General features: G+C 60.3%; 3 protein-coding genes and 1 long non-coding RNA gene across 4 annotated transcripts; 2 read left to right on the top strand and 2 right to left on the bottom strand.

Annotated features, from left to right (window-relative positions):
* Positions 1-224: 224 nt before the first annotated feature.
* On the top strand, positions 225-10,710 carry SAXO4 (stabilizer of axonemal microtubules 4). The gene is made up of 14 exons (XM_004469354.4): positions 225-325; positions 796-930; positions 1,352-1,469; positions 1,738-1,891; positions 3,335-3,463; positions 4,042-4,105; positions 4,521-4,633; positions 5,073-5,132; positions 5,223-5,312; positions 5,560-5,676; positions 5,756-5,850; positions 7,341-7,505; positions 8,065-8,147; positions 8,322-10,710. Exons 2-13 carry the CDS (start codon positions 822-824, stop codon positions 8,132-8,134), a joined length of 1,284 nt encoding a protein of 427 aa, XP_004469411.2. The 5' UTR covers positions 225-325; positions 796-821; the 3' UTR covers positions 8,135-8,147; positions 8,322-10,710.
* A 12,941-nt stretch (positions 10,711-23,651) lies between these two features.
* Positions 23,652-25,738, top strand: LRRC10B (leucine rich repeat containing 10B). The gene has a single exon (XM_004469355.4). It carries the CDS (start codon positions 23,779-23,781, stop codon positions 24,655-24,657), a length of 879 nt encoding a protein of 292 aa, XP_004469412.2. The 5' UTR covers positions 23,652-23,778; the 3' UTR covers positions 24,658-25,738.
* Positions 25,739-29,329: 3,591 nt separating this feature from the next.
* On the bottom strand, positions 29,330-88,879 carry SYT7 (synaptotagmin 7). The gene is made up of 14 exons (XM_058306187.1): positions 88,643-88,879; positions 88,120-88,525; positions 64,196-64,299; positions 60,187-60,266; positions 56,972-57,103; positions 55,870-56,094; positions 52,135-52,503; positions 48,213-48,335; positions 43,562-43,697; positions 39,699-39,969; positions 36,597-36,766; positions 36,082-36,196; positions 35,407-35,606; positions 29,330-32,709 (listed from the first exon to the last, which is right to left on the bottom strand). The coding sequence occupies exons 1-14, from the start codon at positions 88,877-88,879 to the stop codon at positions 32,605-32,607; spliced, it is 2,673 nt and encodes an 890-aa protein (XP_058162170.1). The 3' UTR covers positions 29,330-32,604.
* A 2,069-nt stretch (positions 88,880-90,948) lies between these two features.
* LOC131280268 (uncharacterized) lies at positions 90,949-94,147 on the bottom strand. Its single transcript, XR_009187785.2, has 4 exons — positions 93,747-94,147; positions 92,057-92,187; positions 91,798-91,957; positions 90,949-91,236 (listed from the first exon to the last, which is right to left on the bottom strand). It is a non-coding gene; the product is annotated as an uncharacterized lncRNA (long non-coding RNA).
* Positions 94,148-121,896: the final 27,749 nt, after the last annotated feature.

Below are 121,896 nucleotides of genomic sequence, written 5' to 3'. Positions count from 1 at the left end.
GCACTCAATACATGGGAGCGATTGTTGGGGATCATCTTTTATTTCATGTCACTCACACAGCCACGCTTCCCGGCTCTGTCGAGGAAGGCTGGGGACGGGGTGAGGGTGGGGCCAGAGCCGTAGGACGCCCCCCCTCCAGGTCAGGTCACTCTGAGGGCCCTGGAATGGCTTCAGAGGCGTGGGGACGCCGTTGCTAGGTGCCGGTTGCTAGGCAACACACTGTTTCTCCTGGCTCGGCCACCTCCGGGAGGGCCCGGGCTTCTCTGGAGCGGCTCCTGCCTCCCACAGCCTCCCGTCCCCACCTCAGAGCCACTGCGGAGGGCAGGTGAGGGTGGGGCCCGCTGCGGCTGGGCCCCGGGAGAGTGGAGCCAACTTCCGGGGGGGGGGGCGGGCAAGAGGGGGAGTGGAGGGAGAGCCCAGGGGCCCCGAGCTGCCCAGGCAATTGTTCCCCAAGGGGAGGGCGTGTAGTGGTCAAAACCGGGGGCCGAGGGGTCCGCGATCCCACTCCCACCACTTCATCACGGGGAAGCTCAGTTTCCCCAGCAGTAAAATGGGGCTATGAAGAGTGACCCGAAGGTGCTGGAAAGATGAAGTGATACATGAGCAAACGCGAGACCGGCGGTGATAATCGTTTGTTCTGTCCTCAGTTTGGGGGGCTGGAGTGGGTGGGAAGAGAGTCGCCCCCCGGCAGAAGGGGCCGGCCGGATGCGGGGTTGACCGTGGCCTCAGTGGCCTGGGCAGCGGGGCCCGGCGTGGGCTCAGAGGCTGACGAGGTTCCTCGCGCTGCCTTCCCAGGCCCTCCTGGGCCTTCCCACAGAATCATGACGGGGAAACTTCCCCTGGGGATTGTCTCCCCGTATGTGAAGATGAGTTCGGGGGGCTGCACGGACCCCCTGAAATTCTACGCCACCAGCTACAGCACGGCCTACGGTGAGGGCGCCTGGGTTCGGGGGCCCCTCCAGGACACTGGGCAGGAAGGCAGGGCCTTCCCTCTGGGATGGGGGTCCCCTGGCCTCCCCCACGCCGGAGAGCAGCCCCCATCACATCGATATACCCCATGAGCCCCCTGGAGACCACGTCAGGCTGGCCCCACCGCACTGCCCCCTCCCCTGATTCTGTCGCTGGGATTCTGCCTCGCTTTGTCCCCGTCCCACGGACTCCATTTCCTGCTGTCACAGTCCCGAGGGGCCAGACTTCCATCACGGGCCCCGTCCTACCCTCTCCTGCACAGTGCCTGTCACTTCTTTCTCCCAGGGACCCCGGGGCCCCTTGGAGGGGGCGGTCCCTCCCTGTCTGGGAAGGCCGGCTCCTTCCTGGCCCCGCTCCGCCGACCCCGTTTCCTCCCTGGCAGGCCGGGAGGAACTCAAGCCCCAGATGGGCAGTCACGTAGGCACAGGCTACAAATCAAATTACCGGCCCGTGGTCTCATACCAAGCCAATCTCGACGTCCTGGACAACCCAGCCATGGGGTACGGTCTGCCCAACCTCTTCCTCCCCGGTCCCGCCCCGTAGGCCTTAACGCTCAGGGACGTCAGGGCTCAGCGACCAACTCCAGACTCCACGGATGGGAGTCTGAGGCCCAGGGGCGCAGAGCCTTGCCCGGCTGAGGTCTGCGGCCCCAAAGCATCTGCAGGGAGGGGTTGAGGGCAGCGGGAAACTCCTGGGGGTAGGCAGGGGAGCCCCCGAAGTCAAAGGCAGGTGGGCCTTAGTGATGCCAGCTCCTGCCCGTGCCCTCAGGGAACAGATCCGGAATAATTTCCAGACAGTGACCAATCAGAGTTACCGCCCGCTGGAGGTGCCTGACGGCAAGTACCCGCTGCCGTGGAGCACGCACCAGGCTGGCTCCGGCTACACGCAGGAGAAGCCCAACGTGGGCCCCCTCACCAAGGAGGTCAGTGCTGGACCAGGGCGAGGGAGCACAGCCCGGGGGTAGGGTTGGGGAAAGACAGGAGCTGGTGGGACCGTGGGCATCATCCAGCAGGCTGGGACTGCACTGCCAGCAGCTGCTCAGGGCTGAGCTATCTGGGCACGGAGGAGCCACAGTGCAGGGCAAGTGGTCCACCCTCCTTCTCACCTTTGTACTCGTCTCCATCCCCACCATTTCCACCCCACCTCATGATGCCCACCCTCCCCATCATTCCCTTCCCTCCCCATGCCAAATTCATCCCACGCCCAGCTCCATGATGCCCGCCATCCCCATCATCGCTACCATCCCATCCACATCTCAAGCTCACCTCTCCATCCTCGCCACCTCCATCATCCCGTCACATGTTTGTCATTCTCATCCCCATCTTCATTTCTGCCATCAGTATTGCCATCTTTAGTATTGTCATCATCACCAACAGAATGGCTACCCATTCATTCATTCAATGATTCAACCAGTGTCTTCAGAATATCTCGTCCGTATTTGAAGGTGACAAGTACTAGGAGAAAAATACAACAGGGAAGGGGTAGGAAGTGGATGTGGCTCAAGTGATAGAGCTTCTGCCTACCATATGGGAAGACCTGGGTTCGATCTCTGGGGCTTCCTGTAAAAAAAGAAGAGACAGCATGCCTGTATGGCAAGCCAGTGCCTGCGCAAGTGCCCACATGGTGAGCCAGTACCCTGTGCAAGTGAGCCATGCAGCAAGATGATGACACATCAAAAGAGAGACAAGGGGAGAGTCAGGGTGAAGCACAGCAGAAACCAGGAACTGAGGTGGCACAACTGACAGGGAACTACTCTCCCTATCAGAGGTCTCCAGGATGGAATCCCGGTGACTCCTAGAGGAGAGAAAATGAGAAGACAACACAGACAGCAAAAACAGCAGGGCGGGAGGAGGGGAAGGGGGAAAATAAATAAATATTTAAAAACAAAACAAAACAGGGAAGGGATAGGAGGTGCAGCAGGATAAAGAGGTTAAGCTTGCAAATCAGGGAGGTCAGAAAAGAGCTTGCTATGGTGACATCTGACAAAAACTTGTGTGGGGGAGTTAGGAAATGGGTCATGCAGCTGTCTGGGGGAAGGGTGCTCCAAGCAGTGGGAAGAGCATGCGCAAAGGCCCTGAGGCGAAAGTATGACTGTTGTGAGGAGGGACAGTGGGGAGGAGAGTGGTTGGAGCAGGATGAGGAACCAAGGTCTTTGAGGGTCGCTGTCAGGCTCTGGGAGTCTACACTGAGTGCTATGGAGGTGCCGCAGGCTCTGAGCAGAGTGGCATATCCCGATCTCTTTGAAAAAGGGCCCCTCTGGCAGCTGGGGAGATTTTCTGGAGGAGTCAAGGGTGGAATCAGAGCCAGGAATTGACTGATGCCCTCACCTGGCCCTGGAGGGTAACTGGCTGCTCCCTCCTTCCAGGTCAGGAAGGTCCACTTCGACACCAAGGATTACGGGGCCCAGTCCATCCCCGGGCTGGAGCCCAAGGATGTGCCCCTGCTCCACCAGCAGCAGGACAAGGGCTCACTGGAGTGGGAGAACGCCCGGCACGTGAGTAGGTGGCCCAGCCGGCCAAGCACCGCGAGGCCAGGCAGAGTGGCCAGGCCCGCCTCCTTCTCCCGAGCCCGGAGCAGCTCTCACCACCCAAGAAGCTGACTCCAAGTGGGCTCAGGGCACCCAGAACACCTGGGGAGGGCGAAGGATTTGATATTCTCCAAAAAAGCATCGACGTGGTCATCCTGGCCCCCTCGCCTGTATTTGATGCTCCAGCACCCTTCTCTGTCCGTCCCCATGCGGACGCCCTGAGCCCAGCACCTCTCTCCTCCCATTCAGGCCGTGGGTGCGGTCTGGGCCCACTTGCTCATTCCCAGGGGCCCGCGTGGCACGTGACAGCGTTCCCTGTCACAAGGGGACCTGCCAGCTGATGGTGGGACTTGGGGCACTGTGGTGCCTGGTCAGAGAGGGGTTCGTGGGGGGATGTCATCTTAGCCCTTGCTCCTCAGAACGTCCCTCACTGGCCTGCTCAAGGTAGCTCAGAGCACGGACGGCAGAGCGCCACCTCCCCTGCCAAACGACCCCTGCGCCCGGGGCCACCTTGCGCCCCCTTCATTCTGCCCTCTGCGTTCCAGGGCCCGCGCTTTATGACTTCTGAGTACAATTCCAGGTATCTCAACAAGCCGTCAAACCAGCCAGGTAGGTCCACCTGAGCTCAGGTCCCCTCGCGCCACCTCCCTACCCCCTTGAGCCATAGCTGAGCTCGTCAGGGGCGCCTGGAGGTGGGAGAAAGAAGGACGTGCAGGTGGTTTGGGGGAACGGTCTCCCCCAGGCCGACTCTGGTGCCTCAGACCTGCCACCTCCCCAAAGACGGCTTTGCTTGCTTAGCCAGGCGGCTTGGCCTGATCACAGCTGGCTCCCGGCCTGGCAGCGCCCCTTCCCTTCGCACTCCTCTCCTGTTCTCTGGCCTGGACTCCGGTGACCACAGTCCGGGGGGGTCACGTCTCCGGCTCCTTGGAGTCCACTCCCTCCCCACCACCTGTCCCGCACACCTAGCCAGCCGTGCGGGTGGGGCCAGGCCACCTGAGGGCAATGCCCGGGCTGTCTTTTGCAGATCTCCTGCAGAAGAAATCCATCGGCGCCAAGGAGCCGACCAGCTTCAGCCAAGAGCCCACCAAGAACCCCGTTGTCTTCCAGGCGCCCTCCCAGGCCCTCCCGGGGGACCCTGTAAGTCAAATTGGGCCCCACCAGTTTATGGGAGACTCGCCCTTCTAGGGTTTTTGGCTTTTTTTTTTAAGCGAGCTGCAGAACCTTTTGTTCCAACACAAGATGAAAGAGCATCGGCTTTGGGTGAAAACCCCTGCTTTGGTCCAACTCCCCCATTTTACAGATGAGAAGACTGAGGCCCATAGAGAAGAAGGGGCATAGGCAAGGTCCCTCAGAGTTCAGACAAGAACCCTGGCCTGCTGGTGCCCGTTTAGGGTCACGTCCTCCCCTCGTTTCTCCCCACACTCTTCCTCAGTTACCTCCATCACGCTCGTCTGTGCCAGGCCACAGAGGCAAGGGTGGGGGGCACCCAGCTTCGCTCAGCACAGCAGGCAGGAGGCCCACCCTGCCTGGCTGCACACTCCTCGGGCTCAGGTTCCTCTGTGGGCCTCTTTTCCAGACCCTTCTCCCTGGCAGGAGCGTCACCAAGTCGGACTTCCTCCCACTGGCCCACCCTCACGTAAGCGGGTGCTGAGCTGGGGGTGGGGCCCCCGGGCGGGGGTCCTCCTGGAGGGGCAGGTAGGACCCGGCTCTGCCTGGCCTGCCTCAGGGAGACGAGTTCCTGCCTGCGCTGGCCCGCGGCGGATCGGAGAGGGAGACCGGCTTCAGCCGAGTCAACGAGAGGACTTTGAACCCCAGGGTGAGCGGCCTGGGGGCGCCTAGAGGGGAGCAGCCAGGGTGGCCTTGGGCCAGGGTGCGAGGGTGGGGAGGAGGAGGGTATTTGGAGAAGCTTCCAGGAGGGGCAAAGGCCCCGGGTGGGGCAGGGAAGGTGATGAGGGGCTGGGGGTGCTGGGGGGGGGGGCTGCGTGCCTCTGCCTGCCTTCCTCCACCCTTCTGCCTCACCCTGGGTCCCCCCCGCTGCCCTTCTGTGGCTCCACCCCCCGCAGGCTCCCCCTCCCTGCCCAGAACCCAGCAGCAGCATGACCCACTGGCAGTTCCAGGCACCCCAGCGGGTGCAGCAGACCAACGTGGCCCTGCTTGGCCGGGAGACCGTGGGGAACAAGGTGAGACTGCGGGCACTCAGCCCCCACCCCCAAGTGCCCCTCCCCCGGGCCTGACAGACGCCCTGTCCGTCTTCTGCAGGAGCCCACAGGGTTCAGCCTTAACAACCCCAGCTACGTCCGGAGCTCCTATGACCCAGACCTGGAAAATCGGTACCTGACCACCTACAACCAAAGGTGAACCCCCTCCTTCCCTGCCCAGATCTGTGGGTGTAAAGTTGGCACCCATTTTACAAACAGGGAGACTGAGACTGGGACGGGACATGCCAAGCACGCATGGCCTTGGTGGAGAAGCCGTGCCAGCGCAGCCTCCCCGGAGGCAGACCCCAACCCAGGAATTGAAATGCAAGCAGTTTATTAGGGTGGGAAGGAGCTGGGATGGGGAAGGAGAAGGGAAGGCAGCCAATAAGGGCAGTGATTAAGCCAGATATCCTGTGGGCAGACAAACGGTCGCCGACCATGCAAACTGCACAATGCTCAAGTACGCCAGCCAAGGGGCGAGAGCTGGAGTCTTTATACCTCCCCAGACATCAGCCAGTGGGTAGGGACTGTCCCCCGGAGTGACACGAAATCCCAGGCACTTCCTTGTTCAGGCAAAGCACGCTCCAGCAACTCAAGGGCAGCCCCCATCGAGCTGCAGGGCAGACTACAGGTAGTCAGGCAGGGGGGCACTGGGAGAATAGAGGGCCTGGGGGTTCTGAAGGGCACAGCAAGAGCATCCACTAACATACCACATCCAGTCCACAGCAGGTGGGCTCCATGCGCCCTCCAAAGGCCAGCTCTGTGTGGGGGGAGGCCTGGGCATCAGGGAGGGCTTCTGGGAGGAGGGGGCCCTGGAGCCATGGGCAAGGATCATGGGGTGGGTATTACAGGAGGGGGATAAAGAAAGTGTAAATCTTAGGAAGGAAACAGGTTCGGAGCTGGGAAGCCCAAGCCTCCGGTCACAGCAGCTATCCTCTGTGCCCATCCTGCACCACTCCCCTAATCCCATGCTCTTCCAAGATGCACACCCTCCCTTGTCAGCTCAGGCCCCCACTCTCCCAAGTTCTGCCCGACTCAAGAATCCTCCGCGACCCTCTCCTCGCCTCTCCGCCTCCCTGCTCCAGGAGGCCCCATGGAATTCATTCACCCACCAGAACTTAACTGGCAGGTCGCCGCCACCCTCACCCCCAGACGCTCACGGGCCAGGGAGAGAGGCAACTCTTTACCATCTAAAGGGCCATCTCAGGGTCAGGGTGCTGGGGTTGGGACAAGGCGCAAGGGGCACCATGCTCAGGCGGGGGTGCGAGGCGGGGGGGGGCTTCCCCAGGAGGTTAGGTGCACAGACCGGGCTTTAGGGAGCGCCAGGCGGGGCAGGTAAGCTGCCCCCCAATCCCCAATCCCACCCTGGAGCAGTGTGGATCGCCAGAGCCTGGGTTCCCGCCGGAGAGAGGCCGGCGGCAAGGGGGTGGTGTGATATGAGGGTCCCGGGAAGGTTTCCATCAGGGGGCAGCCAGACGCCAGGGGTGAGGGGTTGCAAGGGTGAGGCCAGAGGCAGGGGGCCCGGCGAGAGGGCCACGCAGGGCCGCGGGAGAAACCGGAATGAGCGGGTGCGCGCGGAGACGTCCTCAGAAGGCGGGGCGTCAGGCTGGCAGTGCGTGAGCGCGGGCGCCCCTCCCCCATTCCAGGTACTTCCAGAACATTCCCAAGGGTCTGGACCGGGAAGGCTGGACTCGAGGCGGCATCCAGCCCCAGAAGCCGGGAGGCTACGCCCTCAACCAGCCGGTCACCCGCATGGAGGCCACCCCCAGCCCCGCGGAGAGCCTGCGGCGCCTGCACCCCCACGTGGGAAGGTGGCATCCCCCCTCCCCCAGCTCAGTTCCCCTCCCTCCCTTTCAAGGTCCAGCCCGAGCCTGGGCTGCCGCTCTTTCCTCCCTCTGTCTGTCCGTCTGTCCCGGGGGCCTATTTCCTCTCCCCTCCCCTCCATGCCCCTCGCCCTCCCGCCTGCAGGGGCCCCTCCTGCCCTCAGGCCCCACTTTCCCCGGGACCCCTCCCTCCGCACCGCAGCTCCTCCCCCGCCCGCCCCCTCTGCCAGGCGGTTGCCGAGCCTTCACTGAGCATGCTCCATACCTGCTCCCTGCCAGGCCGAAGGGGGTGGCGGTGGGGGTGGGGAGGGTCCCAGGATGAATGAATGGACTGTGTGGTTCTGCCACCTTTCTGCTCAATTCGATTCCACAAAAATTTTATTTATCCCGTCAGTGGCCAGAACTGGCTGGCCAAGAATGCTTGTGGCTTGGCCGCCGGCTGAGAACTGGCTGTGGGAGGGGCGGGCAGGAGAGAAGCGGGGGCTCAGGGGCCCTCTGAGACCTGCACCCCACCCCTCCCTCACCTGTGACTCCCCATTCCCTGCAGAACCCTGCTCTCCACCGACCCCTTCTACCGGGACCCAGCGCATAGCAGCCGTTTCAGTGCGCCCAGCTGAGTCTGAGGCCTGGGTAAGGGGTCCCCCACCTGCACGTGGGGTGACCACTGTGGGCCAACCCTGTCCCGGGACCCCGACCCTGTCCCGGGACCCCAGCCCTGGCATTGGGGGCGGGAGGTCACGGGGTCCCTTAGGTGTGCACAGAACCACAGCGGAGCGTCTCAGGCCTGCTCCCTGTTTCCCACAGGTGTGCCGACCCAGCTGGACCGGAGCCGGTTACTGTCCTCCACCCCACCCCATGGGGACCCCAGCCACTTTCCTAATGAACCAAAGAGCAGCAAAGCAGAAAAGGGTGTCAATCGCTGCCAGGGACGGCTAGGAAAATGTGGGTGAGGGGAGGCAAGTGTGGGGGTGAGGGGCTGCAGGTACAGGGGTGAGGGGTAAAGGGTGCAGAGGGAATTGGCGTCAGAGCGGCCCACTGTGCACCTCTGTATGACTGTGGGACAGTGGATGGGGCGTGTCCCTCTGGAGACTCTGTGTCCTCCCCAGTGCAGTTGTCCTGAGGCCTGTGCTGTCTGGAAAGGGCTCGGTCAAGTGTGGCCGGGAGGAGAGCGATGGGCAGGGGGGCGAGAGGGAAGGGAGGTGGTCCAGGGCCAGAGGCATGCTTCCCGAGGCCTCAGGGACCTGGTCTGGAAAGTGGGGGTAGGGGGTTAGGGCAGGGGGCCTTTCTGGGTCTTGGATGATTTAAAGGGGAGTCAAGGCCAGCGGGCAGGAAGAGTTGCAGAGGTCTCTGCAGAGGGAGATGGGGAATCTGCGCTGGACATTGGGCGGGGTGGGGCCTGTCGCCCAGGCTGGCGCCTCCCTCCCTCCAGCCAAGGCCGCCAGAGCGGTGCAGCCCCTTTGTGAGAACTAGAGCAGGGGACCCCTAGGTGGACACCCCACGTGGGCTCGGGTCCCCAGGCAGAATCTGAGCCGGCTCTCAGCGCCTTGTGCAGTGCACCACTCTACGACTGTACGCTGTGGTCCTGTCACACCAGCCCCTTTTTAAAAAATGAAAAACCTGGACCAAGAGAGGTACCTGCTGCTGAAGGTCACACCAGACCAGAAGGCAGGAGCCCCCGGTCCCTTGCAGCCCAGCTCAGCCTGCAGGGGCCGACTCCAGGGCCCATCAGCCGCGCCTCTCCCACCCTGCCTTCAGCCCCCTCCTTGGTGGGCGGCTGTGGAGCAGCTCTGCTGGCCCCGGGGCTGGGCTGTACCCAGCACAGCCTTGCACGGCAGGCCGGGGGCTGCCCACAGCCTGACTGGGGCTCCATGTGGGATGTGGGTGGCTCCAGCTGGTTCGAGCACTGGGGGGCGGGCATAGGGGACACAACGTCTCTCAGCTGAAAACCCAGCCAGACTCGGGACCCAGAGCCCCACGGGCTGTGGGTGGGGGCCCTGGGCCAGCCGAGGCCCCCAGCGTTAGGGGTGAGTCACCAAACCAGAGTGGCTGGGCTGGGCCATCATGAGGTGGGGGACGGAGAGAATGGAGGATCAGCCAGCCCCTGCCCACCCACAGACACACACACACTCAAGCACACCCTGTCAACACAAAAGCTCACGCAAATACGAACACATAGATCCCTGAAGAACACACACATGCAAACGCACAAACAGGCACACAAATGCCAGCAGAAGGCTAACGGACTCAGTGACAACCACACACGGAAACCTAGGGGGTGCAAAACAAACATACACAAACACAATCTCACACAAACACCCAAGATGCATGTACATGCAGTCACGCCTGCACACTTAGAGGCGGGTCCGCAAATACCCCAACAGAGCACAGACACGGATACACGGACACAAGCTGTACAGAGAGTTGCAGATACCCAGGCCCCCCCCACCCCACACCCCGTTTACGTCTCTGTTTCCTTCTCCCATGAGTGTCCTTTTACGGCTCACGTTTCCTGCTCACCCTGTAAAGCTCCACAGGTATGGAGGCGGGGCCGTCGGAACCTGTTGTGCCCTCTCTCCATCGCCTCCCCCAGTGGGCTGGACCCGGCTTCCAGGATGTGATTGAGTCCTGAGCTGGAGCTGTAGGCCCCATACGGGGAGGGGGCCCCGCAGCACCCGTGTACCCCCCTTAGCCCCTGCCTTGCCCCCTGCTGCAACCCAGAGCAGGGGACTGCAGCCTCTCTGCAGACAGCTTGTCCAGGCCCCCTTGTGTGGGTCCTGGGCCCAAGCCCACCGGGTTGTGTGAGGACAAGGCAGCCCAGGGCATGGGCTGGATGGAAGGGGCCGTGGCGGATTGAACCGGGTCCCCCACAAAGGCTTGCTCTGGTCCTGACCGCCCGTCCTGTGGTGGTGGGCTCATGTGTAAATAAGACCTTCAAAGATCCTCTTTAGATGGGGCCAAACTGAATTGGGGTGGACCTTAACCCTATATGCCTGGAGTGCCCAGAAGGAGAGGAAATCTAGACAGAGAGATGCCTGAGCAGGAGGAGGCAGAGCCGCCGGAGGAAACCGAGGGAGACAGCTCGCTGTGTGACTGCCACCCAACTCTGCCGACCTGGGAGAGCGCGGCCTGCTGAGACCTGGTTTTGGACGTCCAGACTCCCAAACTTGGAGACAATACATCCCTGCTGTTTCAAGCTAGTTGTCTGTGGTATTCGTCACAGCAGGCCCTGCAGACAAAGCAAGTTCAAGAGGGGCCAAGGCCAGACCTGGGTGGTGCCAGAGCCCCTGCAGGCTCAGGGCCAGGGCAGGAACAGATGGGTGAGGTGCAGGTGTTTGCCTGGCCGGAGGGGAGATGGGAGCTCAGGGTGGCAGCAGCCTGATGGGGTCATGAGACCCCAAGTCACACACTGCGTCCCCACCACTGCCCACAGGGCAGGCTTCGTCAGGGAGGTGAAGTGGGAGCTGGACCCTGAACAAGATGGACAAAGTGGCCAGGCTTGTGGGTGGGCACACAGTGGTGGGCAAGCCCGTGACGCTTGGCCAGGGAACGGGGAGAACAAGTGCGGCTGAAAGGGGGGGCTCACCAGGGAAGAAGGCGGGTTGCTCAGATTTCGGGGGGCCTTGATGGCCAGGCTGCAAGCCAAGGAGGCCCTCTCTGTCCTGCTCCTGGACCGCGAGGCTCGGTGGGGACAGAGACCAGGCCCTCATTGTTCCTGGCTGAAACCCCAAAGTCCACGACGTGCCTGGCTCACTGTAGGTGCTTGACAGATGTTCAGGCGAAGGACGGAATGCACACTGCCTGCTGGCACTGGTGCTGGCCAGCCCGGGTGCCAGATGTGGGCCTCGGGGCATCATCAGCCCAGATGCCAGGCTGTCGATCACCCACGCCCCCTGGAACCTGTGCCACCCGGTGGCTGAGACCCTGCTGGGCCACCTGCCACTTGCACGGCTGCCATGGCTGGGGGACCCCCAGGCTGCCCCTCGTCTCTGCTTGTGCCCCTCTACCCTCTCTTCACACCTTGTTCAGCCTTCGGCCACCCCCACCGCCCCCCAAGCCAGACTCCCCGGGAGGAGCCCAAGGGCCTCCGCACTCCAAGACCAGGGTAGAGTCAGTGCCAAGCCATCCTGGGTGGCTGGACCCTGGTGGAAAGGTGTGTCTTGCTGTGTGGCCTTTGCCACGGCCCTCTCCTGCTCTGTCCTCCCAGGTGAGCACAGGACGGGTCCTACCTGTCTGTGGGCCTGGGGCTGCTGAGAGTCTGGAAGAGACGGGGCGCAGGAGGCCCCCCGGGAATGAGAGGAGCAGGCGAGGAGCTGACAGCACGGCAGTGTTCATGGGTGGTGCCCCCCTCACCCGCCCCCAGCCCTGCCCCCTTTCCCCCCTGGGTCAGGCAATCAGCAGAGGGAAGCTGTCACAGGAGTGAGCTCTGGAGGCAGCCCGCCCGAGCCCAGATCCCAGCTCTGGCACGGCCCGCGGCTGCTTCCTGCTGCCAGCTGTGTCCTGGCACCTCACCCTTCTGAGCTGAGGGCAGCACCTCCCTCAGGGCTGAAACAGTTGAGGCAGGTGAAGCGCTTAGCGTGCAAATAGTAGCTGCTTCGATGCTGGAGCCAGGGAAACTGAGGCCAGAACTGTAGGAACTTGTCCACGGCCACGCGGCCGAGAGCCACGGGAGCCGGCCTCTGCCCCCTGCTCGGCCTTGGGGAGTCCCCTTTAAGACCCTTCTCTGGCCTCATTGGCAGTCTTGGCTGTAACTGCAGGGGGCCAGGCCCACCCTGCACCCAGGGCCAACCTCTGCCAGGCCCTTCTGGAAGCATCCTGCCTCCCCCGTCCTCCCTCCCCTGTAAGCAGCCTTTGGGCCTTCAGTCAACTCACTCCTTCCAGCAAGTGACTATTGTAGCTGCCACCCAAAACGCCCCGCCCCTCTCTGCGGATGTCTTAGAAACCTCTCAGAGGTGTGCAAGGACGGTGATTAACCTCCATTAAGCCCCCACAGCCTGCCGAGGGCGGAGAATATTCCGTGGGCCTTTATCTTTGCAGTGAGAACACAGAGCAGCCTCCCTCTGGGGGGAGTTTGGGGACACTGGTGGGTGCTGTGCTGGCGGCCCAGGCATGGGGGTGGGGGGCCCTGAGGGCTGATGGGGTGGGGCGATCGGGACTGACGCGGGGGCCGCACGATCGCCCCACTTCTGACGCAGGTGGGCACGTGCCAGGCTGTGGCCCGGCGCAGCACGGGGGCAGCTGGTGATGACAGGTGCCATCTGGCCTGGGTCACGTGGCGGCACGCTGAGCTGCCAGCTCATGGGCTCGACAGCTGGTCATCTGGGGAAATGGGGCTCCCCTGGGGGCAAAGGCATCTGTCCGTGAGGCCTGGAGGTCCGGGGGTGGCAGGAAGCCGGAGGCCGCTGGACGGTGGGTGTGGCACACGCGCAGAGTGTGGGCTGTCAAACGCGTTCCCCGATTTCCTCTCTGACCAGCTAGAGGGGCGAGAACCCCCGTGGAGCTGTTCACCGGAGCAACCCAGTAGTCAGGGACTGAGCGGGGGTTAGACGCTGGAACCCATCCCCGAGGCCGGGGTTCAAGGGTCAGAGGGCGTCACGATGGCCCTGGGGGCAGTGTCACCCCACTTTCTGAAGCTGCTGCTACAGTTAGGGCTGTGCCATGAAAGCTCTTTGAGCCATAAAACTTCATTCCTGGAGGACCTTTGGGACCAAACAAGTCACCCTGCGTCAGAGAGATGGAGCCGCACAGCTTAGTGAGGGCCTGCTCCGAAGAAGCCACTTAGTGGTGCGCCTGGGACACCTCCGAGGACAGCCGGGCATCAACTGCATCTGCAGCCAGGGATAAGCAGGAGGCCTTTGCGTTTTGTTTTGTTCTTTGCTGGACGGGGCGTGAGTGTGTGTGTGTGCATGCGTGTGTTTTCAGAGGTCCCCAGGGAAGAGGCAGGACAGGAAGGTATCTGGGAAGTGGACTTGGCCCAACAGATAGGGCATCCGCCTACCACATGGGAGGCCCAGGGTTCAAACCCAGGGCCTCCTGACCCATGTGGTGAGCTGGCCCATGCACAGAGCTGATGCACGCAAGGAGTGCCGTGCCATGCAGGGGTGTTCCCCACGTAGGGGAGCTCCATGTGCAAGGAGTGCTCCCCGCAAGGAGAGCTGCCCCGCATGAAAAAAGCACAGCCTGCCCAAGAGTGGCGCTGCACACATGGGGAGCTGACGCAGCAAGATGATGCAACAAAAACAAGACACAGATTGCGGGTGCTGCTGACAATACAAGCAGGCACAGAAGAACACACAGCGAATGGACACAGAAAGCAGACAACTGGGGGGGCGGGGAAGGGGAGAGAAATAAATAAAAATAAATAAATAAACAAATACATTTAAAAAAAGAAAGGTATCTGTCTCACCCACCGAGCCTAACAAAGAGATGGAACGTGACCCCTGTTTAGGAAAGACTTTATGAGCCCCAGGGCCAGTGTAGTCCCGTGAGAGCGTGGCCGTGCAGCAGAGCAGTGCTCTCCTGGTACCGGGGCTGGAGGGGGACCCTGAAGGACTGATTCCTGAGCACCCGTGAGGCACCTCCCAGCGCTGGGGCGCTGGGTCCATCGGGCGGCAGGCCCTGGGGCGTGGGTGGTGATCCCTCTGCCCCTGTGGGAGTTGAATACAGGACTCCCGGCTGAGCACTGGCTGATGCAGGCTGACTATGTGCTTAGCAGAGCTCTCTGCAAGCAAAAAACCCACCTCTGGCTAATTTCAGCAAAAGAGGCATTTACTGAAAGGATTTGGCATGCAGAGGCTCCTTGGGTGACCTGAGCAATGCTTGGAGGCTCCCCAGCCAGGAGCCCCAGCTGGAATCGCCCCCTGGACCCAGGCCAACGCCATCACCATTGCTGGGCGTCCTGCTGCCGCAGGGGGTCTGTGTGGTCCCTTCTGCTCGGCCTCTCTTGTTTCAGATTCAAAATCCAGGGTGGGTGCTTCTTCATGAGGCTCTGGGCCCAAGGTCACATGCCTGCACCCCATTTGCGAGGAAAGCTGGGAAAGTGAAGTGCCAGCCCTTCCGGCTTACATAGTAGAAGGCGTGGGTTCTGTTTTGGAAAGTGGTTGGGATTCTCCAACATAGGAAGGGGAGTTTAGATCCTGGAGGAATGGAAAGAATTCAAATACCCTTCGCATATGGGTTACCATCAAGAAGGGGTGAGCATTCGTGGAGGCCTCCTGTGAGCTGGGTGCTGGACACGCCTGGCAGAGATGCTGCTGGCCCGTAAGGTGGCTTTGTGAGACATGGAAAAAAGCACTCGATTCCCATCTGTCAGGAAACTGTCATAATAGCATACAGATCTACGACGTCCCTAAATGCTAACGGGGCTCTTTAAGCGTGGCTCCATTGTGCAGTGTGTGACCTGCACAACAGTGCACACGGCACATAAGGATTTCACAGGCACATACTCCTATGCCTTAATATGTCCGTAAATGAACTTAGCAAAGACATTGATCTCATCACTCCCAGTCTAACTCAGTCCCTTTGAATGTAAATGCTGTTCCTGCAGGACTCAAATCCAGCCAATTCTGGAAGTCTGCCTCTTCTCCCTTTCATTTCCTTCTCCCTAGCAGACACCTATATTCCAGGGGTGTTATAACCCACCTTGGTGCTGGGGCCAGGCTGCGGTCCATGCTGACTCACGGTGGCCTTGGTCATCCACACCTGTCCTCCTGCCTCTGACCCTCTGACCTCTGGCTGCAAGGGTCATGCCGTCACCCTGCGGCTGCCTTACCTGGACTCTGGCCTCCCAGGTCCACCAGAACCTGCTCTCAGCCACACCCCCATCCATTTTGGAAGAGCAGAAATTTCTAGATGCTCCCCCTCTTGAGACAGGGCTGTGTAAGGGATTCAGGGGAGGGGCTGGCTCACCTCCACTTCTCTCCTGAGTCCTCCTCATACAGGAAGGCGACCTGTGGGAGATCTGCTGCGACCTCAGGCCACAAGTGGTAGGGGAAGTGCAGGTTCCCTCCGCCCCGGCGCCAGTCCCCTGGCTCAGCCCAGGGAAGGTGGGGCCGAGGACTCCTTTGGGGGCCAGCTTCCAGGCTGAGGGGTGCTGCGCTGCAACTTCTCTCCCACCTGCTGGCTGACCGCGCATCTCCTTCTGGGTGGGATCTGTGCCGCGGTTGTAACACATGCTTCCCCACTTCAGGGTTTATGCATCACTCTCTGCTCTCCAAGTTCAAAGCCAAGCTTTTGGAACCACGAAAAATATTTCTCTCTCTCTCAAAGTCCTGCTCTTGCAAGGCTATAATCCCAGCTCTGGATTTCAAAGCTTCTTTTGCAACTCAAAGCCAAGATTTGCCTCTTTGTTCCAGGTTCCTCTTGGAGAACTGGCAAATATAGAAAGCCAACTTGCCATTGAATGGAGAAGAATGAATACAAGGAGAGTGTGGACAAGTGGAAAATCTGTAATATTTCAAAATACAATAACTGCTTCCTATATTTTCTCACTGAGGCTTCATGATCACCTTCCAAGGAGAGGATGATTGCACTCATTGCAGGGCTGGGACTAGGCTGAGACGAGCGAGGCATTTGCCCCAGGCACAGAATTTCAGGGGTGCCCCAAAATTAAATACTTGCAATAAATAATATTTAATGCAATGACTTTTAAAATAATGCAAGAGATTACTAACAGGGGAAACTGTGTGAGTGAAAGAGGTATAGAGGAACTCTATGCTTTTTGTGCAATTTTCTGTAAGCCTAAAACTGCTCTAAAAGTAAAGTTTATTATGCAAAAAACAAAAAAAACCACAAACTTTAAAATGCAAAACAAAATCCACGATGAACAAAGTATCAATATTTTCAATAGATAAGATTAGTGTTACTGAGTTTACCTTTTGCCTCAGGCTGCATATGGCTCAGCACTGGTCCTGGTCCTCTCTTTATTTGAAAGTTTAATATTTTGTTCATCGTGGATTTTTTGCATTGTTGATGTTTTTAAAAAAAACATATTCTTTTAAGCTGGTATTTCTTTTTTTTTTTAAAGATTTATTTGTTTGTTTATTTCTCTCACCTTCCCCCCCACCCCGGTTGTCTGTTCTCTGTGCCTATTTGCTGCGTCTTCTTTGTCTGCTTCTGTTGTTGTCAGTGGCACGGGAATCTGTGTTTCTTTTTGTTGCGTCATCTTGTTGTGTCAGCTCTCCATGTGTGTGGCGCCATTCCTGGGCAGGCTGCACTTTCTTTGGCGCTGGGCGGCTCCCCTTACGGGGCGCACTCCTTGCGCGTGGGGCTCCCCTGCGCAGGGACACCCTTGCGTGGCACGGCACTCCTTGCGCGCATCAGCACTGCCCATGGGCCAGCTCCACACGGGTCAAGGAGGCCCGGGGTTTGAACCACGGACCTCCCATGTGGTAGACGGACGCCCTAACCACTGGGCCAAGTCCGCCGCCCTGGTATTTCTCTTGATGCCTGAGTTTTTTTGGTGCCCCCTTAGATCTTGTTCCCAGGGCAAGTGCCTGACTCCTTGCGTGCCTCCCTCTAAGTCCCCACCAGGGGTCCATTCCCCAGAGGCGAGGATCGTGGCTCTGAGAGGGTGAGTAGCTCAAGTGGAACTGAGCGCCGTGAACATCAGCGAATGAGGTCCCCACCCTCATGGAGCTGACATCCTATACAGTACAGAGGAAACAGACTTCAGCGAAGGAATTCACAGGTATTTCAACAAGATCGGTGTAAGCAACTGGAAGGAGAGATGTGGGAGTTCAAGGTGCTCTAATGTGGGAGGAGGGGCTCTGCAGGGCCCTGGAAGGATGCTCTGGGAGAGGGAGGTTTTGGCTGACACTTTAAGGGGGAGTAATGTGAGCCAGGCCGAGTGCGAGGAAGAGGGCTGGAAGTGGAGGGACCGGTGTGTGCAAAGGCCCTGGGGTGGAAGGCAGCTGGAGAGTTCAAGAGACTGAGCAGAAGTGTGTTCGTCAGGGAAGGCTGATTCTGTAGCCTGCAGCACAATAGTCTAAGTGGCTGCACCCATTAAAAGGATCTTTCTCCGCTTGCCTCCGCTAACGGGGTGACTCATCTCCAGGCGGTGATTCAGGGATCCAGGCTCCTTTCTTCCTGGAACACCGCAGAAGAGCAAAGAGAGTAGAGGATTGTTTGTGAAGTGGCACATTTCACTTCTGCCCACTCCCTTGACTCAGTGCTCATCCCAGGGCCCTGCCTCCCGGTCAGGAGCCCGGGAAAAGTCGTTTAACTGAGAGCCCAGAAAGAAGTCGGGGAGAACGGAACTCGGTGAGGCCCAGCAGCCCCTGCCACAGGGAGGGGCCGGGCCAGGCAGGCCCTTGGAGGTCAGGGTTGGGACCTGGATCAGTATTCCTGTGGCAGAATGGGAAGATTTGGGGCAGGGTCGTGGGAAGATCCGCTCTGCATTGGCCACAGGTCCAGGGAGCTGCCAGCCGTGACCACTGGGGCTTCTTCCCAGAAGGAAGGAAGCTTCATGGCTGGAATCTGTTTTGCTATATGGAGGCAGAGAAAGCAGGCTCCTGCCATGGCCCGGAGGTGGGGCACTGTGCACCCCATCAGCCTCCCTCCACCCCCACACTCCCTTGGCCTCTGTGGCGCCAGCTCTGGTGTCCCTGGGAGGGGCGAGGGGGGCTCTCAGCTTTCAGCCGACACAGGCCGGTCAGTCCCTTTCAGAGCTAGGGTTCCAGGAAATGTGATCTCCAGGGTGTGTCTGGGCTCTGGTTTCCAGTGGGGTCTTGGGGGGGCTGGGGGGAGGCTGGCGGTGGCTTAGCTGGCCTTGTGAGTTTTGCTCTCCAGCAAAGGCCCTGGGCCAAGGGGGGCCAGAGGCTGCCTGGACTTTTCAGTCCTGGAGCAAACCTGGACTTGGCGGTCTTCTTGTCCTCGTCCACTTGAACCTGTTTTGGGGTCCTAGGCTTGCCCTGTGCGTTCCAGGATACTCCCCAGTTAGGCAAACACACCAAGACCTGGGGCCTGGGATGGGAAATGGGGAGGGGTCTGGCTCTTGGCCACTCCTGATCTCTGGCAAAATCTCCAAGGAGGGCAGTCCTGGGAAGAGATCTGCTGTGTGCAGGATGGAGGCAAGTATTTGGGCACCCTGGGTGATTTCCCTATTTTCTCCCAGGCAAGAGAGCCAATGAAGCACAGAGGGAAAAGCCCTGGCTTTGGAACAAGATAAACTGGGTTTGAATCCTGGCTTTGCCTCTCACTAGCTGTGTGACCTTGGTGAAGTTACTTAATCTCTCTGAATCAGTCCGTTCATCTGTTAGCTGGGGGAAATAGTACCTGCCTGGCAGAGCTGGGGTGAAAAGCAAATTAGATAACCAGTAATTGACCACTATCATCCTCAGGTAGAGGATAGCCAAGAAGGGAGGTGGTGAGTTACCCCAACTCCCCCTAACACACGCACCCCTTTCCTGTGGCTGCAGCCAGAGGGAACCTCTGATGACCTCTCATCCGGAATCAAAGCCAAAGCTCGCGAAGGCCTCGAGGTCCCTGGGGCGTACCCCTCCTCCCTTTCTCTTTCAGACACCGTCTGTCCCCATGCTTCCCCCAGCTTCCTGGGCTGCAGCCACACTGGGCGCCTCGCTGCTGTTGGAACACCCGGGCACACTCCCCGCTGGGGCCTTGGTGCTGGGGCTCCCAGACACGCGCGTGCCTGCTTCCTTGCCTGCTTCCCACCTTTGCTCAGATGCCACCCTCTCCACGAGGTCTCCCTGGCCACTCCACTTTAACTGGCAGCCCCATCCCTCGTTCCTCCTTCTCTCCCTCCCTAAAATTCATTTTGCTGGTTTTCTCCATTCACAGAACTGTCAGTTCCACAAAGGCAGGGATTTTTCTCCGCTGTTCACTTTCATGGCCATCCCCAAGTGCCCAGGCATAGGACCGGGTGTGTAATGAATGACTGAACACATGGATGAAGGCAGAGGCTCACGTTCTGGCTGGTGCAGCAAGGGGAATGGCAAGTAGGAAAGCATCGCTCAGCCTTTCTTGTCAAATGAGGGAGGTGGACCAGCCTGGAGGGTTCTGTTGAGTCCCAGGAGACCACAGACCCCTGGGAACTGTGCGCATTGCTGATGTGTCCTGGCCTCCACGTGTTTTCCTGGCCAAGGCTCTCTACCGGCTTGCAGACATTTAACAGAGCCTGCTGTCCCCTCGAGGAGCTGAGCCCCCTCCCTGCTCTGACATTTGGTGGCGGGCTCTGATAGGCTCAAATCCTTGCTTTCTAAGAACCCATGATGCCAACGTTCCCTGGTCTTATTCCAGTCTGTGGGAAGGGTGGGGGAATCAGAGGGCACCTTGGCAGAGCCAGTGTGGGGAGGGCTGTGCCCTGGGGCTCTAAGACGGGGGACAAAGGAGCCTTCTAAATTGTGTGCTGTTCTCTTCCTTTCACTTCAAAGAAAATGGACTTACAGCGAGGATGACGAAATGTGAACCATGTCAAGGCTGGGTGCTGGGTGTTTATTACAGAGAGCTTTGTACTTTCTGGTTCAAAAAATTCTTTTACAAATGCAGATTTGGGGTGGGCAGGACACTTAACAGTTCCTGGTTGGTGACGGATGGCGGCGCAGCTTCTGGGGGGCCTGCGGCCGTCTTTCCTGTGTGTGCGTACCGGGGTGGCCGGGCCCGGGCCATTCCTGGGGCTGTGGGAGTCCCCTCCCTGGCTCCCACCTCCTAGTCCTGCTATCCAGGGAGTGGGAAAAGGCCGAGAGGCCCCATGGCGGGGTGGGGTGGGGAGGCTAATTCATGGGGACTGGGCGCCTGCGGTGCCAGGGTGACTCATCGTGATGCTTGTCCCGCTGCCAGCCTGCGTGGGCCCGGCACGCCAGCACATTTTACCTTTACCCACTGGGAAGGACCTGGTGGGAGGCGAAGGTACAGGCGCTTCCCACGGCAAGCAAAAGCCTCAGAGAAAGAAGAGGGCTGGGCCCCCGTGCCTTCGGCTCTGGGAAGCTATGCCAGCCCGGAGTGCAGCGGCTCGTAAGATGCCTCCCCAGGCCAACAGAGCCCAGAGGGCCTGAAGCCGGAGCACGTGGTGAGGCAGGCTCCTCCACAGCGCACTTTCCCTGGGGGACACTGCCCGGGGAGGGGGGAGGGAAGGGGAGGAAGCGTACCTGCATCCCACCAGCCTGGTTGGTTTTCCCCCCAGTTTTCTGGATCCTGAAGTGCGCCTCTTCCAAGAAGTCCTCCCAACTGAATAGAGGGCAGAGAGTCGAACTGGGGCTTAAGTGAGGTCTGGAAGGAACCCGAAGTCCCTCAGGTGGGGTCGGAGAATCCTCCGACGCCCCAGGTCTGGCTGTCTGGGCTCCGCTCTGTCCCTCCTGAGTCCCCTGCCTTGGCCTGGAGTCCGTCTTCATCTTGTCAACCTCCCTTTCAGGAGAGGGGTCCCTGGTTGATTCCTGGTGCAGAGCAAGAGCTGCCTCTGCCTCCACATGGGCAGGCCTTGACCCCTCTGCCTGAAATGCTCTGCCCTCCCATTCCTTTATCCAGCCAGTATTTACTGAGTATCTGAGCAGAACCCAGGGGGAAAAAAAAAAAAAAAAGACGTACTGAATAATTTCATTTATTTGAAATTCAAGAACAGGCAAAACTAATCCAGGAGAATAGAAATCAGGATGACAGTTGCCTCTGGGACTGGAAGAGGCACGAGGGAACTCTCTGGGGTAATGCAAATGTCAGAAACCCAATTGCACACTGAAGATTGATGCATTTCACAGCAGGCAATTTTGCATCCATTTTATGAAAAGGCTAAACATTTTCACTGAGTTCCCTACTATGTGCCAGACCCTGGGTCAGTGGTGAGAGAGACAAACACTCGTGTCTGCAAAGCTCATGCCGCAGCCGGTGCAGTTCCTGGCCTTACTTTGCACTGGCATCTACCCTCTGTCCTCGGGCTGCTCCTTCTCCCTTCCCCTGCAGTGGGGATGCAGGGTGGCAGTGCGGGAAGGGCAGAGTGCTGCCCCGATGTGGGCCCATTTGGCCAGTTACATGGGCCACCCCAGCTGGCAAGGCTGATGAGGCAACATGCTATGGGGGGCAGGGTACAGGCTGCTGAGCCCTGCTGACCAGCACCCTGGGCTGTGACCTTAACTCCAGTTGCCTAAGCCCTCTGGGGTCACTTTAATACCCACCTTTGAAAAATGTATACACACACACACACACACAAAATATAAGATTTGCTATTTTAGCCATTTTTAGGTTCAATGACATTAATTACTTTCACAAAGCTCTGCAGCCATCACCACTTTCTATTTCCAAAACCTTTTCATCATCCCACATGGAAACTCTGTTCCCATTAAGCAATAATTCCCCATGCCTCCCCCTCTCCCTGGCCCCTGGGAACCTCTAACCTACCTTCTGTCTCTATGATTTTGCTTTTTCTAGATACTTCATATAAGTGGAAGCATATGCTACTTGTCCTTTTGTACCTGGTTTATTTCCCTTAGCATAATGTTTTCAAGATTCAGCCATGTTGCAGCATGTATCAGAGCTTCACTCTTTTTCACAGCTGAATAGTATTCCATCGAGTAGATATACCACATTGTGTTTATCCCTTCATCCACCGAGGAACACTTTGGTTGTTTTCCTCTGGCTATTGTGAGTAATGCTGCTGTGAACGTTGGTGTACAGTTATCTGTCCAAGTCCCTCTTTCCAATTCTCTGGGGTATGTATCTAGGAATAGAATTGCCAGGTCACATGGTAATTATGTTTAACTTTTTGAGAAACTGCCAAACTGTTTTCCACAGTGGCTGCACCAGCTTACATTTTCATCAGCAATGCACGAGGGTTTCAATTTCTGCACATCCCTGCCAATACTTGCCAGTTTCCATTTCCCTGATAATAGCCATCGTACTGGGTGAGAAGTAGTTTTTACTTGCATTTCCCCAATGGCTAATTCGAGCATCTTTTCCTTCCTTGCCATTTTCTGTTGTGAGGGTTAGAGGTAACGCAGAGCACCAGCCCCACTGTGAGAAAACTTGTTTCCAGCGGTGGAGCCATCTCCAGCTCTCCGTCTATTGATGTGCTGTGTGGTTAAGGGCACGGGCTTTGGAGAGACTGACTGGCTTCAGATCCCAGCCACTCACCAGCCAGGTGCTCTTGGGCAAGTTACTTATCCTTCGGGAGTCAGTTTCCCCATCTCTAAAATTGGAATAATGAGGGTACCTACCTCATAGGCGTGTTGCCAAGATGAAATGCGAGGTTTGTGGCAGGGTGCAGGGCACGTGACAGGCACTTAGCAAACGGGAGTGAGCCTTTCCACCAGGAGCAGGAGGGGAAGGCAGGGGTTTTAGCGGGAGAGGGGGCAGCAGCCGGGCAGGCACAGGAGGAAGAGTCACAGGATGGGGGTGGGCCTCGGTCGCCCCACAGCCCCCAGCGACCTTGAGTGTAGGAGGGACCAGGGCGGGAGTTGGGGGTGCAAGTGCACCTGCTGGCCAATGTGTAGGGGGAAAAAGCCAAGCCCTGGGTCCCCTCCCCCAAATCCCTAGATGGGACCCACCCCGAAAACGGCCCGGAAGTGACTCTGCCCGGAGTTACTATCCTGAAGTGGCCTCAGCGGGGGAGACTGGCCACACATGGCTGGACGTGAATGGTCGGGAATGACCGCGCCTCTCGGCCCCTCCTCGAGAACCACTTGGCCAGGGTCCTGGGTCGTGCGCCGCCGCTGCCACTGGGCGCGACCTGGGCCGGGTCGCTGCGCTTCCTCGGTCCTCGTCGCTGCGCTTCCTCGGTCCTCGGCCGTTGTTCGCGCACAACCTTCTACCAAACGGCTCGCGGTGGCTGGAGATGTAGATAGCGTCGGACGACGGGTGCCGGTGTCCGTACGGTGTCAGGCGTGTACGGAAAGGGACCTTGGGTTCCCTCCGCCGCCCGCGTGGTCCCTGGGCCGGCGGGGGGCGGGCGCAGGAGCCGGGACCCCGCTCGGGTGGCGCTTTGGCCCCGCCCGATCCCGCCCTCCCTCCGCCTCATTGGCAGCCGCGCGCGCGTCGGGGGTTGCCAGGACGACGGGTCGCTCAGCTGAGAGTCAGCGGCGACCCGAGCCAGTCGGCCTCCGGCGAAGGGAGCGGGGGAGGCCGGAGGGCGGGCGGCGGAGCGCGGCGCGGGGCGGCGGGGCCCCGAGCGGGCGCCTCCTCCCGGCCCGGCACGGCCCCCCTCCCGGCGCGGGGGCGGGCCGGGGCGGGGGGCCCCGGGGCCGGCGCGGCGCGGGCCCCGTCGGGGCGGCCGGGGCGGAGCGATGCCGGGCGGCGGCGGCGGCCCCGGCCGGGGCCCGTGACCATGGGCATCGCCGAGTCCACGCCGGACGAGCTGCCGTCGGACGCCGAGGAGCAGCTGCGCAGCGGCGAGCAGCAGCTGGAGCTGAGCGGGCGGCGGCTGCGGCGGCTGCCGGGCGCCGTGTGCGCGCTGGGCCGCCTGCAGAAGCTGTACGTGAGCGGCACGGGGCTGCGCGAGCTGCCCGAGGAGATCGAGGAGCTGCGCGAGCTGCGCATCCTGGCGCTCGACTTCAACAAGCTGGAGCGGCTGCCCGACGGCCTGTGCCGCCTGCCGCGCCTCACGCGCCTCTACCTGGGCGGCAACCGGCTGCTGGCGCTGCCCGCCGACTTCGCGCAGCTGCAGAGCCTGCGCTGCCTCTGGCTCGAGGGCAACTTCCTGCGGCGCTTCCCGCGGCCGCTGCTGCGCCTGGTGGCGCTGCAGTCGCTGCAGCTGGGCGACAACCGGCTGCGCGCGCTGCCCGCCGAGCTGCCGCGCATGACGGGCCTGCGCGGCCTCTGGCTCTACGGCAACCGCTTCGAGGAGTTCCCGCCCGCGCTGCTGCGCATGGGCCGCCTGCACATCCTCGACCTGGACCGCAACCGCCTGGGCGGCTTCCCCGACCTGCACCCGCTGCGCGCGCTGCGCGTCTTCTCCTACGACCACAACCCGGTCACCGGGCCGCCGCGCGTCGCCGACACGGTCTTCCTCGTGGGCGAGGGCGCCGTGGAGCGCATGGCCGAGCGCGACGAGCCCACGCCCCGCCCGCGGGCCCGGCGCCCGGCGCCGCCCTTCGAGGATGAGGAGGAAGAAGACCTGCTCATAGGGGGCGGCGGCGCCGGGACCCTGGGGCGCCCGGGGGTCAGCCTCCGCGCCCTGGAAGCCGCGCCCGGACTGGGGACCTGAGTCCGTGCTCCGGGCCGTGGGCTTCGGCCATTCCGGGAGGAGGGGCCCTGGGAAAGGGTGGCTGACCCGGGCTGTGACACCGGTGGGCCCCTACTTGGGGCAGAGGAGGGGCGAGTCGCCGGCGCTGAGAACACCGCCTCCCGGCTGCTCTCTGGGCGGTCGTCAGGTCAAGAAGTCCCCGCTGCGCGCAGCCCCTGCTGGAGCCGCTGACAGCACAATAGAGGTGCCAGCTGCCTCCGGAACCAGGGCCAACGCTGTTCTCTTGCTGAGTCTGGATGCCCAGGGCGCCAACACCCTCTCTCCTCCTGGGGCTTGGGTCTCCTAGGCCACCCCTTCTGGTGCAGGAACCTCTACCTCTGGGGTGGCCTGGGTGCCTGTGGGGGGTGACTGTCCCTAGGAGAAGGCCTGGCCCAGGGGCTTGGAGCAGGGTGGGGTACCCTGGACCAAGGTGGGGAAACTGGGATTGGGGCCCTACCACGGCAGCTGCCCTCGACTCTCCACTGGGGCTCCTCACACTTACCTCCCCACCAGGTGCCCCAGTATTTGTGTGGGGAACTGGGGCACAGAAGGCACAGCCTCCCACCCTTCCTTTTTTCCTGTTCTCTTCTCCCAGCTTGTGCCAGGAATCTTGCTGGGAAAAGCGGCCTCTCCCTCCCTTCCCACAGCCTGGGCCTTCCAGCTGTCAAGTTTGAAAAGAAGCCACTGTGCCTCTAGGGCCTTCTGCACCCAAGAGAGAGGCTCCCTGCTCCGGGAGGCTGCCCCAGCGCCTCTCCCTCTGTACGCTCTCTCCATTCCCTTAAATGGGCACAGCCAGGGTGGCTGGCACGGTGTGGGGCACGGGATGGGCACTGTGTGCCTCCACTCGGTCACCAGGGACAGCCCTGAGGGGGTGAGGGGTGGGGGCCGCTCCCAGGAGCAGATCTTTCCCATCCAAGCAATAATGGGAGGAGGGGCCAGGGACACTCAGGGACACCCGTCGGGGGCCGGGGCCCCGCATGGTAGTGTTTTTCTTTAGGAAGAAGGAAAAAAAAAAAAAAACCAAACTGGCTGTAAACATAAATTATATTTCTTGGAAAAAGAATGTGTGTTTCCCACACGCCTGTTTATTTATAAGCCCTGGGAGCATCAGGTCCCGTTGCCACCCCCACCCCGGCGTCTGTGTGCCCCAACCCCAGCTCTGAGGCAGGCTGACCCCTGCCAACTGCTGGGTCCTGTGTGTGGGGACAAGGGTTCCTCGTCATTTAGAAATGGCTTTGGTTGTGGAGGGCTGCCCGTCCCCCCGTCGCCTCCAGCTGAAATTCTCCCGTTTCCTGACTCTTAGTATGTTTTTGAATCTCCCTCAAGCTAGACTGGCCTTTCCCTGGCCTTTCTGACCCCTTCCTCCCCGTCAGTGTGTCTCTTACTCCATTTTCCACTTTCTCTGTCTCGCCCTCTTCCTCTCTCTTCTCTGCTCGGTCTGGGTATTCCTCTCTCTCTTCACTCTCCTGGAAAAAAAAAATAAGGATTTAAAGAAAGAAAGGAAGAAAATTGCACAACCTCAAACCTGGAGGCCAGAGGAAATGCTGCCAGGCCGCAGGCCCCATGGCAACGGGGGCTGATGTCATCCTGGGCCGGAGGTCAGGCCCGGCCCGGCAGCTCATGGGCGCTGGGCGGGGCTGGGTGCAGGGTATGGGGGAGGCTGGGGTGGGTGGGGCACAGTCGGCGCAGTGATTGAAGACCCTGCATGGACAGAAAGAGGGGGTCAGAAGAAAAACTGGAGCCGCTTCCATCCCAAGGAGGGCCAGGGGTCTGGGGCTTGTCCACAGACCCCATTCCTCCTGGGGTTCCCCCGGTGCCCTTCCCGCACTGTTGAGCTCTGCCAGGGCCGCTGCTGGGTCTGGGAACTTGGAGGAGGGAACTAAACGATCGCATCATGCAGGCGGGGTGGGAGCGGCCGCCGAGCGGGGCTTGGCGTCTCGGCCTGGAGCTGGAATCATGGTGCTGGGGCAGTACCCCCAGGCCTGGCATCAGAAGACATGGGTTCCAGTCCCGGTTCTGCTACTGCCTTGAGCAAGTCCTGCCCCCGGGGCCTTCGTTTCTCCACCTGTGCCCACAGGGGCTTGGTTTCTTTAGTTCAGAAGCTGCTGTCCCACACTGCAGGCCACCTGGAGTCTGTCGACCTCCCTGGCATGCAGCTCCTAGGGCGGGTGGGGGAATGGAGGGGCCAGGGTCACCCTGCCGTAACTGCCGGGCAGGAGGACCCTGACTTCTGTCACCTCTCTGGTCTGTTTTCCCGTGACTCTTCCCCTGCTGCACTCCCCCAAGGACTCCAAGTCAAGGCAAATGCCCTGTAACTCTCCCCTGGGCCCCTGGGCCAGCCAGACAACCACAGGGCCCTGCCTTCCTGCGCTGCCAACGATGGCACCCTCATCTGCCACGCAGGGGCCACTGAGGCCGGGTTTCTACCAGGGAAAGAGCAAAGGCTGTCAGGGTCCCCAGCTTTGGCACTCTCTTGTCTGTACCGTCGGACGCCAGTTGGTCTTGGGAGTCAGAGAGTTTGGTTAAAGTGAGTGCTGACACCTGGCTGTAGAGATCAGTTGAGGCTCTTGGTGGCCCAGGTGGAAACGGGGGAGACCAAGGCAGGAAGGAGGTGCTTGCCAGGGATGGCTGGCACCACTGCCCCCTGGACCGTGGAGACAGGACTGCATTAGGGGGGTTAGCACCAAACTTCCGGTGACTTCTCACTTGGCCTCTTGGTGGCAGGGAGGAGACATGACAACTCTTGAGAGGACACTTGGGACAACGACCATCAGTGTCTCCCCATGCTGTCCTGGGGCAGACAGAGGTCCCTGGAGGAGCTGAGCTTCCATCAGGGATGCAGGGCAGAGGCCACGGCAGGGGGGCAGGTGGCCGCCGGTCAGGAGAAAAGAGCGAGGAGACGGCAGGGCAAGAAACAGGTCCAGGGAGGTGAGTGACCTGTTCATAACTGGCTCTTAGGACTCCTAACCCAGTGCTCATTCCACGCCAGGGCAGAGCCGCTCTGCTCTGTCCAGCAGAGCAGCAGAGACCCAACCGTTACTGTCACGCCCCCACACCCGCCCACTCTCAGGGGCCTGGGAGAGCAGGAATGCAGGGTGCTTTGGAGTCACAAGCCCTGCCCGGAAGTACCTCCCTGCTACCAATGCCCCCGCGTGCGCTCCTTGAGCCATCTGTCTCACAGCTTCCCCAAGACACCCTTGTTCTGAATACGGACGTGAACTAGCACACTCAGGCGTGTCACAGGGAACGTATGTGCAGACAGGGATCCCTGGCCAGGGGGCTCACCATCTAAAGGAGACACAACACACACAGGACACGGACGGGGGTCCCGGCTCAGGGGGCACATACGCGTTCAAGTGTCATCCTTCTGGTTGCCGTGAAGTGGGATAGGGGTCAGGGGAGGAGCCATCCAGAAAGCAGTGGCGTCCAGGAGGGGCTCACAGGAGAAAGAAGCCACCAAGGACTCCCTGGCACACAGAGGAGGGAAGAACATCTCAGAGTAGGTGTGGATGGAGAATGACCCAAGGAAGTGAAAACGGGAGAGAGGCAAGCAGCGCAGGAGGAGGCCCTGCGCCCGGGCACAGGACTGCCGGCTCCTCGGGCTGGGCTGGCCCTGCCCTCATGCCCAGTTTTTCAGATCTGGTTTAACAGAACACCTGAGCGAAAGGGCTGCATCTGAGGCTGCTCACCTGACCCTGGGGCTCCCACCAATCTCTGGCACAGAAGCCAGAGAAACAACCTCCTTTTAATGGGTCCTTTAAACCAGGTTGGAAGAAATCATAGGGACAGAAAGGGAGAAGGCAGGCAGCGTCAGGTGGGGGTACTTAGGGTGGCTTGAGGAGGCACCCTAGGTGCTAGGGAGGCAGGGGGGCTGGCCCCCGTCACCCAGAAGTGGGGCCGCAGCCAGCGGGTGGACACGGACGATGTCCCTGTGTGCCTGCGGCTGAAACAGACGTAGCACCTTCCTCCCAAAGCACCCTGAGAGCCGCCAGGCTGCAGCTGCTCCGGGCTGTGCCGGGAAAGGCAGGAAGAGAGGCTGGGACCCCGAGGAAGGAAATAGTTTCCCCAGTGCCTGGGGAAGCTGGAGATGGCTGGGACAGGAGCCTCGCTTCCCAGGTCCTCAGGGCGGGGCTTTCAGGGGCTCTCTTGACTTGGAGAGACTTTTCTAATCCAAAGGGATTAATTTAGAAAAAGATGGAGAAACCCCGGAGCCAGCAAGTAGACCCAGATCTTGGAATCTTTCTTTTCTCCACGGGGACCAGGAGGAGGAGATGCTGGCTTGAAGCCAGGGGCCCCAGCCAGCGTCCAGGTGGTGGTGCAGGTGTGTGTGGGGGGTCCCCGTTTGGCTTGTCTGACCTGCCCCAGAGGGTGGTGAGAGTTCCTGGGGATCTGGGGCGGGAGATGCTGGGCCGTTGGGTCATCTGGGGTGATTGGAGGGGCACCCCTTGGGCCTTGAGGAGCCTCTACTCCCAACAAGCCTTGCAGATCTGAGGCTGGAAGCTCAGGAGGGGCCTGGCCAGGGAAGTCAAATCCCAAAGGTGGCAAGTCAGCGAGAGACTCGAACCCAGGCTCCTGTCCCCCTCAGCCCACTTGCCTCTTTCCGTGGGGAGACGAGGGAGGCCGTGCCCCAGGAAGGAAACAGCCAAGGCCCTACTTTCTTTTTCACAACCTTTATTAGTCAGAACAGGCCTTGCCACAAAAAGCAGGGCCCATTCCCACAAAAATATGATTTTGCAAAGAGGAAATCTTGCTGGCTTAGAGGATGCATGTGGTGGAAAAATTGTCTTATGGTTCTTTTTACCTTTGTTTTTCTCTTCAGTTTTTCTTCATTTCTCTTTGCTGCATTTTTTTTTTCTTTTTGTGATAGAGGTTTTTTTTAAACTTTTTTATAAAACACTTGCGCTCAAGGACTCAAACACGATACAAACAGCGACCACCGTCCCCACCCCTGGGTCCCCAGCCAGGCTGGGGGCTTGGGGGCCCACTAGCTTGTGTGTGTGTGTGTGTGTGTGGCTGTTTTCCTTGTCCCTTCCCTGGCGTCTGGTGCCGGCGGGCAGGTGCGGGGTCCTGGGGCAGGTGGAATTTGTACAGCAGTTATGTGGGGAGATGGTCACAAGAAGAGATACCCGAACAAGATAACGACTAAGTCTAGGGCGCCCACGAAGACGGCATATGACGCTCCTGACGGGATCTGAACACAGTGGAGAAGAGACAAAGGGCCCAGGAGACCTCAGCTCTCCCTGGAGGCTCTTTGGGGGACGGGCAGGTGGGCCTTGCTCTCGGCTGCAGGAGTAATACTTTGCTGGCGGGGTAGCACCTTCAGAGTCCTCCTGCCTCGACCCCCAGGTCAGGTGACGGCGGCCTCACAACCTCCCCTATGAGGTAGGTGAAGTATTATTACCATCATTTTACAGATGGGGAAACTGAGGCCCAAGGAGTGTGGGTGACTCGCCCAAGGTCCTGGGTCAGCGGCAGGACTCAGGTGCCCCCCTCAAGTTCCCCCATTCCTTGTCCTCCCCTTTCGACCTTGACTTCCCCCGCCCTCTCCCGTGCCAGCCCACCGGGCCCTCGGCCCCCCACCTGCAGCCTCTCCCCCGCATCCCAGAGCTCCAGCTGCAGGCGGAGCCCCGGGAACTCCAAGTCGGGCGCCCGAGGCTCCTGGGCGGGGTCTGATTGCCAGCAGGCCCGACTCGGAGACGCTCTTTGCATCTGATTGGCTAAGAGCTCCGTGGGCGGGACCTGGAGACAGGGCGGCAGCGGCCCCACCCACTCCACCCGCTCGGTTCCCTCTGCGAGAGCAAGCCGGCTCTGGGCAGGCCAGGGGGTCCCCGGGGCGAGGCGGATCCGAGGTTGGGTGGAGAATGACAGATCCCCTGCGCTTCTCCGCACTCCCGACAGCGCCCTCCTCGCCTCCACTCAGGCTGCGCGCGCGGAGCTGGCGCCCTTAGGGCTGACCCCATTTTAAGCAAAGCTACACTATAGAAATCTGGATTTACAAGGAATGTGCGTGACTATTTGCTTTACATGAGTATTCTTCACTCTACAAGACGATTCACCTACTATGGAATGATTTTCTTCCAGATCCCAGGGGCGGGGCTGTGAGATTCCTTTTCAGAAAATTTTGACGGGCGGCCCAAGGTGACCCGTCCAGTGCATAGAGCAGAACGCTCAGCTGAAGGGGCAGCCTATGGAAGGAAAATGATTCTCCAATGCCCATGCTTCTACCGTGCTGGGGAAGTGGGGACCCTCTCCCGGGTGCTTCTCTTTCCTGGGTCTGTGAGGCCCATCCAGGCTAGAACTATGGCCGGTGACTGTGATGTCCAGGTGCCACCTGGCGGTGATGCCGGGAATGACAGGCCCAGGCTCGCAGATTCCAGAGTTTTGAGGCTCGCGTCACCAGCCCCGTCTCGTAAAAATACAAGGACCAGTACGGGATCAGCGGGTCTTAGCCTGACATCTGTTGTCTCCAAGGGGACACCAGTTCTAGCCTCAGCAGCAGCTGAGGTGGAGAAATCATAGCTCTTTCTGCGGGGCAATCTCAGAATGCAGAATGCCAGAATTTTCCCTGCCTCCTGGCCCCTCTCCCTCTGCGCTGTGAATGGGTGGCAGGGCAGGAAGGCGCTCTTCGGAAGGGAGTGGTGGGGAAGAGTGAGAAGACAGCCTTGGAGAAGGGCGATGGAGGATCAGGACCATGAGAGGGAAAGGGAAGGTCTACACGTGGTGAGGGGTGAGGGTGGGGACACTGGGGGTGGGGGTCTGCCCAGACAGGGAGAGATGAGGAAGGAGAAGGAAGCTGGCAAGCATGGAGAATATTGCCAACTTGGCTGGGACAGGAGATCTGGGAAGGTGGGGAAGGAGGTGTCTTTGGGGTGAGTATTAGGGAAGAGAGCCTGGGGTTGGGGGTGGCGGGTCAGGTCTGGGACCCCTGAGAAGGAAGGAAGCTGATGGAATGCAGCGCACACAGTAGGTGCCTAAAAGGTGTGAACCAATGATCCAGAGATGAAATAGTTGGGGAAGGAGCTACTAGAGGACTCTCAGCAGAGAGGGGGCACTGAGAGATTGGGGGGGTGTAGAGGGAGGGCAGGAAGCAGCCCAGTTCTCAGCTCAGCTACAGTGTCTGTCCTTCCCCACCCCGCCCTTCCCTCATCCCCTGCCCCACTCTCCCCTTCCCTGCCTCTCCTCTCCCCTGGCACAGGGACACTGAGCCCTCCCAGCCCCCAGCCCACCTTGCCTCACCTTCATGAAACCCCGCCCTGTCTGCAAAGACTTCAAGCCCGGCCAGCCACATGGGTGGCGCCCCCACGCGCACACACATAAGGGTGGACACGACACAGGTACACAAAGCCGCGGCTCCAGGGTCCAGGAGCCGGCTATTTATACTATCCTCGGCATTCAGGGCCCAGCCGGTGCCTGAACCTGCCCTGGGGATGGGCCTCTCCTGGCCTGGCCGGGCCAAACGCCTCAGCTGCCCCTCTCCTGGGCGCCCCTCTCCTGGGTCCCCAACGGGGCTGGGGAGGGGGCACCTGCCTCCACTGCAGGCACTGCCTCAAAGAAAACGGCGGACCAGGCCCACCTGGCGGGCCTCTGGAGGGATCTGCCCGGCCTCTGGAGGGATCTGCCCACCTACCTGGCGCCAGGCTGGCCACGCCCCACCCCTACCTCGTCAGTATCAGCAAGTCAGGAACAAAAGGGGCAAAGCAGGAAAATGGCTCCCCGAGCCCCTCCCCCAGAGCTGGACCGGTGGGGGTGGGGCAGGGCTGATACTTCCTAGAAACGGGTCCCACCTAAGTCCTGGGACCCCTCCCTGGCCGACCCTCGGGGTCCCCCCTTCACTCATGGCAGGGGGGCCAGGCCGAGCATTGTGCATAAAATTGTGAGGGCATGGTGGGGACCGGGGCCCTTGGCCCCCCGGGCCTCCCCTGGCCCCACTTAAGCCTTCAGCTGGTGCCACTGGGCCACAGGCTGCCGGGGCCGGGCAATCATGTCCTTCCAGTGTTTCACCTCCCCGGGCCCACTCTTCCAGGACAGGTAGATCTGGGGAGAAAAAGGAGAGGACAGCATTAGCGGTGGCCTCTGAGGCAGTACCCCTGCCTGCCACCAGGGGGAGACACGCGAGCTTGTGATCGTGGTGCCCCAGCTCTCAGCCTGTAATGACAAGGCCCCCTCCCAGTCCACTACACCCTGGCAGCCTGACCTGTTTTTTTTTTTCCCCCCTGGTTGAATCTTCCCTCGGGAGCCTGGGCAGTTCTGGTCCTTCCGAATTAGCCTCCCAAACAAACTGGCAGAGGGTGGAGGGGAGGTTGAAGGTGGCGTGGTGGCAGCACCTCTGCCCTACCTGTTGGGCACCACTGTCTAACTCACCTGAGTTACAATTGCTTCCACCTCCTGGACAGTTCCCTCGTGCCAGGCCCTGAGCTAGGTGCTTCAGACAATATACCCTTGGATCTGTACCTGGGAGATAGGTGGGCTATTTTCCCCATTTTGCAGATGGGGAAACCAGGGTGCAGGTGGTTTCCAGTCCAGGTGTTTGGGCTTGCTACTGCCAAGCCAATCCTGCAGACCTCTGGGCTAGGGACCTCACAGCCTGGCGGGGCTGCATGAGGAGGTCCCCGAGCCCCCCAGGGCTGGTGGGCACAGGCACTGGCGTCCACAGAGTAGGTGCGCATGGGACCCCTGGCCAGGACTCCTCCAGACCGGCAGGATCACGAAAAACAAGGAAAGGCTGGGGAACAGCCACAGAGTAGAGGAGACTAAGCAGATGTGACTACTAAACAACACAGTGCGGGACCCTGGACTGGGCCCGGGGAACAGAAAGGACATGAGTGGAAAAACCAGTCTGGACTTTTAGTTCATAGTAACGTGCCAATGTCAGCATCTCCTCGTGACCACTGTGCCATCGTAATGTAAGATGACAACGGCAGGGAAACTGGGTGAGGGGGACATAGAACTCTCTTAACTACCTTTTCTGGGAACCTAAAATTATTCCTCAAATAAAATAAATTTGTGTATTTTTTTTAAAAAAAGAGTTGGGGTTAGCCCAGCTCTGCCGTGCGCCAGTGTTGTGGCCTCTATTGCCTCATGGACTGTGGGGACGTGCAGGGTGGGTGCTCGGCCTGGCACGGTGGAGTGCCCCACGCGGTGAGTTCTCCCAGCGTGTGGCTCAGCCCTCTGAGGCTGGTTGGAGCCACGAAGCCCAGGGCCTCTGTACTCGTGCCCAGCTCTGGGACTGGCCCACATCTGCAACCCCAGCCCCCTATGACGCCCACAGCCTCGAGCGGGGCCAGGCAGACAGCAGCTTCCTTGCTTCCAGGGCTGGGGCTGGGGCTAGGGGTCAGATGGGTTCAGAGACCCCTAAGCTAGCCAGGTCAAAGTGGAACACATCCACTCTCATGGTGGTTCAGCCAACAGAAGGTAGGACCTTTCCAAAAGCAGCTGTGATTGGTACCTAAGGAAGCCCCACTCCAAAAGGCTAAGCTTCAGAAGAGCCCGGAAGTAGCTACTGCCACTGGGCTCTTGGCCTGAATGGGTTGCCTGGAGCACACGCTTCACTGGCGTGTGGGTGGTGCTGTCCCACCTGTGACACTCTCTGGGTCATGCCTGATGGCAGGCAGGGCCAGCTGTCCTCTTTGAGGCCAGGCTTCCTCCCTTAACCCCGGCAGCTGAGTTCACCTGTGCCAGGGATGCCTCACCTTGACCGCCTTTCCTGTGGGTGCCCCTGTGGCTCCTTCCTGTCTCCCCTGTGGAGGGCAATGCCCCAAGGGACTCCCCCACTTGCTCCTGGTGCCACCTCCTGCCTGCCCTGGCCCTCGGGTTCCCTGCACTGCTCCTGGCCAAACCACCATCCCCGGAAGGGACACGCGGGCGGCCCTTCCCAGGAACTGTCCAAAAATAACTTTTAAATTAATAGTAGCTAACATTAATTCTAGGGGTTACACAAAGCACCTCTGTTGGGCGTTCTCATTGAATCCTCCCCAAACCCTGGGAAGTAAGGACTGTTTTACCTTCATTTTGAGTGGAAGAAAAAAGGCTCAGAGAGTTACAGCTGTTAAGACGTAGGGCTGGCGCCAAACCCAGGCAGTCTGGTTCCCAAGCCCACATTCTTAACACTAAGCCATCAACCAACACAGGGAATGGATATTTCAGAAGGGTTTAGGTCACAGAGTCACGTCCTGGAAAAGTCCAAGGTCAGCCAGGGCTTTTTTTTTGGCTAATAGGTCACAAGGAGAAGTCGCTTTCCACAAGGAGCACTTTCATAGGTCTCCCACAATTCTACGGCCACCCCGTGATGTTCTGTAGGGTCAGTATTAGTAGCTCCATATTACAGATGAGAAAACCAAAGCTCGGAGAGGTGGAATGACTTGCCCAAGGTCACACAGTGGCACAGTGGCAGTTGAGGTAGGAATTGAAGCCAGGTCCATACAATCTGACTGCAGCTGCCCCCCCTGCAGATCAGACCCTGGCTAACATTGCCCAGAGGTCCTCGTCCTGTCTCGAGACTTGTCTAGAAAACTCTCTTTATGGGGCCCATGCCACATGTCCTGAGCTTACCAACCCACAGGAGGACACGGAGGAAGGAACCTCGGGGAGAACTGCAGCTGATCCCCTCACTTCAGACCAGGAAGTGGAGGTCCAGGGAGGAGAAGGGCCTGGCCTGAGTCTCGGGGAGCCTGCACTCCCCCGCCCCGCCGCTGCTCCTCCTAGGGAACAGCCGCTCCCGCCGCCCGGCCCCACCTTGCCGATGACGTCGTTGCGGCTGAGCTTGTCCTTGTCCATGACAGTGATGATGATGGTCGTCTCCCTCAGCTTCTCCGTGGGGATATCGAAGGCAAAGGACTCGTTGAAGACGGGGTTCAGGTTCCTCTTCATCGTCACAGTCTTCTTCTTTTCCACCCGCTTGTCCTTGTACATGAGCCACACCTTCACGTAGGGGTCTGGGGGGCGGGGTGAGGGTCAGAGTGGCTGCGGGGAGGCTTCCCAGGACCCCCACCCCTTCCAGGGGGAAGCTGGGCCAGCAGAGGCTGTGTCCTTTCCTTAGAGGAAAGGCCGAAGTGCGACCAGGAGGGACCAGGGGGAATCGGCGGAGGGCGGGGCCAGAAGGGGCCTGAGCTGGCATCTCGGGCCCTCCTGTTAGCACTGATGGGGAAACCGAGCTCCTGGCGGGGAGGGCCAAGTTCACGGCAGAGCCAAGGCTGGAGCCCAGGTCTCCGTACCACAGTGTCCACTCTCTTCCTGGTTGCAGGAAGGACAGAGCCCAAGATGACCCCGACCCTGAGGGTGCTGCCAAGGGGGCCCACCCGGGTGGCTGGGGGAGAGGGCTGGGCCCAGAGGTGGGGGTGCAGGGGGCCGGCGTCATGTCCCCAGAGCCTCCCCAAGCCCCCTGCCCTGGGCTGTGCGGGGCCCCAGCACCTGAGGTCCCCCCGATGTCCATGGCTTTGAGGTTCCGGGCTTTGATGATGTTCACGATGATGGAGTTGGCAGAGGGGTTGTAGCAGAGGGACAAGAGCAGCTCCCCTCGGCTGCCCTGGGAGGCACAACGGCAGGGTGAGGCTGGGCCATGGGGCATGGCTAGGAGCTCTCTGGCTGGGCCACCTGCCACCAGGCCCCTCCAGCCTGACCCCAGGCCCCTCTGTCGCCTCCTGCACACCTGTCTTTCCTTGACTCTGTCTCCTTACCTGGCAGGTCTGTGCACCCCCCGCCAGCCCCCGCTCTCTGAACAGAGCCCTAATTCTTCCTCACAGCTCAGGGGTATCTCCCCAGTGCCGAGCACCAGCACCCACTGGTGGGAGCCCTGCTCCTCGGGGGCCTGCCTATCCACAACCCCCATACCCCTCCTGGCCATCCCCTCTGGTTTCCAAGGCCCAGGAGGGACGAGGACCAGATCCGCCTCCCCTGTCCCACCAGGGGCCACCAGTGGGCCTTACACTCCCATCGCTGCATGGCTTCAGATCCTTCCAGAAGGTCTGCATCTGGGTCAGGTCCACCTTGTTGAGGGGGATGGACACCTCCCCAATGGGGTCGTTGCGGCTGAAGCGGTCGTAGTCCAGGACCTGGAGGTAGAGCACCCTCTGCACCACCTTCTCGTAGGGAAAACCTGGGGGGCAGACACGCGCAGGTGAGGAGCGGGGCAGAGGGGCCAGAGGGCCACGGAGGGCCCGCCACCCGCACCCGGGCGCAGCAGGGCAGCAACGCGCCTCGGAGCGTTAGCAAGAACTGCCATGGTCTCCTGTGTCTTTCTCAGCAATTCTCCCAGGTGGCTGGTTTTACCCTGTTCTTTTTACGGATGAGGAAACTGAGGCTCGGGTGAGCAAAGCCTCATAGCTAATAAAGAGCAGACATGGACTCAAACTACATTTCACTCATTCACCCATTCTTTCATTCATCACCCGTCCTCCACCTCGGCAGTGGGAAAGCAGCCCCCGTGCTCTCTGCGCAGCCTTGCCCAACTGTCCTGGACGAGTGGCGCTAAGATGGCCACAGGCACATGAGGTTTTGGGAGAAGCATCCAGGAGAGGGAAATGGCAAAGGTGGACACATGTCCAGGGCTCCCTCCTTCCCCAGCCTCCTTCCAATGCATCAGCCGGTCCTTTCGGGTCTTCCCTCCTCGACAGACCCTGCAGCCAGCCCCGTGTCCCCCGCTACCTCCCTCCCTTAAACCTCTTGCCTGGACAGTTGCGACAGCCTCCTAACCGCACTCCCTGCTTCCCCGCTTTTCTGCTGGAGTCCATTCTCAATAGAGCCACCAGTGATTTTTTAAAAATAGAAATTGCATTTTGATCCTCTCCTGCTTACAGCCTTTCAATGGTTTCCCAGTGCACTTAGAATAAAAGCCGTGCACCCTGCCCCACACAGCTCGGCCCCGCTGTCCTCCCCCCGCATCGCAGTGCCTGTCCCTCCACTCCACGGCTGGCGTCCAGCCTCTCGGCCTCCTCTCCGGCCCTTCGACACCCTGATTTCTCCTGCCCCGGAGTTCAGCCCAGGCTGGGCACCCATCACGCCTGCCCCCCGCCCCCCCAGGCTTACTCCCATTCTCCAGGCTTTCCTCCTTGACACCCCAGGTGGCACCGGGACCCCCAGCGCACACTTTTAGTACTTTGCCTTCCCAGTGCGTATCTGAGCTGTAACACAGACTTAGCCGCCCGCTGCCTCAATTACACTCTTTCCCACTGGACTGGGGTTTCCAGGAGTGCTCTTGGTCATCAGCCACCGATCCCAGCATCTGACCCAGTCTCTGGCATGTACAGGCACCTCAGAGATGTTTGTTAAGTGAATAAATAATGGAATGAAATGCCAGGGAAACGGCCTGCTAGAACAGTAGCCCTGTGCCAAAGAAAAGCCAGCGGAAGGAGCCCGGAAGGGATGGAAAAGGCCAAGCCGGGGAGTCACTCAGCTTTGGGAGGCTTTGTCAGTTGGGGGTAAGGTGCGGCAGGCAGGCCTGGCCTGGGAGGTGCAGGGGGCACAGGCCAGCCTGGAGGGAGTGTGGACAGGAAGGAGACGGGCATGGCCCAGCCCGACTGGTGGTGAAGAGAAGGGAGGGGAAGGGCTCGGGACGATTCCAGCACCTTCAGCCTGGAGATGCTGGAAGCACCAAGGCGCTTCTGACAGCAGGTAAGGCGGAAAAAGAAACACTACCTTCCCCCAACACTCCAGCATCTGAATTTCTTCAGGGTCCCCCTTCCTTGTTTTGAGGGGGGATGAGTCTTGCTCATCTCAGAGACCTTGCCCAGGAGATCTCTGGCAAGTATTTAGGTGAAATGCATTAGGACAAGCCTGCTTGACACGACAGAGGAGGCAGCCTCCTATCTGGCAAACTCCTACTCATCTATCAGAACCCGTCATGAACGGCCCTTCTTCTGGGAAATGCTCTTCAGTACCACCGGAGGAGCTTACGCCGGGTTCTGCGGCACCTGCCACGCTGTGCACAGCTTATTTACATGGCTTGTGTAGCTCGAGAACACCTGGAGGACCATAACGGCGCCTCATTCTCTACTGCACTCGCAGAGCCCAAGGCGGTCACTGCCCAGCCCATAGCTGCTGCTGGGTAAAGGTCTGCAGAAGGAACTGGTGCATGGGGCTCTGCCCACAGACCTCGCCTCCAGTGACTCCACTCGCCCTGGAGCCTCTTGCTGGGGGAACCACCTGTCCACTGCCTCCATTCTGACATGGGGAGGACGGGGTCCAGAAACCCAAGAGCACCCACTAGGTCACCCGCGATGGCTGTCACTTGGAGAGCAGGTGGGCTGCCGAGTGGCTGTGACATCAGATGGGGAAGCTTCTCTGGTGCAAACACTGAGGGTTATAGCCATTGGGATTTATTCTCACTGGTTAAAGAAACTGTCGGGAAAGGGTTAAAGAAAGGGTGGGCTCCAGGCACCAGGCTGGGGACAGACCTGTCATCTCACCCTAGCTGGGCTCAGGAATGGCTCCCTGACCACCCACCCAACTTCCTGGTTGCCTCGACTCCTCAGAGTTAAGAGACAAAGACCTGGCTTTCACAGTGGACCAGAGCCCTTCCCATGGCCTGTTCCATGCAGGCGGCCGAGAACAGCAACAGCTTAACAGACTGGTGGAGAGCATTTTCTGCGTGTCAGGCTCTAGTCTGTGCTTACCACTTACTGATTTGTTTAATCCTCAGTATTATCATCTCTATTTTACAGAGGAGGAAACCAAGGCACAGAGAGGTCTGGGTGGGCCACAGCCTGTGCACCTAACAGCTCACCGACATGGCCCCAGGGTGCTCCACCTCTGCATCCTGTGGGTGCCACCCTCCCCCCGCGGCCCTCGTCAGGATGAGTTTTGTGTGTGGGCTGAAATCCCAGGCCACGGCCTGGCTCGTCTCTGCAGCCGCTGGCTGTGGCGCCAGCCCCTGTGGCCTGATCCCTGCGAGATACAAAACAACGGTGAACTGGGCCGAGACGTCTCCCATGGGCGTGTGTGGACGTGCACACGTGTTATGCGCGTGCAAGCTTGCGGTCAGGTGGGGGGCGCGGCAGAGGGGCCCTGGTGGGGGGTGGTCCCCGCCTCACCTTCAAAGAGGAAGGTCTCGTTCCAGTGGGGGTTCAGGTTCTTCCGCTTCACCTTGGTCTCCAGCTTGTGCTTCTTGTCTGGCAGCAGGTAGATCTTGACGAAGGGATCGCTGGTGCCGCTGAAGTCCTTGGCCGGCAGCTCCTGGGCCTTCATGATCTTCACCGTGAGCGTGGACTCCTGGAAGTTGTAGCCGACGCTGAACTGGATCCGGCCCAGGTTCTCTCGGCTGCAGCCCTCGTGCGCCTCGTCGTCCTCGGAGCCTGGGGAGAGCTGGAGGAAGAGGGGGAGGCCGGCACGGCTGGGGTGGACTTGGGGTTCCCAGCGCCAGCACCCCAGCCCAGGGGGGGGGGCCAGTCCAGCTGCCGTGAGCTGCCCTGTCTCTCTGGTCACCGGAGGTGGTCGCCCGCCCCACTTTGTCTGGGGGAGGGGGGTATGCGCAGGCCTGGAGGGCAAGTGCCTGGCCTGGGTCATACGGGGAGGGGGGCTGAGCCGGGAGCCCCCGAGCCGCCTGACCCCCAAGCAGTGTGCGCCACACCCAGTTCCAGTCTCTCCTTGCAGCCCCGGCCTGCACCCGCCTCCCCACAAACGCCACCACCGGCTGCAGGGGTGCAGCCCTGCGCTCCTGCCCGCCCCCGCCTGCGGGCAGCCCCTGTGAAATGCCCCCACCTAAAATCCTGGGCTACCAAACAAGATGAGGGAGCTTGTCCACATCTCAAACGCCTTTACCTCGCTACTTCTCTGGGTAGGGATTCTCTGGGGCGCTAAGGATGATGTGCTTTACGAAATGAGAGGTAGATTTTCAGGAACCACCTATTTGTGTAAGACAGAATCACCTGGGGCGTGCTGGGTATACAGATGCCCAGGCCCCCCCCCCAGGGCCTGATTGGAATGGGCTGGGGTGGGGCCTGGGCATCAGCATTTCCCCCCAAAGCCTCCGGTGACCACAATGAACACCCAGGGCGGAGAACCTGGAGGGGAGGGCTGCACCCCGCTAGTCAAGTGGAAACGTAGGAAATGAGGCGGGGGGGGGGGGGGGGGCCTCTCCTGGCCAACTGTTCTCTCCTGTGGCTGCTCACTGGGAGAAGGGGGAAGTGTTAGATGCCCCTCCCAGCCTCCTGGGCCCCAAGAGTGGCAGAGGTGACCGGACAAGGGCTGGACACCTGTCTTCTTCTCCCACTTCCCCTGAAGAACCCAAAGAACCTGAGACTGGCTCAGAGAGGTTAAGTCATGGGTCCCAGACTGCACAGCCAGTATGGATCCTCTCTGACCTGAAAGCCCAGTTTCCACCCAAGCAGGACCACACCCCAGGGCAATGGTGAGACTCCCCCACCCCTACCCCCAGCCAGGACTCACCTGCCCCAGGTGAGACGCATCCAGATCACACCCATAAGGGTAACCACTAGACCCCAGCTGCCTGCCAGGCCCAGGCCCTGCCCTGTGAGGCAGGCACGATGGTATCCCAGTTTCGGTTTAGGGCACAGAGAGGTTCGGTAACTTGCCTCAAGTCACCTGTGACTAAGTGGCTGCGTGGGAACCTGAACCCAGGTCAGTGCCCAGAAATCGAGAGTGCCCTTCCACCTGGCCCAGCTCTTACACTTGAATAGTGTCTGGGGCTTCACCAGCCACACCTGGGCTGCCCCCTGCACCCCCCTTCCTCATGGTGGAAGAGGCTCCAGGCCACCCCCGAGCGCCTTCCAAGCCCCCGAGTGTGGCTTCAGCCCAGGGTCCCCAAGGTTCCAAGCCTCCACTTGCACAGCCCCACTCCCTCTGAACCTCAGTTTCTGCATTTGCTCAGTGGGGACCACGAGACCTTCCCTGTGCGGTTCTTGGGAGGGTTAAGTGGGTTCACATCCCTTCCCGCCTACAGCCTGGCACTAACGGCTGTGGGACCGAGACCCTGAGCATGGCACGAGAAGGGAGAAACTTGCCTCTCCCTGTTTCTTCTAAAGTTGGGGTGGAATCCCTGGTGAGTGGAGCCACGGTGGCCCCACCTGAGGCTCCCTCTGGTCACCTGGCCCCAGGCTCCCCAACAAGCTGGTCTGGGGGTGGGAAGCCAGGGCTGGGCCAGGCAGGTGGAAGGGGCAGCAGCACGCCCGCCCCAGCCTGCCTGAGCTCGGCCACAGCCCTGAGCCCTAGTTAAGCAGCTGGGGCAGCTCCAGGAGCCGTCTCCATGGCAACTGGGCTGGCCACCCCCACCACAGCCCCAGGGGAGGTGCTGCCCGAGCCCCTGCTCCTGCAGAAGGCAGCATCAAAAAGCATCCATGCCAGCCCCGGTGCTAGGGTGGGAGTGGCTAGACAGGGTGGGCCTCGCCTCTTCCTGAAACCCCCTCCCTTCAGTCTCTCCCTCTGGCCAATTGTGGGTGCCCAACTCCTGTAACCCTAACCCCCCAGCTTCTGACACCCCAGGGCCTGGAGCTTCCAGGTGTCAGCTGAGGGCATGCTGGGTTTACTTCGGCCCTGCTCATCTTCATCATCTCCATTAATGCCCGTGACCCAGCTCTGACCCAAGGCTGGGCAATGAGCCTCTGCGGTCCCACCTCGGGAGCAGCCACAGAGCGCGAGAGAGGGGCGTGGTGGCTGCACTTCCTTCCTCCAGCTGCAGCCGTGCGGCCTCTCCTGGGGGCAGCAAGGACAGGCAAGCTGGCTGGAAAAGGGCCATTGCTTCTGGGAACCTGGCTCCCAGGAAGCTGCTGGGCAGAGGCAGGGGGGCTGTGGCAATGGCATGGCTGGAGGCAAGAATGGCTGGGGCCAAGCCCCGTGATGGGTGTGGAGGAAGGAAAGTGGAGGGCCTGGCAGCAGGGGACCGCCGGGTAGGACAGAAGGGGAGCGGGGGTGGGGGGTGGGGTGGGGGAGGCTAGGTCTGGGGTGGGATGCTCCAATGCGGATCCAAGAGAAATGCCGACTCTTGGGCCTCACTAAGGCCTGCTGCCTCAGAATCTGCATTTTCACAAGATCCTCAGGTGGTTTGTGTGCATATTAAAATGTGAGAAGTCTCCAGCTGGTGATGGGGGTGGGAGGTGGATGGTGAGAGTTGGCAGAAGAGTGGGGCCTCAGGCAGGAGCCTGGGCAAGGGCTCCAGGAAATGGAATTGACCATCAGGGCTGGGGTGGGCCTGAGAGCCCACCCAGCCCACTTCCCACTTACTCTGCAGGGGTACAGGTCACAGCCCAGGGAGGGAGACGACCTGCCCAGGTGACATGTGGGCCAGGGCCAGCCGGCTTCCCAAACTCACGCCCTCCCAAATTCGTGCCGGGATTTTTGAGCTGCGGGTCCTTTATTGCCTGCAAATCATTGGCTGCCCAGCCGCGGTGTCCTCTCCCCGGGGCGGCCCTGGCCCCTTCAGGAGACCACTGCGCCCCCAGGGCTCTTTGGAACGTAACACGCGGGTCAAGTGGCTGCCTCAGCCCCGCCGCCAGGGGGCGCCGTGCGAAGCCACGCCCCCTCTGCCTCGGTGGAAACGCCCGGGACTGGGGTCTCCAGAAGCGGGAGAGGGGACCCTCCAGGTGGGCGGAGTATGGATCTGAGCCTCCGAACGGCTGCCTCTTCGAGGGGACCAGGACCTGTGGGCTCCTGCGCCCTTCCTTGGACCCCAGCAATTGGGTATCGGCATGGGCGGGGGTAGGGATCGCTGGCCTGGGGAAATGAGACCAGGCCTCCCCGCCAGGGGCCGGGGTCCTTTCTTCCCAGTCTTTCCTGTTTGGGTCATAAACATTTCTTAGGCCCCTTCTCCACCCGGAAACGGATTGAAGGAAGATGCCAAACCAGGTCACTGAGGCACAGAGGAATAATTTTGGTGAAAAGGCTGAGCAGCCAAGCCCGGCTGCCGTCCCCCCAGTCCCCCCCCCCCCCGCCCCCTTCTCACCATGAGCATCTCGCTGGTGAGGGAGTTGACGAGGTCGGAGACCGAGGAGCGGGGCTCGGTCCGGCTGTCGGACTCATCGTGGGGCGTCTGGCCCGGCACCGGGGCTGTGTTCACCGCCTTCCCTCCTGCTGGCAACCTGGGGGGCGGGGCGGGGGCGCAAATGAGCCTGGGCCGCGGTGGGCGTGGCCCCGGGGGCCTGCGCTGCGGCAGGGCCCTCTCTGGGGACCCGAGTGGCGGCCACCTCCTGCGGGCTGGCAGGAGCGGCACCCTGGCGCCAGGAGGCCTGGGTCTCCCTGGAGACCAGCGCCCAGGGCCCATCCTCCCACTGTCCCCCGGCCTGGATGACTCTGGCTTAACCGCCCCTGCCGGGTCTGCTTTGGCGGGTCACCCACTCCTGTTGTTCCCCAGGAGAGCCCCCACCCTCCAGCTGCTGGTTTGGCAGGGTGGCCTCTGAGCATGCCCGCCCCACCTCGTGGTGGCATGTCCAGGTCATCTCTCCACATCACCACTCCCTGCACACATGCCCAGAGTGTCCGTGTCTGGCAGGCCCCCACCCGTGTTTGCTCAGCCAGAGCACAGGTGCCCTTCCCACCCGCCAGCCGTGAGCCTGGGGAGGCGAGTGGGGCTGCTGTCCACACAGTTCTGTCCCGTAGAACTTTCTACCCTAATGGAGGTGTCATCTGCTACAGGAGCCACCCACCACGTGTGGCGACTGATCCCTAGAAATGTGGCTACAGTGGCTGAGAAATGAATTTCTAACGTAACTGAATTCCCATAGGGTAAGACAGGTCCACACCCACCCTTGCCACCCTCCCTCAGTCCCCGCTCTTTTCTACATCTGATAAGGTTCTCGTCCAGCGGCAGAGAAAGATCTGACGGTCTGCCCCAGACCCCGCCCCATCCACACCATTCCCACGGAGCCAGGATTCTCTGGCTGGGGGACGAGTCCAGTCTCTCAGCCGGGGCTCGGGGAGGGGGCACTAAAAGCCTGCTCAGGGACCAGGCTGGAACGTCCCGCGAGGAGGAGGGGCGGGGGCGGGAGGACGAGGCTCGGACAGGCTAGAGCGGGACAGCTGTGAGAGCACAGAGCCACAGACTCAGGGCCACACTAGGCTGGACACAAGCCACGGCCCTCGCCGGCACACGGTCAACCACGGCAGGCAGACGGACATGCACGGGTCCATGCCCCTGTGGGGGGACCCCAGGCTCCAACAGCAGGCGTGCACACGCACACACAAACACGGGCACACGCACAGACACGGACACACACGCCTCAACACGGGCACACGTGCACAACACAGGTACGCCACCCTGCAGACGCCCAGGGGACAGAAGGCCAAGGGCAGCGAGGCAAGTCAACCAGAGCAGCCGCGATGACACACGCACACGGCAACGGGCACGCTTGGCTCCCGAGAGGAAACACGCTCGGGGCCTGTGCGTGCCGCGGTGTGCGCGTGAACCAGGGCCAACACAGAAACGGGAGAAGCAGGAAGCCGTTCCGGGGACAGACGCCCTGAGAATCACGAAACACCAGACACCTGCTGTGAAAACCTGGACTTGCCCCGACAATGCGGCCACGCCCCACCCGCCCAGGGCCACGCCAGGCGTCCCCGCCCCCCCAGGCGCGGACACGGCAGCACACGCGGCCACACACACGGGCGCACACGTGGACACGTGCTCACGCAGACAGGCAAGGGGAGGAAGAGGAGACTGAAATAGCTGGAGAGGTAAAGTCAGGTTAAAAATAGAGTGGGAGAGGAGGAGAGAGTGACTGCGGAAGGTATGAAAAACTCGGAGTTATTTTGGCCACGCCACAGCGTCAGCACAGCTGCGAAGCAGCCTGGGAAAGATGGTCAGCGCCACTGAAGCTGTCAAGAGGCCACAGGACAGAGAGACAGGGAGACAGAGAGACGACAGGCAGAGAGAGAGAGCCAGAGGGAGAGGCCAAGGGGCCCGTCACCGGCCCAGGGACATCCCTGTGAGGAGCAGATGGAGGAGAGAGAGAGAGGCCAAGAAAGGTTAGTCAGAGGCGTGTGGAGGCAGCTGCTGGGGGGGACGAGGAGGGGCGAGGCGGCCGAGGGGAGAGGCAGAGAGGAGGCGGGGAACACACACGGGACAGGAGAGCGCGATGGGGCCTGGGCCCGCCCCGCCCCACTGGTGGGGGGGGCCACGGTGGAAGCCATTTGGATCCCAAGGCGCGATGGTGACAGGGATGGCTGAGGATGAGGCTGGAGGATGCAGGTGCAGTGGAATGGACACGGCAGGCGCGGGAGCCAGGGATGCCTTGGCCTCCCCCCTCTCCCGGGCCCCGGCACATTCTGAAGGCCAGACATGGAGCCAGTGGGGGGCTGGGGGAACCCTGGACGGGGCTTCGGGACCACCAAGAATCCTGGGAGCAGGGAGGCAGTGACCTTCGCACCTGCCCGTCGGCTTGCCCCATGCACCGTGGCCTCTCGGGGCCCTCCTGTCTCCCGGAGACCCGGGGGAGCCTGTTGCTAACAGGCTGAAGTGGCCCTGTGTCCTCCCTGACACCCACTAAGGGCCCCACTCCAGACACAGCCGGGGTGGAGAAGGGTGCCTGGGACCGGGGGCCGAAGCGCACACTCCGGTCTGGCAGGGGACGCCGAAGAGGAAGGGGCGGCTGACCCAAGCCCACCACTCCTGGGTCCGAGAGCCCAGGAGCCCAGTGGGAGGGACTCGGGCGTGAGCCCTGGTATGGGCAGGGTCTGGGGGAGGGAAGCACTCAGCCTGGCCACGGCTTTGGCGGTGACCCTCCTGGAGAACACGCCCGGGGCTGTGAGGAATGAGCTTCCAGGATGGGGTGGGCGTGACCAGGTGGCAATGGCATGAGTCCACTGGGAAAGCCAGGCCAGGTGGAGGCGAGGGTCCTCCGCCTCCACGCCCACCTTTCCCAGGAAGGCAGGGGACAAGCTGATGTCATGATCAGAAGGATGGGTGTGTTAAAATATGGAGCGAGACCTAAGTGGCAAGGAGGTAAAAATAGGCTGTGGGTGAAAATGGAGCCGGTTAATTAACACATGGGTGAAGTGAAATCTCGTTTCCAGCCTGCCTCTGCGCCCTCACGCTTCACACCTGTCCGCAGCAAGGGGCTCAGTTCTTGGCGGGCTTCCAGGGGCTCCACGAAGCCTTCCCCTGCACCTCTCACCTGTGCCCCGTGGCCCTCTGGCCTGCTGCCCAGCTTCAAGGTCCCTGCCCAGGCAGCTGTGGCCCCTGCAGCACCTAGATGGGTTGGAGTGTCAGGCTGCACTCCTCCTGCACCCCCAAAACTGGGCCCAAGGCTGGACACTGTCTGGGCCCCTGGGTGGAAAACCCACCCGCGTTCCTGTCTCGTTCCCCGGGGACTCGGACTTTGCCCGTAGACATGCAAGTGTGGACTCAGGGTGGGAGAGAGGGCCAGTCTCCAGAAGCCCCCAGATGGAAAGGCAAGCCAGCTGTCCAGCCCTCAGCCTTCGTACCTTCCCTAGCCCACAGGCCCCTGGCGGCCATCCCGGACGGTCCCTTTCTGCCCCTAAAGGCCTCCTGATGAGCTTCAGGGCCACCTGTCCAAACCCAATGCCAGCCCGGTTCGGAGCTGACGAGTGCCCCAGCCCAAGGGCCTGTGGTCCTGAGAGGCTGAGCAGGTGAGAGCCAGCAGGACCACTGTTTTCAGGCCGCCTGCACACTGCCTTCAGCTGGCAGATGAGGAGCCAGAGACCCCTGGAGGGGCTGCGACTTGCCCAAGGTGGCAGAGCGAGGCTAGAAGCTAGAAGGCGGGCGTCCTGGCTGCCCGCAGGCCTGGGCCAGGTCAGTAGACTTGGCCTGTGGCGCGTGCCGGTGGGCCCACCTGAAGCCTGGCAGGGGGAGGTGGCCGGCCAGGGACCCCGTGGGTGGGACAGGCCTGCCTCTGTGGGTGTGTGGGAACGCTGGCACCTCCACACCCCTTCCCCTCTGTGTGAGCAGCACCCCACTCCCTCCCTGAGATGGGGGGCACCTGAGGGCCCGGGTTCCATGCCCGCCCTTGGCTCAGCCCGTGGCCGCAGGGAGGCCGCACCTCTGCTCGGGAACTGGGCCCTGGCCCCTCCACCTGCTACCCCGTGCTCGGGGGCTGCCCTCCTGGCTCTGCATTCAGGCCTCTCCGACACCCCGGACCCTGCCCGCCGGGGCTCCTCTTCCATCCGCTGAGCTGCCAGCTCCTGCGCCCCGCCACGGGACCTCCAGACAAGACGGGGTCGAGGTGGCGGGGATGAGGGAGAACAGGCTGGCTCCCCTTCCCTAACATCCCACCCCCACCCCCCCGCCGCCCTCCAGAGAAACTGGGATTTCTGGGACAGGGGGTGGGGGCAGAGATGGCAGATGGAGGGGGCAGCAGAGGGGAGCCAAGCAGGAAGATGGGAGCAGAGAAGGCTGCGCTTGCTCTGGGCAAGGGGCAAGCAGGCCCGGGGAGCAGGCTTGATCCAGAATGGTCCCAGAACGGCCAGGGTGGCCTCCGACCCGGGGGCGGGGGGAGGACACCACCGAGGTGGACGTGTGTGAGGACCCCGCCTGGGAGGGGACTTGTCCTCCGGCTCCAGCATCCGCCGCCGCCTGGCCCAGCAGCCACGCCGCCTCCTCGGCCGCCGCCGCCTCCGCAGGCCCTCGCCCGGGCTCGTACCTCTTGTCCCCCTGAGCGCTCTGGTTCTGCTGGGTTCCTGGGTTTTGCAGGTCAGGGATATTGGCAAAGTCATCCTGTTCCGAAAGCCCTAAGACCAGGGATAGCACCACCATCCGGCCCTCCCTGCCCGGCGGCGCGGGCAGCCCACAAGCCGGGGCGGAAGGGGGAGGCCCCGGGGGCGGGGGCGGGGGCGGAGAGAGAGACAGACAGAGACAAAGAGAGAGAAGAAAACAGCGGTTAAGAAACGGGCCCTGCAGGAGAGAAACCAAACCGCAGTCAACAGGTGCAGAGCAGTGTGGGGTGGGGAGGGGAGCTGGGTGCAGCCTGAGACCCCGCTCGCCAGGGCCAGAGCCCGGTCATCTGGAGAGAAGCAGGAGAGGGGCTGGGCAGGGACCTGCGGGGACGGTCCTTCTCGGGGATGCCCACGAGAGGGCTGGGGGCAGGGGAGTGTGGGCACTGGGACCCGGCCCATCTCCAAGGGCTAATTCATCCCCAGCTGAACAAAGGCCAGGGGTCCCAAGGCTCGGACCGCCTGGGCCGCTGGGAGAAGGGGCAGGGGCTCCGTCTTCATCTCATATCGGAGCTGTGCGGGCAGGTTTGGGCCGCCAGGTGGAGGGTTCTTAGAAAGTTTTGAAGCCCCTGATAAAGCCGTCTCTAAGTCAAGGCCAGCCAGATGTGCTTGATGCCAACAGGACCCATCAGAGAACGAAGTCCCTTCTGGCAAATAGCCCTTTGCCTTGGTGGGCTGTCTCCTGTGTTCGCCACCCTGGGGAAATGACCATGAACTCTCTGGGTCCAGTTCAGGTGCCTTCCATTGGAGACGCAGTCCAGAAGGGACCAAGGAGCAGAGGTGGAGAGAGACAAAGGGCAGGCACCTGGCCCTGGGGTCTTGCAGGTCTGAACGAATTGGAGAGGCTGAGGAGGCAGGGTCAGGGCAGACCAGGAGTCAACAGGTGGGCAGCAGCGAGGGGTCAGAGGCCAAGGTGGGACTTCTCTGGTCTGGGCCACTCTAGGAGAACCGCCCAGGGCTTTGCGGGGCTTTACTGTGTTTTCCAGGGCAGTAAAGGAAGCTTCAGTGGCCCCCGGAGTCTCAAGACCACCTGACATCATAGGCGTGTTCTGGGTGCTTCGTGGAGCTCACCTGGAGCCAGGTTTCTCAGCGGAACTAGAGTAGAAGGAGTCTCGGGTGGGGCAGGTGCGAGAGCTTGCCTCGAGAAGGGCCAAGGTCAAGGTGGCAAGACTGAGGGCATGTTCCTGAGAGGAGGGGCTCCTGCGTCAGGACCCCTACTGCTTCAGCCATCATCGAGGATGCGAGGCCGGCTAGCATCACTCCTCAGAGGCAACTCAAACAGGCGACAAACGAAAGGGGGAGCAAGGGCTCTTGGAAGCCATCAGGGTGCAGGGCCCTCCTTGGGCTTGGCGCTGGCTGTGGCGCAGTCGTGCCTGATGCTTTCTGGGGTCCAACTCCTGGACAACAACTGCCCCCTTCCTTGGGACAAGCCGTCACTGACTGGGTCCTCTGCCCACCTGTGCTCTTTCAGAGTTGGTAAAATCCCATGTGGCTGCTTGGGAGCTAGAAGAACTGGGGGGGGGTGACCCCCACAAAACAACATGTTTTTGCCTGGTTAGTGCAGTTTTCAGATGCTCCTTTTGCTCTTTTCTTAAAAACAAAACGGCTCCTCTGCATAAATACCCAATTTGTCATTCTCTCTGACGTTGCAGGGTGCAGGGGCGAGCCAGAGGGGCAAGAGGCAGAGGGCGCTGGGGGGTGCTGCTGCAGGTGCAGGGGCCGCAGCGGCAGGACGGCGGCTCTCCCCATGGGGGGGGGGCTGGGAAAGCCCCCTCACGGACTCTCCCTGGGCCTCAGAAGGCTGGGCAGGGGAGCTGATGTCGCTCAAGCGTTTGAGGGCCTAGTTCCCATGTATGAGGTCTTGGGTTTGGTCCCCAGTACCTCCTAAAAACAAACAAATGGAAGAACCAGCTCTCACTGGGGAGTGGATGTAGCTCAGTAGTTGTGCACCTAGTTCCCACAGATGAGGTCCCAGGTTTGATCCCTGGTACCCCCTAAAAAAACACCTGGCAACTAAATTATAAGGCAGGGGGGTTGGCAAACTCTGGCCCCTGGCGTTTTTGTATGGCCACAAGCTCTTTTTTTCCTATTTTTTAAGGCTCTTAAAAACAACATGTGATAGAGACCACATGTGTCCTGCAAAGCCTAAAATATTTATAATCTGGCTCTTTACAGAAAAAGTTTGCTGACCCCTGCGGGAGGGGACTCCAGGTGAGCTCTGGGAGGTGACCAGCAGGTGAGGGGTGACGAGAACTGTGGGTAGGGGAGGTGTTGACCACGTCAGGATGGGCGGAGAGGGAGGCAGTTGGAGCAGGAAAGAGTTGGTCCACAGGAGCCCTCCTGCTGCTTTCTTTTTCCCTCTGAGCGTAGAGAGGTCCGTGCCCCAGTCTGATGGCGGCTAGAACAAAAAGCGGTGGTGATGGCTCTGGAAAGAGCACGCTGCGGTGAGGAGGAGCAGAGGGATGCAGATGTCCTAGCTGCTTCTCAGTTCTGCCCAAGCTATGGCAGAACCAACTCCCTCCACTCTCCCAGCTTCCACGCCAGTGCCCAGGGGTCTGTAATCCAAACAAACCAGTGCCCAGAAGGAGGCTCGGCTGGGCATCCTGTCTCATGCAGGCATCCAGCTGTGCTCCTGAGGGTCCCAGAGGTAGAGACCCTGTGGTCGGTGCACTGTCCTCCAGACAGCCATGGGCGGCAAGTCCTGCTGAGCCCAGGCCACGGGGCACTTGCATGGGCGTGGGAAGCTGGCACGGAGGGCCTCTCCCAGGGGTTAAGCTCCAGTCTGCCCAGGAAGCTCTGGCTGGGGCCGCAGCCAGAGACGTGGGACGGGCCAAGGAGCCTGCTGGCCTTCAGAGTCCCCACATCTTGTTAATGAGCCAGCCGTGGCCTTGGTTTTGGCTTTCTTCTCCCTCCTCCTCTCCCAGGGTTAGAGTGCTAGAGTCCTGCTCCATGCAAAGGGCTCCCAGGGAAGACCTGGCGCCGGGAACATTCCCCAGAGCCTGGAAGGAAGCTCACGTTAGGCCCGAGGGGGCAGGTGATGTTGGGGTATCTGAGATAAGTGTGGACGCCGGGAGGTCCTGCTGGGGGAGGGAGCTAACGTGCAGGAGGCCGGACAAAGGCCTGGGGGCGGGGGAAGTCAAGGTTAGACGCCCTTCTCCGCTCAGCACACTCCAAAGAAGGCTCTTCAGAAATAGTATCTTCTATAGCTTCTGGGGGAGCATCCCCAGTTTGCCCTCAGGGAGCGGGTTGTAAGGGGGAGGAAGGAGCCTTGGGAAGCCAGGAAGGGAGCTGGAGGACAGACGGGCATGGAAGGTCAGAGGGACGGAGGACAGGATGGATGGCAAGGAGGAAGCGTGGGGCAGCGAGGCGAGCGGAGTCCGGTTCCAGGGAAAAAGCAAACTGCAGGGAGGAGGCGGGGCTGGGAGGACAGAGCGGAGGGCAGGAAGAGCACCGGTCTCCAACTGGGGGGGAGGCCACAGGAGGGAGGGCGCGGAGGGCAAGGCTGGCGGGCCCGGAAGGAGACAGACCTCAGGGACCTCAACAGCATCCTCGAGGGTCTCCTCTGACTTTTAGGGGAGACCTTCTCCAAGTCCTGGATGCCCCAAAGGTGGGGTGGGGTGGGCCTGCGAGCCTCAGAGGGAGTGGCTCAGACAGGACCCCTTCCACGGGGGAGGGGGGCCGCGAGAGGCTGGGGAGGGGCTGGCCGAGTCTGCTTGTGCCCCTGCTGGGGGTGTGGGGGGACAAGAGGCAGGCACGGCCAGCCCCGCCCCCTCCCCCAAGAAGGCACAGGACAAGGAGGCTGGGTCGGGGAGGTGGGGGTGTGGGGCTGGCTGGCTCAAGGGGAGGACTTACAGAAAGGATTTCATGTCCAAGCCTCGGTTTCGAATCTGCCCCACCATGTGGTCCCAGCTGCCCGGGTTGGAGCGGCTGCGGCTGCCGGCCGCCCGGTACTTGGAGCCGGCCGAGGCGCCCTGGCGAGCCTGGCCGCGGCCATAGGCCCGGGGGTTGGGGCCGGGCGCCGAGGCCGCGTGGGCCTGCAGCTGGCCCAGGCTCTGGCTGGTGGTGGGCTGGCTGGGCGGCCGGCCCCGCTGGTGCTGGCTCAGCGGCTGCTGCAGGCTCTGCTGCCGCATCAGGGTGCGGGGTCGCTGGCATTTCGGCTCTCCCGTGGAGCTGGGGATAGACTCAAGGGTAGTGGCCGTGGACAGGGTGGAGTCCTCGAAACTTGGGGCGGGTGGAGGAGAGGAGAGAAAGGAGAAGCAGGTGAAGGGCTCACAGTGGAGGAGAAAGCAGCCGAGGGCCAGGGCTACGAGGCCCCAGTGCAGGGCACGCTCTGCCGGACCTCGCCGGGCCTCCATCGCGGTGGTCGCAGCTGCCTCCGTTGCTGCGGCCTTGCCGAGCAGGCCGTGCCGCCCGCACACCCACCCCGAGGCCCCCCCAGGCCGGCCCCGCCCGTGCCCCCCTCCGGCCCTGGCTAGTCCCCGGATGCCTCCTGCCTGGGCCCACCTCCTTCCCGTTGAAGGGCCCGGCGGTGGCTGCGTGGTGAAGGCAGGTCCCCGGGGCCCACGGCCGCCTGTCCTGTCGGAATGGGAGGGGACGAGGGAGCCTGCGGCTGTCCCCTCCCGTTGTCTCTCTGGGGGCCACCGGCCAAATACGATTGCCCTTTGGAGACATTAGGAAATCCAGGCCAGTGCAGGGATGGCCTAGTAATGCTTGGTGAGTCCCAGAGAGCTGGCAGGTCTTACGTTTTGTCCACGAAGGGGAGGAGGGGGTCCCAGGCTCACAGACTTCCACCCGGGGGCCAGGCCAGCCGTGGGATGCAGGCTCAGGGATGGACCTCTGCCCCCCAACTAGGATTCTTTGCCTTCGAGGCCCCAACATCCACTCTTGGTACCAGGGAGGATTTCCACAGAGGAGGGGATGGTTTCTCTCTTCCCAGCGATGGACTCAGCAAAGGAAGCCAATGAGGCGGGGGCCCGGGAAGCACCCCTCGGCCCTTTCACCATGGCTCTGATGGAAAGCAGGGGGGCTGCCCTGTCCTTTATGCATTTGCAAGGGGACGCCCATCTCATGGGCCCACCAGCAGTTCTGAAAAACGCTGGGAAGTGGGGCAAACACAGACAGGAAGTAAGACAGGCCGATGAGAGGCAGCATGGAGCTCAAATACCACCTCTGCCCCGGACTAATGGTGGGACTGCAGAATAGTTATTCCACCTCGGTAGAAGCAGGGGAAATGGTTCCTGAGCTGCTCCGCCCTGGGCTTGCCCTAGGCCCTGATGAGCTCAGGACCGTGGGAGGGCTTAGCGGTTAAAGCTCCCCACACCAGGGGTGGGTGCATAAGTCTCAGGAGCTGGAGGCACCAGGAGTCAGGGGTCCCTGGTCTCAACCCGCGGAAACCTGCCCGTGTCGTCCCTTGGCCTGAGATTTCACCGAATCCCCCAGGCAGGGCCAGAGCCCGGGCCGGGCAGCTTCGGGTGAGTCATTTCTCTTCTCTGGGCCCCAGAGGCTCCAACCTCTCCTCCTCCTTCTGTCCCCTCCCTCTGTCTCCCCAACCTCTGTCTAGGGCAGGGGTTGGCAAACTTTGGCCTGTGGGCCCAATCGGACCCGCTGCCAGTTTTGGTAAATAAAGTTTCACAGTACACAGCCACCGCCGTTGGTTCACGTACTGTCCGTGGCTGCTTCCGTGCTACAGTGCAGGGCTGAGTAGGCTGTGAATGAGGCTTACGGCCTGCAAAACCAACATAGTTACTTTCTGGCCCTTTAAGGAAAAAGTTTGCCGACTGCTGCACTAGGGTCACAGAGCAGCTAAGCAGCTGGCTTGGTCTAAGGGAGGAAGCCTGGGCCCTGGGGAGCCACTTTCACCACTGCAACCAGACCTCGGCTTTAGTCACCCCGAGCCTACCCTGGGAACCAAAAGACAACAGTTAGGCTACCCTTGTGGGCCGAGAGAAAGAGAGAGAGAGTGAGAGCAAAAGAGGCAGAGAAAGTCAGAGAACAGCAAAGAGAGAGAGAAAGAGAGAGAGGAAAGCAAAACATGGCTTTAGCTGGGGTCTTGGAGGGGACACAGCCCTGCCTGGCTTGGACCTGGAGTCAGGGCTACCACTGGGGCAGGCCCAGACCTGGCCAGCCACATAGACCCCCCGGGGGCAGTCCGGGGGTGGAGGGAGGCGCTTGGCCGCTGCCACCTCCTCCTCCTTGCTGACCTCATTTTGGTTTCCTATCACATCCAAAATTAGTCCAATTTACAACCTCTCAGTCACAGGAAACTAAAATTGGTTCCTCCAGGCCTGGAGCCAGCAGATGGCACAGAGGTCGTGGCCAGCTTGGAGTCTGTGGCCAAAGCAGCCTGGGGAAGGCGGGGCATTGGGGGGTCTGGCTCTCGGAAGGGGTTTGGGGGTTCCCTCTGGGACCCTCCCTTGGCCGGATGTCAGGGAAGAAATTGGCTTGTGCTCCCTTAGGCCTATAAGCAAGGGTGGCCCCAGCACTGTGGCTCTCAGTGGTCGCAGTGGTGGGAATCACAGTCTTCCGAGGAGACTGGAGGGCGCTGCATCAAGGCAACAGGGCGGCCCGACAGCTAGGAAGGTGGTGGAGGCTGATGGCCCTCTGAGCAGGGGGCTGCTCCACTAGCTGGGTGGGAGGCCAAAACAGAACCTCCATCCCAATGGGTGAGGCTGGTCAGGGCTCAAAGAACCGAGGGCCTGAGGAGGCTCAGCCACGGGGAATCAGAAGGGTCTAAAAAAAAAGCCAAGAAGATAATAAGGCTGCCTGACTCGGGGGACCCACCATCTGCTGAGAACAGGGCCCAATCCTATGTCCATTGCCTGAGACTGGGATTGACTGTCTGCTTGGCAACCTCAGAGAGCTAATGGGAACAGCTCTTGCCCCTGAGGTCCAGACCACCCTGTGATATCTGAAAAGAGAAGCTAGCAGGGGCCAGGCATCCCAACCTCCAAGATCACACAATCCCGACAGCTGACAGTGGGACAGCTCATTGACCAAGACTGGGATAGCCAATGGGAATGGCTGGGATGAGAATGACCCAATGGGGACCACCCCGTGGCTGCTCATGGGAGGGGCTCAGCAACAGATGGGTGTTATGGTACAAGCAGGACTGGGACAAGCCAATGGAATCACCTGATGGTCACAAATGGCAAGGCTCAGCCTTGGCAGGTCTAGAGCCACCTGCTGGCCTGAAGAGGGATAAGCGGCACAGAACACAGGCAGCTCCCAAGGACGGGATGGTGCAATGGCTCGAAGGTGGCCTGGCGCTGAGATGGGGCGGGCAGTCGAGGAGAATGGGATGACCCAAGGACTGAAATGAAGCTGCCCTGTGGGCAGAGAATGGCGTGACCTGGTCACGGGCAAAGAAAGAGCCTGATGGGGGCGGCAGCCGGAGGCTGAAGTGAAGATGGCTAAGTTGGCTATGCCTGATGGCAAGGATGATGGCAGTGGCTCGTGGAGGGATGGAATGAGCCAGGCGCCGAGGGCAGCACCTTTGGGGGCAGCAGCAGGCATGCCGGGGTCCTGCTGGGCACCCTGGCGGGGCAGGCCTGAGTTCGGGGCTCCGGCGGCCACGGCGCCAGCACTCACTTGGACAAGTTGAGCTTCCCTGCGGCCAGGTGGCTCTGCACCATCCGCCAGCGGCCTCTCCCCGCCTGGCCACCGCTGCCCGGCTCGCTGGGGGCAGCCCCGCCGCTTCTCAAGGCGTCCTCTCCGGGTGGCGGCGCTGGCGCCGGCTTCTCCCCCAGCCGGCCTTCCCGCTCCACCGCCAGCCCCGCCGCGGCGGCCACTTTGGCGCCCGACAGGAGGGTGCCACTGGAGGCGGGCCGGGCCAGAGGGGCGCCGGGGGTGGCGGTGGGGGAGAGAGGACAGGCCACACGTGGGGGTGGGGGGTGGAAGAGGAGAACAACGACAGATAAAAGGAAGGAAGAGACAGCGAGAGAGGAAGAGGAGAGAGACAGACGGACAAGAGACAGACAGAGAGAGAGAGAGAGACATCAGCACTGCAGATGGGTTAATGGCCGGAGCCTGCAAAGAGGAGAGAGGGGGGCTGGGCGGGCTGGGGGGTCGGAGAAAAACGCACCACGACAACGGAGGGGGGCCCCTCCCCACCGCCTGGGGCAGGGGCGGCGGGGGTGGGGGAGGGCAGCCACCTCCGACTCTATCCCACAGGACAACGAAGGGTTAACGACGGAGGAAGAGCGGGCTGTCCAGGCCAGGAGGCCCCAAGGCAGGGAGAAAGAGAAAGCCGTGTTAGTCAGAGTTTATCACCACCACCACCACCATCACCGCCGCCACCGCCGCGAACCACCAACCACCGACCACGGAGCAGCCACGGCAGCAGCGCACAGCGGGAAGGAAAGAGCGAGCCACACCGAGGGGAGGGGCCGAAACGGGCAACCCCATCCTGACTGCACGGAGGGGGCGGGGACCGGCGGGAGGGGGTGCTGGGTGTGGCTGCTGGGGAGCTCTCCTGCGTGGCTGGCCCTGGGGGAGGAGATGGGATGGGGGGGCAGGCGGGGTGGGGGGCAGGAGGGGTTGCTCGTCTCCATGGTCAGCCTGCCCATGGGGGGGACGGGGGCAGGGGGGAAGTGGGGGGGGAGGAGGGGGGAGAGGGAGGGGGGCCGGGCGGAGGGGAGGAGGGCGAGCGCGGGTACTGGTACACATGATCAAGCCAGGTAAAGTCACTCACTTGAGGGACAGTCGTGGGTCGCCATAAGGGGCGTAGGGTGAAATGTTTAGAATAAACTCCTTGGGAGGGTAGGAGCTCCATTTCTGCTGCACTGTGCTCTCATTGTTATTCCAAAAGTCTCTGTCTAGATCACTGGAGGGGCAGAGAGAGAGGGGAGAAAACAGGGAGTACAAGAAGAGACCAGAACTGGAAGTCCTGCAGGGGCTGAGGGGATGTGGGGCCCCGGGGACGGGGGCATCTGGAGGGCTGGGCGAGCGAGGGGTCTGCTCCTGTGGAAGGAAGAGAGGCAGGGGGTGCAGCCGGGCACACGCGCACACACACACACATACACGCACACGCCCGAGGGCTGCAGAGAAACTGCACTGAAAGGAGGCCAGCTGCAGGTGGGCAGCCGGGAGCCTCGCACCTCCGAAGCTGGTGGGAGAGAGAGAGATGGTGATCGGTGGGGGCTGGGGGGGAGGCAGAGGGGGGGAGGGGGCTGGGGTGGGGGAAGGGGGGAGAGGGTGCTGGTTTCTGGCCAGAAAGAGCTGCTGCTAAGCCCTACCCTTCCTGGGCTCAGTTTCCCCGCCTGTCAAGCGAGAAGGCTGGCTGTACCAGCTAGGCCATTGGCACTCCCAGTGGTGGGTAGGAGGTCCTAGCTCTAGAAGAGCTGAGCTTCTCCCCTGTTCTGTCTCCTCTCCACAGAGTCCCTCCCGAGTAAGGCCCGCTCCCCCCATCTTTCGTCTCCTCCCAGCGGCCTGAGGTACTTGCTGACCTTCTCTGCCCCTCGCTCCTTCTTGGCTTTTCATGAGATTGGGGCATCTCAGCTGAGCTCATTCCAAATGTGGTGGTGGGATCAGTCCCAGGCCTGAGCTGAAGGCCTCAGGCTCACCAGGGGCCCCCAGTTCTTTGCTCAGGTGCCTGGGCAGGGGCCCCGCCCTTCTCTGGGTGGGGATGATGGGGGCTCACTCAGCCTGGGCCCCTGGACAGACCCTCAGCAGGCTGGAAGCCCCTTACTGGGGAGGCCCCAGGAGAAAGCCCTCAAAGACCTTTGAGTGTCCTTTGACACCCCTGTCGCGCGCAGCATGTATGCACACAGGGGTATGGCTGGATCTTCTCCGTGTTAGCTGGAAGTGAGAGAGAGGTTGGAAGGGCTCCCTCCCAGACCTCCAATATTAGGGCCATCCATCCCTAGTCTTAGAGAAAAAGATCAATCCACAGTCGTCACTGCCGAGTTGGTTTCCCACCCTGTGTTCTGAGGAGCTCCAGTGTCCATGGCCAGTACTGGAAAAAGAGGACCTTTAAGTAAATAAGTTTGGGAAGCACTGCTTCCTTTACTGAAGGACTTCTCAGCACCTTTAATGTGTCAGTGACTATCCTGTATCTCCAAAGAAGAGTAGTCTGTGGTGTTTCCCAGTTTAGTTGGCCGTGGAATCTTTGATTCCTGGAACACCTATTAGTCATTTAAGGGCAGGAGCGCTCTGAGGAACACTGTTTGGGAAGCCCTGTTAGAGAGCACAGTTTCCTAGAATCCTTGATGAGATGGTCCCTTTTGAGGAGGTCCCAAGTCCACAGGGTGACTGTGCAGTGGGTAGGCCCTGATCCCTACCCTCAGCTGGCACGGAACCTTCCTGTTCTTCCCTGGCAAGAGGCAAAGACCCAGGAACCGGGGCCAAGGGTCTGACTTGGAGGGGGCAGGCCAGGACTGGGGATGGTGGGGTGCAGGAACATAGAGAGGGGGGCGGGGTGGTCCACCCGTGTCCTCGCTTTGTCTTAGAGAGCCCTGGGGGCACTGGTCCCGGCCTGACAGCGCCCAATGCCCGCCCTCCTTGCTGGGCCTCCTGCCTCCTCGTTCTGGCCCTGCCACAAAGCACCCCATCCGGGAAGGTTACGGCCACCTGGAGAGACAAGCCCCTGCCCTGGCCTGAGGCTGCAAACCCTGTCAAGGGCCTGGCCTGGAGATGGGACGGGGGCAGGGCTGGTCACGCGCTGCCCCCCACGGGACCCCTGCCTTCAGAAAGCCTGGGGCCCGTGCTCTGTAACAGCGCGGTAGACCCGCCGGCTCTCAGCTTTGAAGGCGGGAGAGCTGGCAACCCAGGCCAGCTTCAAAGGCTCCCCATGGCCTTCCTCCAAGCCTCCCACCCACCCCAACCTCCACCCGGTCCGCCCCTCCACTTACCCGGCCCCGCAGGCACCGCCCCCCCCAGCTGCTGTGGAGACCCAGCCACAACAGGTTCTCAGCAAGAGATGAAAAGAGGTGCGGGCAGGGAGGGCCCTCAGGAGCAGGGGGAGAGGAAGAAGAAAAGGTGGGAAGAAAGGAAGGGGCAGGACCGGGGAGAGAGGAACCAGAAGGGCAGGGGGCATCGGGCGGTGGGGAGGGCCGAAGAGGAGGGGTGGGGGCAGGCGGCTGGAGCCTGGAGTTGAGGAAGAAAGGATGGAGCGGGGTGGGGGGGCCTGGTGTCCAGGGCAGCCCCTTGGCTGACAGCTAAGCCGGGGCATCTTGGCAGGGAAGGGGCTGGGGCCACCCCCAGCAGGCAGACTCCTCCATTGCCATAGCCCGGCCAGAGGCTTCTCCTGGTGCCCCCAGTGCCCTTCAGCAAGTCCCTGGGCCGGCGTCTGTGGTGGGAGGCAGAGCAGCCTGCCCGAAGAGGGCGCTCAGGGCAAAAGGGGGCAACCTGGGCAAGCCAGAGGCAGCCAGACAGGAGGCAGGGCCTGGGGGTGACAGGTGGGGGGGGGTGGAGGGAAACACACAGCCTCCCCACCTGGGCCTTTCCCCGGAGTGGCTCAGCACCAGGGGACTGGCAGGGTCCCCAGGGCTTCTGTCTGTGAGGAAGATGTGGATGGAGTCTGAGAAGACAGCCCGGGCTCACCAGGAGTGGGGGGTCCCCAGCACAGGGCCAGGGGCTGGTGGGGGAGTGTGGCAGCCATGAGGATGCAGGTAGGGGCGTAAACGTGCAGCGCCGGGCCTGGACGGACCAGCACCCGGCTGGAGGGGTAGGCAGACCCCGCTGGTGGCGAGAGCAGCTGGAGAAATGGGCTGGGGGCTCGGGACACTGCAGGGACCTGGAGGGCCGGGAAGGAAAGGGGGTGCCCAGGGCCACCTTGGGGCATTGGGGGTGTGTGGGGTGGGGGGTGGGGGTAGACAGTGTGGGTGCCAAGTCTGTGGGTGGGAAGGGGCTCCCCGCCCCTCGGCGGCCTGTGTGCTCCCACCCCACCCCCCACGGCCTGGCACCTACTTGATCGCCTTCTTCTCGCTGCGCCCGCGCCCCGAGTCTGGCGTGCCCACTGTCTCCAGGGAGTTCTTGTAGCGTTTGCCCTATGGAGACAGTTCCAGGTCACTCCTGGGGGACAGGGCTGCACCCTCCCCACCTCCCCAGAAGGGGGGCCTCCAGGGGAAAGAGCTCTGGGCAACAGGGCCCGGGGCCAATGTGTGGGGTGGCACCATCGTGGGGTGCCAGCTTCTTGGCCCCATCAGACTCTAGCACCCGCCTCCCCCAACCTGCACCTCATCCCTGCACCCCCTTTCCCCAGAGCGGGCCCCTCCTGTCCACCTGTCTCCAGGGGTCCTGGCCCAGCTCCCAGAAACACAGCTCCCTCTGCCACGGACAGACGGCTCTCAGGCGCCTGGCCACGTCACACTGGCCACGTCACTGCTCCCAGCTGGTGGGGGTGACCTCCTGCACAGCAAGGCTGGCAGCGGCCAGCGGCATGAGTGGCAGGGGCCGGAGAGGGCTCTGGGTCCAGGCCAGCCCAGGGCTGTGTGCATCGCAGGGGGCTCTCTGGGGTCCTGTGCCCAGGGGTCTGGGCACTCTTCTTTTGGGGAGGCGGCATGAGGAAGAGAGGCTGCCCCTAATGTCAGGGGTGGTCTGGGGCCCTGGGCAAGCCCCCAGAGTTTCCTGCACCAGCATGAGAAGGGCAGGGCAGGGGGGTAAGCACACCGGGAGCTCCGCGGCTGCAGTGGCGCCTGCTGCCGGGAAGGTGAGCACCATTCACCTTCTGGGTTTGGGTTACTAAATTTAGCTCATGCGGAGCCTGGCGCCATTAACATTCCTTGCTGCCACCAAGCATCCTCACCGCATCGACGGGCCACGGGCCTGGGCCGAGCCCAGTGCTGATGCCAGCAGTGGGGAGGGGCCAGGGCTGTGCGGGGCTGGCTACCCCCGACAGCCCCTTCTCTCCTGGGCACTGGCCTGCCCCTGCCCAGCTGAGCGGGGACGGACACACACACACACACACGCACGTGCTTCCCCAAAAGCCAGTCGCGTGCACCAAAACATCGCAGCCACAACAGTCAATTATTCCATCCTCCCTGAAGCAAAATAAAAGCCGCCACAGCCACTGTCCCTGACTCTCCTGCCAGCTGCAGTCCCTTCCTGGGGCACGGGAGCCGCCTGTCTAGGGAGATGGCAGTGGAGCTCCGGGGAAGGGTGTGTGGGAGTCGAGGAAGGACCCTGAGCCCTCCTCTGGTGCCCCCAGGTCCCAGGGCATGTGGGTCCTGGCCCCAGCCCTGCCACGCTCTCCCCACGCCACCCTGGCTGGCCCCTTGGGCTGCCTCCCTTCCTCCTTACTAAAATGGTGTGCAGTCATCTCACGACCCGGAGCGCCCTGTCCTTAGTAGTATTTCTTTGTTTATTTACTTATTTCAGCACCCAGTCTCTGGAACCGGGAACCCACAAAGACACGATCTAGTGCCTAGTGTGGCCCTGGTACAAGGCAATTCTCCAGAATCACCAAGTGTTGCCCCATTCACCCTAGGGTCCGAGCCAGAACTTTAAGAGTTAAACTACAGGGACGCTGGGTTCACCAGGACTGCCCTCGCTCAGCTCTACCTTCTCTCATTACCCAGAAGTCCAACTGGGAAGATCAGGGGCTGGAGCTGCCCCAGGGAGGCCACTGGCCGGGTGGCAGCCCAGGCGGTGTTCTCTAGAACCTTAAGCCCTGCTGGGGGCACCCCTCAACCCCTCACCCCTTCTCCTTCTTGGCAGGAGAACTTGCCCCGGTCAGTATCATCTTCCAGGGTTGGTCAGCTGCCCCTTCCCAAGGCCAGGCAAGGGCTGGCTTTAGTCACCCCAGCTCACCCAGGGCCTTCGGGGGGCTCTGCCTGCGGGCCTCTCCCACCGCTCCAGGATGCCTCCCTTCCAGCTGCAACCCCCTGCCTCAGGAAGTAGGGTACCGGGAGGACAGGAGCCAGGGTAGGGCTTGATTTGCGGGTGGGCGCGATGGCCAGAAACCCAGGCTGGGTCAGGTGGCTCCAAGGGAGCCCAGTTCCTCCTGGCTGCCTATCAGGGAGGGGGCTGGCAGGCGGATCTGGAAAAAGCCAGCTGGAGATTAAGGAAGTTATTAATGTTTGGAAATGGGATCTGGACTGTCAGGGCATCACGTCACTGCTGCTGAGGGGACAGGCAGGCAAGGAGAGCCCCTTCCATGGAGCAAGGAGACCGCCTGGACAAAAAGCTCCTGGCTCCTGCGGCCCATGTGGGGTGGTGGTGGCAGAGTTTGGGGAGGGAGGGGACAGGCAAAGTAATAATCCATCAGCAGCCCAGGGAGCAAGGCAAGAGAGACAGACGGTTCTGGGCCTCTGGGGGAGGTCCCTGGTGGGGACTGGGCAGGGAGGAGCTGGCACCAGGGCAGGGGCTGGCTCTGCATCTCTCCCTGCATCACCTCCTGCATTGACAGCACCCCTGTTGTCATCGTTGAGCTCCTGTCCCCTGGCCCTGCCCGTGACCGAGACCGCAGGCGAGTGGGAGAGGGGCTGGGGCCCAGGCTGCTTCCCGCCTCTCTTCCCCGCAGGCCTGTGGTCCTGGAAGGCGCCTCTCAACACGTACACACGCACGCTGCAGCACATACAGGGAAGGCCAGGGCAGACCTCAGCACCGGCTCACGTGGGAGTTGATGAAATGATCCACACCCCCACCGTTCAGGGGTGAACACACACACACACACACACACTGCACCAGCACCCTTAAAGACAACTCGTGCAACACCAAGATCCCCCCACCTGCACCCACAAGGTCACCTGCAGTGCCTGCTCAATACAACCTTCTTCCCTTGCCCTCGAATACAGACAGACAGACAGTCTAGACGGACCCTCCAACAAGACGCAGAGGGCTGCAGTGTGCTCTCTGCCACTCCTGCAGCCTCCCGGGACACTCACACACAGGCACGTGGCCCAGGCCCCTCCACCACCTCCCCTGAATTTCCAAGACAGCTGCAGACACTGGGGAGCCCGGAGCGGTGCAAGGCGGCCAGCCCGGCTGCACACACCTGCAGGCAGGCGCCGGCCCAGGCGGCGCGCGCACACACACACACGCTCACCTACACTCACACGTTGCAGGAGCTGGCCAGCACGGCGCCTCCCCAGCGGTGGGAGCTGCCTGCGGCACAACGTCCCAGAGTGGAGAGTCAGAGTTTGGTCCTCCCCCAGCACCCCTCACAACCCCCAGTACCCTCTGGCTGAGGCACCTGCTCCTTCCCTTCCCCGCTGGAGTGGGGCACAGAGCCTGCGCCCACGGCCCTCCCGCCTTGGCCTCAGGGCCCCATTTGGCAGGGCCCCCACTCCCACCGCTCCTATCCAGGGGGACGGAGAGGGTCTGCCAGGGACCCTTCGGCATCCAACCTGGGTAAGGGGTGAGGCCTGCGCCCCGGGAAGGGTCTCACACCTTCGACGCCTCTGGGCCCACCCCCGGGGGCGCCCCTGCCTCCCCCAAAGTCCCCACCTCGCTTCAGGGCTGGGGCACGCAGGACGTGGGAGCAGAGGGGCGGGAGCGGGGCGCCACGGGCTGGCGGCCGGGCCCCGCGCCTCTCGCGCCTCGGGTGATTAATGCCCCTCGGGACGGCCCGTTACTTATTGATGGCCTCGTCCTGCTCGTTACTTCCTCGGTCCTCGTTAAAAAGGAAAAGAAGCCGTTTGTGCTTGTACAAACCCGGGGAAGCAGGATGGATGTGCGCGCGGGGCGGGGCGGCCGGCGCCTCCTCATTGGCCAGGAGCCCGGGCTGGGCGCTGCGGGGCGGAGGGGGCGGCGCGGGCCGGGGGTGTGCCGGGGCGGGGCTCAATGCTCGGTCTGCGCGTGTGTGCCTGCGGTTCCTCAAGCGGGAGGTGGAGCTGCATGTGCGTGGGTGTGCGTGGCCGCGAGTGCGACTGCCCACCAATGTCTGTCCTTAGGTTCTGGGTGTCCAGGTGGGTCATCCACGAGGCTGGGGAGGTTGGGGGTGGGGGGCAGGGCCGGGCGCCCCCAGGAGCCTCACCAGTTTGCGCTGACACCAGTGGCAGAGGCCGCAGAGGACGACAGTGACGCTAAGGCTGACGGTGATGATGGCAGAGACCAGCAGGACGTCGCGGGTGGGCGCCCCTGGGGAGGACACACACAGGTCAGACCCTCACTGGCCGGGGCCAGCCACCCTCCCTCAGCCCAGAGCCCCCCAGGACAGCCGCCCTTCCCCTCCATCTGGTCGCAGCACCGTGGGGAACAGGACAGAGCTCTGAGCCCCAGGTTCTGTTCCCAGCCCTGCCTTGCTGGGTGATTTTAGGAAGTCCCTTCCCCTCTCTGGGCCCTCAGTTTCCTCCTCTGTAAAATGGAGGGCATTGTGCCCCTCAGCCCCCCAGGTCTTCACAGGCCTGTGATCCTTCCAAAGGAGCCCCTGCTTCTGCACGGCCTTCCTGCCCAGCACTCTTCCACCCACCTCCTCACACACGCACCGAGCCAGAGCTCCAGCCAAATCTGGCCCAAGGATAAGGATCAATTCCTACGGTCCCTCTAAAGCCATCTTCCCTATGGGCATGAATGGACCCTCTTAAGTATCTGGCCAAGATTCAGCCACCCTGTGTATAGCCAGAGGGGCACTGTCCAGAACCCTCTGACCCTGCCTCTCCTCCTTTAGCAGAAAGCCCACCCAGCTGACCTCTGCACACCCCTGCCCTCTGCAGCCCCTAGGCCCCTCTGAGCTCTCCTCCGCTTCCCCCACCCCGAGCCCCATCTCCCTTGTTGGCACCACAGAGCAGCTTCCATCCCACCAGCTCAGGTACCAGAGACGTCAGGAGGGAAGCCTCCACCCTGCTCTGGGAGGAAAATCCCAGGTTCTTATCCCATCCCACCTCTTCCTCACTGTGTGGCTTTGGACAAGTCAAATAACCCCTCAATTTTCTCTCCTGTAAAGTACGGATTAACTTCCCCTGCCATCCTCCCAGGCGGCTGTAAAGATTAGCGCAAGTCAAGGGTAAGGAAGGCAAAACCGTCACCAAAACTGATCACATGGGAAAGGGAGGAGAGAAAGCAGGGTGTAGATGCACCGGGTTGCATGCTAAAGCCATGGGGACACTTTATTTATAGACAAGGTATCGTGGGCTCTTCTGTGCTGTGATGATGGTAATTAAGAGTTGACGATATCCGTCTGGCCGCGGTTCCTGCGGTTGTAGCATCGGCCGCCCTTCCTCTCCCTGGCCTCTCTTGCTTTGCCACGGCACCCTGTGCTCCCAGGGCCCTTTGGGCTCACTCCCACCACAGCGTCCGTACCCCCATGCAGCTGGCCTCCCACTGCTATCCCTAAAATCTGGTGAGGGTCCACTTTTTCCTTTCTTTTTTTTTTTTTAGTTTTTATTTAAATGAAATTGAGATTATATAAATGTTACATAAAAAAATATAGGAGATTCCCATATGCCCCACTCCCTACCCCTACCACACTTTCCCACATTAACAACATCTTTCATTAGGGTGGTACATTTGTTACAATATGAACACATTATTGGAGCATTGCCATTATGTGTGGATTATAGTTTACACTATAGTTTAAACTTTCTTCCACACAACATTGTAAGTTATGACAAGATATATAATGGCCTGTATCTGCCATTGCAATGTCTTTCAGGACAATTTTTTTTCTCTCTCTATTTTTTTTTTAAATGTTACATTAAAAAATATGAGGTCCCTATATACCCCCATCCCCCTCACCCCACTCCTCCCACATCAACAACCTCTTTCATCATTGTGGGACATTTATTGCATGTGGTGAATACATTTTGGAGCACTGCTGCACCACATGGATAATGGTTCACTTTGTAGTTTACACTCTCTCTCATTCCACCCAGTGGGCCATGGCAGGACATGCAATGTCCAGCACCTGTCCCTGTAGTACCACCCAGGACAACTCCAAGTTCTGAAAATGCCCCCACATCCTATCTCTTCTTCCTTTCTAACTTCCTGAGACTCCCAGCTGTGGGGAACGGCCGCCTTTGCCCAACCCCCACCTGTCCAACCCCCAGGCCACCTTGCCGTCCCCTGTCCCAGGTCCAAAGCCTCAGTCACCAGGAAGCCCCTGCACCCCATTCGCTGCCAACCTCAGGACTCACAGCATCTATGAACTCCGACCTGGGGCAGCCACTGCGCCCCACTGCCACCCCAGGTGAGGAGTGCAGCTCTGCAAGGCTGAAAGGAGCCCGTTGGCCAAAGCCCTCAGCCACATGGGCAGCCCCCGAAGCTCAGGGACAGGAAAGGGTGCCTTCCTGGCATGGAGCCTGCACTTTTCCCAGCTGTCCCCACAGGAACTGGCCTCCACCCCACAGGGAGGGTCTGAGCGGTAGGGGAAGCTGTGCGGTCTGGGAAAGCAGGTGACCCCCGCACCTTCCTTTGTTGAATTCGCTTTAAAAAGAAGGAAACTCCATTCTTGTACTGAGCTTTCTTTAGCCGCCATGTCTTATGACTCTTTCCTGAGGCACAAGGGAGATGGGCTTTACCCACAAGCAACTGCCACTCAAGCGGCAAAGACAGGCAGGAATTCGGCTAATGATCTCCTAGCGGGCAGGGTTCCAGAACCAGAGAAGGACAGGACCCCCAGGCAGGGGCTCCAGGCCTCACAAGACCTGTGTGAGCGGAGAGCGCCGCCCCCTCTTGGCTGAGGGGACTGGGACACATGTCTTAGCCAGGCAGTGTCCCCCTCCGCCCGAGGACAGGCCGTGGAATTCATTCCTGCAGAAAGGCTGACTACGGCTGCAGGCTTTTCTTTCTCCAAACATTAATGTGATGAAATAAGGGGACTTGAAATCCTGCATGTCATCTGGGGAAGGGTTGGAAGGGCTGGGGGGTGGCTTTGCCTGGAAAAGACTTGACGGGGACGTGAGAGCTGTCGGTCAGTATTTGGAGGCTTGTCGTGTGCCCAAGGGAGCTGGCTTGTTCCCAGGGACGCCCACCACACAGGGTAGTTGCTGGCACTCCATGGATGGGTGCCATTATTATGGCTATTGGTGTTCATTTATGACAGGGGTAAACAGAGGGCCGTGGTCGTACAAATGAAGATGCGACTGACCTCGCTGGACAAGGGAGCTATCTGGGAAGGCTTCCCTGAGGAGGTGGTGTTTGATGTGGCCTGGGAAGTGGGGGAGGCAGAAGGCAGGTCATGATGGGCAGAGGGAACAGCAAGAGCAAAGCCAAGGAGATGGGAAGGAGCGTGGTGGCTGGGGGGCTGGGGAGTGAGGTGGTGGAGAGCAGGCTGGGAATGAGAGTGGGGCTTGTCTGTCAGGCTGAGAGCTGGTTTGATCCTTAGGCCACGGGAGCCAGGGAAGATTCTGAGCAGGGAGGGGCAGGAGGGGATGTTAGCAAGCTCATAATCCAGCAACTATGGTAGGTGGCCAGTTGAAGGTCACTGCCATGCTCCCCGTGGGTTCCTTGGTCCTAGTGCCCTCTCCACCTATCACCAGACCTCTTGGTCATGGGCAGAGAGTCACCTCCCTGGAACCCCCACACACACAAACACACAAAAGAAAACAAACAACTCTTCTCCACCCCTGCTGTAGGCTGGAGAGCCCCTGGGGATGACAGAAGGCTGCCCAGAAACCAGTGGCACACACGAAAGTGTCCCCAGAGAGCAGAGGGAACACCCATCTTAAGCATCTAAAATTCTGAGGACACAGCAGAAGGAGCACTGGGTTTGGAGTCTATGTCACTGACCAGCTGTGTGGTCATCTGTGGGCAAGGCATTCAACCTCTTGGGATCTCAGTGCCTTCATCTGTGAAGGGCTGACCCTTCCTTGCTCCCGTGATGAGCAAGGTACTCCAGATGCTCTAGATGCAGCAACAGCTCTACATATGGGGAAATGAGGCATGAGAGGTCCAATGCCGTGTCCAAGGTCATCTAGCTAGTATGTGATGGAGCCAGGATTTGAACCCAGGCAGTCTGGCTCAGAGCCCAACTCTTTGCCTTGACACCACCCCTGCTGCTGCGGTGGAGAGTTGGCTTTCAAAGTGTGCCCTTTGGAACCCTTAGGGTTCCCAGTAATCTCTCAGGGGCTATGGAGGAGGGTGCCGAGCAGCTGAAGCTGTGGCTCCCCCAAGACCCCTTTAACCAGAGCAGTGGCATTTCCCTCCATTCCTCATCTTGGACTTTTGCATAAAATTCCATTTGAAGAAAAAAATGTGTTGCTAAGAAAGGTCTGAACCTCCTTGGACTTGGTGACCCAAGGGTTCCTGTGTCACACGAGGGGATGCTGCCGTCTTCCAGCTGGTACCTCCCCTACCCAAGATTTCCCAGCCCTTCAGCATCCCTCGGAGAGCCCTGGAAGCCAGGGTGAAGCAAAAGCTTGCAGTTACAAATTGCATTGATGTCGTGAATAAAAGTGACATGACGTCCTTGGCCAGCACACCCTCAAGCAATGTTGTAATCAAGGGGCACAAGCGTGTTCTCGCCTGCCAGCCAGAGTGAAACCCTTCCCAGACTGTGGAGTCACTGTGTCCTGGGCCAGAAGGGACTCGGAAGTCATGCAGCCAGGCCCCACAGATGCACAACCCCCCCCTCCCCGGGACAGCTGTTGGGGACAGGACGCTGGTCTGCAGGTGGCAGGCCCTCCCCAGACAGGCATCGTTAGGGAGGGCTGCCAGGCCTTGTGCTGAGCTGAACCTGCCTCCCTAGAACTTACCCCCGTGGTCCTAAGCCTGCCCCCCGGAGCTGCTGGGCACAAGCTGGCTCCCTTGGCCACATGACAGGCCTCCAAATCCTGGCCGACAGCTCTCACGTCCCCTTCAAGTCTTTTCCAGGCAAAGCCGCCCCAGCCCTTCCAACCCTTCCTCAGATGACATGCATGGTTTCAAGTCCCCTTATTGTCAGCACATTAACATTTGGAGAAAGAAAAGACAGCAGCCGTAGTCAGCCTTTCCACGGGGCTGAATTCCACAGCCTATCCTCGGGCGGAGGGGTCATCCTGGGTCCCGGGGGGAGACACGCAGACAAGGGCAGAAAGCTAACATTGGGAACCCTGGGAGGCAGGGTGGGCTGGGAGCGGGGCAGAGCCAGGCCTCCTGGGTCCAAACCCAGGGCCACCCTGGGAGTGAGGTGTCAGCTAGGACACGTCTCTGCCCGCTCTGTCCGGGCCTGCAGCTGGCATGTAGCCGATTAGCTCTCGGGGCTCATCAGGATCCAACCGAGTCCTGTGTGCTGTGCCGGCTCCCGTAGGCAGAGCCCGTGAAACCGCACGGAGATCTAAGGGCAGAGCCTGTTCCCGGGAAAGCAGACAAGATGTGTCGTCGTCGTCCCCTTCCCCCCCCCCAGTCTTCCCCTCTGGAATGGCAGCTCCATGAGGCAGGACTTGATCTCCAGCTCACCACCGCATTTTTAGCACGGCGGACAGCGACTGGCTCATAGTAAGGCGATCAATGACTACTCATTGAAAGAATGAATGGGGAGGAATCCCAGGTTTCTAACAATGCTCATACTCGCTACTACTTATTAAGCACCTGCTATGTACCAGGCTCCAGGCTCCAGGCTCCGTGAGGGCAGGGGCTTCATCTGCTTTTGCTTACTCGAGGATCCTCAGTGATGCGCTGGAAGCGCTCGATAAATATTTGTTGACTGTTAAATGCCTGCGTGTGTTTTCTCACTTGTCCTCCAAACAAGATGGCAGAAGAGAGATGGGAGCAACGGCTGGGACCAAGTTTGGGCGTTTCTCTCTTTTACGCACACACACATGTGTGCACTCACACCAGGACCCCTTCTCTTCTTTCCCCAGGCCCATCTTTGCCTGACGAATTCCTCCATGAAGCCTTCCTAATTTCCCCAGAAGGAATTAGTAACTCCTGCCTCCAAGCTCCATCACATGTGCCTGCATCTTTCTTTTGGAGTATAGCGAGTAAGCGCAGGACAGTGGAGCCAAAAAGCCTGGGCACAAATCCTGGCTCCCATACTTCCAAGCCATGTGCTCTGATCTCTTCGTGCCTTGGTTTCCCCATCTGTAAACAGTAGCTAATACTAGTACAAGTCTCATAGGACTATTGTAAGGTTTAAAGGAATTCGCATTTATAATGTGCTTAGCACAGTGCCTGACACAGAATAAGTAGGCAATAAATGCAAGCTATTATCATAGCATTACCACGCTGTGCCCTGTATTAGAGGTATCTGGGGCACAGAGTTGGCATTCATTGAGTGTTGATGAAATACTGAACTGTATACACCTCTAGTTTTCTCCACCCAGCAGAAGTCAGGAGTCATGACTCACTCAACGGTGCACTCTTAACTGCCTGGGACCTGGGCAGGGCCTGCCCAGGAGCAGGTACCAGCCTACAGCAGGGAAGGGGGAGGGCTGAGGCCTGGGGATGTGGAGGGCAACAGCTGGACGCCGGGCTGGGCCTCAGGTGTGAGCTGCAGGCCCGACCCTGTCTCTTGCCAGGGCTCTGCCCCCACTCCCAACTCCCTCTCATCTCCTCAGCGAGCCATGATTTATGGATGAACAGAATCAAACAGGGCCGCTGGCTGCCGGGATGCCCCGGGGAGCTGCTGGAGAGGGAATGGACTTCTGAGGGCAAGCTCACCAGGCATGCAGGGGGCACGAGGAGGGGAGCCAGAGGAGGAGCGGCTCACACTCAGGGCCCTGACACAGAACCCACAGCCACACGGGCCACGGCTATCCATCCCTGGCACACACACTGACGGCTCACCCCACACTCACACGCAGGCGCGGGCCACGCCAACTGCCCCAGGCCCGGACCCCCACGGTCACAGGCATAAGCCCGGCTCCCTCTGCCCGCCACGAGATCAAGGCGCTCACACCATTCCTCTGGCCTAGCCTGCTCTCCCCACGTCAGTCTCTTGTCCCCTCAAATTCTGTCTGTGTTTCTGAGGCAAGGCAGTAGAGCAGGCACGAGATTTAGAGGCAGATGACCTGGGTTCAAGTCTCAGCTCGACCCCTGGCCCTTTCTGTGTCCCAGACCTGCTGGGCCTTAGTGCTTCACCTTCAAATGGTGGCAGTCACCCCTGACCTCCTGTGACGAGGTACAACAAGGGCCAAAAAACGGTTAACGTTCACTGAGCTGTCCAACGTCACACTGTACGGGGAACCTCATGTGCATCATCTCATATGATCTCCAAAGTCAGGCACTGTTATTACGCCTGGAAGAAACTGAGGCATAGAAAATTAAAGCAACTTGAGCCTGTACTTTACCGCCATGCTATAGCTGCCTCACTCTGAGCTAGCGGCCGTGAAGGTGTCTGTTGAGTGATGTGCTACCACCCAGCCACACCCAGCTCTCCTCCTTCCCTTAGCAGCCCAAGCAATTTCCATACCTATGAGGCTTTGCACAAGCTGCTTCCTCGGCCTGGAAAGCTCTCCCTTCCATTCTCTACCTTCAAGGCCCCTAGACAGAGGTGGCCCTCATTTCCTCCCAAATCCTTTATGCCTCCCCTGTAACTATGGCAATTCACCATTGTGGGTTAACAATGAGATCTTCCTAGACCTCTTCCCTTCTGGGATCACCTGAAGGACCAAGATTCCAGATGAGTCATCTCTGTAGCCCAAGGCATGGTATAGAGGGGAGGTGAGATTAATACTTGCTAAAAATGCATGAAATTATTCAAAGCCCCAAGGAAGCCCACCTCCTCCACGAAGCCCTCCCTGATGACAGGTACTCACAGCACTCTTCCTTCTCTGAACTGGACTAGCTGACTCTCTGCAACTCCCTTTTCATGGGGTAGCCCTGTCCCCCGCAACAGAACCAATGGAGTGAGGTCCTGTCTTCCCGTTGCTTTGGGTCTCACACAGCCTCCAGCCGATGCTGCAGAGCAGCCACTGAACACGCTGGAATCTGTGCCCAAAGATTCTTTCTCCCGTAAGTCTCATGCTCTTATACCCTCAGAGACATGCACACACCCCTATACCCAGGACTTCACCATCACCCCCACGCCCTCCTAACCTAGAGGTTCTTAGGGACACCCCCAGGTTCTAGGCCATTGCTCTACATACCAAGTACCCTTAATCATAGCAGCTAATGTAAGCTCAGTGTACAATTATGCCACAGCCTTTAGAGGAAGGAAACTGAGGCTCACAAGGATTAAACACTTGCCCGAGAGCACACGGCAGAGGAGAGGTGAAGCCAGGCCTGGACCTGGGGTCTGTAAGACCTCAAACTCTGCGGCTCTCACTCTCGTTCCACCTTAAGAGAGCTGAGCCCTCGATGAAAGGTGCTCCGGGGATAGTGGGAAGAGAAGAAAGAAACCGAGTGAATGCAAAATCACGAACAGCCAAGGAAAGGGCTCCACTTTCCTAAGCTTTTTACCAACTGGGAGCCATGTGAGTTACCCCAAGCTCTCCAGAGACCACTCTCTCTCTTTCTCTTTCACACACACACCTGTTTCCTAGGGCTCCTCGCCCGTTAGGCTGGCCCAGCCCAGGGCCTCAGTAGAGCCACCCTCAGTAGACTGAGGCTCACCCCACCTGACGTCCTGGAATAGGCTGGGGGCTAGGGGCCTGGGGCTGGGAGCAGGAAGAAGAGGAGGGTGGGGCAGCCCGAGAACTTGCCCAGGGCCCTGTCTCTGACTAGGGTGCAGCCACTCTCCCGGAGATAAAGCAGAGTGTGGTGGGGGTGGCTGAGGCTGGCTGCTCCACCGCGCTCCCATCCTGATCGGGTCTCCTCCCACCCTACGCATCCCTTCTGCTCTAGCATCCGCCCCAGCGCCCTCCCCCATCCCTTGGTGGCTGTGGAATGACGTTCAAGGTGGAAAACAGTGAGAGCTGGAGTCACAGGTTTCCATAGGCAGCGCCCCTCTACGTTGTGCATGCTGAGCAGATGGAAATGGGGGATGGGGGGAGGACATTCACAAGTGGGCAGAGCCTACACCTAGCCCCAGGACTGCTGGGGGGGGGGGGCATTTTTGGTCCCTCATCCCCATCCTCACCCCAACACACAGAAGAAAGCCAGAAAGGGGCAGGATTGAAGAGAAAAGAACAGCAAACCAGTGAGCTACAGCCAGGCCGGGGCTCATTACCAGGCTGAATTCCCAGCTCTCTCTCCATCCAAAGCCTCCCCCTACAGACCACCCACCTTGGGTAAGAGGGAAAGCTTATCCCTCACTGTAGGAAAAAGAAAATAAGATGGGCGGAGAAAAGGAAAAAAAAAAGAAAGGAAGGGAAAGAAAACCCAACACACACTCATTTCCCAGGAAAGCTGGGCCTTGGCCCTGCCCCATGCCCTCTGGACATTCTTTCTGAGGGTCCTTTAGAAAGCACTTGGAGGCGCCCACAATCCCTCCAGCCTTGCCCGGGGCAGGATCAAGGCTGGAGAAAGAGAAGGCCCGAGGGGAATTGTTTTGGAAAGTTACAAGGAACTGAAAATAGGGGCTTAGCACGAGCAAGCCTCCTCAACCTTGACTGTAATAAAAACAGATAATGCGTGAGTGAGCTAGGGAGAGTGCTGGCAGGGGCCGCAGAGGCCGGCTGGATGCAGACGGTTTAGAATTCAGAGGGGATGCCAAGTGAGTAAACAGCGAATGAAGGATTATCTGGACCGGCCAGGAGCCGTTCCAGCAAGAAATTGGACGGGGACATGTCGGGATCCACAAGCATTTTGACTCTTCATCAGGGAGCGAGGCCTGGCAAGCTATGAGGGCCTTGTCTATGCCTTCCCCACCTCTGGTCTCTCTCTTCCAGCAGAGAGCATGGCCTTGGCAATAACCGCTCACATTTGTACAGCGCAGAATGGTTTACAAAGTGCCTCACAGTTACTGAGGGTTTCACATCCATTATCTCAGTTAATGGAGGTGATGGGGTGTCCTCTGTCCAGTGACCCCACCCGGCTTCTCACTACAGCCACACCCACCGCCCACAAGTCCTGGTTTTGGCCGGCCTAGTGCAGCTGGCTTCAGTCCACAGCCTCAATGGAGGGGTAGGGGCAGACAGGCCAGCTGCAGACCCCAGAATGCTGCTGTGCCTGGCAGTCATCGGGGTCAAAGCCATTCAGGTTGGACAGAGCCAGGTGCCAGCTCCGAGGGGGGAAGTTCAGGCTGAAGGGTATCCAGCCAGAAGTCATTCTGGAACCTGCTGCTCTCCCACCCACCCTGATCCCAAAGCTGATGCGCCACCTGGGCAGCTGTGAAAACGATCACGTCCATTACAGCAGCGGGAGCCCAGGAAAGGAGGCACACAGACGGAGGGCCTCTTCACCAGGAACGCAGAGTGGGGGCAGGATCAAGGAAGTGTGATGATTAAGTGCAGGCCTTGACCACCAGTTACTCCTATGAATAATGCATTGTTGTGCCTTCGTCTAAATCAGCATCTTATTGTTATTAATAATACACGGGCTGCAAAGAAGCTGGGATGGGAACGGTGTGCTATATTTCATTCGAGGATCTCAGAGCACTTAAGAGTTCCTTGGGCTGATGACTCAACTCTACCTCCCCAAGCCACAGGCTTATTTACAGGCCAGGGCCCCTGTCCTGCCCAGACTTCCTCCCACCTGAGGCTTGGAGTCACGACGGCCACTGAGGCTAGGACTCTCCCATCCCAGGATTTGGATCCTTGACCTGGGCTTCATCTTTACCTGCTCAAGGGATCTTGGGGAGACAGCATAATGTAAAGTAGCATCAGAGATATTTAGAGAGGAGGGAGAATCCAGGTATGGGAGAGATGAATGGAGAGAGAACCCAGAAGAGAGGAGATCTGAGTTCAGTCCTGTCACCCTGCTGCTGTGTGACCTTAGACAACTCACCCAACTCTCTGGTCCTAAGACTCCTCATTAGACTACCAGCATGCCTGAGATTCCCTTTTGAAGGTGCCCTTCTACCATTTTCTGGGGTATCATTTGTGTGACAAATATAAGGACTGAGTCTCCGTGCGCCCCCAGGGCTCTGTCCGCGGTGCTGAATCTGACCCGAGAGAAGGTGTCTCTGTCCCTGGTGCTGAAACAGAACTTGGTCCCTGGGTTGTGCCCTCCTTCAGGCCGCCCTTTGCACTGCCCCTGAAGAGAGAAATCCCGGCCGCCAGAACCTTTTCAGAATCGCCCCTTCCTCTGCCAACTCCTCCCTGATCACCCCCAAGCTGAAGCCGCGGCAGCGACCAGCCAACCTCGAGTCCTCTTTCCCAGGGTCAGGTCTTCAGATGCCGAGAACCCGAGGTCAGCAGTCCGACGGGGACAAGAACAGCCTCACCACTAACGTGAATGCCACACCCCATTTCTGCCGGGGGATCCCGCAGCACTGCCTCCTGGCGATCAGCGCGGGCACTGCGCTCCGGAGCTGGGACCCAGAGGTGGTTCCCAGTGGTGGCACTGAGTGGGTGGGGAAGGAACGGCAGTCGGTCTGGCCACCAACACCCCCTCACCCCTCCCGGGGCAATCTAGTGGTCTGAGCTTGCCCATTCCAGGCACGGACCAGTCAGAGCCACCTCTGAGCACCACGCTGACCTGGGCTAGGTGAAACTTCCTGATCCCTTCTCCAAGGTGGGTGGGGTGGGTTTGTTTAAACAAACATCAGTCTTGCCTCGTGCTGCTGGGCCAGTCCCACTGACAGCAAAACAGGCCCCAGGGCAGAGGTCCCCTACCCACACCCACCCAAATAAAAGGCTGGCCCACAGCCCCTCCCTAGGAAAAAAGTGGAGTGTCAGGGGAGAAAGCCAGGGCTGCAGCCCACTCCTGTCCACACACCCCCCTCCCCCCAACTCAGGGTCTGGTTGATAATCAGCCTCTCAGGAATTCCCCCCACTTCCAAAAACAAAAAGCCAAACAAATGAAACCACCTGAAGACAACACCCAAAACCACAGCCTCTCTGGATCTAAGCAAGGAGTAGCATAATAATTTTCACTTAGTCTATATCATACCTACTATCATTTATTGAGCACTTACTATATGCCAAGCGCTGTGCTAAGAGCTCTGCAAACACGATCTCCTTTAGCCTTCCCATCCCTGGGAAGAAGCATCATGCTCAGCATCCTACAGATGAGGAAAATGGGGTCCAGAGAGGTGAACTGACAGCTCAGGGTGGCACCACCAGTGAGTGTTGAAACTGGCACGAGAAACATCTGTGCGCTCTGAACCGTGCAGGTCAGCACTCTCCACCTCCTGATCCTTCCATGTTCTAAGGGCCTCGCTGCCCCTTAGGCTTCTCCAAGACCACCCCACCCCTCTGTCACCCTCATCACCCTCGCCTTGCAGCTGAGAGCCACATGGAAGAAGAGAGTCACAGCTCATACTCCTGCAGCACTCTACAGCCTGCTACGTGCTTTCCCAGGCTGGGTCTGAGTCCACCCTTGTGACACTGAGGGGTGAGGCAGGCAGGGACAGCCCTTTTCTGATTTTACCAAAGAGAAAGCTAAGGCTCGAAGGAAAGACTGGCTTCCCCCAAGTCACAGAGTGGGTAGTGGAGCCAGATGAAGATGGTGTGACTGCAGCCCATGAGCTGAGTGGGAGAAGGGGGTCTTAGGGGTTCTTATCTCTGGTGGGACCTCACAGGACCCTGACCCAGGCTGCTTCCCCGCTCCTGTTCCTCAGGGACCATCAGCTGCTTCAGCTCTAAGTCGGAGACTCAGAGTCTCATTCTAAATGAAATTTTTTTCCAGGCAATTACCTCCTGCTAATTAGGAGTCAAGGCTGCCATTCCCTGGGCCCTGGGCTGACCCCCTTTCTCAGCTCTCAGTGGTGGTGGTGGTGGGGGCGGTTCTTGAGGTCCTGCGTAGCAGCACCAGCCACAGGCACTGCGTGGATCAGGGCCCTTTCATCTGCAGGAGGCCAGGAAACTTTTGAGGGTAGTGGGGCTTGTGGAAGAGCAAGGAGCCGCCAGGACTGGAAGAAGGGAGGTGGGGGTGCTGGGCAGGGAGGGGCTCTGAAGGGGGAGAGTCTCAGGGGACAAGAGGCTGGATGGAGCCTACACATGCCCGGGCAGAGTAAGAGAGAGAGAGAGACTTTCAGAGCAGCGAGGGAGCCAGAAGGAGCCAGAGAAACGGGGACACGTTGAGGGAAGGAGAGAGGCATCGCAGGAGCCAGAGTAGCAGGAGGGAGAGAAATCTCCTCTCTGCAGAGGGCGAGGAAGGGAGAAGACACCCCAGAACATGGTCAGGACAACAGAACTGGAAGAGGCAGAGAGAGAGAGAGATGCCGGGGGACTCCAGGAAGGGGAAGGAGAGAGGAAGGACAGGGAGGAAGGAGGAATTGCTGATGGAAAACCCCAGGGAGAAGGGGGAGGATAGCGGGGGAGGACGGCTGGAGTGGCAGCTCCCAGGGTCCCAAGAAGGGCTCTCTCTATGTCACTGTCCTTGAGCCTCCCCCAATGTCAGTGCCCAGCCAGCTGGGCTTGCACACCCTTCTACGCAGCCACAGGTGCGGGCGGGCATGACAGCAGGCCACCAGCCAGCTCAGGCCCCAGATGGTCCACTCACCCAGGGCAGCCGGCTGACCTCCCTTCCTGCCAACAGCCACCCCCTCCAGCGGGCTGAGCCAGGGACCCCCCTGGGTCACATGGCAGCATGACCAGGAGGCTCTGGGACAGTGTGGTCCTAGCCTCTCCACCTTCCAAGCCCAGAGAGGGAATGGTCCTGGTCCAAGGTCAGACAGCAAGTGGGCGAGGAGGCCAGGTGCAGAGGGCTCAGGGGCTAAAGGGGTGAGTCCTGTTCCCCCCTGGGCAGAGGGCAGCACGCGAAGATGAAGACAGCCTTGCTTTCCAGCCAGGCAGTCCCTGATCAGTCTGAGCCCAGTGCTGTGAGGGGTGGCATGTGGGAAGGAGCAAGAAGAGCCAAGGGCTGGGAGGGAAGCAGAGAAAGTCACCATTGACACAGCACTGGCTGCAAGGTTCTGCATGGTTTCTCACGGCAGCTAGCACTGCTGAACACTTCTAGGCACCGTGAACCAGCCCTAGCAGACATTCTAGGTGGGATTCCATTGACCCCCACAGCAACCCGATAAGGTGAGTATAAGGCGGGTATTCCTGCAATCCCATTATAGGGAAGAAACCGAGACTCAGGAGGCTGGCGTGATTTGGCCAAGCATGCAGAGCCAGCCGGGGGTGTGGTTCTAACTCAGATGGCTGGCTACTTTGAGGCCACTCTCCTGAGGCCCGCTCAGGGGATTCTCCAGGCTCTCAAGATCCCAGCCCGGCCCTGACAGAATCGAGGTCCCAGACACCAGTGGGGCTGCAGCCCTGAATTTTGGGGGGCTTCTTTTGGCCCCAAGGGGGACAGTACTATGAGATCCTAGACTTGAAGCAAGCCCTGTCTTGAGGCACTGAAGTCTGGGTCCTAGTCTTGGCACCGTCACTAATTTGCTGTGTGACTTGGGGCAAGTTACTTGCCCTCTCTGGGCGTTGGTTCTGCCACCTGTAGCATCAAAGGGCGAGACAAGATAATAAAAGCTAACGCATCGATGGTGCTAACCCTGTGCCAGGCATGGCTCTAGGCAGTTAACATATGTTACTTCCTCGGCTTCTCCCAACAACATGCTCAAGCATGTGCTATTATTATCTCTATTTTACAGAAGGGGGGATGAGGCACTGGAAGCTTTAGGACCTTGCCCAAGGCGGATCCGGGCCTTGAACCCCGTGCTCTGTGCTCTTTAACGCCACTCTGCTTTGCTGCCCTCAGGACCCTCTCAGCCCCTGCTTGGTGGCCAAGAGGGGCCCGCCACGTGCCCCTGCAAAACATCCTGCTTCCACGTGGGAGGCACAAAGGCGGTCTTGTGTCTGCATGAAAAGACATGTGCTTGTGCATGCTTCCACCATCCGTGCAGTCACCTGATCTGTACCCAGGAGAGCCCCACCACATCACACATGTCCACGAGCCTTCAGCACCGAGACGGGCAGGCCGACCGCGGGAGGGCCACGTATGCACACTGGTGCAGGCCGAGTGACGTGCTGCAGGGCACAGCCACGTGGCAGGGACGTGGGCCACCACACCCCTTCTCCTCTCCGCCCCCACCCCCCGCTAGTGCCTGGGGGGCTTCCATGTCACACCGTGTCCCCGCCAGCACCTCCATCCATACTGCCTTCCCCCAACTGAAGTAGGCACCTTCCCTCGGCAGGAAGGAAGCCGGCAGGAACCCAGCCAACACGTGGGTGGGGAGGGGGAAAGAGGCATTGCCAGGAGGTTCTCGGGGGCCTGGGGTCCAAGGCTCTGGCCTGAGACCAAGCCCCCTGCGCTAGGTCTGAGCACCTGAGCTGAGCTCCCAAGACCCTGGCTATCCAGTTTCCTTCTTTGTCATTGCCAGATACGGGGCCGGAGGAGGGGCCCGCGCACGGAGGGTCTGCCGTCGCTCCCGAGCAGGACCGTGGGTCTGTGAGGGCTCCCCTGGCCAAGTGATCATCCCACTCTGCTCCCCCCCACCCCTTCCCTGATCCCTGCTCTCGCCTCCCCCTGCCCAGGCATCTCGGAGTTCTGGGTATTTTTAGGCCTCAGCTGACAGGCTGTGAAATCGCTCCCTTCGCACTCCCCAACCAGGCGGGGGCTGGAGAGGGAGGAAGGGGGTTTGGGGGTGGGGGGCATACCCAACCAATTCATCAGACTCCTCCAGGGCTGGCAGGTGCCAAGCAGGGAGTGAGGGGTACCCCCTTCTCTGGGCCTCCCCTTGAGTGAGGGATCTCTCTACACTGGCTGTAAAGAGGGAGCCAGAGGCGGGGTAGCAAGGAGGGTCACTCCAGAGACCCGAGAACAAAGGCTGGAGGGGACACCCCAAGCACTGATGGAGGTGCTGGGGACACCATCTGAGTCCAGCTCTGCGGCCAGGACCAGTGCCCAGCGCCCACTTCCCAGTCAAGGGCCGAGAGACAGGTGGCTCAGCTCCCAGCGGGATTCCGGGAGCACTGGGCCATGGTGCGGGTAAAACGTAGGCCTTAGAGGCAGGCAGACTTGAAATCTCATCCTCGCTCTGCTAAGTGACCTGGGCAGGACCCTCCACCTCTCTGAGCCTCAGTTTCCTCATCTGTAACAACAGTGATAATAATATCTCCCTGCAGGGTTGCTGCGAAGATCAAATGAGATAACGGATGTCAAGCGCCAGGCAATCTGCAGACCCACTGGGTACTGCTAGAAGATTCTCCCTTGCTGCTTCTCCTGGCCTGCACCCTTCTTACCACCCTTCTCCGGCTGGCTTCCTTACCAGGAGCCCCCGAGGCAGCAGCCGGCAGTTCATCTCCTTGGTGCCCACCTGATGCCCTCCCCGCCAGGGGGACAAATCCCCAGCCTCCCCGTGATAGGGTGGGTGGGCAACACAGATCATCCCCGCCTCCCCGCTTCCTGCCGGGGGGGCACACACGCACACTGTGTGTGCACCCGGACCCAAATGCCAACATGCGTGTGTGCTGCCAGCACCTCCGTGTGAAGGCGTTTGCCCTGGGACAACCTCCGAGGGAAGTGGGAAGACGTACCCAGGCCCTGCTGTGAACGGGCCCCCGTGCCAGGGGCCGTGGGCATGGAGAGGGAGGCGGCCCGCCTAGTTGCCGTGGAGACAGGTTGGCTCTGGTGGGACTCTGAAGCCCAGGCCTGGCAGCCGGAGCAGGAGCCACGCAGCTCGCCCAGGACCTGGCCCTGATGCCCGCGGCCGGGGTTGGGGTACCCCTCCATCCTCGGACGCCTTCTAGTTGTGTCCACGGGGCCCTGGGCCCTGAGCCAGCCTCCCTGTGTCCTGGGCACCCTGGCTCCACATCCTCCTCTGGGAGGCCCTCTCTGATAGCCCACCTCCTAGGTACGCCCCTTGGGGTGCTCGCTCGTGCCCGTCTGCAGCAGGCTGGCCCCCTGACTGCCCATTCCACGCTGCCAGCTCTCTGAGGGCAGGCCCCCGTCTGGCTTGACCCTGCAGGCCTCTCCATGTGGGGGCTTGGGACTCAATCCAGCGCAGGTGAGAGGCGGAGGAGGGGCCGGACAGAGGTAAGGGCAAGTCTGCTGATGGCTGGGACTCTAGTTCCAGATACCCGCCAGCCTCCGGGCTCCCCGCCTTCCACACTGCCGTGGAGCCAGTTCTTCAGAGTCTGCTCAAAAGCCACCATGGCTCTCCGTTGCCTTAATAACCACCACCGCAACATGGTTTTCCTACCTCAGGATGCCAGGTCCATCCGATCTGCCCCACAGGCCACGTTCAAGCACGCAAGCACTGCCTCAGCTGGCCAAGACCTGTCAGACTGTGTGTGGTCATCCCCACCCATCTGATGCTCACCTCTGCTCAGTCTTCCTTTCAGACCCAAGGCCGTGAGCCGTGCGCTCTTGAGTCTGGTGGGGCTGGAATCTCAGACCGCCTTCTAACTGGAAGCACCCACTTCCCAGGGTGGCTCAGAGGATGGACGAGCTCCTGCACGGCGGGTGCTTAGAAGGGCACCTGGCACAGGATGAGCGCTCAACCCGCCTTTGATATTCTGATGGTAACGCGCCGACACCGCCTCTGTGAAGCCCTCCCTGACTTCTTCCACCAAGGCTGAAACGGGCCTGTCTTCTTCGGAGCTTCCGGAACCCTCATCCCACATATCAATCATTCGGGCAGGATCGTGTTGACAACAGCTGCCGGTGGTTGAGTGTTTACTACGTGCCGGGCTCTCTGCTAAGCTCTCTTCCCGCGCTGTCTCCACTCCTCCTCCCCACCAGCCTGGGAGCTAAGGACCGTCATCAGCCCATTTAACAGACGGGGAAACCGAGGCCAGACTGGTGGGGTCTCCTGCTCCAAGGGCACAGCAGAGTGTCTCTGCCAGGATCTAAAGGGATAGATTTTGACTCCAGAGCCTGAGCTTAATCAAGCCATCCTCCCCCTGCCCCTCACCCCCATGGGCACACATGGGACCACTTGCTGCCATCATCGCTAGCGTTATGAGCGGAAGAGGGGAGGGGGTGTGTGGTGGGTGATAGGAGCCAGGCCCCCCTTTCAGAGCACGAGACCCCCAATCCCGGAGAAACAAAGTGAGGACTCAGAGGGGCCCTGGGGCTGCTAAGGACCGGGGTCAGAGGCGGCCAGGAAGCATGCAGGGGGCCCCAATATCTGGGCCTGGAGCACTCGGGGAACCCGTGGGGCGCTGGGTGAGCCAAAGCTGGAGGCGGCCGGCCCAGGCCCAGGTCGGGCAGAGCGGGAGAGGGCATGCTGGGTGCTGGCCGAGGCGCCCCGCTCTCCGGCCCCGCTGACACCACCCCATGGTAATGAGACGGATCCAATTTGTGCCCAGAGCCCCGCCGGGAGCAGCTGCCGCGGCAGGGTTTGAAATAATTTAATTGGACACATTAGCCACACGGCTCTCTCCTCCGCTCCTCCTCGCCCAGCGCCCCTCGCGTGCTCCCACACCTCCCACCACCCTACTCTGACTAAGGGCAGGGTGCAAGGTGCGAGACCTCCCCCTGCACCCCTGGACCGGCCCCTCGGCGCCCCCTCCCCTTTCTGCTGCTCCTGGGGGCTTTAGGACCAGAGGGCCACGCGGGCTCTGCAGCCCCCCCATGCTCCCCTTTCTCTGCTACAAGCAGCAACCTTGGAGCTGGGGCACAGGCCTGTCCCTCCCGTTTCCCCCAGTGGCCAAAACGGGGTCATCCCCATTCTGTCCCAGCCAGCCCCGCAAGCCCCCAGGCAACTGCACTCCCGAGAAGGGCACCGAAGGAACGGGGCCAGTGGCCCGTGCCAAGTCTACTAGCACCCTTGGGCTCTGCCACTGTAAGGCTCACCACCTCAACGGGGCGCTGTCCTCCCTTTAGGACTCTGGAGGAGGGAGGCACACACCCTCACAGAATCAGACAAAGCCAGCTAGAGCCAGTCACACCCACACACGCGCGTGTGTGCACACGCCCGCGCGCTGCCAGGCCCACACGCCGTCGTGCAGAGGCCCGGATCCGCACGCCCAGAGGCACCCACAGATCGCCCCCCGCCCAGCCGGGCATGCCACACAGCCAGGCGAGGACCTGTTCCCAGCAGAGGGAGGCGGCAGAAGCTGCCAAGCCAGCAGGCGGGAAGGCGTGGCGGGGCCAGGCCAGGTCCCTGGAGGGCACAGGCCCTGCCTGGCTGGGCACAGGGCCGGGGAGGCGCCCTCCCCCCGCGCTTTCTGTCATAGCTCCCCGCGCACCTCGACGCACCTCGCTACAAATACACTCATTAGCTGCTGTTTACAGCCGCCCGGCGCGCAGATGCAGATGAGCGCAGCTCTTACAAGCTGTCCAGCTGCCGCCCGCCCGGCAGCCCCTCCCCGCCCGGCACGCACCTGAAGGTACACACACCCACGCACAGATACACACGTGTGTGCGCGCACTCAGACACGCAGAAGCCTGATGCTTCTCCCCACTGGGCCCCACCCACCCCTCCACCCGGCTGTGGCCCCGCTCACTCAACCACGTGAATTGACCGATCCCAGCTCACCACCCCAATCTGCTCGCGCCCCAGCCCCTCAAGCGGCACACCTCTCCCAAGGGGGCCCTTCCTGGCCGAGCTGCAGAGCCCCCCGGCTCCCAGCGGGCCCGACGCACCAGCCTGCCTCTCAACCCCCTGGGTCCAGAACTCCAGGCGCAGGCTCTGGGCACCATCCAGCCCCTTCCACAGGTCCACGCTGTCTGCCAACTCTGGGCCAGGCCTCAGGGAATTCTGCGTGGGTGAAACCAAAGCCCTGCCCTCCAGAAACAAGTTGGATGGGGCCCAGCAGGGCTGCTCCCGCTAACCTGGAAGGTTCAGGGGCCTCCGTGGCCATGAACCTGGCACAGTTCACCAGGCACCACTGGCTGGCGTTCCCCGGGCCAGCCAGGTGGGCACCCGGGCAGGGCCTGGCACGGGTTGGCTCCGGCACCCGGCCAGACTGGTGACCTGCCCCGAGAGGAGGGCTGACCTCCCCGGCCCGCATGGGCCGCCTGCCGGCCAGTGCCCACAGGACACCTGGGAGCCCCTGCCCACCTGGGGGGCCTCAGTGCCTCCGAGGAGGCTCCTATGCCAGCGGCGAGTCCTCTGCTCAGGATGGGGCCTCCCGCCCCCCCCGTGTCCCCCTCACTGGCTATTCTCCCTGCTGTTCCCGGCCTCACTTCCCTGGGGGAAGCAGTTATTGAAAACGGTCCATCAAATTCAATAAGGAATCAAGGTCCTGAGAGAACAAGGAGGCAGGGAGGGGGAAGAGGGGTGGGCAGAGACGAGGGGTGGGGGAGGAGGGGCGCCCTCCACGCCTGCCTCTTCCCTCTGGACTTCTGCAGCAGCAGGGCTGGAGGGGCGAGAAGGGACCAGCCCCATTGATATTCTTTGTCACCCACAATGCCCCTTAGGCATGAGCTTGGCACGAGCCTGGGGCAGGGCCTAGCTGCCCAGGGCCTGTCCTTGCTCACCTGACATCCACCTGTTCCCCTGCCTTCCAGCTGTCCCCTCACCTGTCCCCAGCAGACCTGTATGTCGCCGCCCCAATCCAGCCAACCCTAGCCCCTCTCCCCCAGTGAGGATGGGTTTTGGGCCATCTCCCACATCACCACATCCAGTTCCTGAGCACCAGATTGCTGGATGAAGTGTCTCCACCAGATCACCCAACAAGCACGAAGCAAGGCCAAGAGGCACCTTGTCCTCTACGGTAGCACTGCCCGTTGGGGGTGCTGGCCGCCCTGGCCCAAGCCCCACGGGAACTTTTCCCCTCCTGGCCTGGGTCCCGGACTCCGGCCATGGCCAGCTGGGAGACCAGTAGATCTCAGTCGCAGACCCAGGCCCCAGCCCAGGGTGCAGGCTGGGGAGGCCTGGGCTGCTGCAGACTTGGCTGGGGGCAGAGGGGACCAGCAAAACGGCAGGCACACCCCAGATCTGCCCTTTCAGCCGTACCCCTAACTCCGGCCCGCACACCACGGATCAGCTCCTGCCCCTAACAAGTACCCAGCCGATGAAGGGTCGGCCTGGGCAATTCCGGGGATCCTTTGGCCTTGAGCTTGGAAGCCCTTGATGCCCCATCCCCTGACTTCCAACTCAAGCTGCCCTGCCCCCATGCAAGGTAGCACCTGTCTGCCTGCCACATGCCAGGGATGACCGGCCTGGCAGAGGAGCTGTAGGGGGCAGAGTCTACTAACAGGTGGGACAAACTGAAGCTCCAGGCACTGTTGCCCCCGGGAGAGTGGCTCGCAGAGGGCCCTCAGGTCCTGACCCGTCTCCCAGTGCGGCTGCACCGGCCCAGCCTTTCCTTCCCTGGCCTTGCTCCCTCGCTCACAGCAAGGTCACCTCTCCTGCCTTCCTCCCTGCCTGCCGTCCTGCCTGCCCACTGCAATGCTGACCCCTGCAGGCCTGCTGAGGCTCTGCCCCGCCTGGCGACAGGCGATTGGGGGTGGGCATGGGGCGGCCTGGCCCAGCCCGCTAAAGGGTGAACAGAGGGTGAAGGCTGGAGGTGGCGGTGGGGCAAGCTAAGGATGCTGGGAGGGGCAGGTGGGAGGCTGCAGGCACGGCTGGGGGAGGCTGGGCAGTTTGCAGGATCCTACGGTGTGTGTGTGGGAAGGGGCAGCCCTGCCTTCCCCACTGGGCTCCGGTCTTTTTCCACAGTCCCTGGATTCATCCTAATAGACCAGGGAGTGAAGGGCCCTGGGGGCCAGGGGGCCAGGTAGGGGAAGGAAGCTGCACCTGTGGGACCTGTGGAGGGAGTGGGGTGAGGGAGGGATTGCCCAGGGGAGCCCTTGGAGCCGGCCTGGGGTGCAAAGGAGCAGGAGAGCACCAGAGGGAAGAAAGGATTGGGCTGCTGGGGTTCCTGGGAGTGGGAAAGGGAATCAGGATGTAAATGGCACTTGCTCCTCAGGAACAAGAGGGGAGAGGGACTGGAATTAATTTGCGTATCTCACTCCCACCTGTGCCACCCAAAGGAAAATGGTCAAATGGCAGTGGGGAGCAGAAATGGGGGCACAGAGCCCTGGCTTGGGAGGGAGGCTTGGGTGGCTTGGGGTGAGCTGGGGAGGGGAGGTCTAGCCTGGAACTGTAGGGCTCATTGGAGGTGGGGCAGGAACGCCTGGGGCCACCAAGGTCTCTGACCCCCTCCGAGTCCCCAGGGCACTGGGGTTGAAAGCAGCCTCTGTTCTCCAGGGGGACTGCGGACCCCGCCCCGCCAGGTGCTCACACCAGAGAGAAGTAAACCTCAGGCCCACCCCTTTCCCAGCAGAGCTGCCCCATGGCCGGGGTGGGCAGGACAGGCCCCCACCCCTTCAAGGAGGGAGAAAAGGAGAGGTCTGGGGGGCTGCCGGCATGCCACAGGCAGCACTGGGGTCCAGGCCCCTGGCCCAGAAGACACCAAGCATGCTGTGGCTTTGCGGAGAGAGAAGAGGTGCTCGGAGGAGCGGTGATGTCACGGGGCCCAGGCGTGGGGTGGGAAGAGGGAGGGAGGGGATGGTGCCAGGGCCCCAGACCACCGGCCCAGCAGAGAAGGGGAGGCTGTCAGTCTGGGAAGGCAAGGGAAGGGGCCAGCCCCACTGCATGTCCCCCCTCTACTCTCACTCCCCAGGTCTGGTCTCTGAACTTGGCTCTTGGCTTCTGAGAGGGTGGTCCCAGCAAGGAAACAGCCCTCCCTTTCGTCGCAGCGCTGGAAACTGGCAGCCTCTTGGAGGGAGATGCCAGGGTAGGTGACCTGGATCCTGACAGGAGAGGGAAGGGTCTCCTAAGGCAACACCCCTATCAGCCCTCACCTAGAGGACAATTCAAGAAGGGGAGGGAGGGCTCCAGAGCGGGGCCTGTCTCTCCTGTCCTTACACCCAGGCGCTGAGCGAGGGTAATGCCTGGCGCCTGGTAGGATGTCAACCAACTCTGGCTGAAATGGGGGTGGGAGCAGACTCTTACGGAGGCAGGGACAGGCTGAGGCTGCCCCTAGAAGGGAAAGAGCAGATTCGGGGCTGGGCAAGAGTGGGCAAGGCCAGCACCCATCAGGCTGCCCTCCCGGGCCCCTAGGTGGAGGATCTTAGGAGCGACCCACCTCCCCCAGCATCCTGCCCCCAGGAGGTGGGCAGGAGGGAGGCCCAGGGGCTCTTCTGGGTGCAAGTCCTCAGGCTGGGGTGTCATGCTTTCAGCGTCAGAAAGAAACCCCAGGATGGAGACCCTGATGCCAGAGCTGTGCAGACTGGGGGTGCTGGGCCTGGGGTGGGGCACACCCCAGGTGGGAGCTGGGGACTGAGTCTGGGCAGGAGCTGCAGGGGGCATGCCTACAGGTGGGCACTGGGGGAGGAGGTGCCAGGAGCCAAGGAGGAAATGGCAGAGTAATTTCCAGAGGAAGGAGGAAAGACTCCTCAGCTACAGCTTCTAGGATGCCAAGCAGACGTGGGCTCCCAGGCCACTCCCCGGGATGGGCAGAAACGCAACCGAGAGCGGCCCCGGGCCCTCCTCATCCCTTCCAGACAGGACTGGACCGAGTTTGGGGGTTCTTAGCTTCCCCCCTCCCAAGGCTAGAGAACGCTCCCCTGCACCCCCATTCTCACCAACCTCCGCCTGCTTTCCCTGCAGAAAGCCCTGACCCCCGTCTCAGCTCTCCTGCCGCCCTCCCCCAGAAGCCCCCCTTGCCGGGCTGCCGCACCAGATGCCCACTTGTCCCCTGGCACCCTCGCAATTCACAGCTGGCACCACCGATGCCACGCCGCTCTCTGTGCCGCCAACCTTGGCCAAAAGCTGCCCGGGATCATCTCCACAGGGTCTCCCCAGCGCTGGCACCCCCAGGGCACTAGTGCTGCGGATGCCCGGGGTGCCTCCGAGGGCACTGCCCGGCTCCCGCGGGGGCAGCGGCTCCTCGCTCCGCCACACACGTTGTCCTTGGCTGTTGGGGGGGGTTGAGAGGGGGAGGTCCTTGCGGGGACACTGCGAAGCCGGCGCCGGCATCAAATCTGGCAGTGTCCGGACTGCGGGCGGCCGGGGTCCGGGGACGGGGACGGGGTGCGGGCTGGGGTGAGCCTAAGAGGGAGACCCGTGCGGCTCCGGCGGGCAGCAGCCCCGGGCTGGGACTCCGAGACGGCGCCCGGCGCTGCCGCCGTCCTGCCCGCCGGTGCGGGGCGCCCCAGCCCGCGCGGGGCCGCGCTTACCTGGGCTGGCCGCCTCCGGGTCCCGGGTACAATGGTCCCCGCGTCGCCGGCTCCCTCCGGGCTCCTCAGAGCCGCCCGCGGCCGCGCGCTGCTCCGCCGCCGCTGCAGGACATGGGGGCCGGGCGACCCCCGGGGGCGGGTCCGAGGGCTTGGGCCGCGCGGGCTGCACGGGGCCGCGGAGCCGGGGAGCGGGGGCCACCCGCCAGCCCTCCCGCCCGCCCGCCGAGCACAGCCGCTGCCGCCGCCGAGCCGCCTCCCTCCGGCCTGCGCGCCGCGTGTGCGCGCCGGAGCGTGTGTGAGTGTGTACGAGGGCGTGTGTGTGTGTGTGTGTGAGCGCGCCCCGGGCACCGCCGGCGCCGCCCGCCCGCTGCCGAGCTCCGCCGCCGCCCGCGCCCGCTGCTGCCCGCTGCCGGCCGCGCGCCGCACTGCAGCCCGCGCCCGACCGCCGCCCGGAGCCGCCCCGAGGGGCTCCGCCGCCGCCCCGCGCGCCTCAGTCGCAGCCCCCCGCGGGGAGTGCGCGTGCCTGGGCCCCTGGAGCGTGCGGGTCCGTCAGCGCCGCGCGGCCCACCCGGCCGGTGCGCCCCGGACTGCAGCTGCCCCGCACCCGGCAGGGCCGCCGCGCTTGGACTCCGTTCCAAAAGGCGCGGAGATCACAGGCCGGGTTTTTTGCTGCGTGGCGGCTCGAGGGCGTCAGCTCGCGACTGGACTCCGCGGAGGTCTGGAGAAGGCGGCTGGCGTGTCGGAAAACCAGGACTGGCATGTTTGCCAGCGCGGAGCCTGGATCTGCCTCTTCGGCAATTCCCCGACTGCCTTCCCCGGAGCTCGCGCGAGGCTGCAGCAGAAAAGGTCTAAGATTTCCGCCCTCGGGGCGGGACGGGGTCTAGTGACCTTCCCACTTAACCCAGCCCCTCATGAGAAGGAAACAGCTCTTTCAGCCCCTGCTCGCAGCAGCTCCTCCGGCCCCCCTTCCTTTCCATGGCCCAGGACCACAAGGAGTAGAAAGGAAATCCCTCCTTCCTCTTCTGCTCCTGGGGCTCTCTTGGCTCTTTCCACCCCTCTGCTCACTCCGGACAGTTCAGATCTGGAGGATCTGAGTTCTCCTTTCTCTACATCACTGGAGCTATTCAATTCTATGGCGAGGGAACCCAAGGATTTAAAGGTCTGAAACACTGGGAGTTGCGGGCACAGAGACCGCCCTGCACACACCTACACACCTGATACCTCCACCACTACCACCCCCAGACAATACACAGGCATACACCAGGCACACAAATGTGCCTCCCACACCAAGGGACAGATGCTGAAGCTTCACACAGCAGGCTCCTGCCCCTACCCTGCCCCAGGACGAGGTGGCAGAAGGGCAAAATTCCTGGTCCTGTGGCAGCACTCGCCCTCCCTTGCCCTGAGAATGCAGTTCTCTGGTGAGCCAGGCTTGCCAGTCACGGATTCTACTCCCACCCCGAGAATCCACTTAACTGACTTTATACTGCACAACTCACACCCAGCCACACCTCCACCTTCCGAGCTCAGCAGGCAGCCAGCACCCACAGGGACAAAGCTCCGCCTCAACTCTCCTCCAACACACACACACAGACCCCGTCCCCTTGAACTCACACGGAGCCTAACACACACACACACACTCACCTCCACCCACATCTTTTTCCGGTTGAGAAACAAATAAGGAAATTCCCCAAGCAAACCTCCACGAAGACTGTTCTGGTGGAGAACAGATTTCCTTGGATTGAATGTTCTAATTAAAAAGGGAAGGAAAAAAAGGCATGTGTAGGTTCTAGCCTACAATTTCTTAGTGATCAGTAATTCCAGCCCTGACCCTAGGTCAAAGGTCATTCTGTCCCACAAACCCTGCAGCGGAGAATCCAGGAGTTATCCACACCCCGCTTTGGGGCCTGGCAAACCCCAGAAAGCCAAATCAAATAGTCTGGGACTGCAGGGACACCAACCTTGGTCCTCTCTCCTCCGACTCCCAGCTCCCCCTCTCACTTGCCCCCAGAAAAGAGCAAACGGTGCAGGCTGCCCACCACCCCTCCCCCAGCCATGGCTGGGCACACAAAGGGGTTCCCTGTTTAGGGATCTCCCCATCCCAGATTCTTCCCCCATTAACCAAAGAGGCCAGAAGTCCTCATCCATTGCAACTAAGCATCTAGAATCATGGAATTTTTCAGGGTTGAAGGAGAAGGACATCTGAGAGAGGACTCAGCCATCCCACAGGTGGACAGGTGGGGAAGGCAAAGCCTCAAAAGGGAAGGAACTGACCGATGGCGCATACGGCCCCAGAACTCATAGCCCCGGGAGCTGGGGTGAAGCAGAGGCCTTGGTCCTGCCGTCCTGCCTTTTGCCAACCACAGTGGGATTCCAGATAAACCCAGGGCGTGCTCCCACCTGAGAGCTTCCAGCAGGTGCCTTTCAAAAATAAAAACCCCAATCTCATTCACTCCTGGCTGACATTAGACAGCCATTGTTCCAGAACGTTAGAGCTGGATGGCCCCTCGGACATCGTGGTGGAAACTAAGGCTCTGGGGAGTTGGGAACACTGGGCAATTTTTATCTTCTGCCTGCATCACTGACACAAAGCAAAGCTTTGAAGACATCCTTTCTCTGGCCTCAATAATTTTGTCTAGAGGATACAGAGTCAAGGAAAGAAGAAAGGATATGGATTCAAGTGGCTCTGCCATCCTTAACTCTCCTGACACTGGGCAGGCCACTTGACACCTTCAGCCTCAGTTTTCTCAATCCGTAAAATGGGAATAATAATAGCTTATTTTGACTGCTGTGAAGATTAAATGAGATGAAACAGCATGTAAAACATACTAGGAGCATAGAACTTATTCTTGATAGATATTGAATGCTATTATTGTTATTTGTTCATCTTTAACAGAGACATCACATACTCCCCATTCCATGTTTTGCCTGGCAGGGGAAGTTCTTCCAGATGTCCAACCTTGAACTATCCTGCTGCATTTGAAGACTATTCTCTATTGCTGGAGCATCAGTGAGAGTAAAGTCAACTTGAAGCTCCTGTTTTCGGAGCAGCCACGGCAGACTGGGCACAGGCAGGAAACAGAGACTGAATCGAAGTTGCAGGAGTGAGCAGGTCTGCTGAGAAAAGTGGTCAGAGGGTATGAGGCCACAGGTGGGGGCCTGGGCCTCTGATGTGCTTCCTCTCCACCTCCAGCCTCTAGTGGACAGGGGCCCAGGCGGGGCCTCTCGTTCTGGACGCTGCAGGTTCCTGTGTCCTGAGTTGCAAGATGGGGTGGGAAACGCTTTGCAGCACCTGGTTCCCCAAGGACTCTGCACTGCGCGCTGTGGACCCTGCAGGCCTATTTCCGATCGACACACCCGTCATGAGGCCCAGGTGCCCTGTGTCGCTTTGGAGAGGGAGGGGAGGAGGGGGAACGGACGTCCTGTCCTTCGGGAGCAGATGCCAGCCTGTACTCTCCCAAGCGGGGGGGGCCCCTGAGGCCGCTTGGCTCTGTTGCTAGGCCACGGCTGGGAGGCAGGGCTCCTGGGTTCGCCTCTGGCCTCGGGTACCTGGCGTGGCCTCCATGGCTATTGTCTTCCCAGCGCTCCTGTCCCACACCCCCACCTCCTTGGAGCTGGGCTGAATTTTCAATAAAATGCTGAGGAAGCTGTTTGTGCAGCTCACGTGACAAAACACACCTCTCTCCTCGCCACCATCCAGGTGGCCCGAGATTCAGACTGCGGAAGGGCCCAGCCCGGGAGGGGCCAGGCTCAGGGACCAGGTAGCAGGTGGCTGAGAAAGAGCCTGCAGCTGCCCCCTCCCCCGCTTACCCCTTCCTCTTCTTCCTAGAGCAAGAGACTGGAGAAGGTGAAAACAGAAAATTAACGGATGTCATCCCCTCAGAGAGGACATGACCACAAACCCCTGGAAGGGAGCTACTGCCCTCATCTAGCTCACCTGGTTACGATGGAGACTGAAATCCATACTTGCAGATTAATTCCCTCTCTCCAGACCGGTTAACCGGCGAATCCCGGGGGCCTACCCTGGGCCCACGCTTGTCACGCGTCTGCCGGGCTCTGCTTTGGAAGCTGGCACGAAAGAGGCAGGGTCTGCGCCAGCGCCAAGGGCAGAATCTTCGACTTCAACTGCTCGCCCTGCCTCTGTCACTCTCCAGCTGTTTGGCCTTGACCCAGGTGCCTGGTGTCTCTGAGCCTCAGTTTTATTTTTCATCAGGAAAACAGAGTTAATCACCCTCATGGCGTGGAAACATGAAAATCCACTAGGGAGATGGCAAGGGTGGTGTCTTCCTGACTCTCTGGGGGTGACCCCAGGCACCACAGACGGGTCCCAGGCTGAACTTCTGGAGCCCAGGGTGGTCTCCAGCCATGTAATAGGGACAGAAAACATTCTCTTGCCAGAAACCCCTTCCCCACCCCCACCCATCCTCCCAAAGCCTTTTTCTCCCTATTACCACCGCTGACCCCCTCCAGGGTCCCCACCTTGACATCCCCCAAAAACAAAAGCAGGTGCCCCTTCCTCTGACCAAGCCCTGCCCGAGATAGCCAGGGCAGTCTTGGGCAACTAAGGGACCCCCTGAGACTGACTGAGGCTGTGGAGCCCGTGCACCCCCTTACCCGGAGGCTCAGTGGACACGCCCTGGCTTGCTAATTGCAGCTGTGTGACTGGGGTGACCACTCCTAACAGGTCACCAGCCCATACCTCGAGGAAGTTGGGCTGGATCTCAGACCTCAGGGACTTCTCTTCCCCAGAAAGCATATACAGGGTCACAACCGTTTTGTCCCTAATGGGGGGGTGTCCCTGCAGGTTCTAGATCAAAATCCCTGGCCCAGACGCCTATGAGGTTGCTTCCAGCTCTGATAATCTGCGTCCAGTTCTCCGCCTACCCCCTCCCCCCACCCGGTGACTCTTGGTCGTGGGGGAGGTGGCTGGTGTTCCCCTCCCCTCCCCCTCCCCCAGCACTTTCCGTGGCGGGAGCCAGGCTGTCCGCAGCTCAGAACCCGATGTTGCCATCTCGCCGGGAGCCCACTGAACCGACTTCACCTGCCTTTCAAGGTATTTAAAGGTTCTTTGACCAAAGGCTTTTTGATCCTCCGCTGATGGCAACCAAGCGGCAGCTCTTTCACCAACCCACCCCCCTCCCCAGATTAGTCTCTAAGAGCGCCTTTGATAAAATGCAGAAACCTTCTGTGTTCTGTTCAAAGCCCTGGCCCTCGAGGCCTCCTCCCCCAGACGCCCCAGCCGGGCAGCTCCTGCCGTTTCGCTCACCGCGGCGGCGGCCTAGTTAACGTGGCCTCCCAGCGCTAGAACCTCCTGGAACCGTCGCGCGACCCAAGGCCGGCGGGGGCAGGGCTGCTTCGGTCAAGCCCCGCTCCTCCCAGCGAGGCCCCCGCCCTCTCCGGTTGGGGAGGGGGCGGTAAGTGTGCCCCCCGGCTCTGGCCCAGCACGCCTCGCCTGCCAGTCCCACTAAGGCTGGATAGGACGGCCGGGAGCCTGGGGGGATCTGCTTAACCTGTCTCCAGCGTTCGGAAAGGAGATCCCTTAGCTTGAGGCTGAGAGGGGGAAACTGAGGCCCCGAGTAGTCCCAGGTTCAGGCCTCGTGTGTGAGGGGACAGAAGCCGGAACCCACCGACTCAAGACGTTCGCCCCCTCTGCAAGGCCCCAGCACAGCCGGCACCTCTCGCCCCGCCCCAGCGCTCCTGCTCCTCCAGGGCCGCGCAGAAGGTGCCCCCGGGGTGGCCCCAGATGCATTATTCGTGGGGACTGGGGCGCGGGGGTGTCGGGGGCATCTCGGCTCCTGAAGTGGAGCGTCCGCAATCGCCTGGCTCGGGGCTCGGGGCCGCCTCCTCCCAGCAACCGGCACCTCCAGCGCGGGGTTCTGCTCTCCAACTTGGGCGGACCCACCCACCGAGCCCGGAGTGTCCGCGCCCGGGCGGGGACCGGGGCGGGGATGCGCGTGCGCGCAGGGGGCGCCGCGGGGCCCGCCTGAGCAGGCGAATTACCGATTACCGGAGAGGAAGCGTCGGCGCCGGCTCGGGGATGGGGTGGGAGGAGGGTGCCGTGCGCGAGCTGGCAGGGGTGGGGCGGGGAGGTGGATGTTCAAGACCGCAAGCGAGGAGTGGGGTTCTACCCCTCAGCAGGTCAAGGTATCGTCAGCGGTGACTGCCCCAGTTCCAGGATGCTCCTGGCTTGGGAAGGTGACAGGAGGGACCCAAGCACTTCCTGAACGGGGCGACTTCAGGTCGCCAGGCCCCTCCCCTCACTAAAGCCTCGAGGGCCTGCGGGGTCCTTGGCATCCAGAGTCCAGCCAGGCTCTGTAATCATCGTAATAGCAACAGCCACCATTTATTGAGCTCTGAGGGCTTGCCAAGTGCATAAGTCCCATTATCCCTCTTAAGAGACACAGCAGCCTGTTGTGACCCCTGGGAAGAAGAGGAGGCTGAGGGGCAGCGAGGTGTGGCTGCTAGGTCACACAGCCGGAGGGGCAGGGCAGCCAGGAGGCACACTTGGCCTTGACCCCTTCTAGAACCCTAATGCTCAACCTCTGGACTGACCCCTTGGCACTTTCCTGGATAAAGGGCAGGCCTGGGGTCTGCTTCTCAGCCGGCTGCTGCTTCTCCATTACATCTTGGATGCTCCAACCCTCACCGGAGTAGGCCCTCCCTCTCATCCGGAGATCCCGTCCTCAGCTGCCGTGGTTCTCTGGCCCCTACTCTCTCCTGCCACGGTGATCTCAGCCACTCCACGGCCTCAGCTTTTGCTTCACCCCAACTCCCAAGCCTGTCTTTGGGGCCCTGACCGCCCTCCCAGACTCCACATCTGCACTCTGCATGAGCCATCTCCACCCAGCTGGGGTCAGCTCTTTACCTTCCCTGGGATGCGACAGCCCCTCCCCCTGGCCTGTTAAGGCCCCATTACACTCCCGAGCTCTGAGCTCTAGATGGATTGCACATTTCCTCTGGCTGCGTCTCATGGGTTTCCGATCCTTTAGATCTCTCTGTGGAGCCTCTTACATCCTCATCTCAGGCTCCACAGCCACCTCAAGTCGGATACTCCTGACCTCTCACTCCCGCCCCAGCAGCAGCTTCCTGACCCTCGCCTACCTGCTCAGGTCCCTCCAATCCAGTGCCTTCCCTCCCTGTGGTTTTCTGAGAGACAGACTCTGATCAGGCTGCCTGGCCCTGAGGCCTTCGGTGGCTCCCCACTGCCTGTGGAAGCATGTTGGAGAAACTTTGCCTCACATGGAGTCCTCCCCAGACTGACCCTTCTGGCCTGAGTTCCCACCTTGTCTTGCCCAGCGCCCCATCTTCAGTTCAGAACTCTTTCCGAGTTTCTGCCTGTGAGAATCCATCCATCTCAAACGCTGGGTCTTCCAGAGAGCGCTCTCTATTCTCCAGGGTGAGGCTGAACTCTCCTGTAGCCCCACAGTACTTCCTCCACCCTCCTCTGATGGAAGTGTCTTCCTTGATAGTATCTGTGTATCTCTCCAGTCCTGCTCCCTGCCTACCTTCCCCACTCCCGCGAGGGACTGGAAGCTTTCTAAGGGCAAAGATGGCCCACTACTCGCCATTCCCGCTTCCTTCCTGCACTTTTTTCATCCATCTGCTCAACAAACATTAATGGAGTAGCTGCTCTGTGCCAGGCCCTCGGATACAGAATCCCCCACCAGGGCCCCACTTCTGGGTAACTGGCATACGTGGGACAAGTGCATCATTGGATGGATGCTCAGGACACACCCAGGGGTAACCTTATCCCAGGCAAGCATTTCTGCAGGTCCCACATGCCCGGCCCTGGCCAAGGCCTGTGGGGATACTTGAAAAAGACCAAGCCCGGCTTCCCAGGGTGGTCCATACCCAGAAACAATACAATCTCTGCATGCTCGAGGGTGCTAACATCATGCTGTGAGGCCATGGGGACCACAGGGCCATGGCCTTGGTCCTGGGCCTCCCGGTGCTTGCCAATGCCCAGTACCTTGTGCCAAGTCAGAACCTCATACTTTCGTTGCTGAATTAAACTGGGTTGGGGGGAAGAAAGGGGACACAATCGAGACTGAAGAGGAAGAGAAAGGTTATGGGAGGGGGATGACAGAGCATTTTTACAACATCTGCACGAAACGGCCCTGCCCCAACCCCACCTCCCCCCGCCCCCCCCAGGGACATCCTGTGGATGAATGAGATCATGGATGCGCAGTGCTCTGAACTCTCGGGAAGAAAGGAGCTATATTTATCGGTGACATTATTAGTCAATCCCCATCAGGCCAGGTGAGCCCTTCTCTCCACAGAGCCTCAGTGCCCCCTCCACCCCTCCCACCCCCAGAAAATGAGGCGTGTCCTGCGGCGACTTGCTTTCTCTCTCTGGGCCTCAGTTTCCCCATTTGCAGCATGAGGACATGGGATGAGATGGTCCTGAGGGTCTCTGGCTCCTCCAGGGAGATGCTCTATGGGACAGCTGTGTCCGAGCCGGACATGCCCTCTGTCCTCTCCTGCCAGCCACACCCTGGGCTGAGCTCAGGACTCCCCCCTGATGTCACAAGGGCCACTCCCTGTCCTGTTTGTCTTTCTGGTCAAACAAGGCCATGCAGACAGTGAGGCAAGTGTGGACTGTTTGCTGGAAATTCCCCCGTAGACCTGGGCACAGGCTTCAGACCTGTTTTCTGAAAAAGCCCTCTGTGGGAGAAGCTCCCGTTCCTCTCCAAATCCATGTAGCCCTCCCCTCCTTTCTGGCTAGAGGTGTTGGGGTACAAGAAATCCCCAATAAGAGGGGATGGGGGGAGAGAGAGTCTCAGGCCGAGGCCCCTCATTGCCCCTCCAAACTGCTCCCCCCCCCACTATTCCTTGTCCTTGGTTGACGTGTCACCATCTCTGTGACCTTGAGCCTGTCCCTGCCTCCCCTCCATTCCTTATCCTGCAGGTACCTGTTGGCAAGTCCTGGCCCTCTCTCCGGTCCTCCTCAGCCCCTCCCTGCCCTTCCCACTGCCCAGCAGGCCCCCTCTCATCTCACCCCAGCCCCCAGCCCGGCTACCGGCCTCCAGCAAAGCCCAAGTGTGGCCACATCACGCCTCAGCTCTGAGCCCTTCCGCGGATCCCTGTTGCTCTTAGGCAGAAGCTCAGGCTCCTCCTCGGTCTGAAGGCAGGGCCCTTCCTGATCTGACCTTTGAGAAGGGTTTGAGAATGGGAGTGTCCCTAAAGGATGGGGTGGGGGTGGGGGGTATACATCTGAGCAACAGGAAATAGTGGGTGTAGCAGTGGGGAGACATCATGGAGCCGCGGATGGGAAGAGCCAGACACCAGACCTGGCAGGAGCCTGGGGAGGGGGGCATCTGGGCTGTGCCAGGCACACCTTCTCCCGTGTGCAGGCACTCTCACCCTGGTGATATGGCAGTGACCAAAACAAGCAGAGATCCCTGCCCTCGAGGAGCTGGACTTCTAGCAGGGGGCCACAGGCAAACTAAGGCCATTTTATAGAATGTTAGAAGATGATGTGGGTTGAAAAATGCAAGGTCGGGGAAGCCAACAGTGACCTGGAATGCTGGGGACAGATGGCAACGTCAGGGTGACCAGGGCATGCCGCATTGAAAGGTGACATCTGAGCAAGGACTAGGGGGAGGCGAGGGGCTTAGTCATGTGGTTACCTGCGTGACACTTGTGCCAGGGCAGGGGACAATCAGTGCAAAGGCTCTAAGGTGGGTGTGTAGGGGAAGAGCACGGAGGCTTGTGGGGCTGGAGCAAAGACAGTGAGGGGGAGAGGAAGTCAACAGAGTGACAGGTGGGGAGTGGGCCTGGGCAGGCGAGGCCCTTGGAAGACTTTCAGGAAGCTATTGGGATGTTTTGAGAGGAGGATAGACCTGAGCTGGCTTAGGCTGTACAAGGGCCCTGCTGGCTGCTGTCTGGAGGGGAAGGAGCAGAAACGGGGGGCCAGCGGGGAGGCTGTTGCCACCATCCAGGCGAGAAATGATGACAGCTCAGACCCGGGTAGCTGCCGTGGAAGTGGTGGGAAGGGGCTGGATTGTGGAGAGATCATGAAGGCAGAGCCAACAGGATTTCCCGGTGGATGGCTTGTGGGTTGTGAGAAAAGGAGAGGAGGCGAGATCACCTCCTCCACGGTTTTGGCCCCGGCAATGGAAGGGCAGAATTGCCATCAGCTGGAAGGAGAGGCGTGTTAGAGCAGTGCTGATTCTTAGCACTCCCCAAAGGAGCCTTTTTAGGCATTCTCTCCCCCATTGCCTCCTCTCCATGACATTTTAACAGCATCGACACACTATAGGTGTGTTTGTATGCTGGGGCCCTGCCCGATCTAAGATCTCTTTTGTGCCCAAGGACCATCGTGGCTCCCCCACCCGCAGTGGGAATGCACGTGCCAGAGCAAGTTGTCAGAGGGGACTCAGGGGCTCGGTTTTGTACCTGTTGGATCTACGTCATTAGGCAGCAGGCCATGTGGAGTTGACTGAGGGCATCTGAGGTTCAGGCCGGAGCTCTGGATTTGGGAGCCATTAGCATTTGGAAGCTGTTTAACCAGGAGAAGGGGTGAGATCGCCAGGGGAGCGAGTTACCAGGACCAAAGACTGAGGGGGTGGCGGGAGGGGGCATTGTTGGGAGGGCTGGGAGAGGAGAAGGAAGCAGAGAGGCCGACTGCAAAAAGCAACCCGAGAAGCCGGAGCAAGCCGAGAGGGCAAGAGTGACGGAGAGCCTGGAGGCCAAGTGCCAGCAGCATCTCAGGCAGGAGGACGTGCTCAACTGTGGGTGCTGCAGCGGCTGAGAACTGCCCCGTGGGTTTAGCCAGTGCAGACCTGGACGGGGGCACGTGGTGGAGTGGCGGGGACAGAACCGGATTGGAGTGGGTTTCATAGAGAGGAGAGGCCCCGACGACAGCAGAGGTCGGCAGCTCTGGGAGGATTTTGCTGGAAAGGGGTGGGAGCTGGCAGGGGCATGGGATCCAGAGAAGTTTTGTGGGAGCTGGGCGATGGCAGGAATAACAGCATGTGTGTTCCCTGATGGGAAAAACCCAGGGGAGAGGGAAAAATTGATGAGACGGGCGTGAGAGAGCACGCGAGGAGACACTGGAGCAATGGCCTTGAGCAGGGGAGAGGGGCCAGCCCTGGGGCCCGAGGGGCGGATGGGAGCGTGGGGAGTCATCCCTCGTGGGAGGCGCGAAGGGGAGCGCGTGGGTGCAGATGCTGGGGGGCGGGTGCGCCCGCGCATCTGGAAGGGCTTCTGAGAGGCTGCTTGTCTCAGGAAGTGGGAAAGGGGGTCAGCGGCTGAGGGTGAGGAGAGGGGAGCACAGGGAAGTCACCCGCCAGCTTGGGCAGCTAATGGCCAGTGGGACCGCCCAGCGGCAGTGGCTTCTCGCCCACCCCCACCCTCCACTGAATTGTCAGCGACCTCTTCCTCCCGGAAAAGATCTCCCTCTTTCTTTCGCTTTCCAGTTGTCCACGTTTGAACTCTCCAACCTGCTTACTTACTGTGTAACCTGAGGCCGGTTCCTTAACTTCTCCACGCCTCAGTTTTCTCGACTGTAAAAGAAGGACCCTGGTGGGAGGAAACGCTCTTCTGCTTGGCACGGAGGGGGGCAATCAACAAAGAGTGAAGGGGTGAGTGAAGAGGGGGGTTGCTCCCCACTGCAGGGGCGGGGAGAGGAGGACTAGTGTCAGAGCTGCGCCCGGGCTGGTGGGAGACTCTGTCCCCCAACTCCAGCCCTCAGCTCCCACAAGTGATCTGGGGTCCCTGACTTAGCCGTCCAGTGGGCAGTGGTGACCTGAGGACAGAGTCTCCCAGGGCAGCCCCAGGCAGTCCCTAACTCAGCCCAGGGTCCCAGTGGCAGCTCCCCGGGCAGGGCCCACCCTGCAGGGAGGTTGAGGCAGGCTGACGCATCTTCCCCCAGGCCCCACCCTCGGGACTTCCTCCCCTGCCCACCCCTTCCTGTTTTTCCTCCCTGACCCCTGGAGGCCGTTTCCTCCTAGGGATGGGGCAGGATGTTGTTCTCTTTCTCCAGAGCTCAGAGCTTTCTGGACTCGCAGATCTCCAGATCTGGGCCTCTGGAGACCCCGAGAAAATGGCCCAGCTGCGGGGGTTCTCTCCGAGGCTGTGACCAGAGGGCTCTGCTGAGGGTGTGTCCACATGACATGTGTGTGTTTGGGTGGGGGACCAAGAGGATTAAGGGGGGCAAATGTGGCTTCGCCCTCCTTCAACAGGTTGGAGACAGAGCATGGAGGGACCTCGGGACAGGAGCTGGTCCCAGCTGGCTTCTTGTTCCCGGAACTTCCCTGCACCCTGGAGGCGGCAATCAAGCCTCCTTCCCAGGGGCCTGCAAAGGAGCAAGAGCTAATGGGCCAGAATGGGCGCGTAGGCTGCTTTGCCATCTCCAGTGGCCCTTTCTTTTTTTTTTTTATTTTTATTTTTTACAGTGGCCCTTTCCACCTCCAAATGCCCAGTGGGGAGGGGAGAGAGAGCTGCTCAATGCCAGTGGTGTGAGGCTGGGCAGGGGTGGAGGCAGGTGAAGTGCTCAGCCAGGCCTGCGGCCTGCCCCTCTTGCCCTGAGTCAACCAGCCAGCACCCACCGCAGCCTCGCTCTCGCACCCTGGCAGAGGCTGGTGTCTGCACTGAGCGCTCACAGGTCCTGGAAGCAGGCAGCCTGGGAGCACACAGGCCCCGGGGAACCTGGCAGAGACAGGCCGCTGTGCCATCCTGCTCCAGAGGGGAAGGGACCTCCCCGCAGGCAGAGCCATTCCTCGGGGGCTCGGGAGCAGTCCTCGGGCCGGGGGGCTTCAGCCGTCACCTAGCGGTGCCCTCTTGTGCGGGCGGGGAAGCCAAACAGAGGGCACGGAATTTGCCTAAGGATGCGCAGCCATTCTTTCCAGTCTGTCCAGCTGCCTCCCTCCCTCCACAAGAGCCAGATTCCCCCACCTTCCCTCCAGGGAAGGATAGAATAAAAGAAGTTACCCCTTCCTGCCCCACAGTGATGTCAGGTCGGAAGTAGCTTGGTAGGGGGTGAGAGTAACCATTCCCTCTCCTTGAAGGGCTATGTTTTGCAGCGTTCCAGGTACTAGGAGCACAGTGGTAAATGAGGAGCTCAAATGGTCCCATTTAACTTTACAACACCCTATGTGACAGGTATTGCTATCCCCATTTTACAGGTGGAGAGACTGAGGCTCAGAGAGTTTAAAAGACCAAAGGAGTGAGGGAACGCTGACCTCCCAGCCTGGCTTTGCCGCCGTCCTCAAGGCAGCCCTGCTTTCCATTCCCTCCACTGCCTCCTCTAACTGGCTGTGTAAATTTTGGAGAAGCCCCAGCTCCTCTCTGGGCCTCGGTTCTCCCGTCTGTTGGATGAGAGCATTTCTGATGTCCACCCACTGGCTCGGCCCATCTGAGTCCATAAGCTTACGGAGCCCTTCCTGGGGGGAGGGGGCAGCCCTTTCCCGGAACTGAGCCTGGCTCAGCCTCGTCTTCTGGTGGACTCCACCCCCAGCCCCCACCCAGACGCTCTCCCTGCAGACCAGGAAGGGAGGCGGGGCCCGTCTCTAGCTGCTCTTGGGGCTCCCCTCTCACCCCATCTCCAGGCCTAGGATCTGAGTCCCCAGCCCTAGCTTGGAGGAGTGTCCTCCCCAGCCCCCCTCCCCGGGCAGTTGGGGCACGGTTGGGGGGTGAGAAGAATGGGGTGGTCGGCAGAGAATCGCGACGGGTAGGGCTGAGTGGTGGCGGGGGCTGCACGGAGACCACGTTCAGTTAGAACGTTCCTTATCCTTACCGTGGCCATCCCTGGAGGTGGCGGGAGGACCATTCCTTTCTTTGCTTTTCCTTTTTTTTAAATCACCATCCAAAGCACGGGGGAGAGGGAAGGGGAGGGGGAGGGGGGAGGGTCCAGGGAGAGAAAAACCCCTGGATGGCAGGCAGGGTCCAAGGCTCAAAATGGAAGGCACTGGCACCCAGGGTCCGCGCCCATCCCGCCACAGCAGACCCAGGCCCGATCCAGGCTGCCAGCCCCTGGCCGGGCAGGGGAAGGGCTGGACCTGCTCCTTTGTCCTCCAGGTCTTGCAGTATTAACCATGTGGCCTTCCCACCCCACCCATTTAACAGGTGCGGTGACTGAGGCTCAGAGCTGAGAAGCACCTCGGGCAAATGGCCAGCCTCCTGGGAGACCTCGTCAGGCAGGGGTAGGAGTGAGGGAAGCTCCCCAAAGGGAGAGAATTGTGTCCCCTTTGCTTCCTTAGAGGGGGGAGAAGAAGTCAGGCATTAGGGAGGAACAACGAGAGTAGACCAACTACTCAGTTTCCGGAATACAAACTGCTTTCTGTACACTTTTGCCTGGACTGTTCCTTGTGCCTGGGGCTCTCTCCCCTACCTGGCTCACTCCTACTCATTCCTCAAGTCTTGGTTTAGAGGCTGCCTCCTCCAGGGAGTCCTCTTTGGTTTTCCCAGTGTTAAATCACCCTACAGTGTGCTCCTGCGCCTCCCCGGCTTCCCCAGCTGTGTGCCAGTCGCCTGGTATCTAGTTGTGCCTCTCGTCCATGGACGGGGAGCTCCTTGGAAGGTAAGGCTGTGCCTTATTGGCCTCTAATATCTGGATCCGGTTGCCACAGTTTGCTACCCTGAACTGAGCACACAGTTTGCCCCAAGAGCTGCCTGTTGAATGGACAAATGAATGGATGGACGTCTATAGAGATCAGCTCTGTCTCGGGTCCATGCTGGGCATTGACGGTGACTCAGATCCAGGCAGGCACCCGCAGGTACCCGCAGGCACGGTGCAGAGTGAGCCCGGGCACGGTGTGGTGGGAGCTCAGAGAAGGGAGGAGTAGCGTTGGAAAGAGGGGCCCTCGTGGCTCCAGGAGCAGGTGCTAGGCGCCTCGAATGAGGGCTCCGGGCTGGTGGGGCAGGGGCTGGCTAAGTGACCCCAGAACAGGCTGCTTTGTTCTGGGCCTGGGACTGCCCCCCAGGAGCAGACCAATGAGGGGGCTGCTGGGCAGGGAGAGCCGTTTCCAGGTGAGGCCAGAGAGGGCAGGCATCGTGCTCAAGATAACACAGCGGTGCAGCAGCACCCAGCCAGGGCACTGTGCCATCGCACACATCCCCCTCCCCCCGCGCCTCCTGGCTCCGGGCGAACGAGCTGCCCCAGGCTCCCAGCACAGAGCACCAGCGAGAAGTGACAATAAAAGCTCATCAAGCGGCGTGGAGGAGCAGCCACAAATTTCAGCAACTAAGTGATGTGTCTAATGTTCACTTAGCAGAGCACGAGCCTCCGAAATGTCAGCGCCTGCGGCCTGGCCCCGCTGTGGCCTGGGCAGCCGAAGCCGGGCAAATGGAATCGCTTAGTGCCCATCAAGCTCCGCACCGGCTTCGTGGTGTAGGCAGGGGTGCAGGGCTGGAAGAGGCCTGAGCATTCAGACGCCAAACCATCCCCGGGGGGCCCACCCACCCGACTGGCTGCCCCTCCCCGGGGCATAAAGAAACTCCTTTTTTGGTCCGGGAAATGCCATTCAGGGACCTGGAGCCAGAGCTCCCCATTTACAGATGGGGAGCCAGAGGGGTCCTAAGTCACAAAAACCCACCTGTGGGGACTTCAGAGCCCGGCTTTACCCATAGCCCCTGCTTCTTTCCTGAGTACCCTGGGCCGCTACTCCGGGGAGCAGGGGAGAAGGAGTCCTGCCCTCGTCCTGCACCCCCTCCAAGACCATGGAAACGAAGCCCCAGCGTGGGCCACGTTGGGGACGGGCTGAGCCAATGGCCTTTCTGGAGGCCAAAGCTGCTCCCTCGTGGGGGTCATTCTCGCCTCTGTGCCCATTGCCACCTCCTCCCTTGGGGCCTTGGGGCCTGCCTCCGCCCTGTCCCTGTGTGACCTCAGGCAAATCCTCACCCTCTCTGGGCCTCAAGTGGTTGGAAAGCTCTCCAAGGAGGTGCCGTCCTACAGGATATTAAAAAGGATGGCTCAGACCACCTCCCCGCCCCTTCCCTCGCCCTGCTCTGCTTTTCCCTTTCTCCAGGAGCACCAGGATCTTAGTTTTGCTCATTGCATTTTCCCCAGCCCTGGAGCAGCGCCTGTTGCATGGTAGTTGCTCAGTACATGCTGGTGGCTTTTGAGTTCCCAGCGCCATGTCCCTGCTGCAGGTCCCTTGCTCTCGGAGGCTTCCTGTTTAATTCCCTTTCCCACTTCTCGGGTCCTGTTTTGTCCCCTCCCGGGCTGCGCTGCATTTGCAGACTCCTGTGCACGTGTGGCTATGCAAATGTGGAAGCCTCCCCCTGTTTCTTTTCCACCTTCTCCTTTCCATGGTGGGTGTGTGGGAGCCGTGTCTTCTTTTAGATCCCCCCAGCGCGGCTAGGACGAGTGCCAGGTCCTGGTGGTACAGCCAGTGCTTACAGGGTTGTTTACAGCCTGCTGTGACTCACAACAGCCCGGAGAAGGCTCTGCCCAGGCTGGGTCCAGGCGTGGGGGAATCGAGGGAGACTGTGGTCTTAAAAGCCCATTGAGAGGGGGCTACGGGGAGTGGGGCATATGGGAATCTCCTATGTATATATTTTTAATTTAATTAATTTATTTTTCAATTGTATTTTTTGAAGATACATAGATCAGAAAAATGTTACATTAAAAAATATTTAAAAAAGGGAAGCGGACTTGGCCCACATGGGAGGTTGGAGGTTCAAACCCCAGGCCTCCTTGACCCGTGTGGAGGTGGCCCACACGCGGTGCTGATGAGCGCAAGGAGTGCCCTGCCACACGGGGGTGTCCCCCTTGAATGGGAACCCCATGCACAAGGAGTGCGCCCCATAAGGAGAGCCGTCCAGCGCGAAAGAAAGTGCAACCTGCCCAAGTGGCACCACACACACACACAGCTGACACAACAAGATGACGCAACAAAAAGAAACACAGATTCCCGGTGCCGCTGATAAGGATAGAAGTGGTCACAGAAGAGCACACAGCGAATGGACACAGAGCAGACAACTGGGTGGGGAGGAAACAGGTTTGAAATAAATAAAAAAATATATATGTATATAAAAGGGAAGTGGTTGTGGCTCAACTGATAGAGCGTCTGCCTATCATATGGAGGGTCCAGGGTTCGGTACCCAGGGCATCCTGACCCGTGTGGTGAGCTGGCCCATGCACAGTGCTGATGCGTGCAAGGAGTGCCGTGCCATGCAGGGGCGTCCTTCACGCAGGGGTGTCCCCCGCACCGCATAGAGGAACCCTGCCCTGCAAGGAGAGCCGCCCCATGCAACAAAAGTGCAACCTGCCCAGGAGTGGCGCCGCACACACAGACAGCTGATGCAGCAAGATGACACAACAGAAAAAAACGACACAGTTTCCCAGTGCCGCATGACAAGAAGGCAAGTGGACAAAGAACACACAGCGAATGGACACAGAGAGCAGACAATGGGAGGGGAAGGGAGAGAAATAAATAAATCTTGAAAAGAATGTATAAGAGATTCCCATATACCCCACACCCCACCCCCTCCTGTATTTTTTAATGTAACATTTTGTGTGATCTATCTTTTAAAATTAAATAAAAAGCATTAAAAAAAAAGCCCAGTGAGATCCTAAAATAGGGGCCACAGAAGGCTTCCCAGGGGAGCAAGGACCCAGATTTGGGGGGCCAAGCTGGGCTAGGACTGAGAGGATCTATCCGGGGCTCAAGCCGCAGATCCATTGGTTTCCTGCCCCTTACCAGAGCCTCCCTCTGGGCACCCTGGGCTGGGGGTCCTGGAGGGAGGGGTCAGCCCAGGTCTTGGCCTTGCGGGGTGCCCATGGGTGGAGAAGGCTGTCTGAGCTGGGATGGAGGCAGCCCTCACAGCTGGGGGGTTGCAGGGGAGGCTGCAGAGAGGAAGGGCTTTGCTGGCCCAAGGAACAGCCCGTGTGAAGGTTCAGAGGCGGAGCTCGAGCAGCCAGGTGGGAGGCTGGGCCTGCCCGCTGTTCCACCTGCCCCGGGGCCATGCCCCTCCACCCGGGTCTCTGCTCCCTCATCGGTTAGGCGGAGGTGGGGGTGGTGATGCTGGGGTAGGTGGGCAGGGGTTGTCTGAGGTTTTCCGTGGGCCCCTCCAGCCATGACGGGGAGATTCTGCGGGAGCGGGAGGGGGGCAGGGATGTGGGTGACAGCGAGGCAGTGGGGGTTGGGCAGGCAGGACAAACAGGGCTGACTGTTTAGGCAGGGAGGGGAGCCGGGAGGAGCCCTTGGCCAGCCAGTTAGACCGTCTCTCCAGGCCCAATGTTTGCCGATGGAATAAGGGAGTTGGGTGTGTCAACAGCGGGGAGAGAGGTGGCCCTGATCTGCATACACATGGGCTGTCCCTGGAGAGAGTCACCGAGAAAGCCGGGCAGGGCACCGGCAGGCGGCAGCTGGGCTGGCAGCGCCCACGGGGCCCGCCGCACCCCGCCATCGGGTGCTCGGCGAGCTCGGCCCCACAGGGGGCTCCAGCCCGCTTCAGCCGCCCTGGCTTGGCCAGTGGAAAGGGGCAGGGGGTGTCACCCACCTCACCCCCCGGGGAGGGGAGAGAGCCCCTGGGGGCCAGCTCCTGACTTCCTGGGCTCCCGGCTCCGGCCTTGCTCCCTGGGGATGTCCCGACACGTAGGTCCTAGCCTCTTGCCCCTGGGTGGGTCCCTTCCCTCTCTGGACTTCGGCTTGACTCTTTGAGTATGAGAGGCTGGGAGAGAAGCACAAGAGCGGCTTTCCAACAGGGGCTCTGCGGCAGCCGAGCACTTCTGCTTTAGCGGCGTGCCCGGTGCTCCCTTCAAGGTGACGATTGCCGAGGGCTTGCTCCGGGCCAGGTCGGGTCTAGTCCCATGAACCAGCCAGCTGTCCCAGCCGCAATGAGCTTTCCGTCTAGAAGGGGAGCCCCTGCTCCCAGACCCTGCACGGGAACCACGTCTGGCTCCGTGAGAAGGATCCAGAGGCGTGAAAACCGGGCTCAACACAGGCTGTGTGGATTTACGTAACTCTTTGGGCCTCAAGGCCTCACCTGTGACCTGTGAATGACAATGACCCCCAGCCCCCAGGAGTGCTGGGAGTTCCTGGGTGGAATTGCCCTCGAAGGGTGCCCAGATCCCGGATGGCGCTCGGCACACCTTAGCCGCTCCCCTTGTAAACGAGGGTGCCCGTGGCAATTCCTAGTTCTAGCAATGGCAGCGGTGGGAAAAAAGTTCCCTGATGCCCAGAATAGGCGAATCTATAGGGACAGAAAGTAGGTTTGCGGTTGCCTAGGGTTGGGTGATGGTGGGATTGGAATTCTGGCTACGGGGTGCAGGGCTGCTTTTGGGGATAATGAAAATGTTCTAAAATGGGTGGATGGGTGGGGGAAGTGGACTTGGCCCAATGGATAGGGCGTCCGCCTACCACATGGGAGGTCCACAGTTCAAACCCCGGGCCTCCTTGACCCGTGTGGAGCTGGCCCATGCGCAGTGCTGATGCGCGCGAGGAGTGCTGTGCTGCGTAGGGGAGCCCCACGCGTAAGGAGTGCACCCCATAAGGAGAGCCGCCCAGCGCGAAAGAATGTGCAGCCTGCCCAAGAATGGCGCCGCACACACGGAGAGCTGACACAACAAGATGATGCAACAAAAAGAAACACAAGTCCCCAGTGCCACTGATAAGGATAGAAGTGGTCACAGAAGAACACACAGCGAATGGACACAGAGAGCAGACAACTGGGGGGTGGGGAGGGAGGGGAGAGAAAAAAAATTAAACAAGAAAAAAAGGGTGGGGAGGGGGTCTGCGCACTACTCTGTGAATGGACTAAAAACCATTGACTTGTGAAAAAAACAAAGCCCCGTTAACCAGGCAGGGGTAGGGGAGAAGGGATTGAGGGCCCCATAATGGGTGGGCGGCCTGGGCCTGGGGCCAGGTGGGGCAGAAGGCGCCAGGAGGTGGTGTCTCTGCCCCTCACCCCCAAGAAGCCAGCAGATCAATTGTCCTCTAATGGGTCACCCTGCAACACTCACACGAGCCACGCAAGCCTCAGGCCTCCTGTCGGGGAAGCGTCTGCCTGCATTAGCGGGGTAGGGTGGTTATCAGCTGCTCTCCAGGCTGGAGAAGCGGGGAGGGAGTCACACAGCCCTCCCATCCCGGAGATGGGGACGATGAGGCGCCAGTGTCGGGTAAACAGTCATTTAGCATTCACCGGGGCCCGGCAGAGACCCTAGACCTCCTGCACCCCCCGTCTGGACCTCTGCCTCACTTCTGGGGAGGCCCCAAACATTAGGCCAGGTGTACCCTAGCTCCACCCCCACCTTTGGGAGGGTACCGCTCCTGCTGGCCACGCCCTCTGTGGAGCCGGGTCCCCCAGGGGAAGCAGATGGTGCTGGAGCCCGCCTGGGGGGGGCTGTCCCGGAGCCCAGCTGCTGCACAGCTGCCAGCAGGAGCGGGGAGGGGGCGGCCCTGGCCTGAGTCACCAGTCGGCCTGGAGTGGTAATGAGCAGATTAGGGTGATTACAGCCGAATGACTAGCAGCGCTCTCGCTCACCCAAGCAACGGCTCGCCCGGCTGTCAGGCCAGGCTCGCCTCGCCCCTGCCCTCTCCCTGCCTCCGCAGCCTCTGCAAGCCTCATTAGAGCCACCCAGGCGCCCACCCAGACTGCACCCCTCCCCCCGCTCTCCTTCCTGGGCTTGTGGGGGGGACCCTGGAACCTGGTGGGGGCCTGGGTAAGGGGGCCCAGAGAGTTCTCCAGGGAAACAGGTGTGTCCAAGCCCCCTGGCCCACCCGGAGCTGACCTCAGGTCTGCTCCACCCCTCCCCCCACCAGAGCAGGAACTCAGAACAAAGTAGCCCGAGGTCTGGGCAGTGGGGGACTCAGCACCAGAGCCATCCCAGTAACAGCAAATAACCAGTGGCTGAGACTTCCTCAGCACCCACTGTGTTCTAGCAGCCAGTGCTCTAAAGTGCCGAGCAAGTTGTAACTCACTTTGTCTTCTTCCATCAGGCCTGTGGGTGCATTATTCTGATCATCCTCATTTTACAGAGGCGAAGATTTAGGCCCAGAGAGGCTAAGTAACTGGCCTGAGGTCACACTGCCCGTGGACAGTACCTGAACTTTAGTCCAGTCATCCTTATTCCAGAAGCCTCTCTCCCTTATGGCGCTCCGCTGCCTCACTGCCCCTGCCCCCGGGGACTCTCTGCCCACCTGCCTCTTCGGGGAATCAGCCGGAAAGCCTCTCACCACGCCCACCCTCCAAGCAGAAACCTGCCGCGGGTGCCGCAGTTTTCACCGCATCAGCTTCTAGCCTGGCACCTGAAGCCCCCGTCCTTCCTCACCAGCCTTCCTGCCCGCCCCCCCCCCCGCCCCCATGCGCATCCTTCACCCTCTGGAGGCTCAATTCCGTGTCTTGCCCATTTTCTGGCGATCCCCACCTCCGGGCTCTTGCTTGGGCTGTACCCTTGTCCTGGCATGCTCTTCTGTGTGCCCTACCAGCTCCAGCGCCACCTGCTCCGTGTGCCTGAGCTAGCCCAGGGCACACAAGCACCTGCAGAGGCACGTGGGAGCAGGCCCTGGGAGGGAGGGCCGCAGTGAAGGGGTCAGGGCCTTTGGGGATGGGCAGTCACGTGACTTCAGGGCAGGTCGCGCCTCTCTGAGCCTCCGTCCCTGCTAAAGGCATGCCAGTTTCTCATGTGTGTGAAGATGCTAACACACAGTAGGTCTGCAAACCTCTGTTGCAATCAGGTGTAAGGAGACAACCCCCCCCCCGCCTCTTGCTTGAGAAGCCCAGTGAAGACCCTCTAGTTTTGGCCATGCAGGAAAAGCCCGGATGTGAGGTTCTTGTCCCTAGGGAGTGACCTCTCTGCCCAGCCCACCACCATCGGGGGGAAGGGGTTTCTGTCCAGCCCTGGTGGCCCCCTAGTGACCAGGCCTGGGGGAGGGGCCCTCACCCCATCTCCAGGAGCCCAGCACCCAGCTTGCCTGGCTCTGGGAGGGGGCGGGCGCACCCTCCCTCCTCCCCGTCGCTGCCGCCTCCCAGCCCGAATCCAGGGAGACCGTCTCCCGGCAGCGGTGCTCCTGCCCCCAGCGCGGACCCGCAGGTGCTGGGCCTCGGGGCTGACTTGGCTCTGGGAGTGGGGCGGGGGCTCCGGCCAGGGAGGCTGGAGGCAGGGTCAGCCCTGGGTGCCCGCCCGCCAGGGCCTGAGGCCAACAGGGTGTGCTGCCCCCGGGGGGGGGGGGGGGGGAGGGCAGAGCTGGCTGCGCCGGGCTCCTCCTCCACCATGAGGGAAAGACACGCAGTGGGTGCTCGGTGCACGGGCAGAACCTGGCCTTGCTGGGCTTCTGAGCACGTGGGGACCAGCAGGGCCAGAGTCTCAGGGAGGGGGTGGCTGGGCATTTGATGGTGGCTGCTGGGAGGACGTAGGATGCCCCATCCCTCCTCACACAGGGGACAGTGATGGCCCCAACTCCGGAGCCCTCCCCCAGCCATTCGCCCCTGCCGGCGCCCACCTGGTCTGCGCACCCACTCTGCGCCCAGCCTCAGCAGGATGTGGCCAACGGGAGGGCGGATGTGGCCTCCAGGGCTGCACGCCTGTTTGGAGCCATGGCTGGATTGGTGCAGACGCAGCCCTTCGGTCTTTGCCTTCCCCTGCCTTTGGAGTGGGCTGGGGGCACCAGGCCTGGCCCCCTCCCCCATCCCTGGGGGTCCCACTCACCGCCCACAGCCCTGGGCCCAGCTTCTGAGGGCCCCAAACACCATTTCCATCCTGCGACAGGGCCACAAAGCTCAGTCTCAGCCCGGAAGGTCAAATAATAAAATGGGTATCTTAAAATGTGGAAATAATTGACACGCATTTTCTGAGTAGGTACTACGTGCAGAGGATTCAAAACTCAAAAGGCACAGAGGACACACAGTGAGAAGCTGCCCTCAAGCTCTGCCCCTGGTCACCCAGCCCGGCTGCAGGGAGAAGTGCTGTTGCCAGTTGTTCCTCCGGCGAAGGTGTAGAAACCATCTCCTTCATTTATATGCTTATATGTTCGCCTTTAAAAATGCATGGACTCCTGCTCTGTACCTGGCTTTCTCCCTTTGACAATGTATCTGGGTTATTGTTCTACCATAGTTGAAAAACAGCTTTCTCGTCTTATTTTGTGGTTGCACGGTTACTTTATTGTATCGCTGGCCCACAAATTATTTAGCGGATCTGATTGATACACATTTAGTTTGTTTCCAGGCTTTGGCAATGACGTTGTATGGCAATAAATCATGTCGTACGTATGTCTCTTCCAGCGTGTGCTAGCGAACCCGGAGATAAATCCCCACGAGGCGAATGGCTGGGTTAAGGCGTCTTTGGCAGTTCTCAAGTGGAGAAAGGCAGATTGCCCTCCCCGGAAGTTGTACTGTGCCGCACCCACCAGCAGGGCCTGTCCATGCTCCCCTGATTCCCTCTTGCTTTGCCAGCACCGTGGGTTATCAAACCCTAATGTTATGTCAGCATGGTTGGAATGTTTAACACAGCCAGTGTATCGGTGGCCCTTGACCGAGCAGGAAGGCACCGTGCGAAGCACGTTTACAGTCCACATTATCTTCATTTGTCACAAAGAACCATCCAAAGGCCGCAGCAGTTGCCCCGTTTTATCCACGGGAAGGCCGAGGCCTACGGAGGCGGGGTTCCCGCTCAAGGTCAGGGATTTGCGCGCCGTCGGCCGACTGCAGCCCTTCTCCATCGTCCTTCCGGGCTGCCTGGGGAGCGGAGTGCCCAGGCTCGAGCACCGTGCCCCTCGCCACCCGCCACCCAGCCCCGGGCTCGCCCAGGGACACAGCGCCCCAGGAGCAGGGCGATGGACGACGGAGCCCAGGGCCTGGGGATCCCCCACGAGGTCCCTCTGGGCTGAGCTCCACCAGAGGCTGAGGGGTGCCCCAGGACGGGCCGTGCTCCCCAACACAGGGAGAACCCGGAGGGGCCTCCATCCTGGGCTGCTCCCAACTCCCTGCATGGAAATGGACAGGTCGTCCTCACCGTCGACCCCAGCAACAAGCACGGAACACAAGATGAATCAATCACCACCACTTGTCTTCTAAGGGTCCATTTAATTCTCACAAGAGCCCCTCTGAGAAAGGAATTCTTAACCCTTTTTTTGGATGAGAAAACGGAGAAAACTTATATTACATGTCTAAGGTTGCTCAGTTGGGAAGAGGCAGAGTCAGGACTTGAACTCAGAGCCCCATTTCCCATTGCAGCAGCCAGCCAGCTAAGTACCTCACCTGCCTTATCTCAGGGAGCCCACCCTCCAACCTGGAGCATAGAAGTTATTTTTATCCCCCATTTGAGGCAACTGAGGCACAGACAGGTTAAGTTATTTGCCTAAGGTCACAAATCTTGTGTATGGTAGAGCCAGGGTTCAAACCCCAGCATTGTTTCCAGGACGTGAGCTGTAACTACCATGCTGTGCCACTGCCCTGCGAGTCCAGGCTAGCCCCTGACTCCTGTGCCCAGGTTACCCCCAAGACTTGGGCCCTTCCAGGTTGAGGTCACGGAGAACCACTGTCAAGCGACCCTGGAAAGAAACGCAGTCTGACATAGCCCTGCCTGGAAGTGGGGGCCCTCCCCGAAAAGGACCCCCAGAGTTCCAGCACTGCCCTTCCAGGGCTGGGGCTCCGTGGGCAGTGGGCCGCACGGTGCTAAGCTTTGGACAGGATGGCAGCCCCGGGAGGGCAGAGCCAACCCCAGCTCCTGGGCCTCAGAGGGGCTTGTTTCCCAGCAGCAACTTCCGCGGGCTCATCCCCAGGCCCCTCCCCCTTTCTGGAGGCCTCCCACCTTCCTCCCCAGGCAACCCACAGCCCCAGAAGCCTGTCCACATTGAGCACTGGGTCCCGTGGGCCTGGTCCCCACACTCTCAAGTCCACGCTCCCAGATGCCTCTGGCATAACCAACAACCAGCAGGTGCTTCAGGCGTTGCCCTGGGGAGTCTGGAGGTGGGGGGGACGAGAACACAGAGCCCGGGGTCAGGAGCCCACCTCCCCAGGTGGCCCTGGCCAGGTCCTCTTGCTTCCTTGGGCCTCTCTGTGCCCATGGCCTCCCATACACTGTTTTTTTTCTTTTAAGATTTATTTCTCCCCTCCCCCACCCCATTGTCTGCTCTCTCTGTCCATTTACTGTGTGTTCTGTGTCTGCTTGCATTCTTGTCAGCGGCACTGGGAATCTGTGTCTCTTTTTGTTGTGTCATCTTGCTGTGTCAGCTCTCCATGTGTGCAGCGCCATTCCTGGGCAGGCTGCACTTTTTTCGCGCTGGGAGGCTCTCCTTATGGGGCACACTCCTTGCACGTGGAGCTCCCCTACGCGGGGACACCTCTGAGTGGCAGGGCACTCCTTGCACGCATCAGCACTGTGCATGGGCCAGCTCACCACATGGGCCAGGAGGCCTGGGGTTTGAACCCTGGACCTCCCATGTGGTAGGCGGACGCCCTATCCATTGGGCCGAATCTGCTTCCCTCCCACACCCTGCTAAGTGCCTCACAGCTGTGCGGGGCTCCTCCAGGGCTGGCCTCTATCCCACAGGAGGCCCAGGAAACTGCAGCTGGCCGGGGCAGCCGCTTCCCACCACGCAGCTCTCTACTGAGCCCTTTTCCCCTCCTTCCCTGCCCTCTGGCTCCCCAGTGGTCCAGCATCAGCTCTGAACTCTGAGCCCCCCTGCCCAGCACCGGCCGTGCAGCTTTTCTCAACAGTGGTGGGAACTCGTTAACTGAATGTCAATCGGATTAAAGTCTCTGATGGTCCAGGAGACAAGAGTGACAGGCCGGGTCATGATGGCTGGTGCAGAGGGACTTCCCGGGGTAGAGGCCTGGGATGGCTCGTGGGCATCAGCCTGTGCGAATGCATATATGAGAGATTGCATGCACGTGTGCACACATGTGTCTGCACATGTGTACGTGTGTGTGAGAGAGAATGGGTGCTTGTGTGCATGTGTGTTAGAGAGAGAGAGACAAAGAGCCAGCACAGGTCCAGACCTGGGGACAGAGACAAGCACTGGATAGAGGGAGAGGCCCGGAGGGCCGCAGAAGGAGACAAAGGGAAGTGTGAGCGAGACCAAGAACGGAAAGAGAAAACTGAGAAAGTGAGAAAGACGAGACAGAAAGAAAGGCAGGAGGATACAGCCCTAGAGAGAGGCGGAGAGAAGGAAACCGAGTCAGCGGGGAGAGCCAGAGAGAGAGCTGAGTGAGAGATTGAGTTCGTTTGCAAACTCGGGAAGATGAAGATTGAGCCCTGAGAAAGCCGAGGAGGCTGCGGACGGCGTCCCCGGGGACCCGGATCCGCAGGTTTGTCACTCAGGCGGGGAGGAGCTGTCTCAAGCACCCACGGGGTGGCAACCTCCGCATTGGTTGCCGGGGCCAGTGGGAGCCGGGGGGCAGCCAGCGGAGAAGGCCGACTCTGCCCTGGGGTTCCCAGGGGGGCGGGCAGGCGTGGAAAGAACCCCGAGTTACACCCCTGGGGGGTGCACGGAGGCCGAAAGCTCACGGTGGCTCAGCCTGTGCTCACGTGTTTGCCGAATCAAGGTCCCAGGGGAGGGCTGATGTGGAGCGCCCGGTACGGGGGACATCTTTTCAGGTCCGCTAGGCTAAACAATTTGAGGAAAGAGGGCTGGGGATGGCGGGAGCTAAGTAAAGATGAGGGTCATTCTCCCTGGGGTGGAGGAGAAGGTACAGGCGTGGGTTCGAGTCCCGCCCCACCGTGCTGCAGGCGTGGGGTCTTGTCGAGGCACTTTCCCTCTCTCGACCTCAGTTTCCTCTCCTGGAGTCGAGGGCTGATCAGAGCAAGGTGTCAGGAGGTTTAAAGGAAAGCCCCTGGCCCACAGGAGGGCTCCGAGAGTCCGCTTCTCCTTCCCCTCGCCCCCCTCAGCCCTGCCCCGCCAGGCAGGGGGGAAGATGGGGAAAATTCCACCAAAGGGAAATGATCCTGGGGAGAAGCTGGGCGAGGCAGGAGGAGAGGCTGGGTTGGTGCCCAGGGTCTCCCCTGCGCCTGGGCCCTGGGATCTCGGAGCCGCGGAGCCAGGAGAGCTGGTGGCGGAAATCCCAGGCAGGCAGCCCAGATCCGGCCCGCCCAGAGGCCGCCCAGCCCCACCCCTCACGCCAGCCTGGGGGGCTGCAGGGGGAGTCCCAGAACTGCCCAGTTCCGGGCATGGCTCAGGACATCTGCTGTGTCCGCGACGCCCGGGCCTCTGGCTGGCACGCAGCGGCCACTCCGGGAGTGTAAATTCCACATTTGCATCGTGGATGTTCCCAGCTCCGAGAGCTGCTGACCTTTACAGCTGCCGCCTCGGTCCTTCTCCCCGGCCGCACGTCCCCCCACTCCCGGATGCTGGAGCCATGCAGAGTGTGTGTGGGGGGCAGGAGGCCGGGGCGCCAGGGGCTGCTGGGCAGGGGGCCCGGGAGGAGGGGCCCGCAGACCCCAGCTCGCCCCCCGCTCCCCGTCCCCGGCAGGAGGAGCCCGCTGTCCCCTGATTCAGCGTCAGCTGCTCTGCACCCGGGATCCCCTCCGCACCCCCCAACCCCCCTCTGCAAGTCACCGCCTGACACATGGGCAACTTGGGCCCTGGATTAGCAGCGTCACCAAGACATCAGCCGCCCCCGACTGCCTGTGACGTCTCCCCGGGGATTGCCCGGTCTGTGCTGAGTGGCAGCCGTGCTGAGCAGGCTGTCAGCCTTCCTGGGCTCAGCAGTCAGGGGCAGAAGCCTCGTCACGGGTGCCCGGGTCAGCCAGCTGGCTGGGCAAATCCCCCAAGAGGCGGCTCCATTAGAATCTCCCCAGGAGAGCAGGTGTTGCCCTGGGCCCCAGGGACGTGGCTATGGGAACCCCTAGTCCTTGCCTCTGAGAAGGCACAGACAGAAGGACCCATTTGTTCGCCTGCTGTTCACTCCATGGATATCTCTAGAGCCAGGTGCAGGGGACACTGGAGGGAGTGACCTGGCCCTAGCCCTGGGGGAGCTGTCGGTGGAGCAAGGCAGAGATGGAGACATGTCACGTAAATAAATACGTGACCCACCAACGTGACACTCTGGTGATAATGGCTGACCTTTATGGGGTGTTGCTACCTGCCTGGCACCCTACACCAACACTGCCAGGTAGACGCTCCTCACCTGTCCATTGCACAGATAAGGAACCTGTGGGACAGCCTGTTTCAATAGCTTGTCTGAGGTCGCACAGCTCGTCTACGGCAGGGCAAGGCTTTGAACCCAAGTGCAGTGTAAAAACCACTCACTGTGCCCCTAAGAAGGGCCAAGCAGGAAAATAAACCCAGGCTATTGGGTGGGGGCTTAGAAAGAGAGCCGAGGGTCCCTTACTACACAGACCTGGCTATGCCTTCCTCCTCTTGCATCAGACCTTCAGTGACTCCCCGTCTTCAACGTCCAGCCTCCTTGAGCTGGCTCACGAGGGGCCCCACGACCCGCTCCTCACTCACCCTTCCAACTGGAGGGAAGTGGGATGGGCCCGGGATACGGCCCCGACTCTGGAGTCAAGCAGACCTGAGCTCGGGCCCCGTCCCTCACCTAATAGCGGTGTGGCTTCTCAGCCTCGACCCTTCATCTGTAAAACGGGGGAGGACGGGGGCCCTCAGGATTGCTGGAGGATGGCACGACGCGTCCCGCGCCTCCAGTGAAGCTGCGCAAGCCTGACCCAGCCTGCTCACAGGTCCTCCCACCCGTCCTCATCCCCGTGTTTTCACCCGGGGTGACTCTTTCTTTGCTTCCAGAATCCCCAGCCTTGCTTCAAGTTTCCCTGCCCTGACCGCCTCCCAGGATGCCCCCCAGGACATATCCCCTCTCACTCCTGCAGACCCAGAACAACTGAAACTGTCCCATTAGCCCACTCTTTTCCTAGGGTAGGGGCCTTGCCCTGGCCCTGCCTCAGTTTACCCATCCTGACAGTGCTCGTGGCCCCTGGCATCCTTTGAGGTTTGTCCTTCCCCAGTCCCACTGTCTCTTCCCACTTGTCCCTCTGCCCACCAGCTGGCCCCCCCATCGCTCCCTCCCTCACCCGCTGCCCTGGCACCACTCGTCTGATGCCAAGTGCCAACCTCGGCACGGGGTGGGGGAGAGGGGCCACCCCCTCTCCTTGCCTGACGGGCAGATTATATGGCTGTCTCTCCGAAGAGAGTGGGTGACAAGGGTAATTAGCCGCCTGCCAGCTAGCCGCCCTGAAGAGCTGGTTTTGCCCCTGGAGGGTGGTGACAGCAGGGACAATCTCCTTCACCTTCCACGACGGCCAGTGTCTCCCCTTCCTGAAGGTTTTGACCCCGGGTCCTCTAACGGGGGGTTTTCAACCAAGAAGTCACAGCATATGGGGGTTTGGGGGTGGTAGGTGCCTCGCCTGTGGCCTTAGACGTTTCCAGACCTGTCTCTGTTTTGCTGTGTGACCTCAGACAAGCCACTTCCCCTCTCTGAGCCCTGGTGCCCTACTACACAAAGTCTGTGCATTCTGGGGCAAACACTGTCGGCTGTCCTCCTAACGTCCCCCCGCCCCTTCCTCCTTGCTAATCACGTTCTCCTGTTGTTGGGGATTGCCACGTGCCCAGTTTCCATGGATGGGTCATGGCTGGTCTGGGCTAACCATGGTCCCCCATTTCCCAGCTTCCCCTGAGTCTCTATGGCTGGCCAATGGCACATAAGCAGAAGTTAGCTAAGTGGGGCTTCAAGAGAGATCTTGTTCTTTTTAATGGGAACGAGGGGAGCGGATGTAGTTCAAGTGGTTGAGCGCCTGCCTCCCGTGGACAAAGTCTTGGATTCAATTCCCGGTACCTCTGGAAAAAAGAAAAAACACAACAAAACAGGCGCCCTGTCCCTCTCATCTCTCCTGGCTGGAACACTGAGTCTCTGAGGCCAGAGCTAAAAAGAGCTGTGCGAAAATGGGGGCCAGCCACCCGAAAGGGCTCACAAGAATGAGTGCATAGGGTCGGGGCGCCCGGGAAGGGCTGCGCCGGCTCAGGGCGGCCTCAACCCTCAGCCCCCGCCCCGGGCACTGACAGCCGCTCAGGCCCCGCAGGCAGGCGCGCTTCTCCTGGGTCCTGTGGACGCGCCGTGGCCGAGTCCGCAGGTGGAGTCCACATGTGGGTTCTGCGGCCGCTGGCCTGGGAGACGGGTTCCCCTTCCCAGGGTGGGGCGGATGGGAGCTACGGAAGTGCTGACCTGAGGGGAAGGACTGAATAATCAACTTGTCAAGCCCCTCGCTGGGCGCGAGGCGGGAGGCACCTGCAGAAGGAAGTACTTCCTCAGCTAGGTCAAGGCCCCTTTTCCTGCTCTTCTCCTGGCACCCATTCTGGGTTCCAGAGGTTCTTGGGAATGAACGCACTCGGCATTATGTGGTGCCCCAGAAACATTTCGCAATATTCCAACAACTCACATTACTCTTAAATTTGTATCTATAAATTTAGAACATGCAGGAGATGTGGCACCAACTCTTTACATAACAAGCTAGAGAGGCAATGAACGTGAGAATTCCAATTGTGCTATTTTTTCTTAATGTTTAGGAAGATTTAAAGAAAATTTCAAAAGTCACATCTAAAAATTCAGTTGTAATTTAAATGTTTCGATTTAAAGTTTTATCAGCAATAATGTGTATTTTGCTTTTACATTTTAACAAACCATTTTGAATATTTCAGAAAAAAACCTTTTAAATCTATGACATAATGCATGTGCTATAATTTACATTTTTGGTGAAAATTATATTTTAATTTTTTTTTATCCTTTTACATCACTACTTTCAACAGAACACAAATCAGTGATTTTGGTGAAATGAAGGCATGAACATTTTTATGGAATTAAACTATGAAAATTTATGAATTATGTATGTATGTCTTCATTTTATCACCTGTCCAAACACAGCCGGCCAATCGACAGGCTTTCCAGACGTGCCAGCTTCTAAGCACAAAAGAACCATAGCTTTACACGTATTTTTCAATTTTGTCGCTTGGAAGGTGTATTTTTCAAGGTAAGAGAAGAGAGCATATTTTATTTAACAGCTTGTTTGCTTGGTTTTTAAAATATTTAGGCATATGGTATGTGAGTCTCCATTTGTATTCTTGCAAATATTAGAGACGGGTCTGTGGCTTTAAAAAAAATAACAGCTTTATTGAACTATAATTCACATACCATGAACCTCACTGTTTTCAAGTGTACAAGTCCATAGTTTTTTAGTATGTTCACAAAATTGTGCACCGATCACCACCGTCTAATTCCAGAACATTTATATCATCCCCCAAAGAAACCTCATGCTCTTTAGCAGTCACTCCCCATTCCCCCCAGCCCCTGGAAACTATTAATTTCCTTCCTGTTTCTCCGAGTTTGCCCATTCAGGACATTTCATATACATGGAACCATAACATATGTGGCCTCTGTGTCCGGTTACTTTCATTTAACATAATGTTTTCGGGGCTCATCCGTGGCATAGCATGTATCAGAATTTCAATCCTTTTTATGGCTGAATGATGGTCCATTTGTACAACCAGACCACATTTTGTTTTTCCATTCAGCCACTGATGGACATTTGAGTTGTTTCCACTTTTTGTCTATTACGAATAGAGCTGCTATGAACATCCGTCTACAAGTTTCTGTGTGCATTTATGTTCCCAGTTCTCTGGGTTATATACCTAGGAATGGAATTCTTGGGCCATATGGTGACTCTATGTTTAACTTCTTGAGGAACTGCCAAACTGTTTTCCAAAGCGGCTGCACCATTTCACATCCCCCCCAGCAGTGTACGAGGCTTCTGATTTTTCCATGTCCTTCCTCCACTTGCTCACGTCTGTCTTATTTATTGTACTTGTCCTAGTGGGTGTGAAGTGGTAGCTCATTGTGGTTTTGATTTGCATTTCCCTGATGACTAATGATGTTGAGCATCTTTCATGCGTGTATTTGGCCACTTGTATACATCTTCTTTGGAGAAATGTCTATTCAGATCCTTTGCTCATTTTTAAATTGGGTTATTCGGGTCTGGAGCTAATACTTACAGGGAGAAAGCCACAATCACAACGACCCCGACACGGCAGCCTCGTGCTCACTCACACACCAGCCTGTACTCTGCTGTGTGTGTGTGGACTGGCTTGCTGCGTGTGTGTGGACTGGCTGGTCCTTGCAGAGGCAAGAATACTTCTCTTCTCACCTCTTTGGCCAAGCTTTCTCTGTAGTCCTTCTCTGGTCAACTGTGGAGCATGCCTGGGAACGCGGGCTCTGCGGCCAGCCTGCCGGCCCCTGCCCTGCCTCCTCCACGCCTCGGCTGTGCAAACGTGGGCAGCTCACTCTTCAGTTTCCCCCCCTGGAAGCCGGGAATGAAAACGCCTTCCTCACCCAGTGGCAGGAAGGAATTGCTAAGAAAACACGCAGAAGTCCTGTTGCAAACGGCGCATGCGGTCAAGACTTGGTAGACAGACATGCTCCGGGCAGAGCCCTTTTCTAGGAGGGGAGGTCTCGGTGCTTTTCAGAGCAGGACTTCCCATCTGGGGAGGGTATTAAGTGGAGAGAGTCCTTGGGGTCTTTGGCTGACAGGTGCTTTCCCGAGTCCTCCACCTGCAAGATCTTGAAGCAGCCTGCAGGCGTGGTCAGTCCCTGCTCCTGGGGACCCTCTGGGTCGGAGGTTGCGGGGTTGCCCCACCTCCCCTGGCCCCAGCTGTCCGTCCACTCCTCCCCCTCTCCGCCCCTCTGTATCACCCACGCCTCCTCCTCCTTCCCGAGTGGCGTGTGACTGCTCAGGGGACGTGAGAGGCAGCTGGAAAGTGACACAACACCCCTTAATTACCCTTGTTCCTTCTATATCCCAGCACCTAAATTTAGCCAGCACAGCCTGGGCACGGGGGACCCAGCTCCTCCCTCCCCGAGCCCCCCACCCCGGTCGGAGGCAGGAAAATGAGCCCCAGAAGGGGAGCTTCTCACCCCAGCACCTGCTCCTCGGTGCCCTGGGGTGGGTAGGAGACGCGGCTAGAGGTCGGTGGGGGCCCTGGGCGCCAGCTGGGACCCTCGCTGCTGCAGCTGGCAGCCGGGGCTGCAGGTCATGACCAAGCAGAGTGCCACTGGCCCAGCCCCTGCCCTGGCGAATGCTGGGGAAGCTTGAGAGGGAGGCTGGAGAGAGCGGCCAGTGTGTTAGGGACCCAGGCTCAGAAATAAGACAGCCCTGGGTTTTCACTGTCCCCCGCTTTGCCACTTGCCTACTGTGTGACCTTGGGCAAATCACTCAACCTCTCTGGTTGGGTGTATTTCCTCATCTAAAAAGTGGGGACAGTCATAGGACTTCCCAAGTCAGGCAGTCATGGGGTTTCAGTGGGATAACACATGGAAAGAACTAGCACCAGCAGGCACCCGATAGGCAGCAGCTGCCATTATTATCAAAGTCGCTTGAACGTGGGTGGGATGAGGACCGAACCCCAGGCCTCTGGACTCATACATGAGTGCTCATTCCATGAAGCCACACTCCTTCATCAGTGTCTTCTCGACCCTCTGTTTCAGGTGAGGACACCCAGGCAGAGAGAGGTTGATTACCCAGCCCAAAGTCACCCCGCTCGTTGGCAGCAAGGCTGGGATTTGAACCAGTCAGCAGGCAGGCCCCAGAGCTCTCAGCAGCGTTGCCCTTGCCTACGTTGCTTTAGCAGAGCGACCTCGCCTTTGCGAAGCCTGCCTCAAGGGCTGCCGCCTCCAGGAAGCCTTCCAGGCTAACTCCTTCCATGGCCCTCCAGCACAGCGTGTCTGCTTTGGGTTGTGACCCCCTACCGGCTCCAGGGGCAAGTTCTAGAAAGGCTTGCTTGGTGTGTCCTGGAGTCTGAGTTTCCAGAACATGAGTCCTTGCGAATTACACGTTGCTGCTCTTGGAGATAAAGAAGAAAAGGAAACCAGCAGTCAGGGATAGCGACAGGAGGCTGG

Source organism: Dasypus novemcinctus, chromosome 10, assembly GCF_030445035.2.
Source record: "Dasypus novemcinctus isolate mDasNov1 chromosome 10, mDasNov1.1.hap2, whole genome shotgun sequence".
In the NCBI taxonomy this organism is placed as follows: Eukaryota; Metazoa; Chordata; class Mammalia; order Cingulata; family Dasypodidae; genus Dasypus; species Dasypus novemcinctus.
This window is presented reverse-complemented; position numbering and strand designations above follow the sequence as displayed.

Coding starts and splice junctions, on each gene's coding strand:
- SAXO4 (XM_004469354.4), top strand. CDS start 822: ATGACGGGGAAACTTCCCCTGGGGATTGTCTCCCCGTATGTGAAGATG. Junction 1,470..1,737: donor CTGGACAACCCAGCCATGGG/GTACGGTCTGCC, acceptor CCGTGCCCTCAG/GGAACAGATCCGGAATAATT. Junction 5,851..7,340: donor CTGACCACCTACAACCAAAG/GTGAACCCCCTC, acceptor CCCCCATTCCAG/GTACTTCCAGAACATTCCCA.
- SYT7 (XM_058306187.1), bottom strand. CDS start 88,879: ATGCCAGTCCTGGTTTTCCGACACGCCAGCCGCCTTCTCCAGACCTCC. Junction 88,526..88,642: donor CGCACGCTCCAGGGGCCCAG/GCACGCGCACTC, acceptor CGCGGCCGGCAG/CGGGCAGCAGCGGGCGCGGG. Junction 43,698..48,212: donor AGCGCTCAGGGGGACAAGAG/GTACGAGCCCGG, acceptor CCCGCCCCCCAG/GTTGCCAGCAGGAGGGAAGG.
- LRRC10B (XM_004469355.4), top strand. CDS start 23,779: ATGGGCATCGCCGAGTCCACGCCGGACGAGCTGCCGTCGGACGCCGAG.